At 44.6% G+C, this 144179-nt stretch overlaps 1 protein-coding gene across 1 annotated transcript; it reads right to left on the minus strand.

Moving 5' to 3' along the window:
• Positions 1–347: 347 nt before the first annotated feature.
• Positions 348–113120, minus strand: CALCR (calcitonin receptor). Its single transcript, XM_068156820.1, has 13 exons — positions 113049–113120; positions 46450–46537; positions 36351–36504; positions 31260–31370; positions 25233–25345; positions 23110–23201; positions 19502–19628; positions 14361–14514; positions 10771–10831; positions 10602–10668; positions 8058–8276; positions 4722–4763; positions 348–674 (listed from the first exon to the last, which is right to left on the minus strand). Exons 2-13 carry the CDS (start codon positions 46495–46497, stop codon positions 453–455), a joined length of 1410 nt encoding a protein of 469 aa, XP_068012921.1. The 5' UTR covers positions 46498–46537; positions 113049–113120; the 3' UTR covers positions 348–452.
• Between the last annotated feature and the right edge of the window lie 31059 nt (positions 113121–144179).

The raw sequence follows: 144179 nt of genomic DNA on the forward strand, positions 1-144179 counted from the left end.
GCCTGCCAAATTTTGAGGTGTTACCAAGCTCATTGAAAGGGGACAAGTGAAGGACTCCAAGCCAGTTACATCTTCTGAAAGCTGATAGGTCAAAATCTGCTGTTGAAGAAAAGAACCAAAAGCAAAACTTGCTGGAAGTTTCCAGTTGCCACTTCCTGGTTCTTCCTTTACTGTTTGCTACCTGGCACTGCTGTCCCTTCACAGTTGGTATCAGGAGGTACGGAGATAGCACAGCCTGATGGGCAGGCCCACGTTTCCTCCCTGCTGCACAGCACAGGAAGAAATGCTGTTTGCAGGTCATTACTTGCAGAGGCTGATGTGGTTTGAGTAAGGTGTACCTTTCAGCTGGTCTTGCCCCCTCCCATGTGGCTTGGATTTCCACTCCCACCCTTCTTCCGACTTTGTTCACAAGCAGAACATGAAATGGTGTGTTTACAATGGCTGGTGCTGAGCTAGGCAGATGTCTCTCCAGATTTTAGTGCAACAAGTTCAGAGTCCTCTGTGTATCTGCCATTGAACTGTTCATTGTTGGAGTCATGGTGGTAGAGGTAAACTGGGACCTCTGAGATGGATGTGGCAGTGCAGGAGGTAGATCGCGTGGAGCAGTGCTCTCGGCGCCTTTGGCCCCACTGGGTTTTGTATTGTGTCCACTGCCTCTTCAGAGCTCCTTGTACCTGGGAAAGATACACAGAGGTGGCTGAGGCAGGACCATCACAGCCATTTGAAAATATGCTGCAAGAAATAGAACAACATAAGAAAGGGGAAGAGGGCAAGGAGGGGAGAAGAGGGCAAGGAAAGGAAAAGAACAAGAAGAAAAGGAAAATGAGCAAGAGTAGAAAATAAAAAGACAAAAAGAAGAAAAAGACACAGAAGGAAACAAAAAAGAAAAAGGAACAAGTACCCCACGAGGCAGCAATGTCCCCTTGTGATCACGGACAGGGGTGTCCTGTGATGTATCGAGAAGAGTGTAGTCAGCAGGTTAGGGAGGTTCTCCTCCCCCTCTGCTCTATCCTGGTGAGATTGCACCTGGAGTCTGCACCCAGTTCTGAGCTGCCGGTTCAAGAGGGACAGGGAACTACTGGAAAGAGGCCAATGGAGGGCCATGAAGATGCTGAGGGGACTGGAGCATCTCCCTGATGAGGAGAGGCTGAGAGACATGGGGCTTTTCAGCCTGGAAAAGAGCTGCCTGAGAGGGGTTCAAGTTTCACTTGAACTTAAGGAAAAACTTCTTTGGTGTGAGGGTGCTGGAGGCCTGGAGCAGGCTGCCCAGAGAGGTTGCAGAGTCTCCTTCTCTAGAGGCTTTCAAAACCTGCCTGGACACGTTCCTGTGTGACCTGCTCTAGGCAAACCTGCTTTAGCAGACCAGTCTGAAATCACTCTCCAGGCCCTGTGCAGCACAATGTCTTTGACTTCTGCAGATGAACCAGCAAGACTTTCATCTTTACCAAGTCTCTGCAGCTCAAATCACTCTTGACAGGTATGGAACAAAATGGTATCTACTCCCCACCCACAGCTGCCTGCAGAAAGCTGCTCCATGTCACATAAGGACAACGCTCTATAAGGAGCTGCTATGAACCTGAGATGCTCAGTGTCCAGCAGGCTCATGCAGCATGCCAGGAGTGGATATTTCAATGGCTTTGGCCTTTTGTTTTTAATGCAAGATGCAAGCCAAGGTTTGAGGGTTGATACTATAAATCCTTACTCTTGCAAGTAGCTGCACTGCCTTTGGTATGACTGCTGCCTTGAATAAACAAACCTTGGCTGGACTAGGCCTTTGAAACTAACTCAAAATGATGTCCATGCAATTTTCCCATCAGTAGCTCTTTTTTTGCTATTGTTTAGCTCAAGACAAAGTGAAGAGTTCTTTTTCTAGTCACTTTCTAACCCATAAAGAGTATTCATTGGGTACCAAGAACACAAAAGGCATCTGATTACAGCAAAGGTAACAAAGGCTTCATTACTGGAGCTGGGAGGAAAGCTTGTGATGTCAATATTCAGATGTAAAATCAAACAGCTTCATGCTGGGATGGACTCACAGAGTCATTTAGGTTGGAAAAGCCATTTAAGGTCATCAAGTCCAACCACTCTCTATCTCTACGAGGTCTGCTCTTGCATCTCCTGTGAAGGTGATGAGCTGCTACTGAGCTCTCAAACTGCTCTCAGTTGAACCAGAGTCTGATGGGCCACCAAGGCAACCATGAGTCTGAAGATGATAACATGGTTAACTGCAGAGAGAGGAATAATGTCCCTGAGCCTCACAAAAGCTTCACTGAAGAGTTTAGTTTTCTCTTAAACTAGAGCAGGGTAGATTGAGACAAGACATTAGTGGTGAGACCCTGGAATGAGTTGGCCAGAGCAGGTGTGGAGGCCTCATGCCTGGAAGTGTTTAAGACCAGACTGGATGAAGATTTGAGCAAGCTGGTCTAGTAGGAGGTATCCCTAACCATGGCAGGGGGTTGGAACTAGATGATCTTTAAGGTCCCTTCCAACCCAAATCATTCTGTGATTCTTCTCAGAAGACAGTGATACTTGAATTGTCTGTATGGTCAGGGGGACAACAGGCACATCTCTCCCAGTTCAGCCCATGGTTGGAAGTGCCATTAGTCAGGTTTAGAAGGCTTCATGGACCAGTAAGAGCAGGTGGTGGAAGTAGCTGTGTTTTCATTCTCCCCTGAACTGCTGGCTGTACAGAACCCAGCCACAAAGGGATGATGGATGGCAGAAGCTACTGCATTTGAATGAAGCAAGGTGCTGACCTAGATATCTGCCATGATGCCAAGGATCTCAGATGATCACAAGTCAATGCCAACTAAAACTCTTCAGGCATGCATTTGAACTGTGTAAGCAGCACTGCTGACAATCACATGCAAAACCACAAGGTTTTAATGACCAAGGAGGCTCCTGGGGACCAGGAGAGGTAGGGTGGTGCCTGTCACACTTTCTGCTGCGGCAGCAGATGGAAGAAAGGCCAAAGAGATGAAGAGCTTGAGGTTGGTTGCCCTCCAGGACTTTCCAGTTTTCCTGTTCTTTCTCAGCCATTCAGACCTCCTTGGCACACAAGAGAGCTGACTGATTCTTTTCCAAACAGACTTTCCAATTTGTTGGCCAGTCTTGCAGTCTAGAAGAAACCTCAAGCCTGGAAACATGGTCTGGTGAGTAGGCTACGGCAGAGACCTTGTACTATCTGTACAACACTGTTGTTGTTGGCCAGAGAATTCCCTGAAGTTCTACATGAAAACAGAGCAGATCTATCATCTTAGAAGTCCAGACCAATGCATTGTTGATGTCTTCTTCCACATGAGCACAGGCATCAAAACTGCTTCTTAGTACTCTCTTTACATCTGTGTCTCTAAGATGGGCTCATGGTTCTGAAGTGATGGTAGTGAGGCAGTAGGTGATGAATGCAACATAAACCACTGCCTGCTGGTACTGACCTTACCACTGTTTGTCCTGGGTAAGCTTCACAGATTTCAGCCTTCAAGTTAAAGATTCCAGCAGGAAAAAGTGCATCCCAAAGTACCCAACCTCTTGTGGTACCAAAATTAAGCTGCTTGCCCCACACTGAATTTTTCTCATGAGGAATAAATTTTTGAGCTCCATGGCAGGAGATGTATACACCAGCTTGGAAACAATGTCCTACCATGACTAAAGACCAGGCTGTGGCTTTGGTCCATGTCCTACCACACATGGAAGACTGGGGCAAGTTATCTCAGTTTACATCTCTTGAGCAGCCAAACTCACCAGGTTCTCCCAAACAGGGAGAATCAAAAGCCTTTCCGAGTTTCCAGGCAATGGAGACTGGACTTTTTTGGAAAGTGATGACAGTAAGGGAGATGGAGAAAGGTAGTGGCAGCCTGCAGATCCTAGGGAAAGAAATGTGGTAGGACAAGAGAGCTGGACATCTCTCCAATGTTGATTAATTAGACCCATGACACCATAAAAAGATGCAGGTGCTGAGCACCAGCCTTGGAAGACTTAGAGAATGGTTAGACTGGATGATCTTAAAGGGCTTTTCTAGCTAAAATGATTCTATGCTTCCGTGCTTCTCTCTCATTTGGTGCCATCTGAGACAGGGATCTGCTGGAGAAAGTCCAACGGAGGCTAAGAGGATGATTGAGGGACTAAAACATCTCTGCTATGAAGAAAGAGTGAGAGCCCTCTGGGGCTGTTTAGCCTGGAGAGAAGGCAGAGAGGGGATCCAATGTCTATAAATATCTGAGGGGTGGATGTCAAGATGCAAGTGCCAGGCTCTTTTCAGTGGTGCCCAGTGGTAGCACAAGGAACAACAGATGCAAGCTGGAGCACAGGAGGTTCCACCTCAACATGAGGAGAAGCTTTACTGTGAGGGTGGCAGAACACTGGTGCAGGAGGCTGCCTAGAGAGGTTGTACAGTCTTCTGCAGAGACTGTCAAGACCTGCCTAGATGTGTTCCTGTGTGACCTGTCCTAGCTGATCCTGCTCTGGCTGGGGGGTTGGACTGGATGATCTCTGGAGGTCCCTTCCAACCCCTTCCATTCTGTGATCTGCTTTGTAATGGCAACACTCCTGATTCACCTGCACAAAGCTTTCACAAATGCACACTGCTGCTTTTATGTAGAGAGTAAGAAGTGGGCTGGTGTGGTTGCAAAGCCTGCAGCACAACATGCTTTATTTCTGCAACAGTGCCCAGCACAGTGACTACACATCGGGTCCTCATCCTTTGCTCCATTTCAGGTACTCACCTCACCATTGAAGAAGCAAAATATAGTTGCCACAAGTAAGCCCTAAGAGAAAGAAAAAGAGTTTAGAGATCAGAATATACAAATTGATTGGAAATTTAGACATGATGGATAGTAAAGAACAGCATTCAAATCAAGGAATTGTTTTGGTTGGAAAAGCCATTTAAGATCGTTGAGCCCAACCATTATCAAACGTGACCGAGCCTGGTGCTAAACCACGTCCCTCAGCACCACATCTCTGCCTCTTTGAAACATCTCCAGGGATGGAGCTTCAACCACCTCCCTGGGCAGCCTGTGCCAGGCTTTGAGAACCCTTTTGGTCAAGAAGGTTATTCTAATATCCAACCTAGAGCTCCCTTGGTGCAACCTGTGGCCATTTCCTCTCATCACTTGTCACTAGGGAGAAGAGACTAAACCCCAGCTCACTCCAACTCAGCCAGGTCTGTAGAGCTATAACATAGCTCTGTTGCTATGCCATGGAGGTCCAGTTGGTGTGGTGGAGAAGCAGCCCCTATAGCCCCCAAATCATTAACTGATGATCTAAAACATCTTTTCCAGCCTAAACAATTTGAAAAAACACTTCTATTGAAAGTGGACTTAGAAAAGTTAGACAATGGTTGGACTTCATGATTGCAAAGGTCTTTGCCAGCCTAAGTAACTCAAATAAATACTTTTGCTTAAAATGCACTTGGTAGTGTTGGGTTAATGGTTGGACTTGAGGATCTTAAAGGTCTTTTCCAACCAAAATGATTCTGTGATTCATAGAATGGTTTGGGTTGGAAGATCATCCAGTTTCACCCCTGCTGCCATGGGTAGGGACACGTCCCTCTAGACCAGGTTGCTCAGGACCTCATGGTGCAAAAAAGAGCAGGACAATTCTACAGCAGACTGGCTCCTACTATTCAAAAAGGACTTCAAGCAGAGGAAAATTTCCCGGCAAGATCTCAAAGAGTTGTTTTTCAAAAGGGGAAAACCACTCTCTGAATGAAATAACCACCAGACAGCTCTGTGTAGGTGTAAGTGCTCTCTCATTCAGCATCTTTAAGTTTCTGATGTTCACAGTGGACTGCAGTGCTTGTTTGCACCTTTTTGTGTACATGGATGGTGTAGCTAATACAGCAAACCACGATGCTCCCTTACAGCAGCTTCAGTTCTAGAAGATGCATGAAGAAAACAAATCTTTTAATTTTGGCAGGAATGGAGAATGTATTTTATTTCCTACCAAAAAACTAAAACAAACAAACAAAAAACCCAAAGAAACACACTCCTCCCTTCCCCCCCATATTTGTATCCAAGACGCCTGCTTGTATATGATGGACATGCCCTGGGATGCAAAAACTAGTAGGCTGCTGGTAGTTGCTGGAGATTCAATCTGTGCTGTACAGTAGCTGGTGGGGAAATAGAGCCATGACACAAACTAATAGAACATCAGCTAATTGCATCATCAGCCCTAGAAGAAAATGAGCACCAGAGGAGTGCTTGGAGAGCTGGAGCTGGCTGCCTTAAGTATGAATACAAGAAATGTTTGGGAAGGCATTATGAAAGCTAAGGACTAAAAAATCTGCTCTGAGTAGAAAAAGAAGCATCACAGTGAGCTGCAGGGACCAGGACAACTTCACAACCCTCCTGAAAGGACCAAATTGATGTTCTGGTGGGGATGACATTGAACCAGCGTATGCAAGAAGCCCAACAGCATCCTGGTCTGGATGAGGAATAGTGTGGCCAGTAGGACCAGGGAAAGGATTGTCCTCAGGTACTCAGAGCTGATGAGGCAACACCTTGAGTCCAAGATCCAGTTTTGGGGCCCTCACTCCAAGAAAGACATTGAGGGGCTGGAGCAAGTCCAGAGAAGTGCAATGAAGCTGGTGAAGGGTTTGGAGAACAGGGCTGGTGTGGAGCAGTTGAGGGAACTGGGGTTGGTTAGTCTGGAGAAAAGGAGGCTGAGGGGAGCCCTTCTGGCTCTCTGTAAGTCCCTGAAGGATGTTGGAGTGAAGTGTGGATTGGTCTCTTCTCCCTGGTAACAAGTGATAGGAGAAGAGGAAATGGCCTCAAGTTGCACTGGGGCAGGGTTAGGTTGTATATTAGGAAAAATGTCTTTGCTGCAAGAGTGGTCAGGCACTGGAACAGGCTACCCAGGGAGGTGATGGAGTCACCATCCCCGGCAGTGTTCAAGAAATGTGTGGATAGGCACTGGGGGACATGTTTGGTGGCTGTGGTGGTGTTGAGTCAATGGTTGGACTCAAGGATGTTAAGGGTCTTTTCCAACCAAAGCTATTCTGTGATCCCACACAACATTAAATTAATTTCATCATTTAGCTTCTGTCTGAAAATAAAAATGTCAGTTTTATCTTTTCATTTAAGCTGCCTAATAATGGAAGTTTAATTTCTAGATGAAGCTTCATTATCTCAGCCTTCTCCTCCGTGTGTTGACATTCCATCTCTACAAGTTTGCCTACACAGCTTCATCATCTTATTAAACTCCCAGCACCAGCTGCAGTCGATTGGAGCACTTCACCAGAAACTGTTGGAGCACAAAAGCCCTCTGTGATCTCAGTTTTCCCTCCTTAATTTAGAAATGTGATCAGTTTTTCATTCTTTCCCCTATCTTGTGGCTGCTCTTTAGGCAGCGGCACTCCTCGTGTAAAGGCAGCTAAGACAACGATGTGAAAGTGGTGGGAAGAGAGCTGCACAACCATGGTCACACTCAGTTTTCACTGGTCACAGAGTGCACTGGGTTAGAAGGGTCATCTTGGCCAACACCCCACCCTCCATGCTGTGAACATGGATAAGGGAAGAGCAACTGATATCACCTACCTGGACAAGGTGTTCAAAGCTGGGTTGGACAGGGTCTTGAGCAACCTGCTCTAGTGGAAGGTGGCCCTGCCCATGGCAGCGGGATTGAAACTAGACCCTGCTTTACAGTGAGGGTGCTGGAACACTGGAGCAGGCTGCCCAGAGAGGTTGTGGAGTCTCCTTCTCTGAAGACTTTCAAGACCCATCTGGACATGCTCCTGTGTGACATGCCCTAGGTGATCCTGCTTTGGCAGGGGCATTGAACTGGATGATCTCTGGAGGTGCCTTCCAACCCCTCATCCCGTGATTCTGTGATGTTTAAGGCCCCTTCCAAGCCAAACCATTCTATGATTCTATGATGTCCCACTAGACCAGGTTGCTCAGGGCTCCATCAAGTTTGACCTTGAATGTCTCCAGGGATGGAACCTCAACCACATCTCTCAGCAACCTGTTCCAGTTTTAGGGTAAACCAAGTGGCCGCAGCATCTTTGGCTAAATTAACAACAAGCAACTCAGCAAAGCTGCAGTTGCTGGTTCACAACATACCTGGTAATGCATTAATATATGCATGATGTAATCATAGATCTCTCCAGCAAGTCTGTTTTCTGGTCTCCAGGGTATGATAACAAACTGAATTCCTAGCAAGGGCACCAGGATTAAAGTGGCTCTGACAGCTTTCATATACATGTTGGACTCAGCACGGTGGGTGTCTCTCAGCTTCGTCACCAACACGCGCACGATGTTAAGAAGAAAGAAAAAATTGACCTGCAAAAGCAAAGCTGCTGTGGGTGAAAGCAATCAGATTCAACAGGCATCCAAAGTAATACAGAGGGCATCAATGTCTTTATCAGTGTGACTTGCCAGCTTCATTGTAGCTCAAAATATCACTGAATCACAGAATGGCTTTGCTTGGACAAGACCCTTAACATCATTGAGTCCAACCATTGACCCAACACCACCATGGTCTCCAAGTGCCATGGCCACACGTTTCCTGAACGCCTGCAGAGACAGTGACTCCACCACCTGCCTGGGCAGCCTGTTCCAATCTCTGACCACTCTCACAGCAAAGAAAGTTTTCCGTATCTCCAATCTAAACCTTCCCTGGTGGAACTTGAGGCCATTTCTTCTTGTCCTATTACCTGATACTAAGCAAAAGAGACCAACCCCCACCTGGCTCCAACCTCCTTTCAGGTACTTGTAGGGAGCCAGAAGGTCTCCTCTCAAGCTCCTTAGTTGCCAGACTAAATAACCCCAGGTCCCTCAGCTGCTTCTCACCAGACCTTTTACCGGCTTCATTGCCCTTCTCTGGAAGGGCACCTGAATGTCCTTGCAGTGAGGGACCCAACCCAAGCTATGACAGAGCTGCATTCTCTCTCCAGTACACCCACCTTACTCTTTCCTCCTCTGTTACTGGACTATTAAGCACCAAATTCTTTGGAGCTTCAATGGATTCCTTTCTCAGATGATTTTATGGAAGAAGTATGTAAGTTGTACACCTTACACAGATTTTACTAACCAAAATTCCAGAGTTATGAGGGAAATTTCATCTGGACCTCTCAGAACACTTAAACTTGTCTCAGTAAGCTTCAGCAGAGCATTTCAGCACTTCTTAACTACTCAGAGACCTTTCAACTGTTTTACATTTGTGCTCTGCTGGGAGGAAAAGAAAAAAAAGGAATAATAAATGCCTTCTGAGGTCCCATCCTGCATTAAATCCAAGCCCTATTCTCCAGCCTGCTCTGACTTCACTCACTCTGCTTAACCTCCACTTTCAGAATTTCTGAAACTAACAGTGAAAAGTGGGAAAAAGGCTTTGCAGAGGTAAAACTCCTTAGCTCTTCTGAGTCAGTCTGTTGCTGGGGGATTTTGATAGCAAATCATGCAGAGTATTTTGTAGACATTGACATTTTCACATGAAAAATAGAACTGGAAGGCATGAGTGCAAGGCAGAAATGAGAATGCTTTGTTTGGAAAGCAGGTAAAGATTGGTCTTCTTCCATAAAACACAGGTCCCCCCTTTTTCCTTTGTGGTTAATATGCAGAGACTTGGAGCATGGTGATAAAAATAAAAGGTTGAATCCTATTCTACAAGTTAGTTGGCACTACAACAGCAGAAGTGATCAAGATTGAACCAGTGAACCCACCATAGATGTGATGGTATGGGAACAGCAGAGCAGCTGTATGGAACATCTGTCTGAGGAGGAAAGGCTGTTCAAAGACCTGGGACTGTTCAGTCTGGAGAGGGCTGAGAGGGGATCTGATCAATGTCTATAAATGCCCAATGGGTGGCTGTCAAGAAGCTGGTGCCAGCCTCTTTTCAGTGGTGTCCTGTGATAGGACAAAGGGCAATGGATACAAACTGCAACACAGGAGGTTCCACCTCAACAACTGGAAAAAGTTCATTGCTGTGAGGGTGCTGGAGCCCTGGAGCAGGATGCCTAGAGAGGTTGTGGAGTCTTCTTCTCTAGAGACTTTAAAGACCCAGTCTTTCAAGACCTATCCTGGACAGGACAAGGAGTGATGGCTTCAAACTGGGAGAAGCTGGATTGAGATGAGACACTGGGAAGCAATTCTTGCCCATTTGGGTGGTGAGGCACTGGAACAGGCTGGCCAGAGGAGTTGTGGAGGCTCCAAGCCTGGCAGTGTTCAAAGGCAGGTTGGCTGGGGCCTTGAGCAAGCTGGGCTGGTAGGAGATGATCTTTAAGGTCTCTTCCAACCCAAACCATCCTATGATTCTGTCTTCTCTGAAATACTGTACATCTGTACAAAAAAGGTATTCTGGGAGAGAGTGACCATCCTTATTCTCCAAAGGTGTCAGTGATTTGTTTGCCACAAAATCTGATTCTTAACTGGGAGGTTTCTTTACAGGACTCCTTTTTGAAAAGCACTGAGAACTTGGCGCTGTAACTCTGAGTAGAGAAAACCTTCAGCTGCTCCTGACCTTTGACCAAAGGAATGGTTGATCTCAATAACTTTAAAATAGTCTTTTCCACCAGAAATGATTCTATGATTCTCCTTAAAAATCCAGAAGCTTCTGTACAGGTTAGCAGCATTTCTGAACGAATTATAAATAGCATGTAAGATTCTTACCAGTAAAGCTGCCATTACTGGTCCATGAACAATGTACAGCAAGTGAGTGTCAACACTCATCCAGCAGCTGGAGGGGAAATAAACCATTACAGATGGTTAAGAACTGAAAGAAAATGTGTCCCACAGCTGAAGAAGGGCAAGTGCCTTCCAAACCAGCTGTGCTACTTACTTGTCATTGAAGTATTTGGCTCTGGCAACAGCATGGATAGATGCTGGTACTAAAGGGAATCCTGGAATAACCGAAGTTAGAGATCAGGCTTGGTATTTTGTTAGTTTGAATTTCATTTCACACACACACTACTCAGAGAATCACAGAACAGAAGGTAGCAGTTGGAAAGGACCACCAAAGATCATTGAGTCCAACCCCCCTGCCAAAGCAGGTTCACCTGCATCGATTTGCACAGGAATGTGTCCAGCCAGGGTTTGAAAGCCTCCAGAGGAGGAGACTTCACAACCTCTTTAGGCAGCCTGCTCCAGGACTCCAGCACCCTCACGGCAATGAACCTTTTCTTCAAGTTCAAGTGAAACCTCCTGTTTTCCAGCTTGTGCCCATTGCCCCTTGTCCTGTCACTGGGCACCACTGAAAAGAGCCCAGCCTCATCCTCACAACCTCTACCCTTTAAATGTTGCTCAACACCAAGAAGATCCTCTCTGTCTACTCTTCCCCAGCATAAACAGCCCCAAGCCCCTCAGGCAGATGTTCTAAACTCCTGAGTATCTTCGTAGCCCTTTTTACCCACTCAAGCATTTCCCTGACCTCTTGAACTAGGGACCCAGAACTGGACTCAATACTCCAAATGAAGCCTTATCACCTTCAGGGACCTCTTGTGTACCTGTCTAATAGGCTTCAAACCTGGACCTGAGGAGCATGCACTAAAATACTGACCCTACCTTGTAGATACAGACAGCAAGCCAGTGGGGAGCTGATCTACTGCCCTGTGTGTCCTGAGCAGAGAGCTTTATGGACACCTTTGATGTTACTGCTGCCTGTCCCCTATAAGCCACAGACATTTTTTCTGAGCTTTGGATGTTCTTTAGCCATAAATAAAACATGTGCTGATCCCATGATCAGTCACGGAGGGAAAGACTTGGCTCCTTGTTTCTTTTGGTCTTGGTGATTCCATCAACACTTTTAGAAGAGACAGAGAATCCTTAGCCAAGTTCTGGAGAAGCCTTACCTCAGAGCAGAGGCCAGCCAATGCTGGAACATTCTGATGTCTTTAACCAGCAGCCAAAAAAAGTTCTTACTGCAGGTCAGCTTGGGAGGAAATGCAGCTGTGGGACAACAACCTGGGTTGTCTTCTCTGTTATATGTTGTTAGAAAATGATTACTTGGCCTCTGGCTGCAGAATGTTGGGGTTTTTTGGGGTGATGATTCACAGTAGAACAACAAAAAAGCTCAGAGCAGAAAGAAAGGAACTTCCAACCTCAGGGTGAGCTTTTGAAACTGACAGCTTGAGAAAATCCTTCTGATTCAGAACCAGAGGCAACCTGGGCCAGTTTTGTTGACTAGGATTGAAGGGCAGTTTTTTGGGGGCCTTTCTGTAATGGCGAAAAATCTTCATCTGAAAGCTCTGGCCTGGAGCATCATGAGTAGAGAGCTCCACACAAAGCCAAAGGATCTAATTTTCTTCTGCTAGATGCATCAGCCTAGAATATTTGGCTCAACAAACTCCCAGGCAAATCTTCAGGACACAACAGAAAGTTTTCATTAGTCAGAGGGTAAGGAGCTCATGCCTGTCTACAGCTCCAGTTTCCAGCTACAGGCTCTTCTAGGGCTAGATGTTGCTCTTCTCTTGTGAAGGACCAAAAGAAAGACATGAAACAGCAAGGTCTGTTGGATCTTAGTGGTACAAGATGGGTCACTCCAGGTGTCCCCCACCAACAAGTAGTGAGCAGTGGGTAAGGTAGCAAAGGTCTCACCCCAGGAGCAGGTAAGGCTTAGCCCTTGAGGTCATGCCAGGTCCTTTCTGACACAGACTGGCAATTATGTTTAGTTGTATTTCCAAATGAAGTCACTATTTCACACTGTCCAAAAAGATTACTCCTTTTGCACCTCTTATGTGGATGAAGCTGCCTGAAGCAGCCAGACTGCAGCTGGGTACACACATCTGAAACTCCTTCCTTGCCCTGGACGAAGGCAAGTTCCTGACCCAGGGCAGCAACAAGTGAGAAATGGCATCCCCAACAGCACTTCTCTGGGAAGGGCTCACCTGAAGACATCAGCCTTGCAGAACATCTGTCCATGTCAGATTCCATTCAGCCACCTCAAACCTTTCACAGAAGTCATTTACAGTTGCTCAGGTGTTTTATCAAACAGACTTGTAACAATGTCAGCACTGATTTTCCCAGATAAAACAATCTAGACCTTCTTGCTCAGGGATTGGTTATAAAAATGAATGATGGCTCACTTCATCTTCTGTTGTGCCTTTACCTTGATCTTTTGAGTTTTAATTTACTACACAACGCAGAATTCTAAACCAGAGTAGAGTTCAGAATTCTAAAGCAGGGCACAAGGCAGAATTCTAAAGCAGAATACAATTCACAATCAGAATTCTAGTGCAGAGCACAACTGCTTAACTTAATCGACTCTTTAAAGCCAGCCTGTGTGACTGCTTCCAGAATCAGTGCAATACCACTGATTTATGCAAGGTGAATCAGAGGCTCCCAGTTAGATCACTCTGCTGTTAACGATTTCTGCCTTAGGAGGTGCTGAAGATAGATTTTGTTTTCTTTTTTTGTGTGTGCAAGCCTTCCTCTAGTTTCCCTAAAAAGGCTGCAGATTTCAGAGGCAGGAGCTGTGGCCAGATTTATTAACCTTTTCCTCCTCAAGATACCATCATGCCATCACCACAGCCCACATCCTATTTACCTTTGGGCAGTGCTGCAGGTGCTGGTAACTATCTTATCAGGTAACTAGTCAGTATGATTCTGGTGCTGATCTCAGCACCATCTGAGCTTCTCACAAGCTTTCTCTGCTGGCCAGCTGTCCCAGTTGCATTCCATTGCACTGCCTAAGTTGACTGTCACCTAAACAAACACACACACTTCTGACTGCTTGCCTCTTGCATAATGGGACGTGGAATGACTATTTTGGGAAGGCTTGTGTGGCAAGATGTGTTCAGTCTGGAGCAGAGAAGGCTCAGAGGAGCCCTCAATGCTCTCTACAACTCCCTGGAAGGAGGTTGGAGTCAGGTGGGTCTTGGTCTCTTCTCTGGAAGTAACTAGTGATAGGACAATCCCAAGGCAATGCAAAAAGTACATACAGACTCCTGCTGAGTTTTCTAAGTCTCTAGGTCCATCCACCTAAATGCATTCACATTTAGGACCCAAGAAATCAGTTTTAGGCTGTGATCTAGTGGTATAAATGCATATAAATATCTAAAAGATCAGGAGGATGGGTCTGGGCTCTGTTCAGTGGTGCCCAGTTCTAGGACAAGGGGCAGTGGGTACAAACTGGAACACAGGAGGTTTCACTTAAAACTTAAGAAAGAACTTCTTTTCTGTGAAGGTGCTGGAGCCCTGGAGCAGACTGCCCAGACAGTTTGGGGACTTCCAAAACCCACCTGGACGTGTTTCTGCACAACCTGCTCTAGGTGAACCAGTTCTATCAGCAGGGTTGGACTAGATGATCTCCAAAAGTCCCTTCCAACCCCCAGCATTCTGTGCACCAATACAAGAATTCAGGTGTACAAGTGCTAGAAGAATTCAAACATCTGAAACAATTGTCCATCTTTCTACAAATCAGATGATACATACCCCAGCCCAGCAGGTAATACCAGTGCAAACGCTGCTCCTCAGCAAAGACTGCCACCACAATCAGGGTGTGAAGATAAATGCCTTCACACAGCATCCAGAAGTAGTTGCAGCCCAGCATGTACTGATGAAAGAATTGCAGCACTTTGCAGCTCACCTGTTAAGACAAATGAGATGATGCCACACACTTGAGCAGCACTCTGCATTCAAAGAGAGACAATTACTCTAGGCTGCAAGAAAGTGAAGGGGAAGAAAAGTTCTCCATCTCTTGCTGGGTTTGTTCAGCACCTATCAGTGACAAGGACTTAAAACTTTCATAAATGAGATGGAAGGAACAAAGAGCCTTCACAAAACAGAAGAAATATGTGATAACAGTGCTCCAAAAAGTACTGTGTAAGAAAAAAACCTCTCAAAGTCAGTCAGCACGTGTTAGAACTGAAACAAACAACTTGTTCTTGATGCAGGGTGGAGTGAGGTGGGGTCGGTGAAAGAAGAGGAAATGACCTCAAGCTGTGCCAGGGGAGGTTCAGGTTGGATATTAGGAACAATTTCCTTCCAGAAGGGGTTCTCAGGTATTGTCCCAGCCTGCCCAGGGACATGGTGGCAGAGTCACCATTCCTGGAGGGATTTCAAAGGCATGTGCATGTCGTGCTGAGGGATGTGGTAATAGCTCAGCAGTAGTGGTGGGACTGTGAGCTCTAGGTGAGTGGTTGGACTTGCTGATCTCAAAGGTCTCTTCCAACCTCAACAGCTTTATGGTTCTATGTACAGGACAGGCTGTGAAAAGACAGTAACTCAGGGCTCTATCTAGGTGACTTACTTCACTTTTGATCAAACTCTCCTAAGGTTTGCTCAGCTCTCCCATCTGAGCCAGAGCCACTTGCTCTTTAAACTCCAAAGTCCCTCCCTCATGGAGGACAAGTGCTGCTGGCAGTGGAGATGGTTGTGGTCAGGTGCCAGAGATACTGGCCTCATGTCTTTGTGAGAAGACAGCTTTAGTTTATTTTGTCCAAATAACAAAGTGAGATGTGGAGCTAAAGGGAGTTGGCAAAGCTGGGAAGGGGTTCCCAGTGGTTCACATGAGATGGCAGACATAGACCTGGACAAAAGTCTGTGGCTTTGAGACACTGGGAAGAGGCAAGCAGATGGTGACATGTGTTGTGTCCACTACCGGGGTGCCAGCTGATGAGGGACAATGCTGTTCACCTTCTGAGAGGATCTCATGTCCATCCACCCCCTTGGAGAGGGCAGTGAGGCCCTCCACATGGGCTTCCATGCCACCAGCAGTGAGGAGGGCCAGGAGGAGTGGAAGGGCATTGCTGTACCAACAGAGACCCACTGCTCCTGGGGAAGCACCAGAAGCTACTCAGAAATCTAAGGTCACAGCAATGATGGCAAAGCAACAGCCACCATCTCTGGCTGCAGGAAAATCCTCCTTAACTTCTCCAGATGTTTTCCAAGCTGAATACCAGGACTGTAAGATGCCTTCAGGATTTCTTGTCTCTAAACAGACGTTTTGACAGTTCAGCAGGTAGAGGACTTCATGTTCCCCATCTGTTTGGACTGCCCCTTTGGACCAGAAAAGCTTGTTAGCCATGCAGTGCAGCACCTTCTGCTGCTGGAAAATACTCCCAAAGTGCCTGCCCAAACATGTGCATTCAGATCTCTTTCAATATTTGCAGTGCAGCTTGGTGCCCATGAAAATATAGGAGTATTGACAAGCTGGAATGCAGGATCCTGACAGGATTAACTTCAAAGTCTGATCTTTATTTCTGGTGATTTGTTTTTTCTGCTCACCACACAGGGCAGAGCAGACAGCCCCATCTTTTATCATAGATTCATAGAATGGGTTGGGTTAGAAAGACCCTTAAAGATCATCCAGTTCCAACCCCCCCGCTATGATTTCATTTTTAAAGCCACAAGAGTTAGTTGATAGAATCATAGAATCATTTTAGTTGGAAAAGACTTCTAAGATCATCAAGTTCAACCAGAGAATGGTTTGGAAAGGACCTTAAAGATCATCTAGTTCCAGCCCCGCCACCATGGGCAGGGACATCTCCTGCTAGCCCAGCTTGCTCAAGGCCTTGTCCAACCTGCCCACCATCAACCCAACAGCACCGTGGCCATGAAACCATGTCCCAAAGTGCCATGTCCACACATTTTTTGCCAGGAATGGTGACTCCACTACCTCTCTGGGCAGCCTGTTCCAATGCCTGACCACTTCTCAGTAAAGAGACAAATTTTTCCTAATCTCCAACATGTGTCCCCTGGCACAACTTGAGGCCATTTCCTCTCATTCTATCACCTGATACTAGGGGAGACACCAACCCCCACTTCACTACAGTCTCCTTTGAGATAGAGAGCAAGAAGGTCTCCCATCAGCCTCCTCTTCCTCTTCACCTTTTGAACCTCCCCACTGCGCAGCATAAAAGAACCCTCCTCAAGGAGAGTTTTTAGTTCTTGTCATGAATGCCAGACTTAAAATTCATCTGGATGGCAATAAAGCCTGTTCTCAGACACCCTTCACTTTGCATTTCAAAGCAGTACCTTGAAGTCTGATTACTGCTCTGCCTTACATGTTTGTTTGCTTGGCTTTTCCCAGATATTAGAAGGCAACTCTATGAACATATTCTTTCAAATTCCAAGCATCCCTGTGTTGCACAAGAAAGAAATAAAAAGAGTTTCCAAAGCAAGGCAGGATTGTGGCTGTAAATCACTGCCTGTCAGAACCTCACACCGCTCTACAATTGATCTACAATGAGTCATCCATTAAACTGTGCTCCAGTCAGAAGGCTGGCACAGAGGGGCTTGGGCTGAGATTAATGTTTTAATATACTTTTAACCCATTTACAGAACAGAATGTACACAGGTGCTCAGAGGGATCCCATGTCTGTGTTACAGGAAAGCAAAAGATGGAATTAAAGAACAAGGAGTCCAGAGAAGCACAACAAAGCCAGTGAAGGGTCTGGAGAACAGGGCTAGTGAGGAGTGGCTGAAGGAACTGGGGGTGTTGAGTGTGGAGAAGAGGAACCTGAGGGGAGACCTCACTGCTTTCTACAACTCCCTGAAAAGAGGCTGGTGCCAGGTGGGGGTTGGTCTCTTCTCCCTAGCAACAAGTGCTAGAGTAAGAGGAAATGGCCTCGAGTTGCACCAGAGGGGTTTAGGTTAGACATGAGAAGAAACTTCTTCACTGAAAGGGTTCTTGAACCCTGGGACAGGCTGCCCAGGGAGGGGATTGAATTCCCATCCCTGGAGGTGTTTCCAACAGGCAGAGATGTGGTACTGAGGGACATGGTTTAGCCCTAGCCCTGGTAGAGTACTTGGTACTAGAGATATTAGGAAAAATTTCTTTCCTGCAAGAGTGGTCAGGCATTGGAATAAGCTGCCCAGGGACGAGGTGGAGTCACCATCCCTGGAGATGTTAAAAATAGTGTAGACCTGGCACTTGAAGACATGGTTTAGTGGGCATGTTGCTGTTGGGCTGAGGATTCAATTGATGCAGGTTTCTTATAGAATCATAAAATTAGTTTGGTTGGAAAAGACCTCTAAGATGAGATGTCTTTTCCAACCAAAATGATTCTATGATTCTAAGTTAGTGCTTCCCCAACAGCCAGGTTTCTAAACATAAGCTGCTTGATACTCCCAAAGAAATATCCAAACTGCAACTGCTTTAATGCTCTCTTCATGCAGGAAGGCTGGTGGAGAAGCACAGGAGCAGGAGTTCAGTAGAGGACACCACATCCATGGAGCATGGCACAAAAGCCTCCAAAAAGGCAACTGTTAGCATTTGTACTTGTGGCTCTGACATTTAAGAAGTCACCAGGTGACATTTTTCCATGCCTGTGTTTTTAGGGGCTAATGACATCTTCTCTGTTTACCTTTCAGTCTCTCAGCTGCAGAGGAGACTCTACAATTAACAGAAATTTATGGTCACCCAGGTCCCACACTATGCTTTCAGGTCATGTTCACTTTGTAGTTACAAACCTGTCCTGTCTCTTGGGGAACATCAAAGGGGAAAAAGCCAATAAAAAGCCTCAGTAAAGCGTGGAGTATTGAATTGGTGTCAGAACTGAAGGACAACTCCAGACCATGGAAGACCAACAGCTTTCCAGGGACTGCTGTAGCTCAGTTCTGAGGATAAAATAAGAACACTTGACTTGAGCAGCACTTCTAGAGGCAGGGCATGAATTTCAGCAGATCTGGAGTGTATTCTCTCATTTTGCATTTACAACCAGTGTTGGTTTGCTATGGCAGCCTCAGAAGAAAATTCCAATGGCTCCAAACAGCCACTGTGGCCAAACGGGAGCTGCAGTTGATGACAACCATGTACAAGGCTGCTGAGGTTTTGCTCACATTGTAAACAGCTGTCCTGAGGGGGTGCACTTCTCACTGCCACAATGGCAGAGATGGTGCAGATTCACCAAGGATGGGTTAAACCAGGCTTTTCAAAGACATTTAATTCTGCAGTTTGCTCTGTGTGGTGGGCATTCATCCTCCAACCTAAAAACCTGGGAATAAGCCCCAGGACCTGACTGAATATTAGGAAACATTTCTTTATTGATGGCGTGGTCAGGCACTGGCACAGGCTGCCCAGGGAGGTGGTGGAGTCACCATCCCTGGAGATGTTCAAGAAATGTGTGGCCATGGGACTTTGGGCCATGGTTTAATGGCCATGGTGGTGTTGGGTAGACAGTGGGACTTGATGATCTTAGATGGCTTTTGGAATTTTAATGGTTCTGTGATTCTGTATCTCTTCATCCTTGCCCCCCGCCCCGTCCCCTCAGAGGTTTTGTTGGGAAAAGGCAGTAGTTAGTGCTGAGAGTGGTGGAGAACTGGCACAAGAGTGATGAGAATCTGACACAAGAGTGGTTAAGGATCTGGCATGAGAGTGGTAAGGATTTGACAGGTGTGTATGGACAGTCTGTTTGGAGTAAGTCTGAGGCTTCTCCTTCTTGGAACAGGTTCAAAGTTTTTATTGCTTGTGAAAGATCTGAGCAAGCTTTAGGGAGATTCTCAGCATGTGCACTCCATGGCTGTTCTACCAGATGGCCACCATTACCTGGTGAATGGGGCTGTGTGGTGTCAGCATGGCTGTAGTAGCTTTACTCGGGTGATGAGATGGAGAGGACTCATGCAGTACTTACAGGATCCCTTTTCACCAGGCCTGGGTTGGGGACGACAGCGATGAGGTGGGCAATGGTGAAGACAGAGTTCAGCACATAAGAAAAGAACAAATTCTTGTGCAGAGTTATCCTCTGACAGCTGAGGCTCCTGAAAAACATGCAGCACACATCATAAATCAGGATTGCTCTTCTGCTGTCACTTGAACAAGCTCTCCCTGGCAGCAGCCTCTGGAATGCCTTTTGGCAAGGCGTGGTTGGAAAATCCACGCCTTGCTTTGCAGCCATAACCTCTGCCAAATATGGGGGGTTGTTCTGACACCTGTTTAGCACCACACACTGTTTAGACCATGTTTTAAGGAGCCATCCTGCCGCATTCTCAGCCCTTGATGCTTTTCTTTATGTCATGGTAATTGAGATATGAAGTAGCTGCATTCTCAGCCTTTGATGCCTTTCATTATTTCACAGTGACTGAGATACAGAGTGGTGAAGCAGAACCCTGAGAATTAGGAGATGTGGATGCTGCAAGTGCTGGACCTCAGGAATACCACTGGGTAAGGAACTTGTTCCCTGGAGACTCGATTTCTCAACTACTCAGATGAAAATAATTTGCTGCTTTAGGAATTAGCTGTGAGACAGGATGGGAACTTTGGGCAGGAATCTCCTGAAATTACAGGGGGATTTGGGTAGGTATCCTGCATGTTTCTAACTCCATCTGAGATCCCAAAGCAGGAGAGGTTGTTTTCCTACTCAGAAGGAGCAGCAATCTCTTCTGAATGTCTGGTTTTGGAGGGGGTGGGATTTCTGCTGTTGTGAGGACCAAAATTTTGTAGATTCATCAAATGGTTTAGGTTGGAAGGGACCTTCAAGATCGTCTAGTTCCAATGCCCCTGCCATGGGCAGGGACACCTCCCACCAACCCAGCTTGCTCAAGGCCTCATACAGCCTGGCCTTGAACACCCCCAGGGAGGGGGCATCCACAACATCCCTGGGAAACCTGTCCCAGTGTCTCCACACTCTCACTGTCAAGAATTTCTTCCTAATCTCCAGCCTAAATCTGCCCTCCTCAAGCTTCAATCCACCTCTCTCATCCAGTCACTACAATCCCTTGTAAAAGAGGAAAGTTCCCAGCATTCTTATGACACCAAACCGTGGCTGCAGTTTCAGACTTTCACCTTCTCCCCTTTCTAAATTATGCCCAAATCCTCGTGGCACATCCCCAGCTATTCCTGACACAGGGAACAACATTCCCCAGAGCTCCATGCCCCACGGCACTGCCTGAGGCTGGCAGGAGGGGAATGCACAAAGGCAACCTGGAGTATGCTGTCTGTATGTGGTGATCAGTGGGAGCAAGCAGGCAAACCCAGCAGGCAAACACTTTCTCCAGTCTGGGAAGGAGCACAAGCTGTGAGTTTCTGATCTGTGCATGTGGAGGTCAATGCAGGATGCACTTCCTTCAAAAACCCAGAGCTAATCTAACCATCCTTTCATCTGGGCTGCTTTGGCTTCCAAGGAGCTGTTAGCACTGTTTTCTTCCTAGATCTGCAGTATGAACCTCTCACTTCTTCCCCCTCATGAATACAGACAACAGCAATTTTCACTCCCAGCCAGTTATTTTCCACCTCCTACCCACTCATTTAGTTTGCAAGTTATTTTCATGCTTTCTGTCATGTTCTCCCTTACATCTGGGGACAATCCCCAACAAACTTCTACCAATGATTCCGCTGCTCTGCTCTGGTGAGACCTCACCTGCAGTGCTGACTCCAGCTATAGAGTCCCCAACACAAGAAGGGCATGGTCCTGCTGGAGCAGGACCAGAGGAGGGCCATGATGATGATCAGAGGGCTGGAGAACCTCTTCTACAAAGACAGGCTAAGAGAGTTGGGGTTCTTCAACCTGAAGAAGAGAAGGCTCAGGGGAGGCCTGTGGGAATAGGACGAGGGGCAGTAATTTTAAACTAGAGCAGGGTCGAGTTAGGTTGGACATCAGGAAGAAGTTCTTCACAGTGAGAGTGGTGGAACACTGCAACAGGTTGCCCAGAGATGTGGTAGAGGCCCCATCCCTGGAGACATTCAAGGTCAAACTTGACAGGGCTCTGAGCAACCTGATCTAGTTAGAGGTTTCCCTACTGACTGCAGGGGGGTTGAAGGGGCCATTAGAGGGCCTCTTCCAATCTGATGCATTCTGTGATTTTACAATTATCCTTTCACCCATTATCCTTCTTCAACTCCCTTTAGAAGCCTTGGCAGCAACAAGATTTTGCAGGTACACACAATACACTCATGTTCTTCTTGTACTCCCCATCTGCCTTTATACAAATGCCTTTGTTTTAATGATTCAGTTGGAAGTGATTTAAAGCTAGGTGTCCCTTTTTGCTTCTGTGCTTTGTCATATGAGATACTATAAAAATACTGCAATAATGTGATGATGCCTGCCACTGCTCAACATTCTGCAGGTACTTAGTCTCCTGTTGTCACTATTGCTTACTGATGCTCATCACCACTGATCCAATATCCCCTTCCAAAAGTACTGCAGTATCTGTGATGCCAGGTTGTCATGAATCTTGATACCCCAAGCTGAAAGGAAAAGACATCTGCCAAGGAAGACTTACACGTGGCAAACAGCAAACTCTGCAGGCTGCTTCTTGCTGCCTCTACAGCCAAAGGCTATTCTACATTCCTCAAATCACCCCTTCCTAGCTGACTGACTGGCTGATGGACAGCTTGTCTTCCACTGAAGGTCAAATAATATATTGCTGTCATAGCCAGATGACAGGAGGTAACATGAACCCTGCTCCCACACAGCTTTATCCTCACTCTCTTCTGTGTCCTCCTGTTTTGCAGCACTTTGTTTTAATTCCTTTCTCTGCTTCTTCCTCTAACCTTTGTGTCACGGATTAGTCATGGAAGGTGAAGGAGAAGTGGAGGAGGAACGCGAGGAGGAGGTGTGTTACTGTCTGGAAGGCTGCTGCAAAGATGAGTCTTTCAGCATGACCTGGGACTGGTCAGGATCGTGCATTGCCCATGACTCAGAGATAAGAGTGAGTCAGCCTGATCCTGCCTCGCTCACTGCAAGGAATCACCTTCCTGGACCATTTGGGTAGCAAATTTAACCAGATCCAGTTTTACTATCCCAAAGAACTCTGGAGCCTGGGGTTAGGATTCCAAATCAAATTCAGTTGTGGTCTTCCCAGTTTTCTCTTCCCAATATCTGAAGGGGAATCCATGGGAAGGCTGGGGAGGGACTGTTTAGAAGGACCTGTAGCGATAGAACAAGGGGCAATGGTTTGAAACTGGAGCAAGGGAGATTTAGGTTGGACATTAGGAGGAAGTTCTGCACAATGAGAGTGGTGGAACACTGAAACAGGTTGCCCAGGGATGTGCCCTGAAGACATTTAAGGTCAAACTTGATGGGACTCTAAGCAACCTGATCTAGTTGGGGGACATTTATGATCACTACAGGGGTGTTGGATTAGATGACATCTTGAGGTCCCTTCCAGCCCAGTGTGTTCTCTGGTTCTATAAAAAGGCACTCAGGAGGAGCTGCTTCTCCCTGCCATGTCCCCTTCCAAGCTTTTTCTTTGTTCAGATCCTTCAGGGGAAGAACAGAGAGTGTCCATAAGAAAGACTTACTTGAAATAGAAGAATATTGCTAAGGAGATCAAGAGGGATGTGATAGACAAGGCATGGCCAACGATTGCCATGTAATAAAGGATGAACGCCATCTGCAAGTGAACAGAGAGAAAAGGCAAGGGTCAGCAGCTTGCAGGCACACAGGTTGGTTTTATCCTCATAGCAGAAGGATCTACAAAATCAACCTCCCATTTTGTATTTTTCTTTCAGATGTTCTTCTCCAATACACTTTTAATATCAGCAATCCATTAAATAGCAGGACTCATGGCCTCAAGATGAGCATTTCTGACATGAAATCATCTCCTGTTTCAATTACATTGTTCACAGGTACATGGAAGCAGGATACAAATGAATCATAGAATCACTGAATGGGTTGGGTTGGAAGGAACCTTGAAGATATCTAGTTCCAACCTCCCTGCCATGGGCAGGGACACCTCCCACTAGACCAGCTTGCTCAAGGCCCCATCCAACCTGCCTTTAAACACTTCCAGGCTTGGAGCCTCCACAACTGTTCTGGGCAACCTGTTCCAGTGCCTCAACACCCTCATGGGCAAGAACTGCTTCCCATGTCTAATGTAAACCCAGCTTCTGTTAGAAGCCCTTACTCCTCATCTTCCCACTCCATGCCTTTGTCAAAAGTCCTTCTCTAGCTGTTCTGGAGGCCCCATTCAGCAGAAATACAGCTCTAAGGTGTGCCTACAGTCTTCTTTTCTCCGGGCTGAACAACTCCAACTCAGCCTGTCTCCACAACAGAGGCATTTAAACCCTTGGATCATCTTGGATTCTCTGGACCTGCTCTAACAGTTCCATGTCCTTCTTGTGTTGAGGACTCCAAAACTGGACACAATATCCAGGTGGGGTCTCACCAGAGCTTGGATTAAAGGTCAGAACCTAACTTGTCATTTCTGTAGATGGTTTCTTTCTGTCTTTTCCACTCTTTATTGTTTCAGAAGAACCTCAAGGTACGTAGGATTTTCCTCTGTGTTCTCTGCTTGAATCGTGTTCAGAATTGTTCTTCTGCAAGGCATGGATAATAAGGAACAGAAGAACATTTTTTTGCCTCCTGACATGGGCCAACATCTGGAAGCATTGTATTTTTATGGCACTTCCATTTAATGTGAAGTCAGATCTGCTACTCTTATTCTCTCTTTGTCACATAGGTGAGCTCTATTTTCCCATGCTGCAACACCTCTTAGAATTCACCCCCCTCCTAGTCCAGTAAAATTTTCCATGGCCTTCTGGGCTGGATCATTACTAAAGTACAACCACATACTGGGGTTTTGGCTGCATCAAAAAAGATCCTCCAACACAAAGCCCAAATCAAATAACTCTTTTCTGGACTCTTTTCATTCCACAATTCCAAACAGTCACAAATTATTCTGTCACAAACCTGTAACCAGATTTTCCTGGAGCTCCACATGCATTTGAGAAATACTTCTTTTCATGAGCTTCTCTAAATTGATTTTGGTTTTTTTAAAGCTTTTCTCAGATTTCTCTTTGTTTCTTCCAGTGCTTTTATATTTAGCTCTCCTCTTTCAGCCTAGCAACTTGATTTTGGAAAGAGTGATGCAACTGCTTAATTCAATCTTATAAACAGTCTCAATGACTTGGGTCACACTGTTAAATGTGGTCAGGCTTGTAGAATTTGCTTGGTACCTTCAGACATGTTTCCTTTCAAAGGGACTGAGCACAGGGTGATATACTTTTCCTTGCAAAAAGTATTTTGACCATGTTTATATTTCTAGCCCTGCAGGGAAGACATCAACAACCTGCAAGATCCTTATTACAGAAAGTTAAATGGAATTTCCAAAGGATCGTTTTATAACTATTGGGCAATCAGGGAAAATCATAGGAATTAAAAAATGCATTTGAAAAATAGTGCAAAGCTTGTCACATGAATTGCTGCTGAATTATTCACCTTGCAGCAAACCTCTACTTAGGCTTGAGCACCCATCAAATCATTTTAATAATCTGAAATCCTAAGGAAAATGCTATTCAATTCTGGTGCAACAAATTAAGCTAAAAGATAAGGATTATTCTGACCTCCTTTTTTGTGTCTTACTGCCAGCCCAGTCCAAAGCCATTCCCAACCAACCACTGCCCTTTTAAAACTGGTGGCATACCTTCAGCTTTTCAGAGGTGAAAGAGTTGCACAGGGTATAGTTGGACCAAGTCCGGTTGCTCTCAGGATGGCGGAACCAGTTCCCAGTCTCATCACAGTATTTTGAGGCCCTTTCTGATGAGAAATTGCAGTAATCATTTATTGTAGCATAGGCACATTACACATTGAGAAATCAATTAAAAAGAATCACAGAATCATAGACTTGTTTCAGTTGGAAAAAGGCCTCTAAGATCATTGAGTCCAACCATCAGCCTAACACCACCATGGCCATTACACTACATCCCAAAGTGCCATGAATTTCTATGTTTGGAATTCAAATGTCTGTGCAACACGATCCAGTTTCCTTAGATTGAGACACAGCTCTTTATTTATGGAAAACAGTCTTTTCAAGTCTGACTTTTAGAATAGTCTCATAAAATACTCTAAAATAGACTACAAGCCTTAAAAATAAGGTTTAAAACTAAAAGCTCTCTTGACTTCCCTTTGCCTATTCTAGCTTTGTCATTTTATTGGCTTTGTACCCTGATTATCAGCATTTCCAGTCACAGAATCACAGAACCATTCAGGTTGGAAAAGACCTTTAGATCATCAGGTCCAACCATTAACCCTTCTCTACCAAGCCCCCCACTTTCACAGAGCAAATTACCATTTGAACACACTGATCTTCATGGTTGTGTTTAACACTTGCTTTTCTTTTTCTTAACTTTGATGATTAATGATTCTGTTAATTTGGGAGGTTCATATTCCCTCCACAGAGTCTACGAAAAGCAATCAATCACCCTGGTAAGAGAGGGTTTGTATAGCCTGAGCTACCTTCCTCTGGCTTGAGATATACTTTATATAGTGCCATTGCAATCCTCCAGAGCACAGCAGAGTTCCAAAATTCTTGAGAGCTTCAAATCACTGTTTTGGGAGACTTACTGAAAATCAATCTTTGCATCAACAGCATCAAGAAGAGCAGTACATGTTATCTCAACCTCCACCACTGCAGCTTGCAGATCATCTCAGCCTGCCTGTGCAGCAATGTTCCTCTTGTATTCTTTGCCAGATATTATCTAAAGCTGGAAAAAGTCTTCTGTCACAGATAAAAGATTCATGGTTATGCTACCATGGAACACAGTGTACAAATATTGTACCTGCTATTCCATGCACTCTGCAAAGTAGGAAGGTTTGGTTCATGTGCTGGAGAGAATGCTGCTGGTATCATCTACCATCTATCATCTATCTACTACCTAATCATCTATCTACTATCTGTATCTCTGTGCTTTACTACCTAGCTGAGTACCCTACTGAAGCTTAACAAGGCCTCTGTAGATTAGGGACACACCCTCTTACCTCCTCCTCTTCCATGAAGCCAGACAAACACAATTGATTTTGCTCTGGAAGCAGCCACAGCCCAGATTTCTTGCTGTGATGTTGTCAGAAGATGGGACTGGGGGATAAGGAACTCAAACACAGAGTCACAGTATGCTAGGGGCTGGAAAGGACCTCTAGAAATCACTGAGTCCACCTCTCTGCCAGAGCAGGATCACTTAGGGGATTTGACGTGGCACTTGGTGCCATGGTCTAGTCATGGGGTCTGTGTTGATAGGTTGGACTCGATGATCCTCGAGGTCATTTCCAACCTTAGTTATACTGTGATACTGTGATACTGTGATACTTAGGACAGACTGCACAGGAACACATCCAGATGGGTCTTGAAAGTCTCTAGAGATGACTCAGCCTCTCTGGGCAGCCTGTTCAGGGCTCTGTCACCCTCACCATAAAGAAGTTTCTCTTCATGTTGGGGTGGAACCTCCTCTGTTCCAGCTTGTATCTACTATGGGACAGTGCTAAAGAGAGCCTGGCTCAGTCCTGTGTTCTAGTTTGTGTCCATCTCCTCTTATCCTGTCACTGGGCACCACTGAAAAGAGCCTGGCCCCTTCTTCTTGACACCCACCCTTCAGATATTAAAAAACATTAGTAAGATTGCCCTCTCAGCCTTCTCTTCTCCAGGATAAACAGCCCCAGGTCTCTCAGCCTCTCCTCCTCAGAGAGATGCTTTAGACCCCTCAGCATCTTCATGACCTCCCCTGGACTCTTTCCAATAGTTTCCTGTCGCTCTTAAACCAGGAATCCCAGAACTGGATACTCCAGATGCTGCTTCACTGGGACAGAGTAAAGTTGGAGGAGAATCTCCTTTGATCTGCTGGTCACACTCTTCCTCATGCACCTTGGGATGTGGCCCTCTTGGCCACAAAGACAAATTCTTTCATGGTCACCTTACTGCCCACCAGGACTTCTTCATGGAGCTGCTTTCCAGCAGGTCAACCCCCTAACCTGTACTGGTGTAAGGGGTCATTCTTGCCCAGGTGTAGGACTCCACACTTGTCCTTTTTGAACTTCATTAGGTTCCTCTTGGCCCTACTCTCCTGTCTGTCCAGACCTCACTGACTGGCAGCACAGCCTCCTGTGTTTTCAATTTACTTTTGAGTTACAAACTGGAAGAAGAAGGAAGTTTTGCTGTGTTGCAGTCTGTGCTCAGCACACACTGCATTCTGGGCTCCTCATGAACTGTTTGGGGTAGTTGCATAGCACTTGGTTTTGCAGGTGAGGGACCACCTCATGTAGCAACATCTGACTGACTTCTAGATGAAAATGTTTGAAAAATGAAAAATTCCTTTTTCAAACATTCATCTGCTATAATACCATGGAGACCCTAGAAAACATTGCAGTGTCCTAAGAAAGGAAGAGTTATCACCATCATCAGAGTGCCTCAGTCAGCAGAACTGGGATCTGTAGAATAAAGTAATTTTGTCACCATGGGGATAAGGATTGATTTTTAAAACACAGCTGTCAAACCTGCTAAGAAGCAGGAGAGAAATATACAGAAGGGGAGGAAGAAAAGAAGCAGTTGGACAAAGAGGCCAGTTTATACATTGCTTTTGAAATGGAATCACTTCAAGACAGGAAAATAGGACCTGCAGAGAGTCCAGGAGAGGCCACGAAGATGCTGGGGGTAGTGGAGCATCTCTCTGATGAGGGGAGGCTGAGAGCTCTGGGGTTGTTTAGCCTGGAGAAGAGCAGCCTGAGAGGGAATCTGATCAATGCTCAAACAAGAGCTAAAGGGTGGATGGAGCTGAGGTCTTTTCAATGGTTGTCAGTGATAGGTCAAGGGGCAACAGGCACAAGCTGGAAACCAGGAGGCTTCACTTAAACATAGAGGAAAAGATCTTTTCCTTTGAGGGCACTGGAGCCCTGGAGAAGGCTGACCAGGGAGGTTGTGGAGTCTCTTCTGGAGAGCATGTTCCTGTGCAACCTGACCTAGATGATCCTGCTTTAGCAGGGGGGGGGTGGACTAGATGGCCTTCAGAGGTCCCTTCCAACCCCCACCATTCTCTGATTCTGTGACATACAGAGCTGACTTTTTAGCCAGTCGGGAAATCTGTGTCTGTGGCAGCAAGAGAAGGGCTCTGCTATGCCCAGTCCTCCCAAAGCCTGTCCCTCCTTATGCTGTTCTTTGAGGCCTTTCCCAACTGAAACAATTCTATGTTTCTATTCTGTGGCTGACATGATTTTATTCCAGGACTCAAAACTATACATGGCCTCAAATAAAAGTAACTTAGCCATCAGTGAGCTGATACACAGTGGTTCTGCAGATCTCAGTGCAAGCCCAAAGCAGCATAACGTGACATCCTCACCTGAGAAGTCCATGGATCTAACTGCATGCCTAAGATATCTGCTCATTTAACATCACAGAAGGAAACTGGACAGGCAATGAATTTTTCACGGTGTCAATCACCCCCTTTCAGATGAATTTTCTGTTTCCCAGCAGTAAATCTGTCTGTATTGTGTTTAGCAGACAGAAGTTACCAAAGGAAATAACTTGTGACACAAAACCTGACAGACTTCTCAGGACAGCTGAACCTGTGCTTTTGCCCCCCTGTAAGTGTCAGCCACTTCCATTAGCAGGTATAAGGCTTCTAAGTCACCCCCACTATTTCTTGTCTCCCTCATACTTTGTCTTAATACAGACTAAAGATATTTTCCTGGTGTGACAATCAGCCACCTGTGTAAAGCAGAGGCTGGTGGCCTGCTGGTTTGATGCTGCAACTGGGCAATTCTAGGGAATTGGCTCTGGCTCAACCAGGAGATGCTGATCTGCTGCTGAGCCAGGGAAATGGATGTGGGTCTCTTCTCACTTGTGACAGAATGGGAGAAAATGACCTCACAGTGCACCAGGGCAGCTGTAGGTTGGACATTGGGAGAAAATTCTTGAAGGGAACAGTTCTCAAACACTGAACAGACACCCCAGGGAGGTGGTTGAATGCCCATCACTGGAGGTGTTTCAAGAGGCAGAGATATGGTGCTGATGGACATGGTTTAGCACAAGACTTGGTAGAGTTAGAGAATGATTGGACTCAGTGATCTTAAAGGTAATTTCCAACCAAATGATGCTATGGTTCTGTGGCACTCTGGGTCTGTGATGGATTTAGCACACTGTGGCATCAAGAATCACCTACAAGCAACATGTCCTCAGCATGGAGCACAGAACTCCATGTGACAGGATAAGAAGGAATGAATTGAAGCTTGAGAAGAGCAGACTTAGACTGGAGATTAGGGAGAAATTCTTGACAGTGAGGGTGGTGAGACACTGGAACAGGTTGCCCAGGGAAGTTGTGGATGCCCCCTCCCTGGAGGTGTTCAAGGCCAAGCTGGATGAGGCCTTGAGCAGTCTGGGCTGGTGGGAGGTGTCTCTGTCCATGGTAGGGGGGTTGTAAATAGATGATCTTCAAGGTTCCATCTAACCCAAACCATTCTATGAATCTCATGAACTGTATTTTTCTTCAAAAAATATTCTTTATGGAGTTACAGTTGTGTCTAATATATCCTCAGGTCTATTTAGTAGTATCTCTCTCCTTCCTTTCTCCTTCCATTTGTCCTTTCAAAGATTCTTGATTTACTTCTCTTAGTCTGCATGGATGCTGGTATTTGTAGGAGGACTTCAATGGACAGCTGGAACTTGGAGACTGAAAGAACATTATTTCTGCTCCTCTCATTCCATAAAATGACATATTTCCAATAAAAAATGAACAAAGAACATGTTGATGCATATTTCATGCACATGAGCATTTTATCTTCCTTACAAAAACTGAGAATGAGGTGGTAAAAATGCTTTGATATGATAATTAAGTAGTTTATATTTTCATAAAGTTGGTTCCATAAACCTGTGGGCTGTATTTACAGAAATAGAAATACATAGAATATCTTTGACAAAGGAAAACAGATAAATTAGGCAACCCAAAAGGTTGATTTGTTTTCATTTCAGCCAAACTGTCTGAGATTTTACAGTGCTGCAAAAATGCCACTGGAAACATGCTTCCACCCAATGTCATTCATGGTCTGAAGACTTTCACAGAACCATACAATTATTTTGGTTGGAAAAGACCTCTAAGATCATCAAGTCCTAACAGTACTATGACCATCTTTCTGCAAGAGTGAGCACAGAATGTTAGGGGTTGGAAGGGACCTCTGGAGATCTTTTGAGTCTACCCCCCCTGCCAGAGCGGGATCACAGAATCTAGTGCAGGTTGCACAGGAAAACATCCAGACAGGGCTTGAAAGTCTTCAGAGAAGGAGACTCCAAAACCTCTCTGGGGAGTCTGTTCTAGTGCTGTTACCCTTACAGTAAAGGAGTTCTTCCTCATGTTGAGGTGGAACTTCCTGTGCTGTAGTTTATACCCATTGCCCCTTGCCCTATCACAGGGCACAAGTAAGCAGAGGCTGTCCCTTCCTTCCTGACACCCAGCTCTCACATATTGATAGACATTTATTACATCCCATCTCAGTCTCCTCTCCAGACTAAACAGCCCCAGGTCTCAGCCTTTCCTCATAAGGCAGTGCTCCAGTCCCTTAATCATCCTTGTAGCCCTCCATTGGATTGTCTCAAGTAGACCCCTGTCCCTCTTGAACTGGGCAGTCCAGAACTGGATGCAATATGATGATAAGATGGTGTATGATGATAAAATGACATAAAGAAACACAATACCAGTTGGATCAAAGTCTGGGAAATAATCTGGACAGTTTTGAGCAGTTGTTCTTCCAGCAGGAGTATCATCCCAGCACAACCAGCCATCCCACGTTCGGTTGCAGAACAGACCTGGAGATTTAAGAGGAATGCAGTAGTTAAGTCAATACAGAATCCATCCTGAACCTGCTCTGCTGAAACCTCTCAAGGAATATTGCTGTCTGCAGATAATCACCTTTTCTTTTTTGCAGTATAAACCCTTTGAGTGGCATTCAGGTACTCCATGGTAGGTACTTTTGCTGACCTGATGTTAGTGGTGGTGTCAGAAGGTATTAGCAAGGTGGAGGTTGGTCTGTTCAACCAAGTAACAAGAGAGAGAACAAGAGGGAATGGCTTCATGTTGCATCAAGGGAAATTTAGATTGGATATTAGGAAGAATTTCTGTACTGAAGGGGTTAACAAGCTGCCCAGAGCAGTGATGGAGTGCCCCCTTCTTGGAGGTATTTAGAAGTCACGTAGATGTAGTGCTTGCAGAAGTGGTTTAGTCCAGGATTTGTCAGTGCTAGGCTGATGATCAACTCAGTGATCTTAAAGGACTTTTCCAGTTTAGGCAATTCTGTGATCCTGTGTGATTCTGTGTTCATTTTACTGGAAAGTAATGTTCCAAAGCCTGTTCAGCTTTGAACGTAGGGTCTGATCCTACAAATGCCTCATTTTGATCATCCTCCCATCCTTACCCATATCCATGTGCATCAGTGGTACCCAAATACACTATAGACACCCCATTTTCATTTCACCTTCTGCTGGACAGCAGGTCTGAAAATCAAATCCTTGAAATGTAAAGCCAGGAAGGGCTTGCAGGGATGTCCCAGCTCAAAGCAGCATCTGCAGAAAGTTCCTTGTAAGGTTGCTGCATTGCTCAACACCAGTGAAGCAGGTGCAAGACCAATTTGTAACAGGTCAGTTCTGCTGATGCTGTCTGGGCAGATATGCTGTGACCCTGTCCTTATCATGCCCCTTTTGGGAACATAGCACTGCTGAGGCTGTGTTCCCTGCAAGGACTGTTCCCAGCCCCAGAAATGATGGTCCTAGCAGGAGGGCAGACACACAGCTCACTCCTGATTCCCATTACAGAGGTGTGACATGCTATAGTCCACAGAAACTGTGCTTGCTGGAACACCTTGTCCTGATCCACTGTGGATTTAGTCAAGCAACATATTAAAAAACTCTACTTCTTAGTTATTTCTCTTTTAAATCAGTTTATGTAGGGGAAGAAGTATCTATCTTCATAACTATCAGGTTGAAGGGAAAAGCAGTGAGGTGTGGTGTTGAGGGACATGGTTTAGCACCAGACTTGGTAGAGTTAGAGAATGGTTGGACTCAATGATTTTAAAGGTCTTCTTCAACCACAGTGATTCTGTGATTCTATAAGATACATGTTCCCTTTTTTCACTTTGGTCCCAAGGGAGTTTCTGAATGGCTGCTATGACCATACAGGTTGGTTTTGAAAGCATCATATGGAAAGCACCTAATAATCACTGACAGTTAATAAAATATGGGCAGCTAATTGCTTCTAGTGTTTTTGAAATTATCCACAGGTAAGCTTTATCCCAAAGCAAGAAAGCTGCAAAAATCCATCTGAATTGTCCCAGTTTGCACCCAGAATTTTGTAGTCAAAAAAGTTGAGGATTAAAATCTGAAAGCATGAAATGTTCCAAATTCTTTTTTCCAGATTGCATATCTAGCAAAAAACCCTATTTCTACAAACCCTTTTTCTTCATTAGCTGAGATTTTACGCACATCTATTTTTCCCCTGCCAAGTTAAATGTAGCTAATGCTAATTATCCACATAATTAACCAGCCATCACATTAGCAGTTTGTTCTCTTTCCTTCAGGCATTCTCATGTTCTTCTGTAGTTTGAAGATGCATCTAAAAGACTTTTAGGAATCATTTTGTAATATCATAGAATCAAAGAGCAGACTTATTAAGGTTAGAAAAGACCTCCAAGATCATCAAGGCCAATTGTCAACCCAATATCACCATGGCCACGAAACCATGTCCTGAAGTGCCATGTCCACACATTTCTTGAACACCACCAGGGGTGGTGACTCCACCATCACCCTGGGCAGTTTGTTTCAATACAGGAGCGAGAGAAAAATGGCAGAGCAATGCAAACAGAATGACATTTATATTTAAGAGATCACTGCTCACAACCAGGTCTTTGTGTGAGCTTGCTGGAAGGACCTGGAGAATGCCAATTCCTAAGCAAGCACAAGATACTCAAGTAGCAAAGCACTGAGGCAGAAACATCAATGACCAACACACTGTCTGTGTGGGGAGAAAGGGCTGTGACTGGATGACCTTTAAAGGTCCCTTCCAACCCAATGCATCCTATGATTCTATGATGCCCTGGGATCATTCCAGGCTCTTTTTATTTCTTAGCACTTAGGATACCAAGTTAGTGTCAATTTGACAATTGCTTACATGGAGGAGGCTGCACTCCAAGGCAGGACTGTGAGTTAGTAAACCAAAGAAAACAAGACAAAGTTCAAGGTGCTGCATCTGGGTTGGGCTAGTCCCAGGAGTAAATCCAATCTGGGTGCAGAGTGGGTTGAGAGCAGCTCTGAAGAAAGAGATTTGGGGGTGCTGGTTGCTGAGCAGCTCCCCATGAGCCACCAGTGTGCTCATGCAGCCCAGAAGGCAACTGTGTGCTGGGCTTCATCCAGAGAAGTGTGGCCAGCAGAGCAAGAGAGGGGATTCTGTCACTTGACTCTGCTCTGCTGAGACCTCACCTCCAATACTGCCTCCATTTCTGGTGTCCCCAACATAAGAAGGACACAGCCCTTAAAAACAAAGGGGTCCAGGAGGACTGGAGCTACTTCAAGAAAGAAATCTTGAAGGCGCAGGAAGAGGCTGTGCCAGTGTACCAGAAGATGAGCCACTGGGGCAGACAGCCAGCCTGGATGGGCAGTGAACTTCTGGGTGAATTAAGGGAAAAAAAGAGGGTGTATCATCTTTGGAGGGAAGGTGAGGTAACCCATGAAATGTTTAAGGATGTTGCTAGGTCATGCAGGAAAAAAATTAGAGAGGAAAAAGCCCATTTAGAACTTAGACTGGCCTCTGCTGTTCACAGGACAAAAAAAAATCCTTCTACAAATATATTGATAGCAATAGGAGAGGCAAGGACAACCTCCACTCCTTGGTGGATATGGAGGGGAATATTGTAACTAAAGATGAGGAAAAGGCAGAGGTACTTAAAACCTTCTTTGCCTCAATTTTTAATAGCAGGATAGGTTGTCTGCAGGACAACTGGCCTTCTGAGCTGACAGATGGAGGCAGGGAACAGTGTAGTTCCCCTGTGATCCAAGAGGAAGGAGTTAGAGACCTGCTTAGCAGCTTGGATCCCCACAAGTCCATGGGAATGGATGGGATCCATCCTAGGCTGCTGAGAGAGCTGGCAGAGGAGCTGGCCAAGCTGCTCTCCATCAGTTTTCAACAGTCCTGGCTCACTGGAGAGGTCCCAGATGACTGGAAGCTGGCCAGTGTGATACCCATCCACAAGAAAGGCTGGTTGGATGAGCCAGGGAATTCCAGACCTGTCAGCCTGACCTCAGTGCCAGGGAAGCTTATGGAACAGGTCATCTTGAGTGCAATCATACAGCACTTACAGGATGGCCAAGGGATCAGGCCCAACCAGCATGGATTTAGGAAGGGCAGGTCCTGCCTGACCAACCTGATCTCTTTCTATGATCAGGTGACTGCCTGGTGGATGTGGGGAGGCCTGTGGATGTTGTCTACCTGGACTTCAGCAAGGCATTTGACACCGTCCCCCATAGCAAACTCTGGCCAAGCTGTCAGCCCATGGCTTGGACAGCAACACTCTGTGCTGGGTTAGGAACTGGCTGGAGGGCTGAGCCCAGAGAGTGGTGGTGAATGGTGCCACATCCAGCTGGCAGCCAGTCACTAGTGGTGTGCCCCAAGGATCAGTGCTGGGCCCTGTGCTCTTTAATATCTTTATCGATGATCTGGATGAGGGCACTGAGTCCATCATCATTAAGTTTGCAGCTGACACCAATCTGGGGGCAGGAGTTGATCTGTTAGAGGGCAGAAGGGCTCTGCAGAGGGACCTTGCCAGGCTGGACAGATGGGCAGAGACCAATGGCATGAGATTTAACACATCCAAGTGCTGGATTCTACATATCGGCCACAACAACCCCATGCAGTGCTACAGGCTGGGGTCAGAGTGGCTGGAGAGCGGCCAGGCAGAAAGGGACCTGGGGGCACTGGTTGATAGGAGGCTGAACAGGAGCCAGCAGTGTGCCCAGGTGGCCAATGGTATCCTGACCTGTATCAGGAACAGTGTGGCCAGCAGGAGCAGGGAGGTCATTCTGCCCCTGTACACTGCACTGGTTAGGCCACACCTCGAGTCCTGTGTTCAGTTCTGGGCCCCTCAGTTTAGGAAAGATGTTGAGTTGCTGGAACAAGTCCAGAGAAGGGCAACAAAGTTGGTGAGGGGTTTGGAGCACAAGCCCTATGAGGTGAGGCTGAGGGAGCTGGGGTTGCTCAGGGGAGACCTTATTGTTGCCTACAGTTACCTGAAAGGAGGTTGTAGCCAGGTGGGGGTTGGTCCTTTTCCAAGGCAACCAGCACCAGAACAAGAGGACACAGTCTCAAGCTGTGCCAGGGGAGGTTTAGGCGGGATGTTAGGAAGAAGTTCTCCACAGAAAGAGAGATTGCCCATTGGAATGGGCTGCCTGGTGAGGTGGTGGAGTCACCATCACTGGAAGTGTTTAGGAAGAGACTGGATGGGGTGCTTGGTGCCATGGTTTAGTTGATTAGATAGTGTTGGATGATAGGTTGGACTCGATGATCTCAAAGGTCTTTTCCAACCTGGTTAATTCTATTCTAATTCTAATTCTAATTCTTATTCTATTCTATCCTATCCTATCCTATCCTATCCTAGCCTATCCTATCCTATCCTATCCTATCCTATCCTATCCTATCCTATCCTATCCTATCCTATGCTATGCTATGATTCCACGACAAAACCTTTATAGCCATATAAGCATGCATGCCAATACACAAACAGGCGCTTTTTAGAGCTTTCTTACCTTTTTTCTTATATGGAGGAGCTCTGTTCATCCTCTCATAGCATTTGAACTGCGAATCTATGATCTTCTGCCGTATGACTGAATTTTCAGTTACTAGAGGCTCTAAGGTAGTATCAGTGTAATTTACAGTAGAAGAAAGACTTGGAACCATTCTCTGCACAGAAAGGAAAAGCTGTTAGTAAAAGTAAATAAACCAGGGGGATAAAATCACAAAGTGAGGATCAGAAATCACCATTATCCATGCTTCAAAAGCCTTTTATTTGCACCTGTGTAGCATTCTGGTAGAACTTCCACTGCTTGCCCAGGAAATGCTGATTTTTCACTAGTTTGACTTACTATAAATGTAAGATTTTAACCAAGCCCTTTTTTTCTTGGCACAACAGAGGACCATTAAATACTTAAGCATTTGTAGCTGTTCAAACCAAAAACACAACAGGTTTGGAAGTTACATTTTGCTTTGCTTTCTTTTTCCCCTTCTTGAACATCACAAGCAGTTGTAGCTCCTTAAGACATTATTTTTTTTCCCCCTATTTGCATGACTAAAACACCTTGGTAAATTCCACAGCAAAAACAGAGTATGTTTGACTTGGCTGAAAAAAAACCACCAACATTACCTTCTCCTGATAATTCTGTGTCAAACCATCTCAGTTTCATCTTTTTTATACTCTTATAACCAAAGAAATTGTTTGTTCTCGACCTCTTTAGATCCAAGCATTATCATTTTCAACTGTATACAGCTACCACCTGAAAGCTGGAGGATTGTGAAGGCATTTTATTTTGTTGCAGCCAAATAGGTAATTGAAACAAAATGGGAGGAATTAAGAAGGAAGAAATAACTGGCAGAAATAACTTTATAAAAGTAACTGAATTAATTAAAATACGTGGTTTAACTGGTTATTTAATTTGCATATATGTATAGGCATACACCTAAAGATATACTTGGTCAGGGAAGCCATCTGGAATGTTTCATCTGGCCAGCCAAGTGAAAAACTGAGCACCTAGAAAGTCAGAGCTGGAAATACAAAAGCAAAGCCAATTGTAGACCCCTCACTTAGAAAAATAATCAAGGGAGTAGCTGGAGCCCATGGGGATCATTCAAAACCCAACCAATATCCTAACTGCAGTATGTAGTGTAGGGAAGTGCAGATGAGGTTCTTCAGATACTCTCAGGTCTGTCTTAGCTCTTTGTGTCCATGTGCTGCCATAGAGTTTGGTCCTTCTCTGAAGTAACTCACAGATACTCCATGCTTCCTTCTAATCTAATGCTCCATTCTAATCCTGAGTAATTCCTCAGTGCCAAGATCTTGGCTTTCAACAGAGAAATAATGGTATCATCAAAGAAAGCTAGGAGGAATTCCATGGCATTGCCCCTGTTCTTAATGATTCCCCTGTTACTCTGGGTCAGCTTGGGATCCCACCCAGGGTTTGGAAGCATAACCATTAGAGATATACTTTTAATAAATACTCTGGATGTAATCATCTAGCTTGTATGTGAAATCAAGTCAAGGGGTTACAGGTAAGTGTGGTAGTGGCATTGTTCTTCTGTAATAGACCCTTTAATGTACTCTTCCCTTTGTGTCTGTAATGAAACAGACTAATCCACAGTGAGGTATCTCCAAGCCTGGCAGTGTTCAGATGCAGGTTGGATGGGACCTTGAGCAAGCACTGTCCCTGCCCACGGCAGGGGGGTTGGAACTTCAAGGTCCTTTCCAACCCAAACCATTCCATGATTCTATGATTGCTATTACTCATTTCCTGCCATGGAATTTTGACCAATATTTTCTTCTCCCTTAAAATCAGCTGACCACTTCAGCACACTACTGAGAAATGGATTTGTTGGATTGCTGGAGGCTGAGCAGTCACACCTCTGCTTGTAATTCTCATGTTCTCTATCGTGTGTAGTCACTCTCAGATTTGGAGCCTAAAGCCTGATCTCCCCGAAGTCAGCCCAGTGGGCTGATGATTTCTGAAGCCTAAAGCCTGATCTCCCCGAAGTCAGCCCAGTGGGCTGATGATTTCTGAAGCCTAAAGCCTGATCTCCCCAAAGTCAGCCCAGTGGGCTGATGATTCCTGGGGCTCAGTGAGACAAAAATTTGGTACAGTTTGTGATGTCAAATATTATTATTTTGTTCAGTCTTCCTGTGTTCCTTACTGCAGGTGTCAGGAAAGGGCAAACCGGGCAGAAAGAAATCTCTGAGTCATGATTCTTTTATCAGAAGCAGCAGGGGCCTGTAGTGATAAGACAAGGGGCAATGGTTTTAAACTAAGGCAGGGGGAGATTTAGATTGAACATTAGGAAGAATTCTTTACTATGAGGGTGGTGAGACACTGGAATAGGTTGTCCAGAGAAGTTGTGGATGCTTCATCCCTGGAAATGTTTAAGACCAGCTTGGATAAGGCCTTGAGCAAGCTGTCTAGTAGAAGGTGTCCCTACCCACGGCAGGGGGCTGGAACTAGACAGCCCCTTTCAACTCAAGCCATTCTGTGATGATGATTCTCTGATGGCAACAAGAGGGGGAAGGCTTACTGTGCATTGAGGTAATGGGAGACACTGGGAATGTCCCAGGAGGCTCTGAATGTCTGTGTGTGTATTCTTATGGAATCATCCATTAGGAATCACCTTGGCTACTAGGATATAATGATTATATCTAGATATTTCAGGAATTAAGTTACAAACTACATGTTTTCACCATGTAAAATCCAAGACAAAATAATTTCCACAATGTTACTACCTCTGGTATTTGCAAAGTTCAAATGTTCAGAGCCCATCACTGCACATTAAAAACCCTTTCCCATCCATCCATCAGTTACTTCAGATGGAAACAGAAACGGTATGGGTACAATAAAGGAATGCCTCACTTACTTATAAATATTCTTTATTAAAGAGAAATAAATAATCCACAGCTTAATCATCAGGGTGTGTTCACAGCCTGAAAAAGGACTGGCATGATTTCTTCAGAAGCAAACTGTTTAAGTGATGTCCCATGCAGCAGTTTAGCAGCCGTACATATGATGTCACTCCTAAAAGTCCAAGTAAATGACGTCATACATACGACCACCAAGCCACCACCTGACAAATGACTGTGATAAGAAAACGAATTATCATTGCAAAGAGAAAAAAAAAAACCAAACACAAGCAAAACACACCAACAGGCTGCTGGGAAAGCTGAAGTTCATTTTATACCTAGAATTAACAGAAGAATCCAGAGAAAGCAGCTTGGCTTCATTATTAAACTGCAGGCAAATGGACAAATCATGCCCTGCATTCTGCCAAACACCAGCTATCAACTCTGCCCGTTTCTGCAAGAGAGAATCCAGATGAACAAGCATAAAATAATTTCTTTTTATTGGGTTTTCTACAAAATATTGGACATGATGAGCCAACAGCCCCAAATACTTTTCTTCCATCATCAAGAAGTTTGAAGTATAGTCAACCGTGGGGAAAAGAAGGCATTTGGAGCTTTCTTTCCTTTTGATTTTCCCCTCCATCCACTGCATACAGCAATTCTGCAACATTTATTGTTGAGCTCAGTCAAAATGTATTCAAATTCTGGATGCTCTGATTGTTATTGATTTCATTTGGCACAATATTCATTTGGCACAAACCCCTTAAAAGTGCTGTGTATAGTCACCGCTTTGTGGGTCACTTAACTATCCTTCACTACATCACATTTCTCAGTGAGAGCTCAGCATCCTTTAGTCTGGCTGCAGAGCTCTTCTTAAAATACTTCACTTACATTGGAACTACTTTGCACAGCTTTTAGTGTTAGGACAGAGAGTAAAATTACCGCGATGTCCTAGGATGCTCATTAGTGCATAGTAATCAGGAAGCAACAATAACTTCTTATCCACCATAAATGTTCTAGGAAGCAGTGGACTATTTCTTTGGGGAAATACCTCCCCAGGACATGTTTTAATAACCACAGAATGTTCAAATCTTCCAATGCTCAACTGCTGTTGAAGCAAGATGGAAATTATCTCACAGTGAGAACACTTCAGAAGATGCTTTAGTGGCCATGGCAGTGTAGGGCTGATGGTTGCTCTCAGAGGTTTTTTCCAGCCTTAATGATTTTATGATCCTGTATGACTTAGATGGTAGGCTTTGGCAGTGTTTTAAACAAACATTATTTTTTTAAAACAAGCAGATTATCAGCCTCAGCAGATGAAGACAAGGCATGTGTCATGGAAAGCAGCGTGTGAATCTCACACTTCTTTAACACCGCGGCAGGGTTTGATCACAGGATGAAGCTTTACTCCCAGAGCAGCCTGAAGCAAACTGCAGGCTTCAAGGCAGGCTGCAGAACACCTCATGGATTTTTGCCTGCAGCTCTGATTATCATTTTGCAAGAGGCCTCTTTAGCAAATCAGCTGCTCTTTTATTTCTTTAAAAAGCAAAGAGAGAGACAAAAAGTCCTGACCACTCCTGAAACTGAGTTGAACAGATCAGAATGCAGCATTCCTCCCCTGAGTCTCAAGTTCTCACACTAATTCTCACCACCTTCAATCAGCAGCAGCTTGTCTCACTGAGCTTTCCTTAGGTGAGAAGAGCTCCAGAACTCGCAAGCCCACATCCTTACATCTTGAAGCAACCCACAGTACAAAGGGAAATGTGCACTTCAGAACAACAAAGGTGATGAGACCCAGGGGAATCTCATCACCCAAGGCTTGGGAAGCCCCAGGGCTCCCAGTTGTGCCAGATAGCAGACAAGGCTCTTGACATAGCACAACAAAGGAGGCTGGGAGAGATCTTCAGCAGCCTTTTTGGCTCACTGAAGTGGGGGAGCTGCTCTGGACCAGATGCTGGAAGAGCTGCTATCTAAACAGGAAAAGGCTTGTGCTTACAGACACAGGTTTGGAGACTCATACTGAAAGCTGCTGAGCTGGGAAGGTGGCAGGAGCCCAAGGGAGCCCACAGCCACCCCCACTCCACCAGTTCATATTCTGCTCCCAGCTGGGAGGATCAAATGGTGGAAAGCATCCAATGGATGCTCAAATGGTGGAGCATGGTGAAAAATATTTTACTAATTGGCTTCTGGAGACTTAAACCTACCACAGCTGTGCTGCAGAAAAGCCCAGTTTGTGCAGATAATGAGAATTCAATTTAGGCTTTCAGAGAACTATTTCTCCATGTTTTGTGAATGGAGCTGACACCAGGTAGCAGATTCTTTACAGCCTAGTGGCTGAGGTTTGGTAACAATTTGACAGATCAGGACTCAATGAACTTGTACAATTTGTGTTTTGTTTTTTTTTACTCAAAATGAATTAATTTTAAAATGCAGTCTTGATCTAATAGACCTAATTGAATAATAGTGTGGTCCTCAGCTGGAGCATCCCTTTTGTTTTCAGTGTGTACTTTGTGGTTGGCTCAGAACAATAAAATTGGAATGTGTGAGAAAAGCTGCTCCATCAATCCTCATTTACAGGATAAGATCAAACTCCCATTTGTAGGCACTAGATGACAGTTGCTACCTGACAAAATCATGCAGAGAACTCTTTTCTCAATGTCCTACAAAATTGATTGTTCACACAGGAAAGAGACTCATCCATATTTTAGGCTGCACCTCGAGTCCTGTGTCCAGTTCTGGGCCCCTCATTTTAGGAAGGATGTTGACTTGCTGGAACGAGTCCAGAGAAGAGCAACAAAGTTGGTGAGGGGTTTGGAACACAAGCCCTATGAGGAAAGACTGAGGGAGCTGGGGTTGCTTAGCCTGGAGAAGAGGAGGCTCAGGGGTGACCTTATCACTCTCTACAACTACCTGAAGGGAGGTTGGAGACAGGCGGATGTTGGTCTCTTCTCCCAGGCAGCCAGCACCAGGACAAGAGGACACAGTCTCAGGCTGCACCAGGGGAGGTTTAGGCTGGATGTTAGGAAGAAGTTCTATACAGAGAGAGTGATTGCCCACTGGAATGTGCTGCCTGGGGAGGTGGTGGAGTCACCGTCATTGGAGGTGATCGGGAGGAGACTTGATGGGGTGCTTGGTGCCATGGGTTAGTTGTTTAGGTGGGTTGGATTGGTTGATGGGTTGGACACGATGATCTTGAAGGTCTCTTCCAACCTGGTTTATTATTCTATTATTATTCTATTATTCTATTTCTTCCTCCTCCTCCTCTGCAGCTTGTTGCCCCTGGACACAGTGTGCTGATGCTCCATCTTTCATGGGGAGAGAAAGGTGCACTTAGGAGATGCTCCAGCATCCAGGGCCTCGTGTATTGGAGGAAACAAATCTCAGTCACATTCTGTTGCTCAACAACTAGAAAGCATCAGGAATAAAATGAACTAATAAATGATGAAGAGTTTAAATTTTCTAATGGAATTCACTTTGAATTGCAGAGGACTATCTGGCTATGCATCCAAAAGCAAGGGAAGCCATCACAGAGAAAGACAATAAGGAATTAGTTTTATTTCTATATGAGGTTTTGGAGCAACTGGTGCTTTGGTTTTTGTTTGGTGAAGGTGATTTATTATGGAGTTGTCAAAAAAAAGAGGTGGTTTCTATCAGAAGGTATCAAAACTCCTTTGTGACAAGTTCAAAGGATGTTTATGGACACCATGTAACTAGGCTCTTGACAACACATTCAAGGACAGGTATGGGATGAATCGGAGGAAGTGACTCCATGACCTTAAAGATCTTTTCCAACCAAAATCATAGAATCGTAGAATTGGCTTGGTTGGATCTTAGGATCATTGACTCCAGTCATCAACCTAAGACCACCATGGCCATTAAACCATGTCCTGAAATGCCATGTCCACAAACTCTAAGTCTTCTGCAAAGCACAGGCACTCCATACAGGGCAGAGTGCTCCAGCACTGAGAGTGTGTTAGGGAATCACAGCTACACCATGAAAAGAGATTTCAGGTAAAACCCATGCCCTTCTCAGCAGTGGTGACCACCAGAGTAGACTGGCACCTGCAGTGGGACAAATGGCATAACCTCAACAGGTTGTGTCATTTTGTATCAGCTTGCAGTCACCAGCTGGGAGTAGAGGACAGAGATGAGAGGATGACAACAAACCATCAAAGATGTCAAAGGAGGAAGATCTGGAGGCTGGTTTGTAGGGTAGGTGGAGTACAGGAATGGAACATCACCCCTGTGTCACAAATCACTTTAGTTACTCTACCTTCCTTAACCTCAGACACTGGCTGAGACAAAGTCCTAGGGGCTCATAGCTCTGGGATCAAGAAGTGATTAGAAGAACCAACAGAGGGGCATCGATCCTTTTAGAAGAGAAAGACAGACATTCTTTCCTTGTTCCAATTCACAACTAAAATGAAAAAAAAATGGAAGTTTTCCACCAGCTACCGGTGGGAAAACTCTTGGAAAAATGACAGATACCAGGTGCCATCAAGAAACCAGAACCTATTCATCATCTACTTCTATGACTATGGCTTAACACTTACCAGAAGACAAATTAATCTTGGAAGGGTCTAAGTAGGCCCCAGTATGGCCACTGCAGTGGGGAAGGAAGGAATCTAGAGATTGAAACAGTGACAATGTGAGGCAATTTGTGCTTAAGCACCGGGGGTGGAAGTTGGAGAGCACACTGGTGCAAAGATACCAAGAAGAAAGGGGGTGCAGATCTCACTGCAGAGTTTCCTAAAGAAATCCTGCTCCTAGAGTCCTGCAGGAATGAGCAGAGCTGACACACATGATACCAGGAGTGGGAGAGTTCAAAGGTTTGTAGACAACAGGGCAAAGATCAGCCCAGTCCTTCTAGGCTGACCTGCAAATCCATGCTGTAGGCCAGAGCAGTGAATGCTCAGAAATGCTGATGACAGTTTTAGTTACCAGAACACTTACAGTCCTGTCACTTGACGGGAGAAAAAAAAGCAGCTGGAACTGCTCCTTCAGTCAGCTTATTGCAGGAAGAATTGCTAGTCTTTGCCAAGGCCCCTGTCAGGCTCTGCAGATTATTTGAGACTCACACCCAGAAGAAAGCTGGTCTCTGTCAGGCTGGTTTGTAAGACAGATGTCTGACCATGGGTGATTGCACAGCCAGTGCATTGTTATGTGCATCCCTTGCAGGGCTGTGTAGAGCAGTCACAAAAGGTCACAAATACCAGAATACTCCAAAATACCTCAAGGCAGAAGACTTCTGCCAAGCACAAGGATGATTCCTCAAAACATTAACTGCTCTGGACAATTTGTTTTGAAGACCAAGTTAGCAAAAATACATTAACTCTTCTCTGCTCCTTCTCCTGCTCTCCAGCTCTTTGGCTGAGGGTGTTCTTTGCTCTTCTTCTCTGTTCTCCGTGATCTCACTGTTCCATTTTTACTTCCTTCTGTCAAGCTTTCTCTTGAGCTTCTTTATTTTCCTTCCCTCCTTTTTATCCATATGAATTTAAGTGGTAAACAGCACTGTGGGAAAGTTATGCTAAGATGAGAGAAAAGGAAGTGTGGCCAGTAGATGGAGAGAGGCAATTCTGCCCCTCTACTGTGCTCTGGTGAGACCTCAACTGGAGTGCTGTGTCCAGCTCTGAGGCCCCCAACACAAGAAGGACATGGACCAGACGGAGCAGCTCTAGAGGAGGGCCACAAAAATTATCAGGGCTGGAGCACCTCTCCTATGAAGACAGGCTGGGAGAGTTAGGGTTCAGCTCCAAGGAGACTGTAGAGCAGCCTTCCAGTACCTGAAAGGGGCCTCCAGAAAAGCTGGAGAGGGACTGTTTACAAAGGAATGGAATGATAGGATGAGGGACAATGGTTTGAACTAGAGCAGGGTAGATTTAGACTGAACATTAGGAAGATGTTTTTTACTAAGAGTGTGGTGGAACACTGGAAGAGGTTGCCCAGAGATGTGGTGAAGACGCCATCCCTGGAGACATTCAAGATCAGGCTTAATGGGGCTCTGATAAACCTGATCTAGTTGGGGATGCCCCTGCTTACTGCAGGGGGGTTGGACTAGATGACCTTTAAAGGCCCTTTCCAACCCTTCTATGAGTCTATGACCCAACAAGCAAACCAAGGAGAGCAGTCTCTCTCCCAATGTGTCTTCCAGCCCTGTTTCTGTAACTGTTTCTACATATAATTATGTACAAGTCCATAGAGCCAGAAAGGATGGGAACTGATGCACAAATGCTCCATGTTCAGGTGTTGGAAGATGGGAAGCAGGGAGGCATGATCAGCTAACCAACAAAACAGAAGAAGGTTAAGAACCAATGCTTTCTTCAGGAACACAGATAAACGGTTTGGGAAGAAGGTGGCATCCAGCATGCAAGTAAGTTGCTCACACCAGGGCAGAGAGGGGCCTGTTCCCAACAGCATTACTTGGACATATTCTGACCCTGTTGTCACTGAGGCTCTGGGCTGTATTCTCCCTTCTGACTACCTGTGATGTCTGTGATTTTATTACAATTGCTAATAACTGCAGTTTTCACAAGTAGAAATTCAACTTTCATGAGAGGTATTCAGTCAGGCAGAATATAGAACAGAACAGAATAGAATAGAATAGAATAGAATAGAATAGAATAGAATAGAATAGAATAGAATAGATCAGGTTGGAAGAGACCTTCAAGATCATCACGTCCAACCCATCATCCAACCTACCCAATCAACTAAACCATGCAACCAAGCACCCTATCAAGTCTCCTCCTAAACAGTATTTAGAACACCAGTTACTCAGACACTCTGCAAACATTGAAATAACTCTTAATATTGATATAAAACAGTTGAGAATAGAATTGGAACAGAATAATTAAGCTTTATACTGTTATTTTTCTCTTTCAGTTGCTTTCTTAAGAGCTATAAACAGTGAAAATCCACAATTACTTAAAAAATGTTAGATAAAGGAAGTTTTCAAACACACAGTTTCCACATCACTGATATGTTGTGGCCTGTACAACACAAGAAGGAACAATCACATGCACCAATTCTTCAGACTTGCAGTTCTGTCCCACCAAGAAACAATGGTTTCAAGTTCAAACTTGTAGGAGATACCTTATTTAGAAGTTTATTAACCTCACTTTGGAGATTTATCAGTTAAAGAACTTATTTCTTCACCTGTCCAGTGTAACAAACATCAGCCACTCCTCATTTTCCTGACCTTCAGCAGAGGTTAGATTTGGCAGGGGTCATGAGCAGCTCAGTTTCCTCATACTTACAATTAGAAGGATGACCAGTAGGAAGCAACCATGGGTTGTTGTTTTCATTGTGGATTCTTCCTGGAGTCACACGTTGGAGCTGCCCCTTCTGGGAATTAAAGAAAACCAAAAGCACCATTAGACTTAATCTGCTGAGACAGATTCCTTGTGTTTGTGTATGAGCACCTTTTGAGAATCACTACAAGAAAGATATCGAGGTGCAAGGTAGCACATGTGGATTTAGATCTCCTATCAGATCCTTACAGGAGAGCTGCAGTGGTGTCACTGAGATTACATAAAAACCCAAGTGATGGAGAAGAGAGTTCAGAAATTTTACTTTTAAAAAGAAGCAGCCTCATTACTGTCTGAGCCTTGCCAGAACCATTCTGGTGTGCCAGAGGTAATGGGACAGGCAAATGACACAGAAATAAGATGTAATTACACTCACAGCTATGTATTTGTATTTGATCAGCAATGGCAGAAAACTCCACTGAAGCAAAAATTGGAGAGCCAGATGAGAGGGAAATGCCTGCATTTTTCTGCATCTTCTCCAGATTATTCACTGCACTGTTGGGTTCAGAACTGCCAACAGGACTCAGGAAGAAATAAACAATGGATCTTGCTCACCTGTGCTGTGAGCAGACACATGATCTCGAGTATGCTGGAGGTGTTTCACAGAGGCAGAGGTGTGGTGCTGAGAAACATGGTTTACCTCCAGCCTTGGGAGAGATAGAGAATGGTTGGACACAATGATCTTAAAGGGTTTTTCTAATTGAAATGATTCAGTGATTCTGTGGTGTTCATACAGTTACACCCTGTGCTGTGGGATGTAAAGCCAGTCTGGTGAGTGCCTCCATTCTTCTTGCTAGCCTCATTATTTCTGCTGCATCTATAGGGATTGGGTAAAAAATGGGCACAGGAAAACATTGAGGTGCTGAAGCAGGTCCAGAGAAGGGCAATGAAGCTGGTGAACATTCTGGAGAACAGGGCTGGTGAGGAGCAGCTGAGGAAACTGGGGTTGCTCAGCCTAGAGAAAAGGAGGCTGGGGGGAGACCATCTGACTCTCTACAAGTCCCTGAAAGGAAGCCAGAGTCAAGTGGGGGTTGGTCTCTTCCTCCTAGAAACAAGGAATGGAGTGAGAAGAAATAGCCTCAAGTTTTACCAGGGGAGGTTTAGGTTGTGTATTGAAACAACTCCTTGACTGAAAGGGCTCTCAAAGCCTGGCACAGGCTGCCCAGGGAGGTGGTTGAATCCCCATCCCTGGAGGTTTTTCAAAGAGGCAGGCATGTGGTGCTACTAAGGGACATGGTTTAGCATCAGCCTTAGTAGAGGTGGATAGTGGTTGGCCTGGATGATCTAAAAGGGCTTTTCCGACCAGAACAATTCAATGATTTTATGAAGGACTTTGCCTTGTAAACTGTTGACAGGCTTCAAATACACATTGCTTCCCACAAATGGCACAGAGGTCAACCCAGTACTGTCAGCTAGAGAGCATAAGCAAAATCAATAGCAGCTGAAGCTGGCTGTGATACATTTACTTCTTCTGTACTCTGTGCTGGGAGTGCTTGTGGCACTATGCTGGGTTATACTGGAGCTGCAGGTGAACCTTATCCTCAGCAGATGTTGTGAACTTTTGATACTGTGTCCTGAAAGAAGTGCTCTTAGCCCTCCTCATTAAACAAAACAACACAACACAACACTATCTATAAAATAATTAATACATTGTTTTCCCTTCCATTAGCTGTGATGACTCTGCCATATGATGCTACATATGAGTAAGAAGTATTTCCCACACTAAATCTCACACAGTCTTGACATTTCTAGTCTTTGATCTTCTAGCCAGCTCTAACCACAGGCATGGCTGGCATGCTACAGAAAATCCTGCTCCTCTTTTGCCTTCCTCTTTCACAGGAGTCTTTCCCAGTGACAATGACTTCTATGATGTTTTAACAATCCAAGTACAAAGCACCTGGCTATGAGGTGACTTTTCTTCACTTGAACAGTATCTTGGAGATTATTTCACTCTCAGGGAAGCAAATCCGCAATTGTTACTCAAGCAGACCACCATTAATTTCCATTAGCTTGCCTGGTAGAGACGGTGAACTGTGTCCTGTAGAGCTGAGTGTGTGCTGTGTTAACAAATTGAAACCATTAGCTGTTGCAAATAGGCAATCTGAGAGTTACACAGATCGAGTGACCAAATAAATCTCCTTTCATTTGGATTCATTTAAATTCAATAAATCGATTCATTTGGGTTAGGTGGGAGCTGCAATGTTAGATGATTCATTCTCCCCCTGAAAACCCGTCAGCAAGAAAGGGCTGGTTTACCTCAGGCTTCCTTTTAACCAAATCCTTGCCAATAAACTGGACAAAATTAGAAGGAAACAGAAAGTAGCTACAAAATTTTCTGTGTTTACTTTTAAGGTGACCACAAAGATTTGAGAAGCCACTACACTAAATCTGGGAGCAGCCAACAGGATGATACACACCACAGAGAGACCTGAAGGTGGTTGTCATTAGATTGGGCAATGTGACAGATCAAACAAACAAACAAACAACAAACAAAACAAAACAAACAAAAAAAAAAAAACAAACAAAAAACCAACCGAGAAATGAGCTTTCAATGACAATTATTCACCTGAGGCTTGAATCATTGCTCCTGGAAGTCCTGCTAAGGCAGATGAAAAGCAAGGAGGGGACTGCTAGCAGTCAGCATGGTTTCACCAAGGGCAAATGGTGCCTGACAAATTTGGTGGCCTCCTCTGATGGGCTAGCAGAGCTTACAGACAGTGGAAGACAAACTGATGTTGTCTACCTGGAGCTGTGCAAAGCATTCAACACTGTTCCCTGTGACTAGAAAGTCATGGATTTGATGGGTGGACCACTCAGTGGATAAGGAACTGGCCTGATGATCACATTTAGTGATGATCAATCTTTTGAGGTCTAAGTGGAGACAAGTGACGAGTCCTTGGAGCTCATTACTAGCACTGGTGATGTTACCTTTATATGCAATGAAGCTGGTGAGGGGTCTGGAGAACAGGGCTGGTGAGGAGCAGCTGAGGGACTTGGGTTGTTTGGTCTGGAGAAGAGGAGGATGAGGAGAGACCTCCCAGCTCTACAACTCCCTGAAAGGAGGCTGAAGCAAGGTGGGACTTGGTCTCTTCTCCCTATTAACAAGTGATAGGGTGAGAGGAAATGGCCTCAAATTGCACCACGGGAAGTTTAGGTTGGATATCTGAAGAAACTTCTTGACTGAAAGGGTTCTCAAAGCCTGGCACAGGCTGCCCAGGGAGGTGTCAGAATCCTCATCCTTAGAGGTGTTTCCAAGAGGCAAAGGTGAGGTGCTGAGGGACAAGGTTTAGCCCCAGCTTTGGTACAGTTTGAGAATGGTTGGACTGGATGATCTTAAAGGGCTTATTCAACCAAAAGTATCTGAGGACTCTATGAAAACACCCAGACAGCTAACCCAGCAGAACCTGAGCTCTGCAGTGCATGAGGTTTTCTGCCTCTGCAACTCCCTGAGCTTACTGCAGGTTCTGGTGATACAAGCCATAGTAGTGAAGAAGTTTCTTCTAATACTCAATCTAAATCAAATCTAAACCTCCCGTGGTGCAACTTGAAGACTGCTTCCTCTCATCCTAGTGTTGATATCTAATGTTAACATCCATATCTAGCATTAAATACCAACCTTGCATTTCTGAAGTATCACTCAAGGTTTTACTAGCTCTGCTTTCAGTAATTGATAAAAGATAAAACCAGCAGTACTTCAGAATAAAGTTACAACATGGCACTAAAAGTTCTCATGTTTAAGTCAAATGTTGACAAGCTATTGAACAAGGAGGATGTAGTGAGGTGGGGTTGGTCTCTTCTCCTTAGTATCAGGTGGCAAAACAAGAGGAAATGGCCTGAAATTGTGTCAGGGGAGGTTTGGGTTGAATAGCAGAAAAAATTTCTTTCCTGAAAGAGTGGTCAGGCATTTGAACACGCTGCCCAGAGAGGTGATGGAGTCACCATGCCTGAAGGAGTTCAAGAAATGTGTGGACACACTCTGGGGACATGGTTTGATGGCTGAAATTTGGACTCAATGACCTATATAGTCTCTTCTAACTGAAACAATTCTATGATTTTAACAAAGCAGCACACAGCTGTGGAACAAAGCAGAGGAGTCAAACCTACAGCAGAGCATTACTGCTATTCTAGGAGGGCTGGAATAACAGGATTAAATGAAACAGCTTTGACTAGTGCTCTGCCATGACAGAGATGAAAGCAAGCAGACTGCAGGAATGTCATGTTCATCCCTGAACATCCTCAAAGTGGAAGGCTTCAGTGTGGTTTTGCTGCACTGTGAGGCTGTGGTTAACATCTCACACAGGAGAACAAGAGCATTTTAGCCTTGAAAAGTGTTTTGGAAAGCACTTGCTGGTTTTGGAGGGCTTTGCAGCAGTGCTTGAAAAGCACTGGTTGGACATGATGATCTTGAAGGTCTCTTCTAACCTGGTCTATTCTATTCTATTCTATTCTATTCTATTCTATTCTATTCTATTCTATTCTATTCTATTCTATTCTATTCTATTCTATTCTACTCTATAAAGGAGCAAGCATGGAATTATCTGTTCTGGGTGACACTGCAGCTTCAACCCATCAAGAAGGTTGGGATGAACATTACTCTGCTACAGAGCAAAGACTTCAGAGGAGCTGCAGACATTTCTGCATGCTCACATACAGAATCCCAAGCACAAACACGGAACTTGGAGGTGCTTGTGGATGAGAAGCTCAATATGAGCCAGCACTGGGCACTTTCAGCTCAGAAAGCCCTGGGGATGAAGGGAGATGGCATCCAACTGGAAGAAGCTGGATTGAGATCAGCCATTAGGAAGCAATTTTTGCCCAAGAGGGTGGTTAGGCAGTGGAATAGGCTTCCCAGAGAAGCTGTGGAGGCTCAGAGCCTGAAAGCATTGAAAGGCAGATTGGATGGGGCCTTGAGCAAGCTGGTCTAGTACAAGATGTCCCTGCCCATGGCAGGGTGTCTGGAACTAGATGATGTCTAAGGTCCCGTTAAACCCAAACCAATCCATGATTCTGTGATTCCATGACTTTAACTGGGCCAGCATCATGACTGGCCTCACTCTGATGGACACTACATGCTCAGCAATGCATTAAAAAATATCCTAACAAGTATTTGAGCTCAGTGGAACAAGGACATAATGACAAAGCAGATCTGGGTGAACTTTGAAAACACACATGAAGAGTTAGGGAGCAGCAAGGGAAAAATGCAGAATGGAGGCTGACTATCAGGGTGTTCCTTTTTCCAGTTCCCAAATTCCTTCTGCATCACACATGAAGAATCTTCACCTAACTGTACAGATGCCACCTCATACCTTACATTCTTCCCTCTTGGAGCAATACTTTTTTTTTGGCTCAGCACTTTTTTGATTCTTTATATTAAGACTCTGTATATTTGTTAACATTTTTCTGTCGACTGCAGCACATACTGGAAAGAAAAATAGTTATTTCATATTTATTTGTGGCCAGTTTCCTCTCAGTTTTCCATCTGATCCCTCCCCAGACAAACTCCCACTGGTCTTTTTTTTGTTTTGCAATCATACATTCCTATAGATTTTTTTGAATCAAGTGAGTATTTTATGGGGTGGGCAAAACTTCAGGCAAAATAAAATACTTTCTTAATCTGTCACTGGTTTTCTATCAATCATAAAAAGTGTGAACAATCCTGGGAGTGGATTGTTATAAATCAAATGTACACGACACACATTGAAAGCATTTGGTTCCTATCTGGCAACAGAAGAGGCCATGCTACAGCTGGATGTAGATTTCATTCCTGCCCTGGCAAAACTGAGGCTGTTTTGGAATTCTAACACTTCTTCTTTTTTTTTTTTTTCTTCTTTCCTGATTTTGTTTCTAACTTTATAGCAGCTCTGCTAATAATGAACAGAAATTCCAGTTAGGGTTTGAAGTGAGAATATGGCACAATCCATCTGGAAGGGTTGTATCTAAATGTCCTAAGAGAGAGACAAGCTTTGGGACATACAAGCCCACTTGTGGCAGCCCCTGAAGAGGACTTTTTGTGTCTGAGGTCTTGGATAGTCTTTACAGATACAGCAGCTGTTCTACTTCAAGAATAAATCTTGCTTTATTCATTCTGTTACACTGCTGTAACTACTACAAGCCTGGTATTTTTGTTGCCACACCTGCACTGCAACAGCTAGAAAAGCGACCCACAGCTGCCATTGCATTTTATCCTATTACACAGTATCACAGTATCACCAAGGTTGGAAGAGACCTCAAAGATCATCGAGTCCAACCTGTCACCACGGATCTCATGACTAGACCATGGCACCAAGTACCACATCCAATCCCCTCTTCAATACCTCCAGGGACGGTGACTCCACCACCTCCCTGGGCAGCACATTCCAATGATGAACGACTCCCTCAGTGAAGAACTTTCTCCTCACGGACATGAAGTAGCAGAATTGCCTTTTGTGAGCCCTGAGTTTTCCTTCTTCCATTACACATACCAGGTGGAGCTCTGGGACAGCACTGGGAAGTTACCCTATACAACTTGAAAAGGAAAGATGTTGTAGCTTGGGGATGATTTGTGGTCACCAGTGCTGGCTCAGAACCTGATACAAGCAGTACAGATCTTTTTACTGGCCTCTTCGCATTGGCTCTGGCCTGCTTGCTAATTATTTCACAGAATCATAGAACTATAGAACTGTTGAGGTTGGCAGCAACCTTTGAGATCATCATGCTCAGCTGCTCACCCAGAGCTTGCAGTCCCATGGCTACTGCTAAGCCACTGCCACTGAACCACATCCCCAAGCACTGCATCTACATGTCTTTTAAACACCTCCAGGGATAGTGACTCCTCCACCTCCACGGGCAGCCTGTTTCAGTGCCAGAGAACCCTTTCTGGGAAGAAATTGTCCCTAATATCCAACCTGAACCTCCCTCCCCTGGCACAACTTGAAGCTGTTTCCTCTTGTCCTGTCCCTTGTTGCATGTAGAAGAGACCAACCCCACCACCTCTCTACAGCCTCTTTTGAGGTAGTTGTAGAGGGTGGTGAGGTCTCCCAAACTCATTTCAACTCATTTATCTGGTGTTGTTCTCCTTTCATGCCTTATTTGGCATGTGACATTCTAGTCAGGCAGATAATACATTGCTTAATTTTGTGCTGGGGGAAGCAGGGCTGGCTCTGAAGCATCTCTACCATGCTGAGGGTAGGACATCAAGTGGTCTGGCTCCCACCTGCTCCATCCTTAGGACTGAAAGCCTCTGGGGCTATCACAATTCTTAAGCAAGCCAGTTAAAGTTCATTTAAGATCACTTTTAACATAATGTATTTCTTAAGGCTGCCAAAACTAACTGTGAACACTTCCTTATGCCAAGCAAGGCTGGCTTTTGGTAAAATTTTGACACTCACTGCCTAAAGCCTAAAGCCTGTCTTTAGCAAGGTTTTATTTTTGCTGAACTGAATTTCTAGCTCATTACCCAAGGAATTCAGACCCAAGCCCAAAATGACAGCTGAAGTCACTAATGAGGACAAGAGTCCAAGGTTTGAGTCAGCTGAATATTTTATAGAGTCAGTTTAGCTTTTCTGAGCAAAGCCCAGACCCATGCAGGTGTCATGGGGTTGTTCTTCAGTTTAGAGCTAAAACTTGGACACTTCTGTCACTGCTAGGCTTAGGGTTGCCCCTAATCTTCTGACCAAATCCAGTTGCCAAGACAAAGGATAACCTGGACCAGAAGTGAGAAAGTTAAACAGGAAAAGAAAACACAGCAGCCTATTTCTAAGGCTTTTCAAAATAAAAAGCTGGAATTAGTTTGTAATTCTCAGCAAGATTTTCCCTGTTACACCAGAAGCTGCCAGCTTCAGTATTTATTTCACTGGCAATGAGTAAAAGGACCTGAAACTTGAGCCTGTCTGTGCTGTTAATAACTTCAAATATCCATCCTTGATCAAAAGCTTCATGTGCAAAAATAATAGCTGGTCTCTTCCATGAATTCTATTGCCAGACAAATTGCCTTTGTATGGAAACTACTTTCTAGAGCAGCTGGAGGACAAGAGGGAAACCTGTTTGGATGAGTACTGAGATTCAGAAAGAGGCTTTGGGAATAAGTCAGCAGAGTCTAGTCAACAGCAGCTAGGGCTGACCTTGCTTGACATCTTGAGTGTCTCACTGAATCCAAGCATGTGTGCATGCCTGAATGTGTGTCTGCTTCTGCAGAGCTGTGGAATTCAGACACCCATAGATTCACAGAATAGTTTGGGTCAGAAGGTACCTTCAAGATCATCCAGTTTCATCCTTCTTGCCATGGGCAGGGACACCTTCCACTAGCCGAGGTTGCTTAATGTGTCATCCAGCCTGGCCTTGAGAACACTTCCAGGGATGAGGCATCCATGACCTCCCTGGACAATTTCTTTCAGTGTCTGCCCACCCTCACTCTAAAGAATTTCTTCTTAATCTGTAGTCTTAATCTGCCCTCCTCAAACTTCAATCCATTCCCTCTCATCCTGTCACCACAAGCCCTTGAAAAAGTCCCTTCCTGACTTTCTTGTAGCCCCCTTCAGGTACTGGAAGGCCACTGGAAGGTTTCCCCAGAGCCTTCTCCTCTCCAGGCTGAACAGCCCCAACTCCCTCAGCCTGTTCCCATAGGAGACGTTCTCCAGCTCCCTGATAATCTTTGTGTCCTCCTCTGGACCTACTCCAGCAGTTCCTTGTCTCTCTTATACTGAGGGCACCAGAACTGGATATAGTGCTCCAGGTGGGGTCTCAGGACCTCAAGACGTAGGGAACTGACAACAGCCTAGCTCTTATGGTGCCTGCAGAGGTTGTATCTTGAGCTTTTTTTGCCACCCTTCTGGTATTGATGTGGCCTTCAGGTGGTGCAAAGAGTTCAGGCTTTTATTTGCCATTAAGCAACTTGCAGCTTTTGCCTAAAGCTTGCCAAGCATTCACCCTGATGAAGCACTTGACCTTTCTGTCATGCATAATTTTCATGCACCACCAAATTAGAAAGCACCTAAGGAATAATTTTTCTCAAACAAGCTATTTTTTTTTCTAATTATGGCTGGATTTTGAATCTTCTGCACTGTACTTCAATAGCTGCCTTCACCAAGGTTCTTCTTCTTGAGTAAGCTCAAGTTTTGCATATCAGACAGCTCAAATGCTTCTCTCTCTGCAAGCACCTGGAAGGAGGTTGGTGCCAGGTGGGGGTTGGTCTCTTCTAGTATCAGGTTACAGGACAATAAGAAATGTCCTCAAGTTGTACCAGAGGAGGTTTAGGTTGGATATTAGGAACAATTCCTTTGCTGCAAGAATCATCAGGCATTGGAACAGGCTGCCCAGGGAGGAGTCTCCATCCCTGGAGGTGTTCAAGAAATGTGCAGACATGGCACTTCAGGATATCTTTAATGGCCATGGTGGTGTTGGGTTGATGGTTGGACTTGATGACCTTTGAGGTCTTTTCCAACTGAAACAATTCTATGACTCTACAACATAACATACCACTGATGAAATAAGAATAAACAGGTGGCCCAATGATGGTACATGAAATGTAACAACTCTTTAACTACTGTCAGTTTTGAAGTTGTAAGAAACACTTTTTCTGCATTAACCTTGGCCTTAATTTGGGCCAATGTTGCCATCCAAAGCAAGCCAACATTTGGTATCAATCTTGAAAAGAAGTTTGGAGCTGAGAGAGGAAAAGAATGCTGCTGGGAAGAGAAGGGCAGGCTCCTGTGGTGAGCAAAGCTGACAAAGAGACTTTTGCATTTTACTCATCACAGATCCTCGTTAAAACATCCTCCCTGGTAACAGCAGTTCCAAGCTGGTGCACACAACACTGGCCACACAACCTTCCATGACCTGCTTGAACCACATTTGCAAAAGAGGGCTTGGGGAAAAGCTAACTACCCTGTTTCATCAGACGTCTTCCAGACCTTCACAAAATCTCTGTACAGACTTGTTACTGTTGGTCTCTACAACTCCCTGAAAGGATGGTTGGAGACACTTGGGACTTGGTGTCTTCTCCCTAGTATCAATTGATAGAATAAGAGGAAATGGCCTGAAATTGTGACAGGGGAGGGTTAGGTTGGAGATTGGGAAAAACTTCTCTGCTGAAAGAGTGGTCAGGGATTGGAATAGGCTGCCCAGGGAGACGATGGAGTCCCCATCCCTGGAGGTATTCAAACATCTAAAGTTATCAGCAGAGTACAGGAATGTGCATCTATGGAACCCAAGGCAGTACCATCAGAGGAGCATAGTTCCCAGAAATAACCCCCTGCTTTTTCTGTAAGTAATTCACAGTCTGTTTACTGATTCTTTTTTACTTTTTAGCTCATTTTTTTCAACTGACATTTAAAAACACCATCAAAAGTGAGTCCCCTTCCATCTGCAATGTTAGGTGTTCACAGTGCTACACACAGAGTTAGCCATGCTTCAAATTAAACTTCTGTCATGCTTCTCTGATGATGTGGATGGTCTTTACTTAGGTGACTGCTGACCCTCCTCATTTGATTTTATTTACTCACACTACACAAAACATTATTTTTTTGTTTGGTGAGGCTGAGGAAGGCACAACCTGTAAAAAGAGATTCATTTGGGGCTCATCTGAGAGAAACAGACCCAGCTGATATTCTGCATACACAAGCTGTGGGTACAAGTTGCAGGGCAAGGGATGGAAGCTGGCAAACTCCTGCCCTTTTGGACTCAGGGTGAACAAAACCAGTGCCAGTACATGTCTCTGGTCCATATTGAACTCTCTTCTGGAGGACAGCAGCCATTGCTTCCTCAAAAATGTCAGCTGCTGGTAAAAGCTGCAGACAAGTCACCAACCTAGAGGAAACATGGCCCTGAGCTAGGGCAGCAAGTTCTGAATTACTGATTCTTGGACATAAGCAGGGAGCTTTGGACATTAAGAGGAAGTCTGGACATTAGGAGGTCGTTTGGACATTAGCAAGAAGTTTGTTACAATAAAGGCAGTGAAATATTGCAAAAGATTGCCAGAGAGGCTCCAGGGAGACCTTGGAGCAGCCTTCCAGTATCTGAAGAGGGCTACAGGAGAGCTGGAGAGGGAGTTTTTACAAAGGCTTGTAGTGATAGGATGAGAGGGAATGGATTGAAGCTTGAGGAAGGGAGATTGACACTGGGTATTAGGAAGATATTCTTGACAGTGAGGACTGGGAGACACTGGAACAGGTTGCCCAGGGAGATTGTGGATGCCTGGAGGTGTTCAAGGCCAGGCTGGATGAGGCTTTGAACAAGCTGGGCTGGTAGAAGGTATCCCTGCCCATGGCAGTGGGTTTGAAAGTGGATGATCTTGAAGGTCCCTTCCAACCCAAACCATTGTATGTATCTATGGATCTATGATTTCCTTCTGGCAGCAGATCCAACAGAGCTAAAGAGCACTCACTTCCTATTGAGCTGTAAAATATGTCTATGCTCCTTCTCCCTAACATTTCTTTCTGATTCATCTGTCAGACCCTCAAGATCTGTTTGTTTAGAAACACAGTTACAGAGCTCTGAATTGAGTAACTCTATTTTCTGTACATCCAAGCTAAAGTGAATTGCCAGCACAGAAATCTTACCCCCGTGGGTTTATGAAATGCATCAACTGATGTGCTTGATTCAATTTCCTGCCAGTGCTATCCCACCAAACTGTGAGATCAGAAGCCACCACAGTTCAGTGCCAAAGCCTTTTTACACAAATGAGCACCACAACCTTCAATAAAGTAACTGCCCTGCAGCCCCAGACAGAATCTTTGCCTTGGAGACACAGGATATGAGCAACTTAAAATAAAATGGGAAAGACCCTCAGCCTTTATTGTAGGTAAACGGGAGTTAATCCCACACATCCCAGTGCTACCACTGCACGCAGAAATACCCTTTTTACAAGGACATGCAGCAACAGAAAAAGCAGCAATGGCTCTAAACTAGAGCAGGGTGGATTTAGGTTGGACATTAGGAGCAAGTTATTCACAATGAAGGAACTCTGCAACAGATTGCTCAGAAAGGTGGTGGAGACACAATCCCTGGAGATATTCAAGGTCAGGCTTGATGGGGCTCTGAGCAACCTGATCTAGTTGGGGATATCCCTGGTCACTGCAGGGGGGGTTGGACTAGATGACCTCTCAAGGTCCCTTCCCACCCAGCGCATTCTATGAGTTCATTGAAAGCAGCCTGCTTTATTTACTTGCAATATCATTTGCCAGTGATGTCAGGCCACTTCTGGGAAGGGGTATTATTGAAGGGAATTTTGCTCCTGCTAGTATCTGATTATCCTGGCTGTCTGAAATAGCATAGCTCCAACTTGGTAGAGTTAGATAATGGTTGGACTCAATGATTTGGAACAATTCTATGATTCTACAATTGATTTTGTGATGATGGGAAGCCACTGAACACAGTAAGAGCAATGAATGACCTGTATAAGCAGGCAAGAGCAGTGGACAAATCTTGATGATTCATAGAGATGGGACAATAGATATGAAAAATCACAATCCCTGTCCAATTCCAAAAGGTATGAGCAGGCCAACCCAATACTGATGAAGGTTTCCACACTCAATAAAGTGTAGCTGTCTTCCTTGTGCTCTTCTTTGTAGTCTCCTTATCTGGAGACTTTCAAAACCCACCTGGATGCATTCCTGTGCAGCCTGCTCTAAGCAATCCTGCTCTGACAGAGGTCCCTTTGGAGGTCCCTTCCATCCCCTATCACTCTGTGATTCTGTTTTTGTGCCCTGTCTGACTCAGATTAGACCATTCCAATCTCCCCTCAACCCAGCCTTGGCAAAGACATATGGGTTTTTTACCTTCGTCTGTTTGATTGCAAATGGTCCACCCTGAACCTGATAAACTTGTCCACATAAGAAAATTATTGTCACATGTATGCTCTTGCAGGGATTTTATTTCAATAAATTGGCATTGCCCAGCAAAATAATGAGGCAGAAAAATACATTTTGCTACAAACAAGCCAGGCAACATGAGAAAGGCCAGAATGGCTCATTATCAGCTATGCCTGACTCGCAACACATTTACGTTCTCTTCTAGTACCCACAGTTACTTAGGACACATCCAATAAACCAGAGAAATTTACTATAATGCAGTTTTATGAGATTGAATCCCTCAAATGAGCTACCTGTAGGATCCCACATGAAAGAAATGATTGCATTGTGCCACCAGCCTATTGTCAAAGCGTCTGGTGACAATTTGTTTGTTGGTTACAGCAAAAATGTCCATTTCATGTTCTAAAAAGACTCCCCACCACAGAAGCTGGATTTCTATCAGAGACTTCCAAAACCCTTTAGACCTATTTTGAACTGAGCTTTTACTCATTCCTTTCACCTGGCCCATTACAGTCCTAGTGGAAACAATTTCCATTAGAATGACTTTTTTTCAGGAGTGTTGCAGACAAGAATCTCTAACAGGCAAGCAGCACTCCAGAGTTCTCAGTATTAATTCACAAGGCCTCCTATTTTCATATTTTACAGATAATTCTAATAAATGCAAATAAATGCATGACTTGGCTATGTTCTTACTTAGTAAGGGTAAGCTGAGGGAGTTGGGGTTGTTCACCCTGGAGAAGATTCCACGAGGACCTTAGAGCTGCCTTCCAGTACCGGAAGGGATCCTACAGGAAAGCTGCAGAGGGACTTTTCATGAGGGTGTCTAGAGACACAACAAGGAGGAATGGTTTGAAGCTGAGGGAGAGCAGGGTTAGACTGGATCTTAGGAAGACGTTATTCGGTATGAGGGTGGAGAAACTCTGGAATAGGCTGCCCAGAAAGGTTGAGGATGCCTCCTCCCTGGGGGTGTTCAAGGCCAGGCTGGATGAAGCCTTGAGCAGCTGAGTCTGGTTGAGAGGTGTCCCTGCCCATGGCAGGGAGGGTGGAGCAGATGATCTCTCAGGTCCCTTCCAAACTGAGCCGTGTTGTGATCCTATGATTCTCTGTCATTCAACACTCAGGACAGAGTTCAGCCCTTTGGGACAGAGTTTAACCTTCTGATTCATGGATAGGTTTACTTTTAGCTTTTCAATGTGTTAGTGTAAAGAGTGGGATGTGTAACACTAAAACCCAGAGCATGGTGGCAATGATGGCATTAAGTTTCCCAGGAAGGGGTGAAAATGACAGGACCTAAGACAATCAGCATCACAGAATCATGGAATGATTTGGGTTGGAAAGGACCTCAAAGATCATCTAGTTCCCACTCCCTGGACATGAAGAGGGACACCTTCCACTAGACTAGGTTGCTCAAAGCTTCATCCAACCTGGCCTTTAACATCTCCAGAGAAGGGGAGTCCACAACCTCCCTAGGCAACCTCCCACTACCCTCACTGTAAAGAATTGTGGCTGCTCCTTTCTAAAAAATCAGAATATTGGTTTCAAGCTCTATTTGCTGCTGATGAAGAAGACAGAACAACAGTGGCTGTTCAAATAGTTGTACATAAAGGTATTGGCAGCCTTAACGTTTGCTTTCATCTCCTGCTTGATAGGTGGAAGTGCATGGCGTGCAGCACATCCTTTCAAGTGAACTTACGAAATATAGCTGCAAATAGAACAGTTTGTGAACGGCTCTTTTCACTCTGTCAGATCAGATTGAGAGCAAAGGCAAAGATTCTGCTGCTAATTTGTGGTGAAATAACCCTGCAATAAAACTGCACCCCCTGTGTATTGTCTCCCAGGCATTTGGATTGTTTTGGGCACACTGCTGATCTCTGCAGAACCATGGAATTATTGCAGTTGGAAAAGACCTTTAAGATGATCCAGTCCAACCATCATCCAAATCTTCTATGTCTAGTGCTAAACCATGTCCCTCATCACCACATCTCTGCCTCTTTGAAACATCTATAAGGATGGGGATTCAGCCACCTCTGTGGGCAGCCTGTGTCAGGCTTTGAAAACCCTTCCAGTCAAGAAATTTCATAGTTTCATAGTTTCATAGTTTCATTCAGGGTTGGAAGGGACCACAAGGATCATCTAGTTCCAACCCCCCTGCCATGGGCAGGGACACCCCACACTAGATCAGGCTGGACAGAGCCTCATCCAGCCTGGTCTTAAACACCCCCAGGGACGGGGCCTCGACCACCTCCCTGGACAACCCATTCCAGGGTTTCACCACTCTCATGGTGAAGAACCTCCTCCTCACATCCAGCCTGAATCTCCCCACCTCCAGCTTCATTCCATTCCCCCTAGTCCTATCACTACCTGATATCCTGAGAAGTCCTTCCCCAGCCTTCCTGTAGGCCCCCTTCAGATACTGGAAGGTGACAATTAGGTCTCCTCGGAGCCTTCTCTTCTGCAGACTGAACAGCCCCAACTCCCTCAGTCTGTCCTCATAGGAGAGGTGCTCCAGCCCTCTGATCATCCTCGTGGCCCTTCTCTGGACACGTTCCAGCACCTCCACATCCCTCTTGTAATAGGGGCTCCAGAACTGGACACAGTACTCCAGGTGGGGTCTCACCAGGGCTGAGTAGAGGGGGAGGATCACCTCCCTCGACCTGCTAGCCACACTTCTCCTGATGCAGCCCAGGATCTGATTGGCTTTGCGGGCTGCAAGTGCACACTGAGAGCTCATGTTGAGCTTTTTGTCCACCAGCACCCCCAAGTCTCTCTCCTCAGGGCTACCCTCCAGCCAGTCACTGCCCAGCCTGTATTTGTGCCTGGGATTGCCTCGACCCAGATGCAGGACCCTGCACTTGCTCTTATTGAACTTCATGAGGTTGGCCTGTGCCCACCTCTCCAGCCTGTCAAGGTCCCTCTGGATGGCCTCCCTTCCCTCCAGCGTGTCTGCTGCACCACACAGCTTGGTGTCATCAGCAAACTTGCTGAGGGTGCACTCAATGCCACTGTCCATGTCCCCCACAAAGATGTTGAATAAGACAGGTCCCAGGACTGATCCCTGAGGGACTCCACTTGTCACTGGCCTCCACTGGGACATGGACCCATTGACAGCCACTCTTTGGGTGCGGCCATCAAGCCAGTTCCTTATCCATCTAGTGGTCCACCAATCAAACCCATGTGTCACCAGTTTGGAGACCAGGATGTGGTGTGGGACAGTGTCGAAGGCTTTGCTCAGGTCCAGGTAAACGACATCAGTTGCTCGCCCCTCGTCTATTAATTTTGTCACCTGCTCATAGAAGGCCACCAGGTTGGTCAGGCAGGATTTGCCCTTGGCAAAGCCATGCTGACTGTTCCCAATCACCTCTTCACTATTCTTTTGAGCGAGTAGTGACTCCAGGAGGATCTGTTCCATGATCTTTCCAGGCACAGAGGTGAGACTGACTGGCCTGTAGTTCCCTGGTTCCTCCTTCTTGCCCTTTTTGAAGATGGGGGCAATGTTTCCCCTTTTCCAGTCCGTGGGGACTTCACCAGACTGCCAGGACTTTTGAAATATAATAGAGAGGGGTTTAGCAACTTCATCTGCCAGTTCTCTCAGTACCCGTGGGTGTATCCCGTCGGGTCCCATGGACTTGAACACTTTCAGGTTCTTCAGATGATCACGAACCTGATCTGCACTTACAATGGGCAGTTCTTCCTCCCCGTCCCTGGCTTTGACTTCCATAACATCAGGAGTGTGGCTAGAGGCCCTTGCAGTGAAGACTGAGGTAAAGAAGTTATTAAGTACCTCAGCCTTTTCCTCATCACATGTGACCATGTCACCATTTTCCTTTCTGAGGGGGCCCACACCTTCCCTAGTCTTCTTCTTCTTCATTTCTTTGAATATCCAACCTAAACCTCTGCTGGTGCAACTTGAGGCCATTTCCTTTCATCCTATCACTTGTTACTAGGGACCACCACCTGGCTCCAACCTCCTTTCAGGTATCCCCTCAGCCTGATTTTCTCTAAACTAAACAAGCCCAGTTCCCTCAGCTGCTCCTCACCAGCCCTGTTCTCTAGATCCTTCAGCAGCTTTGTCACCCTTTTCTGGCCCCACTCCAGCACCTCAATGTCTTTCTTGGGATGAGGACCCCAAAACTGAGCACAGTACTCAGGTAATATAGGTACTCACAAACCTGTAACATTTGAGTCACAGACAGAACTCTCTAGATACACAAACACACAGAGAAGCAGTGTGCTACAAGCTACCACACACAGATGGCAAACTCCATGTTTTGGATTTGGATATGAAATACTCACATATTTCCTTTTTTGGATTCATGTATTTATAACAGATGTTCATTCTCACTGCTCAAATATATGAACAGAGGTTTGGGCTGCCCCAACTTCAGCACCATTGCAAAGATGCTGTCTTTACCCAGATGTCACTCAGAATCACAGTGGAAAAGTTGTCTCTTAGGCAAAGACAAAAGTGGATGAATGTTCTGCAGTCAGAGCAAGGCTATGAAGAGGAAGATTTTGCAAGACAGAGCTGGTGTGAAGTACTGTTAGCAAGGGAGCACTCAAGACCATGAGTCTGGAGCCATCAGTGTCAGTTCTTCTTTCACCACAAAGCTAGGCTGCAAAACGTAGCATTTCCCCACCAAGACACATATCTCAGCATTCAGTGAAATCTGGTTCCACCTTTCCAGTTTTTCTCCCACAGATGCTTGGAGAGCCATGCATGACACAGGACGACATGACGTCCTTTGTGGGATCAGCTGTGAATCTCTCAAGACACATTTCAAGGACTAGGGTGTCGGCTTCCAATTAGTAACTTCCTTGTTTATGCGGGCCTACAGGAAGGCTGGGGAAGGACTTCTCAGGATCTCAGGTAGTGATAGGACTAGGGGGAATGGAATGAAGCTGGAGGTGGGGAGATTCAGGCTAGATGTGAGGAGGAGGTTCTTCACCATGAGAGTGGTGAGACCCTGGAATGGGTTGTCCAGGGAGGTGGTCGAGGCCCTGTCCCTGAAGGTGTTTAAGACCAGGCTGGATGAGGCTCTGTCCAGCCTGATCTAGTGTGGGGTGTCCCTGCCCATGGCAGGGGGGTTGGAACTAGATGATCCTTGTGGTCCCTTCCAACCCTGAATGATACTATGATACTACTTGTGGGATATCTCCTCTACCCAGGTTGTTGACTTAATGTCAAATAATTATCTAGTTACTTATGATCAGTCATTCTTCTTCACTGAGACTGGGACAGTGAAGGTTACAATGAGAGAGGTGAGACAATTTAGAGAGGGGAAAGGCTTCTTGAATCCCCAGAGAGAAGACAGCTTTATCAGAACTTCTACTTGGTTACTTCAAGCTTTGTCTTAGAGTCAGCAGTGCGTAGTGTACATGGATATCAGAGATATGCCCCCAGCCTCATCTCCAGGGAGCAGTGCTTGCTTTTATCCTGCTAGAATTTAATTAGGTGAAACACTAGATTAGAATCCTCTAGAGCAAAAAAATCAGCAATTGTTTCCTCTGTAATTGGCTCCATCTCGGGAGAATTACAGGAACCCAATAAGATAAAGCAATTCTTTTTGTCTGCTAATAAGAGTGCACAAAGCTGAACTACCACCCCAAAAATCAGTAAGCCACTTCTAACCTTCTTTCATTTTCTTAGTCTTTCTTGTTCTCTTGCAGTCCAACCTCTGCCTTTCAGCTGTTAAGATGCAAGGAGTGAAAGGCAAACAGTACTAAGTGACAGCTGCACTCCAGAGAACAGCAACATTCCTGCTGGCATCAACTGCTGCATTTCATGAATCAGTTGAGTGTCCTCCTAGGAGCCCTCACTGCAGCCCAGGCTTGGGGATATTTATTTTGAAGTAAACAAGAGAACATATGTTGGGATACTGAACAGCAGCATTTGGTGGCTAACAGACTGTAATAGAACACTCTTGTTCTGCACCTGCACTTTCACAGGGGACTGAGCAGTGGTAGGAAGCCTGCAGACTCTGCTTGGGATGCTGCACGACCAGGTTGCCTTGAACTACATCAGCAGAGTGCTTGGCTTAGCCCAAGAATATCAGGTCTCTGCTCCGCCAGCAGGGAAAATGAGAGATCGGAAATAATCATCGAATATTTTCTGTTGGAAAAGACCTTTAAGATCAAGTCCAACCGTTCTCTAACTCTACCAAGGCTGGGGCTAAACGATGTCCCTCAGGAGCACATCTCTGACTCTTTCAAACACCTCCAGGGATGGGGATTCAATCACCTCCCTAGGCAGCCTGTGCCAGGTTTTGAAAACCCTTTCAGTCAAGAAGTTTCTTCTCATATCCAACCTAAACCTTCCCTGGTGCCACCTGAGGCTATTTCCTATCATCCTGTCACTTGTTACTAGGCAGAAGAGACCAACCCCAACTTGCCTCTAACCTCCTTTTCAGGGAGCTGTTGAGAACCAGAAGGTCTCCCCGCAGCCTCCTTTTCTCCAGGCTAAACAACTCCAGGTCTCTCAGCTGCTTCTCACCAGCCTTATTCTCCAGGCCCTTCACCAACTTTGTTGCCCTGCTCTGGACCTGCTCCAGCCTCTCAATGTCCTTTTTGGAGTGAGGATCCCCAAACTGAACCTGCATTCAATGTGTGGCCTCACCAGTGCTGAGTCCAGGGGGGCAATCCTTTCCCTGGTCCTGCTGGCCATGCTATTGCTGATCCAGAGCAGGATGCTGGTGACCTTCATGACCACCTGAGCACACACTGGCCAGCTCTTGATCAACATCTCTGTATCTTTCTCTGCTGAGCAGTTTCCAGCTACTTTGCCCCAAGCCTGGAGCATTTGTGGGGTTGTTGTGACTGAATTAATTGCAACTATGGTTTGACTGAACAATCTGAAGTTCAAGAAAACCACACTTCTACCAACAGTGCATAATAAATTTCTTGTGGATAATGCCAACAGGAGTCTCACTTGTTAAGACTACCTCTGTTCTGGGTCCTTAACATCACAGATGAACCTGTGCCTGAAGTAAGAGCCCTCCAATCCTAAGGGTTCTGCAGGAATAAGGAACATTTTCTGCTTCTTTCAGGAGAACAAATGTTGTAATGAAGCCCTACTCTAGCTTTTGCATTCTGATTACCAGCAAGCAACTACTCCTCATGCCACTTTGTGTTCCGACAAAGAAGACTGCAAGACAACGGCCAAATCCTAATGTCTTTACCTAATCTTGAAGCCAATCTCAGCAGGAGTTCAGTGAAATCTGTAAAGGCTGAACAGAATTTAGCCAGGAGCATTTGCAGATGTCAAATCTGTGAGTACTTTGCTATTCAATATTAGGAAGGTGAATAATCATGGAGACTGCCCAAGTTAGCTGGAGTGGGGTTTTGGTCCACCTCTTTTTTTTTATTTTTTCCTTTTCTTGCTTACAAATTCAAGCTGCCTATTTTAACTGAAAAAGCCTTGAGCTGCTAAAGGGGACAGAAAAATAGAATGCTGCCAAGTATGATCAGAAGAATTCAGAACAAGCCAGAAGCAGCGCATGGGCTTTCTTGGATTATGTTTCCAACATAATACGTGACCTATGTTCCCTTTGTACAGCAAGTCTTCAGAAAGGTGACTTTTTCTTGGTTGCAAAAGGACTGAAATACTTTCAAAAGTCTACTGAAAGAAATAAATATTCAGTAGAGACAAAATAACCTGTTCATTTTTTGAGCCCTTACTCCAAGAAAGACATTGAGTTGCTGGAGCAGGTCCAGAGAAGGGCAACAAAGCTGGGGAAGGATCTGGAGAAGATAGACCCTTCCAGATCTGTTGCTGTTCTGTGGACCTGCTCCAGCACCTCAATGTTTCTTGGAATTAGGATCCCAAAACTAAATGAAGCTCTCAAGGTGTGGCCTCCCCAGTGCTGAGTCCAGAGACACAATCACTTCCTCGGTTCTGCTGGCCACGCTATTGCTGATCCAGGCCAGGGTGCTGGTGGCTTTCTCGGTGACTTGGGCACACACTGGCTCATCTTCAGCCTGCTGTCAACCAACACCCCAAGGTATTTCTTTGTTGGGCAGCTGTCCCAAGCCTGGAGCATTCACAGGTTTGTTGTGATTCAAGTGCAGGACCCAGCACTTGGCCTTGTTGAGTCTCATAGGAAGACACAGTACCAAAATAAGTTCAGCTAGCTGATATATGCTGGGTGCATTCAACATGAACACTCTCCAAAACCTTGGTGAAAGGCAGAGTGGTTTGCAAAAAGAGAGGAAGCCCTTCCTGATGGGCTTTGTGGGGCTCAAACCCTGTATGAAGACAGTGAAAGGGATTTGCTGACCTCTAGAAAACCATCACTTGAATGTGTGTGCACTGCCCTGCCAGATGCTTTCCTTGCATTCATGAATTCAGCTTACCTCATAAAAAATTAGAATTCGTGCCTTGTCCCAAAACTACAGCCAAAGCCAGGTCTGAGTCACCTGTTCCAGGGAACAGTCTCATAAAAGTAATGGCTAACAAGATTAAAAACATTTCCTTGTGCCAGACCTTCCATCCTTTTCTTTGAGGTTGCTTTCCATAAAAAGTCCATGATGATAGCACTTAGCCTACTCCCTAGAAGAGCTCTAGAGCAGACATGGGAAGAAGGTCAGAGAAATCAAATGAGATTTGTTTACCACATTACCTTCCTTTTAACACTTTAGGGACCTTAGTAAGAACCTGTAGAGAGAGGAGTAATATCAGCAAAACATGGCAGTGCACAGTTTTCAGCAGCTATTGACCTGTGCCTCCAGAGTTCAGCACTATAGTTTCCAGTTTGAAAACATCCTGCTTCTTAAGGACTTTTTCCCAGCACCTGAACATTCATGCAAAAATGAAGAGAAGTGTCTCAGCAGCAGGTTAGATGAGGTTTCAAGGGAAAAGGGATGGATGAGAGCCCTCAAAATAGGTACAAACAGGTGAAATAGAAGCAATCAGTCTGGCTGCTCATGCTTAAAATGCTGAAATCCTCTTTCCAGAGCCAGCCCTCCCAACTAAGCTGACTGAAGTCAATGGCGTTTTGCATTGGTTTGTCTCAGTTTGCACTGACAAAGTCTAGCCCAGCAGGAAATATGTCTCCATCTTCACAGGTCAAACCAGCCCTTCAGCTACACAACTCCTGTCTTTCACCATGCACTGATCCAACATCCATCCATTCCCCAAGCCCATCACAGCCTCAAGTCAGTCCTGTGCCAACAGGAACACTTAAGGAACTGAATCACTGCAATATGTTGCAGCTCAGTAGATGTAGATTGATATCTTCTATGTCTGGCATCCTGTGATTTTTGCAGTGTAAAAATGCCTTGCTCTACCACTCAGTGTGTCATTTTCCTGCTACATATGACAGCAGTAATTCTAGGAATCAGAGAGGTATTTGCTGTAAACAAACCCAAAGAATAATAACATACAGCACCCACTGCAATCCCCTCTTCCATCACTTATATACATATTATTCACATTACATAACCAGAAGCCATAGGGCCTTCACTCCAAGAAAGACACTGAGGTGCTGCAGCACGTCCAGAAAAGGGCAATGAAGCTGGTGAAGGGTCTGGAGAACAAGGCTGGTGAGGAGCAGCTGAGGGAACTGAAGTGGTTTAGCCTGGAGGAAAGGAGGCAGAAGGGAGACCTCATTGCTCTCTACGGTTCCCTGAAAGAAGCGGGGAGCCAGGTGCAGATTGGTCTCTTCTCCCTAGGAACCAGTGACAGGATAAGAGGAAATGGCCCCAAGTTGCATGAGGGGAGATTTAGGTTGGACATTTGAAGAAACTTCTTCCCTGAAAGAGTTCTCAAAGTCTGGCACAAGATGCCCAGGGAGGTGGTTGAATCCCCATCTCAGGATGTGTTTCAAAGAAGCAGAGATGTGGTGCTGAGGGACATGGTTTAGCCCAGCTTTGGTAGACTGAAAATGGTTGGTCTGGATGTCTTAAAGCTTTTTCCCAACCTAAACAAGTCTATGATTCCATGATTTAAAGAGCTGGAAGTGATGCCTCTGGCAAATCAGAGTTGTAGAGCAGCATTTAGTTACTCAAAGCAGCTGCACCCATCCACATTTTGAGCTACAGGGAGAACCCAGGGTCTTCCTGGGACTGGAGGAATGGTGGCCTCAACAATGGGAAATAAACCCTTCTTGAGCTTCTGAGCTGCCAGAGAAATGAGCTGGGGCAGGTGAGCAGTACCAATGGTACCAGCAAGTTTGCACCAGAGACTGACAAAGTTCTGCAGAGATCAAAGCTCCAGCCCCACAAAAGGCATGGCCAGGGGCTGAGAAAAGGGTGTTGTAGCACAACGGGAGCTGAAAGTCTGTGACTCCTGGAAGAAAGGATGCTCCCTTTCCAGTGACAGTTGATCACTGCAAAGCTGTTGAAGGCAAAAGGAAAACATTACTAAAGGGGAGAAGTTGATTGGAAGAGGAAAGGACCATGCTCATCATTTATGACCTGGAAAAGGCAAGAGTTAGAGATATTAAGATTATAAGGGGTAGAAAAATATTTCCTGTTTTCAAATTGTGATTAGAAAGAGCTCTGGCACAGGATTCAAGTACAGCTCTTGATCCAGGTTTTTCATATCCCTGTATTATTCATAGATTCACAGAAGCTGGAAGGGACCTTGAAGATCATCTAGTTCTAAGCCCCCTGACATTGGATGAGATTTAGACTGGATGTGAGGAACAATCTGTGCACCATGAGGGTGCTGCAACACTGCAACAGGTTGCCCAGGGAGGTGGTTGAGGCCACATCCCTGGAGATATTCAAGATGAGGCTGGCCAAGGCTCTAAGCAAGCTGCTGTAGTGGAAGATGTCCCTGCTGACTACATGGAGGTTGGACTGGATGACATTTTGCAGGGCCTTCTATTATTCTGTGATTCTGGCAAGGTAAGATCTACTTCTCCTCCTTCCAAGAAAATAACTGACCCATTTTCATATTTATTCCTCTTACCAGCCTACTAAATGCAATATTTTGGTCTTCTATATGCTATTTAGATGTTTCCTCAAGATTTAGTTGGTTGGTTTTCTGTCCCAGTTGGTTACTGGGCTAGAGATTGAACTAGGAACAGTGTCCAGTCAATGCCACATGCTGCAGGATATTTTTCTAATTTCTGTTTTCATATTCCTTTATGTTATTATCTTTATGAATTTTCTTTCAACTACCAAATGGTAAAGTTGTGCACAAAGGTCTCACTGAGGGATCTGCATCTCCCAAAACAAATTTATCGCCAAAGAAATATGTATCGCAGAATCACAGAATCATAAAATGGTCTGGGTTGGAAGGGACTTCCAAAGATCATTTAGTCCAACCCCTTCTGCAATAAGCAGGGACATCAATGTATCAGAAAGGCAATAAACAGATTTTGGGTCATTTTGGTTTGGATATGCCCAGAAACAAATATTTCCTTTTATTAGTGCTAAAGCTAACTGATGAAGAAAGCTTCCTTCCAACTAGACATCAGTTGTCTTTAAGTGTGATATACTCAGTGCCCACAGCACTGTAATAAATGATACATTCAGAAAGGGCTAAAACATGCCAGGAGGCTGAAGGAATGGTTGTTGACAAAGCACTTGCAGAGATTTGCATGATTGTATCACAGCTGAGAGCACTTGAACCACATGAGGAACTACGAAGTCCATTAAAAACTTCAAAGTGACTTAATCTGCAGCAAATACCGATGCTAAATGACATTAGTGAGTCCATGTGGAAAGAAGGGAGGGAGGTGAAGGGCATGGCTTTAATACCTTCTACTTGCTGGCACCTTGAAATCAGAAGGGTGAGTAAATTTTTCTGGAGGAAAAAGCTGTCATTCTCATCAGGTGAAGAACCAGGAGGAGCTCAGATGATAACCTGCTTCTGTATTTTTCATGCCACATCACCTCCTCAACCTAACATGCTATGCTTGCAAGACTTACACCTCCCCATGTGCCAGTTCACCCACAGTCCTGGTGCCGGAACGGACTTATGTCCATTAGGGGTGGAGTCAGCTGTGGCACACATGGCTGAGTAACAGCTCCAGCAATAGGCAGTCTGTCACTGCTCATACAGTCAAAGAGAGCAACTAACCTGCCCCATACACTTGGTTTTGATATGTTCAGTGATACCGTCTTATTAAAACTGTATAAATCATTTTCTTGTTTCTTAGAAAGAAAATGACCATGTTGGAATTGTTCTGACAGATCACTGGAAAGAGTAAAACCTTCTCACTGCTTTCCATACAGTCCAAAGATCTCCCAAAACATGTTTAAAAGAGGCAGAGATGTGGTGCTGAGGGACGCAATTTAGCACCAGACTTGGCAGAGTTAGATAAGGGATGGACTGGATGATCTTAAAGGTCTTTTCCAACAGATAGTATTCTAATTCTCCTTTCAGGGAGTTGTAGAGAGCAATGAGGTCTCACCTCAGCTTCCTTTTCTCCAGACTAAACACCCCCAGTTGCCTCAGCCACTCCTCACAGGACTTGTTCTCCAGACCCTTAACCAACTTCATTGCCTTTCTCTAGACACACTCCAGCACCTCAACATCCTCCCTATGGTGAAGGGCCCAAAACACAACATTCAAGGTGCAGCCTCACCAATGCCAAGTACAAAATGATGAATGACTCATCTCAGCCATTCCTGATGCCTTCCGTGGAGCACTGACCTGAATGAGCATTGCTACCTCCTGGCAGGCAGCCCCTGGGGAAGCAAAAGTGAAAACCCCAGAGTTTTTCCATGAAAAGAATTAAAACTTTTAACATGGGTTTTAAGATATTACTTCTGATTTGGAGTGACTCAGTCTCTAGACAACAAATGTAGGCAGCTGACTAATGTCAGCCATGGATGCAGAGCTTGGGAACACACACTTGATTGAAAATGGAAATCCTGCCTAAAGCACTGTCCTAAAACCCGCAATGAAGAGCCTTCAGTGATTTGAAAAACTCCTCCTCCCCTCCCTCCCCCCTCACTCCCCCCCGAGTCACAGGCACTCTTTTTTTGTTTTTTATCTCTTTAATTTGTTGTGGAGATGGAAAGAAGGCTTCTTAGCACTGCCATGCCAGTGCATTCAAATCAGTTGTCAACAAGGCCACTTTGATTCAGAAGCAAATTTGCATGCTATTTGGAGTTGCTCCACACAGCAATCTGAAGACTCTAATCCATGTTTCTCTATTCCCAGGAAGGAAGAACATATTTCTCAGATCACAACAAAACAAGCAAAGCTAAAAACCAACCAACCAAACAACTCCTGGAACATACTGGGGTTTGAAATGCAAATCCCTGAGCCAGGTAGTAAATTCAAGTGTTGACGGATAATTTCCAGCTGAGTATTTTTTAATTACATGAAGAACACTCTGCAGTTTCCATAAAGAGAGAGGTCAAGTGTCACAAGGGATAATCAAGAAATTGGTTGTGGATTGGCCAGGCCAAATTAGTCACTGTCCACACACCCACGCACATTTAGGAGATGAGAGTGATTGAAACTTTGAGGATGTTTGGCAAATCCCTATTAACTCTATCTAGAGAATAGAGAATGCTCTATCTAGCATTCCATGAAGATTTCAATCCTAAGGAAGTAAAATGTTTTTAGCAGAGAAGGGTTCCATCAAAAACTGTTTGAGACATTTAATCCAACTGTTTCTTACAAGCATGTGGTTCATAATCTTTTCTAAACCTAACCTAAACACTTTGATTACAGGTTTTTAAATCTTTAAAAGAACCAGTACAGGTTAGGAGTTGCCCTGCTGGAAAGTAGCTCCATGGAGGAAGACCTTGGAGTCCTAGTGGAGAACAAGTTCTCCATGGGACAGCAATGTGCCCTTGTGGCCAAGAGTGCCAATGGTATACTGAGGTGCATCACAAAAAGTGTGTCCAGCAGGTCTAAGGAGGTTCTTCTCCCCCTCTACTCTGCCCCGGAGAGACCACACCTTGAATACAGTGTCCAGTTTTGGTCTCCCCAATTCAAGAAAGACAGGGATCTGCTGGCAAGTCCAACAGAGAGCCATGAGGATGATTAGGGGACTAGTGAATCTCCTCTGTGAAGAGAGACTGAGAGACCTGGGGCTGTTTATTCTGGAGAAGGCTGAGATAGGATCTGATCAATGTCTATAGCTATATGAGGGGTGGGTGTGAAGTGGAGGGGAGCAATCTCTTTTCAGTGGTGTGCAGTAATAAGACAAGGAACAATGGATATAAACTTGAACATAGAAGTTGAGAAGAAACTTCTTCACAGTGAGGGTGATGAAGCACTGAAACAGGTTGCCCAGCGAGGTAGTTGAGGCCCCATTCCTGGAGATATTCAAGGTCAGGCTCAACAGGGCTCTGAGCAACCTGATCTATTTGAGAATGTCCCTGCTAACTGCAGAGGGGGTTGGACTAAATGACCTTTGGTGGTCCCTCCCAACCCAGACTATTCTGTGATTCTATGATTTCACTTTCATGGCTGTCACAATCATTGTGGAAAGCAAGAGTACATGCAGGGAATGAGATTAAACAGAAATGCCAGAAGAGGGGCACATGGTAAGAAGTTTGTTCTCTGCTGAATAAAATGCTTTTCTACTTGGCACTTGATAGATCACACCTGGAATACTGCATGGTTTCAGGCTTCTTGCAAAAAAATAGGTGTTCATGAGCTTAAGGGAGTTCAGCAGAGAGCCACCAAGATGGTAGGAGAAGAGACTATGTTCATATAAAGTGAAACAAGAGAGTTTCTGACAGGACAAACTTTCAGAATGAGAACAGTTAAACAGGTTGCCCAGAGAAGTTGTAGAGGCTCCACACATGGAGTCATTTAAGGCCAGGCTAGATGGGGCATTGAGCAAGCTGGTCTAGAAGGAGGTCTTCGTGCATATGGCAGGGGGTTGGAACTAGATGATCTTGAAGGTCCCTTCCAACCCAAACCATTCCATGATTCTGTGACTGTAAAGGATCTAGGCTTTTTACTGGCCCCCTATAAAGATTTGTAGTCTCCATCCTTGCAAACTGGATGATCTTTGAGGTCTCTTCCAAGCAGATATATTCTGTGATTTTCAAGCTGAAGAAAGCCCCAAGCAACCTGGCTTGATCTCCTAGCTATCACTAATTTAAGTAAGATGTTGGACTGGAAACCTCCTGACATCTCCATTCTCAACTAAGCTGTGATTCTGTGTCTGTGTGACTCTCGATTGCTTGGAAGCTAAAGTTTTACAATATAATTTTGTGGGTGTTACTGACATAATTCAACATTCTTCAGGTTTCTTTCAGGTCATGCAGCTGGAATTAGAATTACCTTATTGTTCCAAGGCTCAGTTGAATTGTTCTTTTCACAAAGGGGACTGGAAGTGCTAATTAAGTTGATGCATTATGAATTGTTAGTTTGGATGTCTCAGCTGTCACAGTCATGTTGAAATAAATTATATGCATTATTAAAGGATGAATGTCATCACACCTGTGTTATAACTCAAGAAGTCTCCAAAGAAAAAATTTCATTTTCTCATTCACCTGAAGAAAAGGAGCTGTGTTCCCATACCACAAAACATGAATTTTAAACCACTAACCCAATTCATCCAACTTAAATACTTAAAAAGGGTAGTTTGAAAGAGCATAGGAATGTGTTCTTAGAAGTTTTAAGACAGGAAAATCTGCTAATATTAGCCAATGTGCTGATGCAGACAAATTATGTCACCTAAAAATCAGCATCTAGGGAAGAAAAAAATGAGTCTCATGGCAGTGGAAAGATGACAGACATCATGACATCTAGGCAATAAAAGGATTTGGGTTTATGCTTTTTGTTACTGGATTCAGTGTGAAAACATCCACTGCTGGCCACATGAACAGAATTCATAGAATCAAAGAATTATAGAATGGTTTGGGTTGGAAGAGGCCTTAAAGGGACCAACTCCCCTGCCATGGACAGGGACACCTTCCACTAGACCAGATTGCTCAAGGCCTTGTCCAGCCTGGCTTTGAACACTCTCAGGGAGGGGGCATCCACAACCTCCCTGGGCAACCTGTTCCAGGGTCTTACCACCATCACTGTAAAGAGTTTCTTTCCAATGTCCAGTATAAATTGCCCCTCATCCAGCTTAAAGCCATTCTTCCTCATCCTATCATAACAAGTACCTCTGCAGCCTTCTTGCACCTTCGGGTACTGGGAAGCTGCATTAAGGTCTCCCCAGAGCCTTCGCTTCTCCAGGCTGAACAGACCCATCTCACTCAGTATGTCCCTGGGCAACCTGTTCCAGTGTTCCAGAATTCTCATGGTAAAGAACTTATTCCTCACATCCAATCTGAATTTACTCTTCTCTAGTTTGAAGCCATTGCCCCTCATTCTGCCCTGCATGCCTTTGCAAACGGTCCCTCTGCAGCCTTCATGCAGACCCCTTCAGGTACTGGCAGGCTGCTATTAGGTCTGCCTGGAGTCTTCTGCAGGCTGAACAACCCCAGCCTGTCCTTTTAGCAGAGGTGCTCCAACCCCTGATTGTTTTTGTGGCCCTCCTCTGGACCTGCTCCATCAGCTCCATGTTCTTCCTGCATTGAGGGCTCCAGAGCTGGACACAACACTGCAGGTGAGGTCTCAGCAGAGTAGAGCAGAGGGGCAGAATCCCCTCTCTCCCCCTCTGGCCACACTGCTTTTTATGCAGCCCAGCCTGCCATTGGCCTTCTGGGCTGCAAGCTCACAATGTCTGCTCATGTCCAGCTTCTCATCTATCAGCACCCCTAAGTCCTTTTCCACAGGGCTGCTTTCTATCACCTCATCCTGTAGTCTGTACTGATAGGGACGATTCTTCCAGTAGATGGTGGGGAGAACTCTGAGACTTCAGTGTTTCACACAGAGACAAGGCCCTACAGGTAAAAGATTCTAAAAAAAAATAATCCAACAAACCTCACTGCTTGAACACAGCAAGCAACCAGTTAACTGTCAAGTCCAAATGAAGGAGCCAAGTTGTCCTACAAAGAATGTTTAGAACAGCAAGCAGACACTGTGTGTTGAACCCCTTAAAGAGAGGGCAGTAAAGAGAGACATGTTTGACATCGTTCTTTTCTTTAAAAGATTGAGATGGGGAAGAAAAGATAATGTCAGCTAAGGTAGCAGCAGATGAGACCAAATAATTGCAGATGGTTGAATATAGAAGGTGCAGGATGCACTTTACCATCAAGTGGGTACTTGATAGGAACTATTTATGCATGAAGTGTTGCCTGAGAGAACCCACAGGAAAATAATTGCTTGAGTGCTAGAGATGCAGCTGGAAATCATGATGGAATTCAGGCAGGATCTGAGGGCAGGATGAAGGGAGGAAGATGGTTCAGCATAGAAGCATACCTGACAAACATGGCTGAATACCGTCATGAGGAAAAAGAGACAAGCAGTGAGGAAGGAATAAAAAATAATAAAATCCTGCAGAATGAGTTTGTTGCTCCAGAAAACAAAGAAAAGAAAAAGGAAGAAATAGAAGATGGATAAGATGGAGAGAAGGAGCAGACAGGGATACTGGGAGACTAGAAAACTAGTTGGGAAAAGGATAATTCATTGAAAACTGTGCAGGAGCATTGGAAAAAACAAGGGAAAGAGATGCAGAGATCCACAGCAGCAGCAGAAAAGGCAGCTTAGGAACTCACTGGCCAAATCTGCATTAGTGTTTCAGTTTAGAGCAGCAGAAGAGCTTGGAAACAAATCCTTTGATTATTTCCACCCAGTGCATGGCAGTTTTGTTGGCAGAGCTGCTTGGGTTTCCCCTTCAGGAGAAAGCTGTGCTCTGTAAATGACAGGCACATCTGCACCTAAGAGGATTTGAAGGTCTAAGCTGCACCATCGCAAAGCTCTACACCAACATGCATGAACATCCAAAACCTCTGAAACCGTCAAGTGGGTCTGCCACAATCTGAGGTCCTTCAAGGGCTACGAAATGAACCCAATGCTGCATATCTGCTGCTATCTGTATGACTAACTGCCACTCATTGAATCTCCGGTGCTGCCTCCTGCTCCACTTTTCTGTGCATAATGAAGATGCGACAAACATAAGCCCCAACTGCTTTGATTTCCTGATTTATTGCTGTTGTAACAAATTACCTGTTAGGATAGACACAGTGTGAGAACTGTGCAGATGCAGCAAATGGAGAGAGAGGTTTGTGGTGTGTGAGAAGCCAAGAGAAAAAAACAGGCTTGTCAGTGAAAGTTCCTGCAGCTGCACAACACAGCAGGCAGGAAAAGCAGCTAGAACTGCTGTTCTTCAGAATGCATCACAAAGAGAGTCTCCTTATCTGTTTACTTAAACAGAAAGAAAACACAGATTTACACTTGGTGTCCTCTGCAAACACAAATAAGACTGTAAGTCAGCACAGTTTTATGGAGGTACATCAGTTGTCCAGTGTCAGCATTCCTGTCAGAAGCACCTAAAAAACAGGGCCTGGATGAGAGAATTGAGTGCACCCTCAGTAAGACTGTAGATGACACTAAGTTGGGTGGAAAAGTTGATCTGCTTCCAGGTAGGAAGGCTCTGCAAAGAGATCTGGAATAGCTGGATCCATGGGCTGTGGCTGGCTGTATGAGGTTTAACAAGGTCAAGTGCTGGATCCTGCACTTGGGTCACACTGACCCTATGCACCACAACAGGCTTGGAGCAGAGTGGTTGGAAAGTTGCCTGGAGGCAAAGAATCTGGGGATTTTGGCTGACAGGTACCTGAATGTGAACCAGTGTGAGCCCAGATGTCCAAGAGGGACAACAGCATTCTGATCAACAACAGTGTGGGCAGGAGAACCAGGGAAGTGATTGTGCCCGTCTACTCACCACTGGTGAGGCTGCACCTCAAATACTGGGTTCAGTTTGGGGGCTCTCGCTTCAAGAGGGACATTGAGGGGCTGGAGCAGCTCCAGAGAAGGGCAACAAAGCTGGTGAAGGGTCTGGAGAACAGGTCTGGTGAGAAGCAGCTGAGGGACCTGCAGTTATTTAGTGTGGAGAAGAAGAGGCTGAGGAAAGAGCTCATTGCTTTCTACAACTCCCTGGAAGAAGGTTTCAGTGAGATGCGGGTAGGTCTCTTCTCTCTAGTATCAGGTGATGGAACAAGGTTTCAGTTGGATATTAGGAAACCTTTCTTTGCTGCAAGAGTGGTCAGGCATTGGAACAGGCTGCCCAGGGAAGCAGTGGAGTCACCACCCCTGGAGGTGTTCAAGATGTGTGGAGATGGCACTTGGGGACATGGTTTAATGGCCATGGTGGTCTTAAGTTGATGGTTGGACTGGATGATCTTAGAGGTCTTTTCCAACCAAAACAATTCTATGATGCTATGGAAGATCTTTTCTACAACTGTGCTGGAAATGATCAAATCCAATTTCTGTGCAAATACCCAGGAAGAAATAAAGGATGTGTGGATCAAGGGAAGCAAAGGCTGGCATAGGGTGCTGAAATGCCAGCTGGAACTACAAAAAGAAAAAATAACCAACAATTTTCACATGCATTTCAGGGTTTAGTCACAGAGCTAAGTGCATCTTTATTTTATGAGCTCCCCTATTATCAGCCTATGCAACGGTGCCATGAAATTAACAGTCAAATACAGACGTTAATCCCCACATAAATAACATTCCCACAGGCAGTGCTGGGAGATTTGTTCAGAATTTGTGTGTTCAGAACTTGACCTCTAAAAATGAACACAGTGTTGTTGGGTCCCTAATTATAGTACCTGGTTTAGCTACCACAGCAAGGCAGCTGAAGCAGCAAGAAGCTTAAAGGAGTCAATCTCTGCCAGATGTCTCGGCCTTTGCAGGCATTACTCACAGAAATAATATTTGCTCACACAAGAAGCTCCACAGAATTCACTGGAGTGTAACAGAAGTATGGGAGGAATTCAAGCTCCATGATAAATCTTCTTATAAACAAGTTGTGGCAGAGAATCCATCTATTTTTTCCAAGCACGAAGTTCTGGGGGGCAAATTCACTACTTTTCACAACAGCTATCATGGAAAAATGATTTGTTTCAGCACATTGAAGAGTCGGGGATTAATTTATGACTCAGGAAAACTTTAAAGAGTCCTTTAAAACTAAACAGCTGGTTTGCAATCAGTAGTTGATGTACCAATAAATATCTTCTTCCAACTCATCAACAACAAAAGTTCCCTAAAACAGGAGTCTTCAGACAAATACTACCTTAACTATTGTCAAATGGGGTTTTACACTTTGTAAGCAGTTTCCAGACATAAGAGGATGTTGTTACCTGGCTTTACTCTAGAAGTGCTCAAACCTGATTTGAAGCTCAAATCTTTTATCTGGCTTTACTAGCCTTCAGATTACTCCTAGAAGAGATCTGAACCAGTCAGTACTCCTGTGGGAATAATGAAACAATTACTTGTGTTGGAAAAGCCCTTTAAGATCATCAAGCCCAACCACTCTCTAACTCTGCCAAGGCTGGTGCTAAACCATGGCCCTCGGCACAACAGCTCTGCCTCTTTGAAACACCTCCAGAGATGGGGATTCAAACACCTCCCTGGGCAGTCTGTGCCAGGCTTTGAGAATCCTTTCAGTCAAGAACTTTCCTCTAATATACAACCTATACCTCAAAGGTTCTCAAAGCACACAGAAATCCATGGCACTTTTATTGCATGGCCACTTTCACAGAACCAGAGAATCACAGTATGTTAGGGGCTGGAAGGGACCTCCAGAGATCATCCAGTCCACCCGCCCTGCCAAAGCAGGATCATGTAAGGCAGGCCACACAGGAGTACATTCAGGTTAGCTTTGATGTGTCCAGAGGAGACTCCACTTTCTGAGGTTCTGTTGTAACTGATACCAAACAAACTAAAGCCAGCTAGTGGAAGGAACTGTAATTAATTAAGAAATCACCCACTCACAGGAAGGCTTTATTACCTTATTTGTCCTAGAAAATTAATTATGTGTATTCAGTGGAACAGTAAACAAAAAGCTGCCATTCCATGAGTAGTAAAAGCAACCCATGAGTGCAGCAGCTTCACTAACTACAAATGTGAGGCACATTTCTTTCTCATTAGGTTTGAATACAAACTACTGCACAGTAAACTTGGGATTTAAGCATTTTTACTTCTCTTTGCTGGAGAACTATCCAATTCAGCATCAGTACAAAAGGCAAGACCTCTCTCTTCTCTCCAGTGAGATTTGAATATCACAAAGTAATTGCAAACCTGCTGAACTGATACACAAGCAATGCAATTCATTAGACACAAGGATCTCTTGAAGCAGGAATAGGCTGGAAAGGCAAAAGTTACCATTCCAAACCTCACTGCCCCATTGCCCATTTGGGTATTTTAATTTCTTGTTTACAGCCAAATTTAGAGCATAACATCAGAGTTAGGTTGCAAACCCAGATTCTGCACTGGTACCATTAAAATTCAGCAGCACTGCATCTTGTCCTGATGTCTCTGTAATTGCTGGAGGAAGATATTTTATTTACGCAGCTGTGGTATTTTTATAAAACAGGTGGATTCTGACCCTGAATGTTCATGGAGAATTATTGGAAAGGAGAAGAAATATAAAAGCCAATAGAACTTCTCACATGTTTGTCTTCTAGCCATGTTTACAAACAGGACCACAAACTACTGTTTTTGGCTAGTTTCTCTGGACAGGGGGACAAAGCTTTTTACAGACAAGAAACCAAACAAGTCCCTATCTGAGCATGGCTGCACCAATCACTGCTCTGTGGTCAGTATTTGGGGACTCCAAACTGCAAGAAAGACATTGAGGTGCTGGAACAGGTCCAGAGAAGGGCAACAAAGTTGGTGAAGGGTCTGGAGAACAGGGCTGGTGAGGAGCACATGAGGGACCTGGGGTTTTTAAGCCTGGGGAAAAGGAGGCTGAAGGGAGACCTCAGAACTCTACAATTCCCTGAAAGGAGGCTAGAGCTAGGTGGGGGTTGGTCTCCTCTCCCTAGTAACAAGTGACAGGACAAGAGGAAATGGCCTCAAGTTACACCAGGGGAGGTTTAGGTTGGATATTAGAAGAACCTTCTTCAGTGGAGGAGTTCTGAAACCATGGGACAGGCTGCCCATTCCTGGAGGTATTTTAAAGAGGTTGAGATGTAGTGCTGAGGGATGTGGTTGAGCACCAGCCCTGACAGAGTTAGAGAATGATTTGACTTGATAATCTTAAAGGTCTTTTCCAACCAAAATGATTCCATGGCTCTGCAGTCTTGCAGTCCAAAGCAATTGGAGCAATCCCAAAGCAGTATGGTTTGACCTGTAACTACCACACCCCCATTACTGGAATAACACAGCTCTTGTGTTAAAAAATAAGCCAATTTCATTTGCAATGCAGAAGCAACTTCTCCATCACTTTTCTCACAGCACAGGTATGACAGATACTGCTGTCATCACTTCTGTTGCCAACACAGCTTCCAAGAAGGATTTTAATCTCAAGCAGCATTTGTTTTCCAGATAACACCCCCCCCCCCTTTTTTTTTAACCAGAAATGCTTTCCCTCCATCATGCCTTATCAATAATGTTACACTAGACTCACCTCACAGCAGCTTATGCACACCCAATGATCTGATCTAACAAAATCCCTACTCACATTTGTTTAGCTCATTGCACCAGTGGAAAGTTTTAACACAATCTGTTATCTGAAGGCCTTTGGGGCTGCTGAGTCACATACAATTTATTTGAACAATATCATAATTTTCTTCATGATTAGATAACTAATGATTTGAAATGGGATTGGGTCTTCTAAACCAAATCAGAATTAATATTCTTCTTTTTTTTCTTTGATGAATTAATTACAATTGATTTATGAAGTGGCACTCTCTAGGGGCTTGACATTGCAGAGCTTACAGATGAGGCTAAATTCCCATTGAAACCAATGAGCAATTTTCCTCAACAAGCAGTGAAGGATCTGCTCTTAAGACTCAGAAGCTATAACCAGTGCCAGCTTCTAAGACACTCTTAGGATTGAAATTACAAATACTTTCGAGCTATAACACTAAAAATACATCTTGCTAAGAACCACAGCAGAATTTCTGAGTAATGTGCACATGGAGTCATCCCAAGAGTTTTCTGTTCTTTCCATAAACATAGTCATTTACTAGCAACAGAAATGCAGCAATCTTGAATTGGAAGGACATGGGTAGTAGACTCCTAAAGTCAAAACAACTGTGGATAACCCATGTGGATGCAAATCATTTATCTCTATGACATCCATTCCTCTTTTTTCCTCCTGATTTCTCTCACACAGAATCACAGCATGGTCTGGGTTGGAAGGGACCTCAAAGATCATCTAGATCCAACCCCCCTGCCATGGACAGGAACACTTTCCACTAGATAAGGTTTCCCAGAGTCACATCCAGCCTTGTCTTAAAAAATTCCAGGGATGGGGATTTGACCACCTCTTTGGGCAAGCAGTTCCAGTGTCTCACCACCCTTATGGTGAAGAACTTCTTCCTAAAGTCTAACCTAAATTTACCTTCCTCTAGCTTGGATCTCTTTCCCCTCACAAGCAAGATTAAGAAGCTGACTGCTTTTGATGGTCTAGGAAGGGATTCAAAGTCACACCCATGCAGTGTTTTGGTGTAACTGAAGCTTCCCACTATTAAATAAAGCTATTTGTTGGTTTGTTTGTGTTTGTGTTTGTTTGTTTTTATTCTGGAGTAAATGGGTAAATGTTTGCAATTAAATATTTTGTGACTGCTCCAGAGCAGCTCTGGGAAAAGGGGAGTCCTGGAGGACAAGAGGCTGACTGGAAGCCAGACTCAAGGCCAAGAAGGACAATGGTATCCTGGGGTGAATGAAGAAGAGTGTGGCCAGCAGCTTGCAGGAGGTTCTTCTCCCCCTCTGCTCTGCCCTGATGAGGCTGCACCTGGAATACTGAGTCAAATTCTGGGCTCCCCAGTTCAAGGACAAGGAACTACTGGAGAGTCCAGTAGGCAACCACTAAGATGCTGAGGTGACTGGAATACCTACTTGATGGGGAAAGGCTGAGAGAGCTGGGGCTCTTTAGCCTGGAGAAGACTGAGAAGGGGATCTCATTAATAGTGATCAATAGGTAAAGGCTGAGTGTCAGGAAGATGGAGCCAGATGACTTTCAGTGGTGTCCAGTGACAGGACAAGAGGCAATGGGCACAAACTGGAACACAGGAGATTCCACACAAAGAAAAAAATCTTCCCTTTGAGGGTGGCTGAGCACTTCCCAGAGAGGTTTTGGAATCTCCATTTCTGAAACATTCAAACCCACCTGGACCTGTTCCTGTGGGATTTACTCCGGTGACCTTGTCACCAGAGCAGGGGGCTAGACTAGATGACCCTTCCAATCCCCATTATTCTGCGATTCTTTCCTCTGGTGCTTTTCTTCTTTCCCTTTCAGGAACATCTTTGGAGACTTATTTCTCAAGAAGCAAGTGTCTCAAAAATAAACATGTTTTAGATAACTCCGTATTGTTTTTGAAAGCTATTTGGCAAAAGTTTTGGTTGGTTTGTTTTGTTTTGGTTGTTTGTGTGGGTTTTTTTAATGTACAAGCTCCTAACCAGAAGCATCTGCACTTTTACCACCCTATTTTGAGAACAACTTTCATCAGATATTAGTACATCTTCATTTTGGAACCAGCTGCTTGATTAAAGCTGCACATGAGTTACAGCAGCTGTCACCTTCTGATGTCATGAGGCTGCTATGTAAGGATCTTAATGGACTTTTCTCCACTGGCATTAGCATTGAATAAGCCGTGCAGCTTTTGGACTGCAAGAGATGAGGTTCTGCAGACTAAGAATGACCCCTGATGACTGAACACAACTTCAGTTTGAGTTTCAAAGCTTTAAGAGGTTTTCACTTTTGTAGGATTTTGCAGGGAGAGAAGCAGAGTTTGCACTGGCATTTCATAAAAGTGTCTCAGGGAGTTTTAGGAAAAGATGGACCTATCTGACAATCCTTGGCAAAAAGCAATTAATTCAATAGTGGTCTTTGAAATAGAAATAGAGAAGTAGCTCACTGAGCTGAAGGAGCCACATGGAGAAGACAAGAGGTAATGTGTACAATCTCCTGGGGAGATTCCCATTGGACTCCAGAAAAAAATCATCATAGAATCACAGAATGGCTCAGGTTGAAAGGTACCTATAATAATCTACTCCAACCACCCTGCCATGGGCAAGGGAAGCCTCTCGGCTAGACTTGGTTACCCAAGACCTCATCCAACCTGGCCTTGAACACCCCCAGGGAGCAGGCAGCCACAAACCACCCTGGGCAGCCTATACCAGAGTCTCACCACTCTCATACTGAAGAACTTCTTCCTAAGATCCCGTCTAAACCTACTCTCCCTCAGCTTCAAACCAACTCCCTTGTCCTATTGCTAGACACCCTTATGAAAAGTCCCTCTGCAGTCTTCCTGTAGGATCTCCTTAGCTATTGGAAGGCAGCTTCACATAATTGAATGTTCCAGTTCCAGTGCTCACCACAAGAACAGATGGACATTAGAATCATCTCCCAAGGCAAGCATTGTATTCCCCTACACTGGATGGTTTTAGCCTCAGCTTGACACGGTGCTGGGCCAGCTCAATTCAAATAGACTATAACCTACACAGGGTGGACCAGATGATCCATGGGGTCCCTTCCAACCTTGCATTCTGTAATTATGTGAATCTCTGAAGTGGGAAAGTACCCGAAGATGGCAAAGATTTATTTCTCTGTTTTCTTAGGCAAACTACACTTATAGCTGTTCATTTCTACAGACACATATCACAGAGAAGAACATGGCTCTGCAAGCACTGCTGAGGTAATTTAATAGTGTTACAGTCTCAGACAGAATATTTCAAAGATACATTAGCTATATTCTGTGATTAAAATAATCTTATGTCACATTAAAAATGTCACTGCACAATCCTATGGAATATATCAGATAACTACAAAGTTGAGTCCACTAAAGTCTCTGTTATAGAATGGTTTTCGTTGGAAAAGACCTTTAAAATCATCCAGTCCTATAATTCTCTAACTTGACCAAGCCTGGTGCTAAACCAAGTCCCGCAGCACCACATCTCTGCCTCTTTCAAACACCTCCAGGGAAATCAACCACCTCCCTGGGCAGCCTCTGCCAGGCTTTGGGAACCCTTTCAGTCAAGAAGTGTCTTCTATTATCCAACCTAAACCTCTTCTGGTGCAACTTGAGGCCATTTCCTCTCATCCTATCACTTGTTACTAGAAAGAAGAGATTGACACTGTCCTCCTTTTTTAACCACAATAACTCCAGCCCACTCTCTGAAGTTATCTAAGAATCCTTTATTGTATCCTTCTGGATGGTGCTGACTGACTGCCCCTTCCAGCAAGCGATGTATATATAGAAAAATCTTCTGACCCTTCACTTGTGGAAGAAGTGTTTTATTTTTATGCTTTTTTGTCAGAATCTATCCCCAAATAAAGCAGGTTACCAAGGAGCAAAGGCTGGCTACAGGAACCTCTTCAGGCCAGATATTACTAGTTTGGGGTTAAATTAGTTGTGTTATCTTCTGCCTGAAGCCAGTGACCCTTGAACAAAGCAACACTACTCAGTAAGTACTCAGGGGTCTAGGAAAACCACAAGTAGCTCTGTAAGCTCTGCCTGGCGTGGGCCTACATTAACCACAGCTCCCCAGCCTCCAACCTTGTCACCAAAGACCACAGGCAGAGTGACCTGCAGAGATGAGGACACCAGACACCAGATCAGGACACCTTCCCAACCTACTTGGTCCCTTACTTGGAATGAATCAGGAACTCATTTGCTATCCCACTGAAGCTGAGAAGGTTCACTCAGGTGAACTTTATTTACTACTCAGTTCCTCACAGCAACAGGACTTTGCTAGCTGTTTTCTCCACACTAATCTAAAATCATGTAATCCACTCTAAGAGGCTTGTGCCACTTGCCCAGAGCTGCTAGTCTTGCAAGTGTGACTACAGTGATTGGACTCAATGCTCTTAAAGGTCTTTTCCAACCAAATCAATTTGATGATTCTATGATATTGTCCTGACTGTGACACAGGACTGAGCTGAGACCTCAGGAACCAGATGCAAATTTTTTTGCAGGGGACTGTAATGAGCCACATTCTCTGTACAACAGACTCCAACAAACCTTCATGGCATACTGATGAGGCCCAGACAAGCTCCTACCGATGGGAATGCCTGTTTTCTTGGCCAACGCATCAGGCATTGAACTAGGGATAGTCAAGGTCAAGAATATAACTACAAGTTTAAAAATTAATCCAGAGTAGTAAATGCAAACAGCCTTGCCAGAAAGGCTCTGAAGATGGTCACAGAATCACAGATTGTTAGGGGTTGGAATGGACCTTCGAAGGTCATCCAGTCCAACCACCCTGCCAGAGCAGGACCACCTAGGGTAGGCCACAAAGGAACACCCCTGGTTTCTCCCTAGAAAAACACTGTTGTGGTTTCTGACACAAGATGAAAGCAGGCCTCCATCACTTGGATGCCTCCTTTGCTTGGGTTTCATGTGGTTTAGATACTATTCTATGTACTGACATTTAACATCTCCAGTGTGAGCTGTGTTCTACTATTCCAGGCATTCAGGGAATAGGTATCAGGCTCTCTAATCCAAATGTTAATTTGGTTTTCTGAAGAGCATTGGGATGAATTCTGATCAGCACTTCTGCATCAGTTTCTGAGCTGAGATTGAATACCATATGTGAAGATGAACAAGCTGATCCTATGTAGAAACTACCAGCTGATTTACAAGATCAGTATAACAATGGGCAAGCTGTCGAAGATCAGATTGTCATTTCCAACCTTCTGTTGGCCTGCAAAATCGGATTTCAAACTAAGCATGAATAAAATGCATTCTTCCAGGAGACTCTGGTCTGTTTGTTGAGTGAAGTTGGCTGAACAGTGGGATTTCTGATTTGTGAAGAAAGTTTGGGGGAAACAGGGACAGTTAGTTAATTTTACTCTGAATCAGACCACAAAATTATTTTTTTTTATTTCCCACGAATTGGAAACTGAGAGAAAATTTATTCTGACAATCCCAGCACATGAAACTTCCTCCAGGAAATAACCTCACCGCACCCAGCAGCTGGTGGGTGAAATCAACATTCTTGGTACTTTCACGCTTGCTAATTGTCCACTTCGGTTCCATCAGCAGCTGCAAGGGCTTCCCAGCCCTGCCTCCCCATTCCTGCTCCTGCCCCAGCAGCTACACCCCAGCTGGCCCAAACTCCCTATTGCCACAGGTGTGCCCAGGGCTCTCAGGCTCCAGACTATGGAGACTGAGCCTGTTGAGCCTTTTGGCCCAATGCTCTCGAGGAGACACATGGCCTTCTTAGGACCTCATCTCTTGGGTGTCCTGATGCACCACCAGGGGGTCAGGCAATTCAGTGCATCTGACTATGTTTATTAAACATAAATGTCTGTAGGGAAACATTTCATTCAGTGAAAAAACATTAGTTCTCACATTTCTGGCATGCACAGGTTGTTCCCACTGAGAATATAAAGTATGAGAAACCATAGTGGCAGGAAGACCTCCTGTACGGCCCATTTCTTTTACCAACTCTGTCTCATCATGTCTCTTCCCTGAAGGGAGATATCCAAATGGACACGGAGAAGAGAAATGGATCCTCCTCCTTGTAGAATAGAGTCTGTGTCTTGTGATTCTAAAACAATACTACAATTGTGACAGGACAATACTGCACAAGTGACAAGAGAAGGGGCTGCCCAGAGAAGTTGTGGGGACTCTAACCCTGGAAGTGTCCAAAGGCTGGTTGGATGGGGCTTTGAGAAAGCTGGTCCAGTATGAGGTATCCCTGCCCACGGCAGGGGGTTTGGAATGAGATGAACTTGAAGGGCCCTTCCAACCCAACCCATTCCATGCTTCTGTGACTTGTTCTGCTCTAGAGCACAGAGGTGATTACTAATGAAACTTCTGAATGAGCATAATACAAAACACAGCACATTCAAAACACCAAGACTACATTGATACCACTAATCCCAACACATCCTAAACACTATCCTGGCATTAGGGTTGGAAATAACCAGCTCTCATATTAAACTGTCTTCTCTTTCAAAACAAGGTACCTGCATCCCAGCTGCCTATTGTGCAAGTCCCTGTCCCATGATGGTTCCCAAACTGCCCTCAGCAATTCCTGGAAGAGCTCTAACTTTGCTGAGGACAGGAGTGTGCCAGAGGCTGTTCCAGCAGTTTTGAGGTATGATGACACTGCAGTGACTGGGGTTGTAGTCCGAGATGTAGCCACACTTTAAAAGCCTGAAAAGCTCTGAGCTCCTTAATTGTCAGAACTGTACGAACAGGAATCAAGGCTGCAATCTTTGTATGGTAGAAGAAAGCCAGTGGAGCGTGGTACCTGTGTTCTGGGTGACTCTAATGAGGATGAGCCAAATGAGAGCCTCGCTGAAGTGTGGCATGCTGACTAGGAGCCTTCATTTCACTCTGCCAAATTCTGCTACCCTCTGGGCTGCCTTTTGTTCTATGCAGAAATCAAGCAGAACCCTGCACAGAAGCCTTATTGTCTATGCTGTCCGTGATCCATACATAAAGAGATGGAAAGCTTTCCCCATGGCAAATTCAACAAGGTGTATTTTCACTAATTAAAATGTGTTCATTTCACTGATGCTATGATGAACAATGCAAATCTTTTGTAAAGCCTGCAGACTCATCACAATCAGAATAATTTTGATTGGAAAAGACCTGTGATGATTTAAAAGGTCTTTTCATCAAGTCAAGCTATTCTCTAATTCTACTAAGACTGATGCTAAACCATGTCCCTCATCATCACATCTCTGCCTCTTTCAAACACCTCCAGGGGTGGGGATTCAACCACCTCCCTGGTTAGCCTGTGCCAGGCTTCAAGAACCTTTTCAGTCAAGAAGTTTATTCCAATATCCAACCTAAACCCCCCCCAGTGCAACTTGAGGCTGTTTCTTCTTGTCCTGTCACTTGTTCCTAGGGAGAAGAGACCAACCCTCACCTGGTTCCAACCTCCTTGCAGGGAGTTGTAGAGGGCAATGAGGTCTCCCCTCAGCCTCCTTTTCCCCAAACTAACCAACCCCAGTTCCCTCAGCTGCTCCTCACAAGAGTCTGTTCTCTAGACCCTTCACCAGTTTTGTTGCCCTTTTCTGCATGCCAGCACCTCAGTGTCCTTCTTAGCGTAAGGGCCCCAAAACAGAACCTAGTTCTCATTATGTGAGGTATTCTTGTCAGAGAAAATATATAATTACATAATAAAAGTAATGAGAATGATGGCAGACAAAACCTTTACTCTAGTATCACTCAGTAGAGAATTATGAGCCACAAGGACTCTTTTTAGTCCAATTTTTAACCCTCAATACAAAAGGTCAAAGATTTTGTAACTTGTTCCCTAGAGTACCTTCTTAACATCAGGCTATGTTAGATATTCTGCATCTATTAATTTTGCCTTCCTGGGTTTTATATTCTCCTTACACATTTTTCTTTTCATCCCTTTCTCCCTATAGTGGGATTTTAGGAAACTATTGCCACATTTTATTAATGCCATTTCACATAATTAGTTTGCAAGACATCATCCAGTCCAGCCTGAGTGTAAATGCTACTAGAGAGAAATCTCTATCACAGTCAAATTAAATTTAATCTGCACAGTCTGATTAGAGGGGAATATAGTTCTTATTGTCAAACTGAAAATGAAGAATTCAGTCAAATTATCAGCAAGTATTAATTATAACCCTTCTACAGAACTGCTTAACCTAGACCATTGCTCATCTGTAATTCACAATTTTGGGACACAAACCCAGTCATATACTTCTCTATAAGGCCATTGAACTAGCAGCCAGTATTATAGCCAAATATTAAACAAGCTTAATTCTGACCTGAAATGCTAAACTACTTATCTCTTAATTATTCTATCATTCTATCTATTCATTGATTAGTAAGTTAATACATTGTTTTAAGATCAAGTTTTAATGCACAATCAAAAGGAAGTGAAGGATAGTATGAAATGTTTTCATTCTAATGTTACTGTTTCTAATTTGGGATGTGGCCAAGCTCCCATTTCCAGCTTGCATTAATAACAAAATCACATTTTTTCAAAGCCAGTGATGTCACATTTAATTAGCACAGAAACGTGATTAAGGAAGCAACTTTGTAGTAGCTTTTCCAGAAGAGAGTTCACTCAAAACCCAGATGTGACAACAGTAACTAGGACAACCTTTTCCTCCAAGACACTAAGGGTCAATAAGATCAACAAAGGTCTGAAATCTTCAGCACTAGCACCAGGCATGCTGCTCTCTGGCTTTGTGGATAGTGTGGGGGACCATGGCTACTTCATTGATATTGGAGTCAGTGAGACTCATGCTTTTCTGCCTCATCAGAAAGCCCAAAACAACATGTAAGCAGCCAAGAAAGGGCCTGACTGGAAAATAGGTCAGAACCTGAACTGGGGAATTGAGGAATTTCTTTTGTGGTAAGAATTATCATCAAAGTTATATCCTTGCAAGTGTGGGTTTTTTTTGTGGTAAGTATTATCAAAGTTATGTCCCTGAAAGTGTGAGATTGCAAATAGGTTAAAAACCCACTGAAACATTCTAAGTATACTTTTGTTGATGCTAAAAGGTCAGTGTGGACTTATTCTGGAATCATACTGTAGTAACCAGCAAATATTGGAGGCTTGTCATGATTTATACCAGGAAAGTACACCACAGTGTAGATGAGATGCATTGCTTTACAATGGAGCTAACAAATAAGAGAATAATGGGAAAAGAATCTAGGCTAGAGACTGGAGTCAGAAAAATATCACTGAGTCATAGAATGGTAGGGGTTGAAAGGGACCTCTAGAGATCATCCAGTCCAACCCCACTGTCAAAGCAGGACCACCCAGGGCAGGCCACATAGCAATGCATCCAGGAGGGTTTTGATACTCTCCATAGAAAACTCCACAACCTCTCTGTGCAGCCTGTTCCAGCACCCTCACAGTAAAGAAGGTTCTCCTCATGTTGAGGGGGAACTTCCTGTATTCTAGGTTATATCCATTGTTTCTTGTCCTATCACTGGGCAACACCAAAAAGAGCCTGGCACTTTCATCCTGACACCCACCCCTCAGGCTCTGCATGCCATGTAATTGCAGTTGTGACAGCTTCCTCACAGAAGCTGTGGAAGATACTGCAGGCCAGGTCATCTGTCAGTGCTGATGCAAGACACAGAAGTCTTGCACTTCATTATAAATTAATTTTAAAAATTATTAATTATTTTCTGAAGAGAATAAAGAGACTCTGCTTACAACTGTTTGAAACAAACCCTACATGTAACACTTTCAGTATGCAGTTACCTTAATGCTTTTTAAGTCTCTGAACTTCTAAGCTTCTTTCCACTTAACTAGAGAGAAATCAAGATTTTTGTTTATTTTTTAATTTTCATTGGTGCCACGGGGTTTCTAGAAGCATTTCTTAACCTGTGTGTGGTGTCCCAGAGTGTCCCAGCACTGTCCCTTTTCTTAAAGGCACAGCCTCAAATGGTCACACCTGTGTTAAACCTACATTAAATTCATAGAATCAGATAATTGTTTGGGATGGAAAAGACCAAATAATGGACTCATTCTGGTGACAATAAGACCCAGAGAAGTTTCAGGAAACAACCTGAAGTCTATGTAAAGCCAAGTACATCAAGCTAACCATTTTAGCAGAACATGCAGTCATATTTCAAGCTTGTATCACTGCACTGGAAAGCTAAAGAGCCTATTAACTTCTCTCCAGTGATCCTAATTTTATTTTCCACTGCTTTTCTCATTTGAAATTTGCAATTCAATGCAATCAATGTCACTTTGCTTAAACACTTTAATGTGCTCTAATAAAAACAGGCAATTGATATTCTAATTCTCTTGTATTGAAGCTAACACTGTGCTGTGAACACACATGACAGAACCATAGAATCAGCATCATAGAAAGATTTGGGTTGGAAGGGACCTTCAACATCATCTATTATTAACACCTCTGCCATGGGTCCCAGCTTGCCCAAGGCCCCAGCCAACCTGCTTTTCAACACTTTCAGGCTTGGAGCCTCCACAACTCCTCTGGGCAACCTGTTTCAGCACCTCGCCACCCTTGAGAGGAAAAAGTTCTGAACTCAGCCTGGCTTCTTCCAGTTTGAAGCCATCACCCCTTGTTCTGTCACTCCATACCTCTGCCAAAAGGTCCTCGCCAGCTCTCCTGGCAGCCCTTTTCAAATCCTGGAAGGCTGCTCTGAGGTCCTCCTGGAGCATTCTCTTCTCCAAGCTGAACAACCCTAACTCTCTCAGCCTGTCTCCATAGGACAGCATAATGACAGCATAAAAATAGTATCATAAAACCCACATAGGAAGTAAGCAATTCACCAATAAGCTTAGCTTTGTGCAAGATAATTGATCTGACCTTAATTCTGAAATAAAATTGATTAAAACAGTGCCAGTACGTAGTGTAAGACCAATAATTATGCCTTGTGTGTTGCAGTATCTCATCAATGCAAATCCCTTAATCCTTCCAAAGGTGATCCTGCTGACATTTCATAACGTCATGCAAAATATCTTTGCCTTGAATATGATAATCTGCCTGAAAAAAAACCACAAAAAAAACAAACCAAGCAAACTGACTCCACACCTACTCCTATTCAACATTTCCAGGAGCTTTCATTGCTTCTGAGAGTAAAGGTATGCAACAGAAAATTAATTTGCAGAATCAGAGTGGGAGTCAAGCTCCAGATGCTCAGAAGAATCATAGAATCGCCTGGTCAGAAACGACCTTAAGGTCATTGAGTCCAACCATAACCTAACATCTTCCTGTACACACCTGTTATACCACGTGCCTCAGCTCCTTCTCCAAAGGTCTTTTAATCACCTCCACCACTTCCCTGGGCAGTCTGGTCCAGTTGCCAGATGACCCTTTTGGTGAAGACATTTTTTCTAACATACAACCTAAACTTCTCCTGGTGCAACTTGAGACCATTTCCCCCTGTCCTATCACTTGTTTCTAGGGAGAGGAGACCAATCCCCACCTGGCTTCAACCTCTTTTCAGGGAGTTGTAGGGAGCAATGATGTCTCCCCTCAGCCTCCTTTTCTCCAGGCTGAACACCTCCAATTCCCTCAGCTGTGTATACACTCATCCAGTTGTCCATTTGGCACCCTAATAGTTCCAGGTTTCTTCAGCCTTTCACCTTTTTACGAGCAGAATTGCCCTTGCCATTCATAAAAGTTACATCTGAGGTCAAGCCTGAGAAGGTGAAGCGTTGATGTGTGGTGACTTCAGCAGATTTCAAGGGTCTGTTTGATTGAGAATTACTGGAACCATTATGGAAAACCATCAAAGAATACAAGAGGGCAATGAGTGACTCCTTATATGATAGTCTTTATTCAAAGTCCATACTGAAGAGATATTTGACAACTAAATACAGACAGCAGTCAGTATTCAGTATTCCTAAGGTTGGAAGGGACCTCAAAGATCATCAAATCCAACCTGTCACCCCAGACCTCATGACTCAAAGATCATCAAGTCCAACCTGTCACCCCAGACCTCATGACTAGAGTAGGGAGGACACTACTGCCCACTGCAGGCTTTGAACTCACAACCTTCCCATTAAGGGTCTGATGCACTACCAACTGAGCCACTTGAAGGAATATCAGTCAATCTGCTCATTAGTCAATGGTAATGAAGGACACTACTTAGTTTTCCTGTTTGTTTATTTCTTTACAAGATTATTGGTAGTAACTAAGCTGCCTAAAAATAATTCCCAGCAAGGCAACTCCCAGCAAGAACTTGCAAAATGTCTCTTTCCTCCTCTGATCCAGCCAGCAGAAGGCAGGAAGTTTTTGAGACTTTCTCAGAAAAGATTGATGAAAAATGGTATACTCCATCTCTTGTAACTCCATTTTACCTCTACAGAATACTTTCCCCATGAAGTGCCAAGAAAATGCGAACTGCAACCTTTCTCTGCTAGCCTAGATTCTAGCCCAGTGAAGTATTTTGTGTATTTGAGTGGTCCTATTTGAAGCATGCACAAAATAGATTTGCAAGAGTGGTCCTAAAATTATGTTAATCATAGAATGGGTTGGGTTGGAAGGGACCTCCAAAGGTCATCTAGTCCAAACCCCTGCAGTGACCAAGTTGCTCAGAGCCTTGTTGAGTGAAGTGTTAAAAGTCTACCCTGATGAATCTCATAAAGAGTCGATAGAAATTAAGTTGACTCAGTATTTAAAGGTGTAAACTCTTTGCAGTGAGAAGTGTCACACAGGCTGGTATTGCATCTACACTAACAAGTAAAGAAGACACCTGCTCTACACAACTGTCATGCTGTTTGCTGTGTTTTCACCATGAGGGAGGTGAAGCACTGGAACAGGTTGCCCAGAGGAGCTGTGGAGGCTCCAAGCCTGGAAGTGTTGAAAGGCAGTATGGGGCCTTCAGTAAGCTGGTCTAGTAGAAGGCGTCCTTGCCCACAGCAGGGGGCTAGATCGTTAAGGTCTTTTCCAACCCAAACCATTCTATGATTTTTTTCACTCTTTCTTGATCAATGAGAAGCTGTTACATTTGGACAAGTGTTTTTATAACACAGTTGGTAGGCAAGCAACAACAACAACGATATTGCAGTATTTCCACAGAAATGAGCTCATTACCTCTGGTCTGTTTGTGGTGAAACAGTTCTAAGTGGGTTTTGTCTCTGTGTTGCCAGTCTGGTAGGCAGAGATAGCTGCAGAGAATGTAATTAAGAGACAAGACAGACTGCAAAGAATGGGAGGTTGCATTCTGAACTGCTCAGTTCTTCCTTTAACTTAGACCTCATGTAATTCCCGATCAATAACTCAATAATGAAACCAATAATTCCTTCTTGGAATTATTCACTCTGCACATGGCAGGGAGCTCTTAAGGACTTGCCTGACCTGTTCTAGCTGTGTTGGTCTTAGTGATGATTTCAGCTGAAGGACAGCTAGATCCTGAGCCTGTGCCCAATTATCAAGTCAGGTATATAAGCAACAACCACAAAAAGCATGCCTAAAGCAAAGAACAGGGCATCCCTAAATTGGTCTACCTAGTAGTAATTATTAAATATTCAGATTGCTTCACATTATCAAAATAAACATGTACAAGCTCAAGTAAATATTTGCCTCTTCAAACCATACATTGCTTTGCAGCTGCACCATCAGGAGCTCTCCTATGCAAGTCCTGACCACACCAAGCAGCTTGGAGGTGTTTCAATTTACCAGGTTCAGATGCAACACGGGATAAAACACTTATTACAAAGCAGATGCTGCTACACTCATAAATTTGTTTCCCTTTACAAAGTTTGCATTTTAAGGCATATAAAGCAGGAGACAAATCTGGGAGACAAGCAAACTAGAAACAAAACCAGTAAGCTCCTATGTAATCAAACACAAATCCAACAATCCAACCACAGCCTTTCTAGGTAATTATCAAATACTGATGTGTTTCTAAAGAAATAATGTCATCAAGTGAGAAAAAAATACTACTGGACTAGATCCATAAAAGTCACTACTGCCCGAACAGGTGTCTTTTCCTGTCAGTTTACTCAGTGTTAATATTCACCGCAACCCCTTTCAAGATCCACTCTCCAGAATTTGGATGTCTGGAGAGACTTTTTTTGCCATGACATATCTTAAAGACTCACACGTTTTTTAATGACCCATAACCTCCCTTAAAGACCCATAACTTTCCTTAAACACCTATAACCTCCTTTAAAGACCCACACCCCCCCTTAATTTCATGGACTTACAATTATTTTCTGGAGCCTTTCTAGAATTACTTTTCTTGCTTCAGACTTTCCATGCACCTGCTCCACTCTATCTTCTGCATCTCTTCTGTATTTTCTGATATTGGGATTTCTTTCAAACCCATGTTTGCTAGCCTCCAGCAACTACATTCCTGCCATATCTTCTTTTATCTTGGTCCAGTCCCTGTTCACTGCAAGGGGGTTGGACAAAATGATCTTTAAGGGTACTTTCCAACCTGATGCATTCTATGATTCTCTTCATCCTGGCCAATGTTGTGTCAAAAGCCTACTTGGTTCATCCTACTGTCTTTTTTTTTAACCTCCTTCTTGTCTCTCAGCTTTACTCACACTTCTGTTTTCAACATTGATCTATAAAAACCTTTTCCTTCCTGATTACAGTTCCTAATTACACTCAGTGCCTGCTATAATTTCTTAATTAACTCTGTAACCATATAATTAAACTTTGTCTCATTTTCTGAAACATCTGGCAGGAAAGAAGCACTCCAAATAAACTTGTAGTATTACTGAATAGCTTGCTGTTAACTACAGCCTCTCATACTGACTAGCTCAGTTACTATCAATATTGACTACATCTTTCTCTTGGCTTAGCCAGTAAATCTGCTGGGACAGGAACAGTGTTTTAGTTTGATGTTTGAAGAGCCCTGAAGAGTAGTCTCCAACTACTCTGAGACTGACAAGAGTATAATTTACAGACACTGCAATAATACATAGGAATAAAGTTTTCTTATAAAGTTGACATTATTAACTCACTGGAGTGCTTCAAAACCTTTTTTTCTTCCAACACGACCTCAGTTTGCCTAAATATAGAATCACAGAACCGTATCGTTGAGATCATTGAGTCCAACCATTGAGACATGAGAGAATGCCCAGAGAACAGTGTTTGTTCAGCCTTGAGAAGAGAAGGCTTGGGGAAGACCATATTACTGCATACCTGTACATAAAGGGTTGCTACTCTCTTTTTATGAGGACTCCCATGGAAAAGACAAGGGGTGATGGGGACAAGTTCCCACTGGGGAGGTTCCCACTGGACTCCAGAAAAAAATGCTTCCCCATGAGAACAGCTGGATATTGGAATCATCTCCCAGGGGAAGCAGTGGATTCCTCTACATGGGACAGTCATAAGACTCAGCTTGACAGGGTGCTGGGGCACCTCATTTCATCTAGAAAGGTTGGACCCCAAGGATCTCTTCCAACCTGGCATTCTGTGATTATAAATGCGGAGTGTCCTGCAGACCACTTAGTAGCACAACAATAAAGGGTGCCTTTTATTGGGAAGAAACTTTCTGATGTGGCCCTCCTTAGATACCTCCTTAGCAGTGTTTGGTTCTGCAAGCTCCAACACACAAAGACTTGACACAACCCTGGGGGTTCCCGTGTCGGCACAGCTCTCCATGCTCACCCATCAGATGCCCTGACAAGGCTTCCAAACGTGGTAAGCAATTGCCACAGATCTTGAGTTACGATTGCAGGCAGTTCTCGTTAGCAGACACCCAATGCTTCAACACCAACAATGAAGATGAGTCATTAAAGCAGATTTAGAGCATCAGTGAGCAAGTGCTGAGACAAATATATCTGTCTGCTGTGACATGTAAGACAGCACTGCCTCAGCATTATTCTCTCTCTCTCTCCAATGTCTACCTCAAATATTGAAACTCCGCCTCTGCTGTAATCTCAAACGGAAAGGAATTTTGCTCATTCACTTTCCTCCAGCATCCTGCTTATTTTAGAAGCCTTTATCAGTCCATCCAAGCCTGCAGGTTGGTTTATTGGGGTCTTTCCTCTGACCCTACTAATACAGCTTCTCTGAGCTTTCTCCAAAGAGCAGTAGCAGTTCTACAAATTGGGGTGATTCTTCATACACTGCCACACACACTATGAAGGGTGGCTATGAAGCTACCATGGGTATTTCAGTCCAATACAACCTGGGGAAGTTATCACTGGCATCAGATGAACAGGGAAGGGTTGTCTGCAGACTCAGCAAGAAGATTTTGCAGTTCACACTTGGTTAGATAATCCTTATAACCCTCACACACATTCACTTAATGTGGTATTGCTTTTTGACACCTCCACCAGAAAACATTCCCCATTCTCTTGCTGTGAAAGGGCTCTTCCCAGCCCTAAAAATATTATTTCACTTTTAATATTTAACAGCCAACAATCTACCATTTTATTTTCCTTTTCTCTTTTGGGGAGTTTTGTCTCTGTAAAGATGGATTGTCCCAGGTGGAGCAGAAAGGAATGGTGGAACTGTGGAACAGATTGCCCAGGGAGGTGACTGAGGCCCCCTCTCTGAGGATATTCAAGGTGAGGCTCAACAGGTCTCTGGGCAACCTGATCTAGTCGAGGATGACCCTGCTGACTGCAGAGGGTCACCTTTGGAGGTGCCCTCCAACCCAGACCATTCTATGATTCTAAGTTACAGAGATGAACTTTCTGGTCACTCTATATGTAAGAAGCACAACACTGAGCAAGCACATTTAGAACAGAGAGCTGTATGTCCCTTGAAACAACATCCTCAACACAGATTGGAATTAAATGTATATGCAGAATAAATTTCACTTAAACACCAGAAAGAATGAAAATAGGTCAGTATCTCAACCTCATTTTTAAAACCTTACTTCTCAGGGTGACCTGACAATTTGATTGAAATTAGCTGGATAATTGACTTGTTACAGTATTAAGCCTTGGAGATATAATTTGATCTACTGCAGATCTGTCAATCTCATTCTGTGCAAAGAGGGCTTTAGAACTAATGGGGCTTTCTCAGCTACCAAATATGTTTCTTGTTTGTTTCAGATCCTGCATTATTAGACAGTGGCTGTGATTTTCAGAGGTTGTTTCCAGCCATGACAAACTGCAGCAGACTTCTGTTACTTTTCTTCAAGAAAGGTGAACCTGGAAGTAGCTGTTCAATTAGAAGAACAGATGTCTGGAAATGCTGTCTCAAGACATCCCTCGCTGCTCAGTATCCTGATCCACTACACATTTCCAAACATTTTAAGCACCTTTGTTTTCTTCCTGCAGCCAGTCTGGGAATTCTCTATGTGCTTTCTGATGGGGCACTGGTTTTACTGTATGGAGAGCTGCTACCTGATAGTGATGTCCTGTGCAAATACTAACAGCTTGAAGCATGCGTCTATTCAAACTACCTCCAATGACATCATTTGTGTGTAGAATTATGTGCAAACACATAAACAGAGGTAAAATCAATTCTCCCAGCTATCATGAGGATTATTTCTTTGAAATAAAACAATGAACACATTTCGTAGAATCACAGAATTGTCAGGATTCACAGAGACTTAAAGGATCATCTAGTTCCACCCCCCCTGCCATGGGCAGGGACACTTTCCACTAGATCAGGTTGCCCAGAGCCACATCCAGCCTGGCCTTAAAGACATCCATTTAAAAAATGAACAAGATATAAGAGATAAATTAAATGCAGACAGTAAGATCAAAGAATCAGAGAACGGTAGGGGTTAGAAGGAGATCACTAAGTCCAAACTCCACGCCAAGGAAGGTTCAAGGAATGTCACACAGGAACATGTCAAAGCAGGTTTTGAATGTCCCCAGAGATGAAGACTCCACTTCTCTGGGCAGCCTGCTCTAGTGCTCTGCCACCCTTAAATTAAAGAAGCTCCTCTTCATGTTTAGATGGAACTTCTGATGTTCCAGTTTGTGCCTGTTACCCCTTGTCCTGTCACTGTGCATCACCGAAAAAAGATTGTTTCCATCCTCCTGACAATCGCCTGTAAATATTGACCAGCACTGATGAAACCCTCCCTTAGTCTTCCCTTTTCCAGACTAAAAAGACCCAATTCTTTCAGCTTTTCCTCACCACAGAGATGTTCCAGTCCCCTCAGCATCTTTGTAGCCCTTTGCTGTACGCTCTCCAGCGATTTCTGGTCCTTGAACCAGACAGCCCAGAACTGGACACAGTATTCCAGATGTGGCCCCACCAGGGCAGGGCAGAACAGAGTAGGAGGAGAACCTCTATTGTCAATTGCTCTAATGTAAATGTTCAAATCACCTGTTCCAGAAATGAATCCTTCAGTTAGAACAGAGATTTTGTTAGAAACCACAGAAGTGCTTTCAGTAGGTGCTGTGAAGCTGTAGCTTATTGTAAAGCTCCTCAAGAATGCACTCTGAACCAAAGAGGGAAAACTCTGCTGACTGCAGGGGAGTTTGACTAGATGGTCTTTGGAGGTCCCTTCCAACTCAAACCATGCCATGATTCTATGATTCTCTCTCTCTTCCATTTAGATTCCCAAGTACAGATGTTTTGGAAGTTTGAGGATTCCAAATTTGAGAGCTTTCACCTGAAGTCATAGAATCATAGTAAAATCAAAGAATCAGCAAGGTTGGAAGAGACCTCAAAGATCATCTAGCACAACCTGTCACCCAAGACCTCATGACTACTAAACCATGGCACCAAGTGCCACGTCCAGTCCCCTCTTGAACACCTCCAGGGATGGTGACTCCACCACCTCCCTGGGCAGCACATTCCAATGGCGAATGACTCTCTCTGTGAAGAACTTTCTCTTCATCTTGAGTCTACACTTCCCCTGGCTCAGCCTGAGACTGTGTCCTGTTGTTCTGGTGCTGGCTGCATAGGAAAAGAGACAAACCCCACCTGGCTACAACCTCCCTTCAGGAAGTTGTAGACAGCAATAAGGTCTGTCCTGAGCCTCCTCTTCTCCAGGCTAAACAATCCCAGCTCCTTCAGCCTCTCCTCATAGGGTTTGTGCTCGAGGCCTCTCCCCAGCCTCATTGCCCTTCTCTGGACACGTTCAAGTGTCTCGATGTCCTTGTTAAATTGAGGGGCCTAGAACTGGACACAGTACTCAAGGTACTTGCAGCAATATAACCTGTGCATGGGCCAATTTGGCGATCATCAATTTCAGTTCTGCAGAAAAATTGCTTTTAAGAAAGAGAAGATGGGAAAAAATCCAAACCTCTTTTTAAACACCGTGTTAAAAGGTTGCCACCTACTGGGCATCGTATCAACCTCCAGTAAGAGACTTTGAGAGGTCTGAGAAAAAACTGCCAAAGTCTGCTTTGCAGGAAAGCTCCCTAGAACTGAAATAATAAAAAAACCCCACTTCATAGCTCACTGTCCTACTTAAGCTCAGGGCTCCCCAAAAGCTCAGTGTTGTCTTTATTTTCTTCCAGACTTCTCATGTATCCTCTTTTTTTTAGTCTTGTAGCAGCAGCAACAGCCACATTTCATCTGCATTAATTCTGTGTGTTTTCCTCCTAGTTCTTCTCCTTCTGGTGCATAGATTCCTGCTGAGAAGGTTGTGCCTTAAAAATCTCTTCACCAGCTTATTTCCATTCTCCACCCTTTGGCTAACAGGCATTGTCCAGGCTTCCCAATGAAAACAAATATGCAATCTATGTGGACACGCAGCAAATATGATGGAATAAATATCATGTTTCAGGGGGAAATGAGGCTGTGCTTTAGGTTCTCCCTGGTATGTGGTCAAAAACAAATATTAAAAATTAGGTTTAAGCTTTCAGTTTATACTTCCTGATTTTCTGAAATTGCAGAATCATAATTCTACTGGCCTCAAATTGCACCAGCAGAGGTTTAGGTTGGATATCAGAAGAAACTTCTTGACTGAAAGGGTTCTCAAACACTGACACAGGCTGCCCAAGGAGGTGGTTGAATCCCCATCCCTGGAGGTGTTTCAAAGATGCAGAGACGTGGTGCTGAGGGACAGGGTTTAGCCCCAGCTTTGTTAGAGAATGGTTGGACTTGATTATCTTAAATGTCTTTTCTGACCAAAATGATTCTATGATTCTAAATTATGGGAAGAAAAATGCAAAAGAGAGGATTTTTTTTAGTAGTTGCCAATCAGACTGGCTCTAAGCAGGATGGCAAAACAAGATCTGTAAGCAGATAGGACAGAGACCCTGCTCAGCTACAGAAAACCCTGATTCTCCCTACCTTCAAGTGTCTGGCAGATTTTTCTTTTTCCTTTTCTTGTGAAAAGTCACATGGCAGAAGTGGGCTTGCACAGGACTTTGAGAACTCTGTGTGGCAGTTCTTCTTACTTGCTATGTTTGCCTGTAGAGTTAAGTTCACTCAGGATGAAGATACTATCATAGAATCATGATAGGTGAACTTAAGATGAAAATACTATTGTGATTCTATGGAAGAAATAGATAGAAAAATGCTGCTTTATAATAAGAAAAGTCCCAGTCACCAACTTTGAAGAAGACCAAAGCCACCTTCTCACCCTTTTCACCCCCATGCTTTGACCATACCCAGGGATTTCAGATAATACCCGGCCTTCCTCGCCATCAGAGTACACATTGGCTCATCTCCAGCTATCTCTGGATCAACACCCCCTACTGGGCAACTATCCAGCCACTACCCTTAAAGCCTGGATTACTCCATTCCAGACCACAACAATTTATAGATTCACAGAATGGTTTAGGTTTGAAATTACCTTAAAAATCATCTAGTTCCTAGCCCCCTGCCATGGGCAGGAACAGCTTCCATTGTACCAGGCTGAACACCTCCAGAGAGGGGGCATCCAGGACCTTCCTGGGCAACCTGTTCCAGAGTCTCCCTGATGCATACAAAAAAAACCCCAACAAAACAGGTTGGAATGGACCTCTGGAGAAAAACTACTACAGCAGAGCTAAATTCCAAGATGGATCTGGTTATTCAAGGTCATATCTAGGCTAATTCTGAGTTTTCCCCAAGGATGGAAATTCCATAGCCTCTGGGCAATCTTCTTCAGTTTTCAACTGTTCTCATTCATCTGCTCACTAATGATCTGGATCTGACTGTGATTTAGAAATCACCCTAGCATCGTGTGATTAACACTATTGGCATTCAGTGGAATTCACTCAGTGGTAAGAGGGTGACATTTTCTGCTATTTCAAGACCTCTCTTCTTCAATGTATCTTGTGCAGATGACTTATCAGCAGGCATTTTTGAAATGCTGCCTTCTGGATGAAGTGCTGGAAGGCATTAATTAGCTGCCCTCCTTGTCCTATCTAACTTCCAAGACCAAATTGTACATCTAACATAATGAATATGCCTGGTAGAGAGGGCTTGGAAGTGATGCCATTTAGCATGAGTGGGTTGTTTTGTTCCTGTAGCGTTGCATGATTGTGCTTGTGTTGATTTGTTCCTGATTCATTGCCTTCAAGGTCTTTAATATCTATGCCTATACAGAACACACTCTCCCTTCTCTTCTCTGCTGCCACCATCAAGTGCACCTTTTCCCATGGATTCTCTACTTTTCTAATTAATAAATTTATTGCCAAAGGGCTTGGAGTGGAAATAGTTGTATCACAGGGCAGTGTGCACTTTTGGTACTGTCTTATAATTGGATTTTCTAACAAGCAGCTGACACCCTCTGTCTTCAAACACACACACACAAACTTCAGACTAAACTTACTGTATTTACCAAATGTCACGAACAGATAAACTTTACATCCAAAATTAATTCTGCAGAGGTGTGTCTTACAGAGATATCTGGATGCTTAGTTGTATCCTTGGACTTTTATCTACCCAGAATACATGTTCTCATATCCTACTAGCACTGTTTTGTGCCACAAGTTCAGTTTTTCCAGTTGTCAGTCCCAAAAATTGTGCCCAATGCTGATGTTCATTTTCATTACTATTTCAAGGTCAAGGGAAGTTCTCCTCCCTCTCCACTCTGCCTTGGTGAGGCCACATCTGGAGTATTGTGTCCAGTTCTGGGATGGAAACTCCTCCACCATAAACTAGTGTACACCACCTCAAAAGTGACTGCAAACCAAAGCTCTAGGAAGATCAGGGCTATACATGTGTGGGTGTGTTCTTACACAAATGGTAGAAGGTTCAGCCCTGACTCAGAAACCACCTACTGCCAAGTCCATTTTCTACCACATGGTGGAAAGCACTAGAACTTCTCAGAGAAAAAGAGCAACCAGAACTTGTAGACATCAGACAAAACAATATATCCTACACTAGAAGAGATTTTTCAGGGGCCATGAAAATTATCTAGCTGAAGACTTCCAAATTAACTTGATTCATAACTGAGACAATTAACTTTTCTTTCTTCATAAGTATGCCCTGTGAATAGAGCTGTATTGCCTCGCAGTATCTCCTCCAGCCTATTGCATCCTTGTCCATCCAACCCATGCCCACTGCAGAGCATGAAACATTTATTATACTATGGTTCCTTAAAAAAAAAAAAAAAGGCATTTTACTATAAATAAAACACTCCACTCATTTGCAAAAGTGTGCAACTGCAATACAGAAGGCCAATGGCAGCCTGGGCTGCATCGAAAGCAGTGTGGCCAGCAGATGGAAAGAGGGGATTCTGCTGCTCTGCTCTACTCTACTGAGACCTCACCTAGACTATTGTGTTCAGCTCTGGAGCCCTCAACACAGGAAAGACGTGGGCCTGAAAGGGTAGGTCCAGAGGAAGGCCACAAAAATGATGAGAGGGCTGGAGCAACTCTGCTAAAAGGACAGGCTGAGGGAGCTGGGGTTGTTCAGCCTGCAGAAGAGAAGGCTCCAGGCAGACCAAATAGCAGCCTGCCAGTACCTGAAGGGGGCTACAAGAAGGCTGCAGAGGGACTGTTCCCAAAGGCCTGCAGGGACAGGATGAGGGGCAATGGTTTGAAATGAGAGCAGAGCAGATTTAGGTTGGATGTTAGGAACAGGTTCTGCACCAACTGCAACTGATTGCCCAGTGAAGGAGTTGAAGCCCCATGGCTGGAGATATTCAAGGTGAGACTGGCCAAGGCACTGAGCAAGCTGCTCTAGCAGAGGATGTCTCTGCTGAATGCAGGGGTGTTGGACTAGATGACCTTTGGAGGTCCCTTCCAACCCAAACCATTCTATGATCCTACTAATAGTACAGCCTAGATTTCATTAAAAACCCCTGCAATTCATTAACAGGTTTCACGAATAAAATGGAACATTTTCAACTGTGAGATTAGCTCTGAAATACATCTTCTAAAATTCCACACTGAACTACCTTTAAATGTTATACCTGTGTGATTTCTCCATGTGGAATGACACAGAAGTTGAAACCCCCACTTCATCCCTTCAAGCAGCCTCTTATCAAACATGTTCTATGATGAGGCATAGCTGTAACCTATTTGATGACTCACTTTATAGTAAATAATATACTGACAATGTTGCAAGTTATTTATGTACATGGAGAAATTCTAATCAAATACTGTCACAATATTTTGTGATAATATGAAGATAATTTCAGTTAGTATGAGCTTGCACAGGACTCTTGCACAGTGCATACATACTTCCTTCTGGCTTAACCATGCTGATTTCTCACTCTCTACAGGCCATCAGGTAGCATTTCTTTCCTCCTTGTTAAAGGAGATGCTGCTACATTGTTCACTATGGACTAGTTGAAATACAAAGATTTGCATCATTTCTGTCTCTCTGTAGACAACTCTAACAGTACAGAAATGACAAAATGCTGGAGGAGGGTTGGATTTTGTGTTTGCATGCATAGAATCAATTGCAGAGTCACAGAATGGTAGGGGTTGGAAGGGACAGCTGGAGAGCACTGCATCCAACCACCCTGCCAAAGCAGCATCACCCAGGGCAGGTCATACAGGAACTCATCAAGATGAGTCTTGAACGTCGCCAGGGGAGACGCCACAACCTCTCTGGGCAGCCTGCTGCAGGGCTCCAGCACCCTCACAGAAAATACAGGTTTCCTCATGTTGAGGGGGAACTTCCTGTGTTCCACTTTGTATTTGTTGTCCCTCCTCCCATCACAGGGCACCACTGAAAAGGGACTGGCCCTTTCTTCTTCACACCCACCCTTCAGATATTTGTAAATATTAATAAGATCCTCTCTCAGTCTTTTCTTCTCATCAGGCAGATGTTCCAGTCCCTTTTTCATCTTCATAGCCTCCATTGGACTCTCTCTAGTACTTCCCTATCCCTCTTGAACTGGGGAGCCCAGTACTGGACACAATAGTCCAGATGTGGTCTCACCAAGGCATGTCTCAGGTGTGAATATTTTGGGCAGTAGGTGAAAGAGAAATCATACAGTTTGATGGTGACTTCCTACAGGTTTTTCCAGTGATGACCTCCTATTACATCAGGCATCTCATGAGGTAAACCCATTTCCTTCAAAACATGCAGATCTGATTGCCAATAAAGTCAGCAGGCATTTAATCACTTGGAAAACCAACATACAAGTTTTCTTTTCAGTGCACATACTATCAAATACCATGGGACTAAATGAAAAACATTATAAAAACCATCAGAGTAGAAAATACTGTGTCTGCTTTATCCCTGAGAACACATGGTAACAATTATTATTAGTTACTCCTTGGTCCTGCTTCAACCCAAAATGTACCCAGCAAGACGTGAACACAGAGGAAAATATTGTACTGTAACACAACCAGCTCAAGGGCTTAAATGGGTCAAGCCCTTGTCCAGTATTTAGTAGAGGAAGTAGCCCTCAGAAAATTAAAGGAAGTCTTCTCTCACCCCATTTGTTCCCTATCACTGAATCTCCCTCAAGAGCAAAGCTTAAAGGATTTGCTTAACTCCAGGCATTGCAACTCCGTATGTTCAGGAGCACACGATCAGCTGTCTACAGGTTACTCTTTCAGTTTCTCAGTGAATGTTCTTAGACAGCCTGAAGCAAAGCCAAAGAATTACCACAGGTGCTCTAAATCTCTCAGACTAAGCCACCCTTTGAATCAGCCTCACGCTAATCCTGTTTGCCATTCTCCTCTGTAAGAAACAGAGTTCCTGGAAGAGCTACAATGTAAAACATTCAGATTTCCTAATCTCAAACATCTGTAGAATCAGCTAAGACACTCTTAATGATCTCTCTTAACAATAGATAACACATGCAACACTAAATATTGCAGTGGAACTTAAATTTTGCCTGCATCACCATCCCTGGAGGTGTCTAAAAAATGTGTGGACGTGGCACTTTGGGATATAGTTTAATGGCCAGGGTGGTGTTAGGTCAATGGTTGGAATCAATGATCTTAAAGGTCTTTTCCAACTGATAAGATTCTATGATTGTATGTAAATGAAGACAGAACAGTCTATTAGTTAATTAGGCATTTCAAAAGGTAACTTTCTGGGGGTCACCTTTACCACAAACAGCACAGCTGCATGTAGTCTTCAAGGCATCTCTTTCTTCTGAGTTCCCTCTACTCTTCAAAACACTTCCCTTTTTTTTGGGGGGTGTGTGTGTAAATTTTTGTCATCATTGTCATTTCACAGTATCACAGTATCACCAAGGTTGGAAGAGACCTCAAAGATCATTGAGTCCAACCTGTCACCACAGACCTCATGACTAGACCATGGCAAAAAGTGCCACATCCAATCTCCTCTTGAACACCTCCAGGGATGGTGACTCCACCACCTCCCTGGGCAGCACATTCCATTGGCGAATGACTCTCTCCGTGAAGAACTTTCTACTTACCTCGAGCCTAAACTTCCCCTGGCACAGCCTGAGACTGTGTCCTTTTGTTCTGGTGCTGGTTGCTAGAGAGAAGAGACCAACCCCTTCCTGGCTACAATCACCTTTCAGGTAGTTGTACAGGGCAATGAGGTCACCCCTGAGCCTCCTCTTCTCCAGGCTAAACAATCCCAGCTCCCTCAGCCTCTCCTCGTAGGGCTTGTGCCCAAGGCCTCTCCCCAGCCTTGTTGCCCTTCTCTGGACACGTTCAAGTGTCTCCATGTCCTTCTTAAATTGAGGGGCCCAGAACTGGACACAGTACTCAAGGTGTGAGGGACTTCTTACAAGGGCTTGTAGTGATAGGATGAAAGGGAATAGATTGAAGCTTGAGAATGGGAGATACAGGCTGAAGATTAGGAAGAAATTCTTCACAGTGATGGTGGTGAGACACTGGAACCAGTTGCCTGGGGAAGTTTGGATGCCCCTTCCCTGGAAGTGTTCGAGGCCAGGTTGAACAGCATAAAAAAAATACAACTGCAGAGCTACCTGGGATTTTTCTAAGCAGTTGACACTCACTACTGATAACAGTTGGAGAGAAATTCAATCTTCCAGAAATGGAGTCATCCACCTGCATACATCCCAGCTGAAATTCCACAGTCACACAAGCTTCTGCATGTCAGAACAAGCCTCAGTGCTGACTGAAAGAACAAGAAGCGGCTAATTCACTCCAGGAGCTAATTCAGTCTTTGATTATCTTTCTCACTCTTCCATCAAGCTCTGCAGAGTGCCACAGATTTTTGTTGTGTGGGCATTAAAAATTAAGTATTTCACCATTAAAAAAAAAAGGCAGAAAATTCAGCTGAGTGCCAAAGGTGGAGTTTCATTCCAGTCACTAACAAAAAAGTAAAAGAGAAGTTTAGTTTCTTTTTATTTCATGACTCTATCTCAGCACAATCTTAACCATGGAGCCTTGGCATCTTTGTAATAGCAACACTGTGTTTTCAGAAGCCTTTCACATATTTAAAAGAGATATTTTTAATTGTCATCTTAGCTCTAAGAAAACAGTTCAGAAGGTAAGATACAATTCATTTTGACTCAAGTAGCCTCCAAATACATCTGTGAACTCACTTGGCAATGCCTGCAGAAGTGTCCAATTTCTAGGACAAACCAACAGAATAAAAATCTGCTTTTCTAATTCCAGAGGGGTGCATCAGCACTTTGCAGCACATCCAGGAAGAGAACGGCATTTCAAGCACCAGCTTTTGAGTAACAGCAGTTTTCTAACCTGTACTTCAAACTAAGCAGAACATCAAAAACTGAAATTAACATGTCAAATAGAGCACACTACCAGAGGGTTACTACCACTCTCAGATCCTCCCCACCATTATGGTAAGCTGCTGACAATGGAGTGCAGAATCAATATGGACAACCAGTATGACCTAAGTATTGTTCATTTATTAAAGAACCTCTACAGCTTATATAGACTCACAGAGCATCGTTGGCATAGCTTCATTGGTTCCCCACAACTGACCAGTTCTGGGCCCCTCAGTTTAAGAAGGACATGGAGACACTTGAACGCGTCCAGAGAAGGGCAACAAGGCTGGGGAGAGGCCTTGGGCACAAGCCCTATGAGGAGAGGCTGAGGGAGCTGGGATTGTTTAGCCTGGAGAAGAGGAGGCTCAGGGGTGACCTCATTGCCCTCTACAACTACCTGAAGGGAGGTTGTAGCCAGGAAGGGGTTGGTCTCTTCTCTCTAGCAACCAGCACCAGAACAAAAGGACACAGTCTCAGGCTGCGCTAGGGGAGGTTTAGGCTTGAGGTGAGGAGAAAGTTCTTCACAGAGAGAGTCATTAGTCATTGGAATGGGCTGCCCAGGGAGGTGGTGGAGTCACCGTCCCTGGAGGTGTTCAAGAGGAGATTGGACGTGGCACTTGGTGCCATGGTCTAGTCATGAGGTCTGTGGTGACAGGTTGGACTCGATGATCTTTGAGGTCTCTTCCAACCTTAGTTATACTGTGATACTGTGATACTGTAATACTGTGATACCCCACATCGTACTATTAGAGATTATTGGTTGAACTACTAATATCACGCGAGGTTGTTGATCGACGTACATGTCCTGTTATTCCAAGATAACTCTCTGTGCTTACAGCTACCAGTACCTTGTTTTAATTACTTGCTGCAGGCACAGCACTGTTTTGCTGAACTGCTAGCTACTTCTACACTTATGCTAAGCATGGCCTACCACCATGTCAAGCTCTAAGCTTATACTGCCAGATTGCTTACACTGCTTATTGCTACCATTGCCACAGTAAGTTACCTGAAAAACATGGAGTCAACAGAATGCCTCTCAAACTCACTGAAAGGCCCACAGATGATCCGTGCTAGTACTGATAAAAATTTCAATATTGGCTTCAATAGCAAGTGAGGACCTAGAGATCAGTTACCAGAAAAAAAACAACATTGACCTTACTAATAGTTAGAACCAATGGGCATTTCAGAACTGAGTTTCATGGTACTTTCTAGCACAGCCTTCAGTCAAAGTGAAATGCAGTTCCTTCATTTTGCCCAAAATTGCATTTGCAAGCAGAATCTTTAAAAGAAATACAGAAGAGTCTCCTTTCTATCTAATGATTTCCATGAATCATGGAATAGTTTATGTTGGATGGGACCTTCAAGATCATAGAAGCATAGAATCATAGAATCAATAAGGTTGGAAGAGACCTCAAAGATCATCAAGTCCAACCTGTCACCCAAGACCTCATGACTACTAAACCACAGTACCAAGTGCCACGTCCAATCCCCTCTTGAACGCCTCCAGGAACGGTGACTCCACCACCTCCCTGGGCAGCACATTCTAATGACGAATGACTCTCTCCGTGAAGAACTTTCTCCTCATCTCAAGTCTAAACTTCCCCTGGCTCAGCCTGAGACTGTGTCCTCTTGTTCTGGGGCTGGTTGCCTGGGAGAAGAGACCAACCCCCACCTGGCTACGACCACCCTTCAGGAAGTTGTAGACAGCAATAAGGTCTGTCCTGAGCCTCCTCTTCTCCAGGCTAAACAATCCCAGCTCCTTCAGCCTCTCCTCATAGGGCTTGTGCTTGAGGCCTCTCACCAGCCTCATTGCCCTTCTCTGGATACATTCAAGAGTCTCAATGTCCTTCTTAAACTGAGGGGCCCAGAACTGGACATAGTACTCAAGGTGTGGCCCAACCAGCGCTGAGTACAGGGGCAGAATGACTTCTCTGCTCCTGCTGGCCACACTATTCTTGATGCAAGTCAGGATGCCATTGGTCTTCTTGGCCACCTGGGCACACACTGGCTCATGTTCAGTCAGCTGTCAATCAGTATCCCCAAGTCCCTTTCTGTCTGGCAGCTCTCCAGCCACTCTGACCCCAGCCTGTAGCTCTGCATGGGGTTGTTGTGACCAAAAGTGCAGCATGTGACACTTGGACTTGTTGAACGCCTTCATGTTGGACTCTGCCCATCTGTCCTGCTGGTCAAGGTCCCTCTGGTCAAGATCACCTAGTTCCAACCTCCCTGCCATGGGCAGGACACATTTAGCTTCTTTCAAGTCTATAGATAGAGATTTAGAATTAAAAAATAAGACTAACTGGCTAGCTTTTAAGCATTGTTCCACTCTACTACTATCTGTAGCTGATAGTTGGAAGAAAACCAATTCAGCAAACACTCTGTAGACCTGCTGCAGACATGAAGGAAGAATGTTTGCTAACCTGGATTCAGTCAGTTTATTAAAATAATCCTTGTGAATATATCATTCAGTAATATTTCAAAAAGGATTTTAGGAAAGATTCTTCTGTTCCTTCATCTCCCTTTAAAACTTAAGAGCTGAAGAGAACTCAACTGTAACACAGCTTGAATGTTTGCTGAGGTTTTTATAGTAAATCAAATATTTAGCAGTTTATTTGTGAACTGCTTTGACATGAAATTATAATCTGATGACATTATAATCTGATTCCCCCCCTCTGTTAAAATACGGTGCATATGCAAACTGCAGACTAACTTGCTCATGATCTATTCTGATGGAACTGCTCCTAAAAATGGGAGTATAAGACAAACTTAAACCCCCTAATCCTCTTGAAAGAACAACAGTTCATTTTAGAAAATATTAAGACCTGTATGACTCTTGAAGGAGTGCTATGGAGAGGTGTTAGAAGAGTCATTACCAGCCAAATTCAAACATTACCTCTTGACTTTCTAACCAAATTTGGCTGGCACTCACTACAAATGATAATGAAGACCTACAGTGAAGCTCACCCTTTGGAGAGGTTAATTGGGACTTTGCTATTGATCTTAACAGGGTCAATATTTACTCAATATTTATAAAGTTAGCATAGTTTACTATATGCTGATAGGGACTGAACATCATGGTTTAGTTGATGCTGGCTGCCATGAAATATGACAGCTACATTAAGCACCAAAGCAGTAACTAAGCAAAGGTTACCTATTGATAAAGGTTGTCAGATGTTTGAAGAAATTAAAAAGAAATGTTAGCTCTCCTGTATTTAATTTACCTATTTGAAAATTCTGCTTAGAATTAGGAGTGGTGAATTAAACTCACTCTTTAGCTCCACAGCACTGGCAGTTTGAGCTGTTGGTAGCAAAGAAACATTAACCTGATACCTTCAGCCCTAGAGCTGTGTAGGTACCCTTCCGCTGACCAAACACAAAGGTTTCCCACCTGAACACCATCCTACAAACACTGGAGGCAAAAAGATGCAGAAGCAAGAGCTTGATTTCATTCAGTGCCTACAAAAAGACTACGGTATCTTGATGTGATGGCTTGATTAATTTATTCTGAGTTCCCTTTAGCCAGCCTGCTTAACTCTTGTGAAAACATACAGTCCTAGGAAGAGTAACACATGCTGCATTACCCTTCAGAAGTTCAAGTGGTAGCCAAGGTATGTAAAAAAAAGTAACCTGTCAGGAAGGCATCTGTGAGATGGTATTGACTTCAGGACATCTCGTGATACACATCCTTCTTTTTATGAATGATGATTTTTTTTCATTCATCATTTTGGTTACCACTGTCATTTTGTAACTAAAACCAGAAGTTTTTTCCTCTTTTCCTTACAAATTGTCAACAATGTTAACCTCATCAAAAAGCCCGCAAGAATAAAATCAACATGGCAACTTAAAGATTAATATTGGCAGGTGTTTACGTTGCACTTGGATACATTCCATAAACAGCCTCATACATCATTCACCATCATACAACTATCTACCCTCATCACACGTAAACCTTATCATCAATGGCAGTACTCTGAAATCTGCTGATGTTTTTCCCATTTGCATTGTGAAATGACAAGGGAAGTGCAGATACCGGTTCAGCAGATTGAGAACATCAGGGAAATAATAACTGCCATGAATAAGAAGCACGGACTAATGACTCAGGTGTCATTTAAACGCCCTGTGCCCCACGCTTTCCAGCACGGAGCCGCTACTCTCTTATCAGCTGTACCCTTATCAGCAGCGACCGGCTCGCCAGTGCCAAAGCCGCAGGGGAAACTCCGGGATTCAGCGATCCCCGCCACTCCCCGCCCTGACCGACAGCACCGGGCAGCAGCAGCCCCCTGCCCGCACCCAGCGCCGCACCGCACAATCTACAGCCCCCTTCCCTCTTCCCGCTCTCCCCTAGTTTCGCCTGCAATGCCGGCTGAGTTCTGCCTACTCCGGGTGCCCCGACCCTCCGCTCCTGCCTCGGTCTCCCCGGAAAGGGCAGGCGGTGAAGTTGCCGAGACTTACGGTGGCAGAGCTCCCGGGCCTGGCGCAGAATGTCTCCCGGCTTCCTGAGGTTCACCTCGGGCCACCTCCGCGGCGGTTCGGTGTCCTCACCGGTGCAGCCTGGACGGTGCTTCAGTGCGCGGAGGGGAGCATGGCGCTGTCCGCTCCCTCACACCCGGCTAGCCACCTGGTGAGTCCCCGCGCCCCGAGCACTTCAGCCGGCACACGGACAGGCACTGACTAGGGCTGAACCTCTCCAGCAGGGCTGTGCCTCGACAAACATCTGCCTCCTCTCGCCTGCGACGCCTCCAGCCCCCGCTCCCCCCCGGGCGCCGGCGGGGCTTCGAACCGACGTCGGTGCGGGGCGGACGGCGATCACCCGGCGGCGGTGGCGGCAGCAGCGCCTCCCCCGCTCCCGCCTCCCCGCCGGTTCCCGGCCGCTTGCTGCCGGCGGGGCGGCCGCGCAGGAGCCGGCGCTGCGCTGGTGGGGCGGAGCGGGGGCGGTAAGGCGAGAGGGGAACCGCGCGCTGTTCCCGCCGCACCGCCTCAGGCGGGGACCTGCTCCGCAGTGGGGACGCTCACCCTAGCTTGGCCCTGCGGTGGAGGAGGAGGGATCTGCAGCACCGCTTGCCGCGGCCCAAAACGCTTTCTGCCGGCTGTGCCTCCTTTGTGGGGTCCCCGGGCCGCCGCCGAACGGACCTGCAGCCGGGCCTGGCGCGCCGTGTGTGCGTCGCCTCAGGGTACCCCGCTCGCTCCCCTCAGGGCCGGCTCCTCGCAGGCGCGCGCCTACCGCGCGCCCACCACCCACCTTCCTTCCCTCAGCGAAGTTCCTCTGACCCCAGCCAGCGTTTCGGTCTCATTGCGGCCCGAGGAATTGGAGTGTGAGACCTCAGTGCCAGGACTGTCCCGGCCATGAGGAGGGCAACAGAGCTCGGGCTGCTGGGGGTAGACCCTGCCCGCCCCAGGGACGTAGCCCCGCGTCCTCCCTTCTGCTCTTTTTTCCTCTGCTGCTGCTCTTTGAGCTTGCGTGAACCATGTACCTACCGTTTGTCGAGCCGGGAAGGACAACAAAGTCATTTAAATTCCCGAGTTTGCTCCAGAAGTTATGTAAGCGTTTGAAACAAAAGGAGAGGCTGAGAAGATTCTGTTCGGAACCCTTCTGGTCTCAAGAAGAGCAGCCCTCTGCTTTTCAGGCGTCCAGAGGCAACGAACACCCCTCACATTGCGAGACAGCATCTAGTGATTGTGCATCAAGGTTTGGAGAGGAAAACGACTTCTCTTGCTGGGTCACACTATTTAAATACGGACTGTAAGGCTGGGACAGTGAGCGGATGGATGGTCCACTGTGCCAAACGTGCGAGGCAGGGCAGACAGCAGGTAGTAGTTGGGTGTCTTCCCAGCAGATGGAGTCTGGAGGCAAACAAACTTGCTCAGAAGGTACCACCGCCCGGCTAAGAATAGCTCTCCTCTTTCTGTACAAAGGACCTTGCTGCTGTCAAGTGAAACGAGCTTTGATACTGGCTTTTGAGTCTTTTGGCTTGCTTCTGAATGGAAAGTTAGCTCCTATTAAAGTGGTTCCTAAGTGGTTTTCTTCCACCTACCGCTTACTCTTACAGGCTGCAGTCAAATTCGACAGCTTGCCCTTGTCACAGAAGCCTGCGTGCAAACCCAGCTGATGATTTTGGAGGTTCCAACTGAAACAATTCTAGGATTCTATGACTGCCTTTCTGCTTGTTGCCACATAGCTTTGGCCATGGTGAGGAAGGAGGGAGAGGACCAATGGAGCTGAGGGCTGAGAAGGAGGCACTGGGCTGGGCGTGCACCAGTTTCCCAGGAAATTTCCCTCATGCTACTTTCTACAGCAGCTGTCCATCAAAGAAATTCATCATTCTTAGGATATTAGGAGGACACCATGTGCAGGGGGAAACATAATTAGAGATGAGACACTCGAGGTATGCTGATGTAAGTCACCATCCCTTTGAGATTTAAATTTTCCCTATACGTTTCACCCTTTGCCTTTGCAAAGATGGCAAGGAGAATCAGTAGGAACTGCCTTTATGAGCTCTATAATGCCACAAATACTTCTCATCCTTCTCTGGCAGGAATGGTGAAGTTAAGGGGGGTTTTCACTAAGTTTGGAGCCATGGAGCAGCACCTCTACTACAGACCAGCTGCAGTTGTGGCCTTCTCATTCTCCAGCTGCCCTTAGGTAAGCTCAGGTGAGATGTTTGTGGAAGAGAAATTGCTGAGAAGCAAAGCCCTAAGATGAAGCTTAGGGAGCATAGGAGAATGCAGCAGTAAGTTGAAAGAGGAAAACCAGAAACCTTTTAGCTGACATCCTGGAATATTTTCTTTTGCAAAGGTTTCGGATGGGGGGGATGGGGGTGGGGGGCTGAGTGAGTGGCTCACCAAATGAGTACAGATTGCTTTAAAAGACAAAGCAGCTAAACTACAGGTGGTGGGCTGTTCATCAGTGGTCCCTTCCGTAGTCCACTCCTCTTAGTGTTTTGGGTGTTGTCTGGCTTGATGCTGTTAATTCTAGGACTGGAAAGCATCACATTCTCAATAACTGTTTTTATACTTCTTTCAAAACAGATTTTATGTGGCTCCGTTTTCTTACTGAGCAGTGTTCAGCTGCTGAAGTATAAATCTGTCATCCCATAATCTGGAAATAGCTTTTCTAAGGTTCAGGGTTTTTTTTTATAAACTCCCATGTTGTTAACCATTACCTTGCACACAGAAACAACACTTTCTGATTTGTTCTGCTGCAAGCAATTCCCTTGTGCCCTGTGGGACTGCAAGCATGAGTAGCTACCATTTGGTATGAGGGGGAAATACTGACCAGGCCCATAAATAACCACTGGAAAACTATTATTAGCTGTACCTTAATGGCTTTATTTCTGTTTGTGCTCTGGAGTCATTATGAAACTCTGACTTCTGAATAAAAGAGGTAGCTGAGCTACTGGTTTATGTTGTGACATTACAATGTTGCTTTGTACCTGGTGAGATAAAGTCAAATCTTGGTTCCAGGATTTCACAGAATATCTTTGGTTGGAAGAGCTCATCTCATCCAAAGCATGACTTTGCACTCCTAGAAGTGGCTTGACTGAAAACTAAGAATAGTTGTAGCGCTACTACAAGTTTCCTAACCCTGCCTGTAAATAAGGCAGCTCTGCAAGAAGGACTTGGTACATGTATACGGCAAGTGTTGTCCAGCACCTCAATGTCTTTATTGGAGTGAGGACCTCAAAACTGCACCTAGTACTCAGGGTGTGACTTCATCAGTGCAGAAGTCAGAGGGACAATCACCTCTACTTTTTCTGGCCACACTATTCCTGATCCAGACCAGGATGCTGTTGGTCTTTTTGGCCACCTGAGCACACTGCTGTATCATGTTCAGCCAGCGGTTGGCCAACACCCACAGCCACTCTGCACCAAGCTGGGAGAATTTTGAGGTTTCTGACCCAAAACCAGGACCCAGCACTTAGCCTTGTTGAATCTCATACAACTGACCTCATCCCATCAATTCAGTCTGTCCAGATTCCTCCACAGAGATTTCCTGTAGTGGATCAACACTCCCTCCCAACTCAGGCTGACCCAGGTACCCTCAGTTGAATTATGAGAACCAAATGTTCTCACTTCAATTATGAGAACCACAGTGCTTGGGGCAAGGGTTAATTCTGATTATGCTACACTGTGGATGTTATTTCTCCTGCCACTGTAGCTTCTGTCATTCTTTTAAGCAGCCTGGAGCAGAGGAGGCTCAGGAGAGACCTTATTGCTCTCTACAACTACCTGAAGGGAGGTTGTAGCCAGGTGGGGGTTGGTCTTCTCTCCCAGGCAACCACCACCAGAACAAGAGGACACAGTCTCAAGCTGCACCAGGGGAGATTTAGACTGGATGTTAGGAAGAAATTTTTCACAGAAAGAGAGATTGCCCATTGGAATGTGCTGCCCAGGGAGGCAGTGGAGTCACCATCACTGGAGGTGTTTAGAAAGAGACTTGATAGGGTGCTTCTTGCCATGGTTTAGTTGATTAGATGGTGTTGGATGATATGTTGGACTCGATGATCTCAAAGGTCTCTTCCAACCTGGTTAATTCTATTCTATTTTCCCTGAGGCCCTTCTTGGCCACAAGGGCACATTGCTGGTTCATGGTCGTCCTGTTCTCCCCCAGGACTCTCAGGCCCTTTTCTCCAGAACTGATGGATTGTGTTTAATTTTATGTAAGCTTTGTTTGTAGAAACCTGAAAATCAAGACTTATGTGTTTATCCAACATCAAACAATTGTCTTCATGTCACAATTGATTTATTTCAGCCAGATTCTTAATGTACAATAATTTCAATTAGTCCCTTAATGTACAGAAAAGCATGGGTAATTACATTTGCCTTCTTGGTTAAATTTCTAGTTTTAATTTATGTTATTTAATCTATCCATGGATTGATTCTTCAGTTCACCTCTTGGGACATTATTAGAGGATATGAAAAATGTTTTGGAGTGATAGAAAAAAAGAGACACATACACAGAATCCCAGAATGCTAGGGGTTGGAAGGGACCGCTGGAGATCATTGAGTTCAACTTCCTTGCCAAGGTAGGGTCACCTAGAGAAGGTCACACAGGAACACATCCAGGCAGGTTTTGAATGTCTGCAGAGATGGAGACTCCACCAGCTCTCTGGGCAGCCTGCTCCCTTAAATTAAAGAAGTTCCTCTGAAAGAGAAGAATTTTTTTAAAGAAGAAAAAAAGTCTTTCAGCCAGTAGTTAGGAAACACAAAAGGAAAAAAGAGGAATTGAAAAATTAAGGTTTGTGTTCATGGTCACTAGTATTTATCATGGGATCACAGAATGGGTTGGCTTGGAGCCTCCACAACTTCTCTGGACAACTTTTTTCAGTGCCTCACCACCTTCATGGGGAAGAATTTCATCCTACTATCTAGTCTCCATCTAGCTTCTTCCAGAAGCAAAAGTACTGTGTAAGAATCTTGCTCACTTTCATATGAACCTAATGATTCACTTTGCATGGCAGCCCTAGCTGTGCCTCTGAGGTCTATCTTAATCACATCTCTTTTTCTCCTGCTACGTAAGTGAAATCACGTGCAGAGCTCCTAAATGGGTCTTATATTTCTGAACAAGCACTGTAAGGCTTGTCCTTCCCCAGCTTATTAAAACAAGTATAGAGAGACAGTGTAGAAGGTGCCTAGCCCTGGAGCTTCTATCAATGTAACAGCTCCTAGAGGAACCTAATTTTCTCTGGCCCTTTTTCTATTCCCATTCTAGATATATTTTGTAGCTTTTAAGCACAGCCCTCTCCTTAGTTCTTACCATCATGAAGGCTTTGCAGGCAGTCATGTCTGGAAGACTCCTCTGTGCCTGTCTTTGAACACACTCTTATTTCAAAAAGGGGGGGGGGGGGGAAGGGGAAGGGAAAAAAAAGAGCAGGAGCTGTCACATTTTCAAGTCCAAACCACTCATTTTAGCTACATATTGAGAAGCAAGAGTACTGGAAGTTTTCAATGAAAGGGCTGCCAATGCATGTCAGCCTTGCCCTACAATATCTCTTGACGTTCTGAACCTTGGCTGTAATAGAAATTTGGGGGGAAAGTGTTTTTCCCCCAGATGCCGGAAAGTGAAAACTCTGACATTTGTGCCTGAGTAATAAATGTCACAGCCAGTGAGCTGCAATTGGAAAATAAGTCTGCTGACATAACTTCCTGTGTGATGTGTTTTTAATATTTTTTTCTTCCTAACTGAGATCTCTCTCAGACTGGTACTTCTTGCTGTCCTGTACTAAAATTAAAGAGCATGGCATGGTGCTGTTGTGTTCCAAGTTGTGCTTCACCTCATAGGTGTTTAACAAGGTTCTTTTTTTCAAATTCATTGTAACCTGATTTCTATCACTTCTGTCACAGTTGGACTAGAGTGTGAAAGTCACTCAAATTCTGGCAGCAAGTGTACCAGGGACTCTCACCTCCTTCCACACTGCTCTGACATACACATGTACCCATCTACATCTTCATTCTAGCAATATTATTGATCCACTTGTGGTCCAGTTAAATCTCACCTACTGAACTGTGAGCACAAGCTAGAGGTGGTAAGTGATAGCTGGATCCTCAAACGAGACTGCAAAGCACGGAAGAAAACAGACTACAAAGACAGATGATCAGAGGGCTGGAACACTTCACCTCTGAGGAGAGGCTGATAGAGTTGGGGTTGTTCAGCCTGGAGGAGACAAGACTCCAGGGAGACCTTAGAGCAGCTTTAATGTATTGGCTCCAGGAGAGCTGGGTAGAGACTTTTGACAAAGGCATGCAGTGACAGGATGAGAGGTGATGGCTCCAAACTGGAAAAAGCCAGATTTAGATCAGATTTAGATGTAAGGAAGCAATTTTTCCCCATGAGGGTGTTGAGGTACTGGAACAAGTTGCCCAGAGAAGTTGTGGAGGCTCCAAGCCTGGCCGTGTTCAAAGGCAGGTTAGCTGGGGCTTTGAGCAAGCTGGGCTAGTAGGAGGTGTCCACTGCCTATGGCAGGAGACTTTGAACCAGATGGTCTTGAAGGTCCTTTCCAACTCAAACCATTCTGTGATTCTGTGCTATTTGAAGATTTCCAAGTCGCTTTATAAATTCACTGTTCACAGTATCATAGTATCAGTCAGGGTTGGAAGGGACCACAAGGATCATCTAGTTCCAACCCCCCTGCCATGGGCAGGGACACCCCACACTAGATCAGGCTGGACAGAGCCTCATCCAGCCTGGTCTTAAACACCCCCAGGGATGGGGCCTCGACCACCTCCCTGGACAACCCATTCCAGGGTTTCACCACTCTCATGGTGAAGAACTTCCTCCTCACATCCAGCCTGAATCTCCCCACCTCCAGCTTCATTCCATCCCCCCTAGTCCTATCACTACCTGAGAGCCTGAGAAGTCCTTCCCCAGCCTTTCTGTAGGCCCCCTTCAGATACTGGAAGGCCACAATTAGGTCACCTGGGAGCCTTCTCTTCTGCAGACTGAACAGCCCCAACTCCTTCAGTCTGTCCTCATAGGAGAGGTGCTCCAGCCCTCTGATCACCCTCGTGGCCCTTCTCTGGACGTGCTCCAGCACGTCCAGATCCCTCTTGTAATAGGGGCTCCAGAACTGGACACAGTACTCCAGGTGGGGTCTCACCAGGGCTGAGTAGAGGGGGAGAATCACCTCCCTCGACCTGCTGCCTACACTTCTCCTGATGCAGCCCAGGATCTGATTGGCTTTGCAGGCTGCTTTGCTGTTGCATTAGAAGTGTGTATTCCAAAAGGAATGAACATCTTTGAAGCCTGATGAAGAACTAGTGCAGGATGAAAGTTAATTTAGTTGAATTAAATGATGCTTCTGTTTTTCTTAAAAGAATAGGGGATTGCATCAGTGCTGATGCTTGTAACTTACTACTGGCTTTCAAACTAAGGTTATACAGTCTCTCCAGTCCTGATTCTCCTGAAACCCATGCCCAGTCTGACACTGGCTGCACTGGGATCAGAATATGGTCATCAGTCACCATTTTGTTGTTTCGTAAATCCGGGATGAAATCAAACCAGTTGTTTTGCATACTTCCTGAGAGACATGATGGTGGCAATTGTTCAGCCCAGAGAAGACTCTGGAGAGACCTTAGAGCTGCCTTCCAATACCTGAGGGGATCCTGCTGCAGAGGGACATTTCATAAGGGTGTCTAGCAATAGGACAAGGGAGAATGGTTTGCAGCTGAGGGAGAGGAGATCAATACTGGATCATGGGAAGAAGTTCCTCAGTACCAGGGTGATGAGACTCTGGAATAGGCTGCCCAGAGAGGTTGTGGATGCCTCCTCGATGGGGGTGTTCTAGGCCTGGTTGGATGAGGCCTTCAGCAGACTAGTCTGGTTGATAGGTGTCCCTGCCAATGGCAGGGAGATTGAAGTAGATGATCTCAAAGGTCCCTTCCAACCTAAGCCACTCTATGATTCTGCAGTTTTTCAGCAGCAGAAGATGACTTTCATCTATATCTTAGACTCATGAGTTTAAGTCTGTTGCAGGGCATGATTTTTCCAGCATCCAAAGATGCCCAGGAAACAGGAAGGTTGGAAATAAGTCTTCTTCCTGCCAGGTGTGTCCTCCAAAGTGAGTCCTTTCCTCCAATCCTTCACAGTTCACAGTTCAATGAACTGCACCCATTCCTTTCAGAGCCCAGAGGAAATCTCTTTCTTTGTGTCACTTTAGCACCTTTCTGCAGACTTGCTACTGGCCTTCTGCTTCCAGTCTTTCCTGCTCCCTCTCTGCCTCAATCCAGAAACCTGCCCAAGCTCAGCATGCTCAGTTACTTCTGGGGACTCCTCTGCTGTCCACGGGGGTTATGCTGGGCTCAGAATACCTGTAAGTCTTCCTCGCTGCTTCTGTAGCAGGACATAGGATATGGTGCATTTATGCAGCACATCTGAGTCAATGTTATGGTGCCATTGCAGATGGTCATGTAAGCCAATGTTTTGAAATGCTTTTAATTCTCCACACAACTTTAAAACCACTGGATGTACTTTTTACAACTCAATTCATTCTTGCAACTACTCCTATTTTATTTTTTCCCCCTCTTTCCCACATTTGTTGCCAGGTTTGGGAGAACATCTTTTTTTTCTGTTTATAAAAGCAGCCTCTTCTACTCCACGCTGCCAAATTTCTGCAACATGTAGATCTCTATTAAAGATGTTTTCTGCTGCCTCTGGAGAATGACAGATTCTCCCTGCTGCTCTCAGGAAGTTTCTAGATAATGCTTAACAATCTATTTAAAGACCATTTTGCACATTGTCCCCTTGTGCTCTGTTCCATGTGTTCATGAACCATCTGGGATCTGAATAGCACAAAATCTGAGCATTAATTGCAATGCTGTATGCAGTTGTAGTTGATTGTAGCTGGACAGTTGAGTGCATCAAGAGATCTGTAAAGAAAATGTCTTGAAAAATGAGGTTCCTCCTAGGTTCTACCCCATGTATTCATTATTCTTGGAAAGTAGGTAAATAACTGCTGCATTTTTAAATACCATTTACTCCCTAGAGCATCGAGAAAGACACAAATTTTTCCATGGAGTCCCTGGTGTTCTAGGAATTTGATGCTTCCTGATTCAATAACTGAGCAGAGACTAAAAGTATGCCAGACAGGGGTTTTAAAGGTCTCAGAAAATGTGTGAACTTAAGCTAGGAACTGGACACATGATCACAGAATCACAGGATGTTAGGGGTTGGAAGGGACCTCCAGAGACCATCAAGTCCAACCCCCCATGCCAGAGCAGGACCATCCAATCTAGGGCAGCTCATTTTTTCCCATTTGGCACTTGTAGATTGGAAACCTTTCAGATTTTTTTTGTAAGATGCCTCTAGCATCTCTTTGTCATTGTATCTGAATTATTTTGTTCTTAATTGCTTTTATGAACTTTACTTTCCCTAATGTTCTTTGGAGCTATTTGAGATCACCAGCAACTGTGATAGCAATGTAAAAGAAGCTCTTGAGAAAGTTCAGACTTGAGAGAGAAAAAAGAAAAACTTCTTTGTTCATGACTAAAGTCTTTTTTTCCCTTACATGATGATAATTTGTGATTCCTGACCCACAACTATTCTGTGTCCTGCTAGAGACAAAGATAATATGGAAACCATCAGGGAGAGCACAACTAAATCAAGGAGAACCCAAGGCATGCTTCAAGTCAGCTTCTATTTGCCTCTAGATGTCTCCCAATTCTTCGTACATTTAAAACACTTGGCGCCTCTGTTGGCTGTCTTCAGCATGTTCTCTCTCCCTTCCCGGCCTTCCCCTCATGCCCGGGCCCTCAAAATGAGCTGTGTACCATTTTGTGGTTCCCAAATGCTATTCTTTCTCATCACTGTCTAACATTATCACAACCTGCCAGCTGAACTCAATGCAGGGAGATTTGCTGTTACACTTATAGGAGCTATTTTGGAGAAAAACACTGGGTAATGTAGACAGCTTGTGTCATAATGGGTCAGTCTGGGGACTGGAAGTGAACATTTAATTGTTGTACTCCTCAAGCATGTTTCCAGGCAAAGCATATGCAGAACTGAGTGATTTTTGAACTGTCTTTGCAGAAAAATTGAATTCTCACAGAAATGTCTAGAATCTCAGACTCATAGGATGCATCAGGTTGAGAGGGACCCTTGAAGGTCATCTTGTCCAATCACCCTGCAATTAGCAGGGACATTTCCAGCTACATCAGGTTGCTCAGGGCCCTGCTAAGTCTGGCCTTGCATATGTCCAAGAATGGGGCCTCAACCACTTTTCTGGGCAATCTGTTTTGATGTCAACAGCTGAGGAAAAGGGTGAGGTACTCACTAATGGTTTTGCTCTGCTCCTTGTAGCATCTCAGAACGTCTCAGCTGGAAAAGCATCTCTGCCAGTTTTCTTTTTCTCAGTGCTAATGGGTGCCTGAGCCCACCCAATGACTGCAGATGGGATTCAGGAGATGTTTCATTTAGTCAGCCTGCTTCATATTGTTGTTTTATTTAGGTGTCGTGACTTCAAAGAGGCTTTGTTTAATTCACATCAGTGTGGTGAGGAGATGGATTCAGCCAGTGAATCAGTGCACTACAACACTTTTCTGTTAGTGTGATTCACGTGCAGGCTGGAGCAGAAGAAGCCTGGCACACTATAACCACCCCTTTCGAGGTGAATTTAGACCTATTATGCCACTCTGGGAGAGGAAAAAGTGGCTGTATTCAGAATGCCAGCAGGAACTCAGCAGGAGCTGTTGCTTCTCAGGCACAAGATAGAGGCAATCAGGTGCTTCCTGCAGGTCCTGTGGAGCTGCTTGGGTTAGATTGCTTCCTCTGCACCGACAGGATGCTGTCAGTCCTGCTCTGAGGGAAGGCAGCAGGTCCTGGCCTGCAGCCAGCAGCCTGGCAACAGCTAGGCTCTCTCACACACTTTGTCCCTGGGAAAGAAAGGTTTGTTCTCACTCTGTCATTTTAAGCACCAAATCTACAATGGTAAATTGACCAGACTTCTTTAAACCAGGAGATTCTGCGGCATACAAGCAACACCAAAAAATGTGGGAAAGTAAAATTAAAGGGCAGTTAGCTAGGGGAACAACCATGGCTTTTTGTTTTAGTGAAAAGAAATCAAGCAGGAGCAGGGAAGTGATCATGTCTCTGGACACAGCACTGGTGAAGCCACACCTTGAGTACTGAGTTCAGTTTTGGGCCCTCACTCCAACACGGACTTTGAGGTGCTGGAACAGGTCCAGAAAAGGGTGACAAAGCTGGTGAGCACTCTGGAGAACAGGTGGGTGATGAGCACCAGAGGGAACTGGGATTGGTTAGTCTGGAGAAGAGACTGAGGGGGAGACCTTCTGGCTTCAGGTGGGGGTTGGTCACTTGTCCTTAGTGTCAGGTGGTAGGACAAGAGGAAATGGCCTGAAATTGTGCCAGGGGAGGTTTAGGTTGGAGATTAGGAAAAATTTCTTTGCTGCAAGGGTAGTCAGGGATTGGCACAGGCTGCCCAGGGAGGTGGTGGAGTCACCATCCCTGGAGGTGTTCAAGAAACACGCAGACATGGCACTTTGGGACATGGTTTAGTGGCCATGGTGTTGGTAGATTTACAGTTAGATTCAATGATTTTGGAGGTCTTTTCCAGCTGAAACAATTCTATGATTCTATGATTTCCTGGCAGACAATGTTGGTTGTTGACTGGGTTTTAAAAGCGGAGGGGGTTTTTGTTGGTGAATGGATTGGAGTTGGAGTATTGAACTTTTATATGAGGCCCCTTAAAATTTGTAGTATTTGTTTTCATTTAGAGCAAGTTTCCTTAAGATGATTCCAACCTTTCTGCAACAGTGAGAAGAGACTGCTTAGCCCTTATTAGGAAGCTTGCTGTATCAAGGAATTATCTTATGTGCACGTACATTTAGCTTTCAGATGGTCTGACCCAGAGAAAAAGCAAGAAGGACCACGGCTGTGGCTTTTAATGAGACAGCTGCTAATTTTGAGGAACTGTATTCAACCATCAAACAGCAGCTGGATAAAAACAGACCAACAAAGAGCTGTAAGAGTGATGAGCAGCCAAACAAGCTTGGGTTAAGAAGGTTTAAGGAAATTCCTTCATTCTAAAGTGCACTGGGAGAAGACCTAAGAGATCATCAAAAAGGAAAGCAGACTGTGATCACTCTCAGGTCATGGCCTTACCTTAATGCAACCAAAATTTAGGGATGGGTACCAGGAAGAATTTTTTGATGGTAAGCAGGATGAAGTGCTTGTAGAGGTGTCACCTCTTTCTTACTGGAAGATCTAAAGAATTGGTTATATAGTCCAAAATGGTTCATACTGCAGGACTCTCTGAGCTCCAAGGTCTGGATAAATCCCTGCTGTGCCCTAGCATTATCAGAAGAAAATTATCATCATCTCCTTCCTTTTCTGTGCATATTTTCCAGGCAAAGTAAAATGAAGCATGCAGGCTACAAAGGAGATAAAAAGACTTCCAGCAGATCCCTGGTCTGGCTGATATGAGGGGTACAGCAGTGAATTGCATCATGAATTGCAGCTATTTGACAGCCACCATCATGGGTTAGAATCATAGAATTGTAGAATAATTTGGGTTGGAAGGCACCTGGTCTAATTAGGCAGAGACAAGTGGGCTGAGTCCTGTCCAGATTTCTTTCAGTCTTATGTTTTGGTAATCTGCTGCAGGTAATAATTAGAGACAGGTTTGAGCTGGCAGCTGAAATGGTTGGTCATCTAGTTATGCTCTTTCATAGAGACTGAGTGGAAAACCCCACAACCTAGCACAAGGTTTGTACCCCATAATGTAACTGTGGAGGTGGCAATTTATTATCAGTAGTAGGATTAAGGATCTGGTACAATGAGGACATCACAGCAATATGTCCAGAAGGTAAAAATATTATGGGAGGCTGTAATGGGAACAAAAGGCAGGGAACAGTGAGCTTTTGCGTGTGCTTGCCTGAGTAAGGAGACAGTAAAAAACATATCAGATTCTAATGTTACAATTCTGCTTCTCAAGTGTGAAATGAATTCATTTTGACAGTTCCAGTGGAGATGCAAAGATATGCACTGAACTGCTTAATTCTTTTCTTCTGTGCTTCCTTTCTTCGTCTTGTAGAATCATAGACTTGTTTGGGTTGGAAAAGACCTCTAAGATTATTGAGTCCGAGCATCAACCTAACACCACCATGGCCATTAAACCATGTCCCAAAGTGCCATGGCCACACGTTTCCACACATGCCTGCCCACCAGCTTAGAGGGGTGAATATTATAAAGTATTTGGATACTTCAGCAATGGCCTTTGTTCCCTAGGTTCCTTGGAAACATCTCCAAGGATCTCTTTCTTCATCACTGTCCTCTTTCCTTCGAGATTTCTCTCCACACCTAGGGAAATCTTGGACATCTACACTGAAAAAGGATGAAATGTTATCTTCGGAGCTGCTAGCACAGGTTCAAAATGAGGCACTGAAGAAACACTCAGAAGACTCAGAATAATTTTCTCATTCCTTAGCTTTCCTTTTAAAAATAGCTCCCAGGCTATTGTGAACTGCATCTTAGACAAGAGAAAAAAAAAAACACAAAATGCAAAACCCAGTCTGCCTGCCCCATTTTGCAAAACTGATGGCTTTAAAGACCTTTAACCCAGAAAGAGCTGCCACTGGTAAAAACTTGCTGTGACTCAGCCATGCTTTGCGTGAGAGGGAGTCATTTTGCTACTTAAAGCTGATTACTGAATTTGAAACCCTCTGAGGTCTTCCAAAGGTCTGAGCACTGTTAAGGAGTGAATACTAAGATTGGGATCTGCTACTGAAAAAAAAAAAAGTGGTTTCCAGGGAAAGAGTGAAAAGATTTAAAATACAAGTAAAGAGGCTTAGGTCCATGTACATAACAAATGGTCCATTTCTTATCTTATTCTACTGTAAAGCACTCAAGGGTAAAAACAGGTGAAAAGTGTTGATTCACTTGAGGCTATAAAAGCTTTACCCACTTCTGTGTACAAAGCAGCAGAGTTCATCTGCTTTTGTGCTCAGTCTTACACCGAAAAGTAAAGCAAGAATTTTAACTGAATCAAGTGATAAGAAAGCACCAGAGAAAAAAAAGAAAAAAGATTTTATTAAAATCAGTGTGTGCATAAACATACATATGACAAATATAATAACTATTAAAATGTAGGGAAATAAAATAAATAGCAAACATTATAGCAGTAATAAAATATAAAGATATCTAAAGTAAAATTTAACTATATATAAAGACTAGTCTACTGTTCCATTATATATGTCCATATACACACACACACATATGTGTGTGTGTGTATAAAATTATTAAATAGCTATATATTCCTTTAGTAGGTCCAGAGAAGGGCAATGACTTAGAGAATCACAGAATCATGGAATGGTAGGGGTTGGAGGGGACCTCAGGAGATCATCAAGTCCAACCCCCCTGCCAAGACAGGGTCACCTAGAGAAGGTCACACAGGGACATGTCCAGGTGGGTTTGGGTTGGCTCCAGAGATGGAGACTCCATCATCTCTCGGGTCAGGCTGCTCCAGTTCTCTGTCATCCTTAAAGAAGTTCCTCCTCATGTTTAGATGGAACTTCTTATATTCAACTTAGTGCCTACCGCCCCTTGTCCGGTCACTGGGCACCACTGAACAAAGACTGGTCCCATCCTCCTGATGCCCACTCTTTATGTTCTGATCAGCATTTATGATAACCCTCTCAGTCCACTTTTCTCCAGAGTAAAAAGCCCAAATTCACAGATTCACTGATTGCATGGATTGGAAGAGACCCTCAAAAGTCATCTTGTCCAACCCCCTGCAGTGAATTCTCAGTCTTTCCACATGAGAGAGATGTTCCAGACCCCTAATCATTTTTCTAGCCCTTTGCTGTACCCTCTCCAGTACGTCCTTACCCTTCTTAAGCTGGGCAGCCCAGAATTAGAGACAACACTCCAGATGTGGTCTCACCAGGGCAGGGCAGAGTGGGAGGAATACCACTTGGTGCAGCCCCGGATGCCATTGAATGAGGCTGATGAAGGGTTAAGGCTGTTTTTTCATAAAGCAGTTGGAGAATGGAGCCCCTTTGGCAGCAGCCCTATTTAGATTTATGCTCTTTTGTTCAGAGCTGATTTAAAACTTCAAGCTGTGTCTCAGCCTTCCTTACTCTGCTGTGTGTGTTCTCTCTCCTCTCAGCTTTATGTGCTGATTCACCCCTTAGCATCTCCAGCTTGAACAGCAGACTAAAAAGCTTAACTGAAAGATTTGGATTGATTTCAGCTTCGTGTGACTTCAGTAAGGCAGAAGCAGCACTTGAGCTGTGGCAGTATCTCAAAGGCATCTGTAGAATTGAACAACACAGCTCAGAGTCATGCTCCCACAGACTGTGGCTTGTCACTAAAATGCTTAGGTGTATCAACAGGGATGTGACTGCTCTGGCAGCAAAAGTCTCCTTCTCCTATCCAAAATCATAGAATCATAGAATGGTATGGGTTGAAAGGGACTTCTGAAGGTTGTCTTGTACAACCCCCTTGCTAAAGCATGATCACCTAGGGCAGGCCACGCAGGAAAGCATCCAGACAGGTCATGAAAGTCTCCAGGAAAGGAGACTCCACAACCTCTCTGGGCAGCCTGCTCCACAGCTACAGCACCCTCACAGTAAAGAAGTTTCTCCTCATGTTGAGCTGGAACTTCTGTGTTCCAGTTTGCATCCATTGCCCCTCATCATATCACAGGAGACTGTGAAAAGGGACTGGCCCCTTCTTCTTGACACCCACCCTTATAGACACTGATAAGATTCCCTCTCAGCCTTCTCCTCTCCAGACTAAACAGCCCCAGGTCTCAGCCTTTCCTCATCAGACAGATATTCCAGTCCCTTCATCAGCCTTACAAAATGCTAAAATAGTTCTCTATATTGCATGATAGGAGCTTGTAGCTGGCCTTCAGCAGTTAAACATCCATCTGGTCCTGCAGAAACCCTATTGCTCCCTACTGTCACCAGTAACACAAGGCACAAAATCTGACCCATTTGTACTTGTGATACTATAGGAGACATTGAGAGCATGAAGCCTCCTGGTCAGAGATCTTTTCACAGCCCTGGCTCTGCCTAAGTACTTTCAGTCACCTTCGGTTTTTGCTTTATAATTTAATTTCACACTTAGAATTATAGAATGGTTTGGGTTGGAAGGGACCTTGAAAGATCATCTAGTCCAATCCCCCTGTGGTAAGCAGGGACATCCCCAACTAGAGCAGGTTGCTCAGAGCCTCATCAAGCCTGACTTGTCATCTTTCCTTTACCCACAGGTTACTTCTGAGCTTTTTCTCCACAACTCTGTCATCTAATGAACCCTCTAATGAACCCTCTGCTGTTAGTTTCCATTCCGTCCTTCAAAATATTTTCATCAGACCATGTTTATCACTTCTTTTTTTTTCTGTTCAGGACATGCTACTGTCTTGTGTTAATAGAAAACAAAAGTAGGATCATCAAGCAAATACTATGGAAAAAAGCCTCTGTACAAATCTGTAAACGTCACTGTATCTCACCTGCTTTGGAAGTGTTACCTCCAGCTGGTGCTCTCCATTACTGCCATTACGGAATGTCCTGAGACACCAGGACCTGTCCTTGCTGTGTCAGTAAATCATCTTGTACATCTGGACCTTGGTCCTGTAAAGTCTTTAGGAGCTTGACCCTCAGTCAGCTTTGGGATTTCTCACACTTTAGACATTCAGTCAGTGAAGAATTGTTTTGAAAGATCAGTAATGTCTAGATAACAACCAGTGCTGCCCAGCGCTCAGCCTTAGCAACCCAAAGTTGCTTTGAAGGCTAAACACTGGATATGGGATGAATATGGGGGAAATGTTGATGCATGAATTAGTCTGGTGGACAGCAAAGGATGCTTCTATCTTGTTTCACAGAAACACAGAATGACAGAATTACTGAGGCTGGAATGAACCTCTGAGATTACCAAGTCCAGCCTATGGCCTAACACCACCACATTGACAAGATCATGTCACTAGGGAGGTCTTTTGTTTGAGGTATGGTGTCCTGCTGCAAAACTGCAGTTACAATCAGAGGAGGTGAATTGTAACAGGGAAGAGGACAAGATGCCTTAGCCTATTTTGTATAACTTCTCTGCCTGGTTAAAAGAACAAGGCTTTGGTGGTTGTACTCTCACTTGGCTACCCTGCTTATCCACTTTATAGGGTATTTAATTAATTAATTTCACCCCAGAATGACAATGGCTAGTCAAACATTGGAACCGTCTGCCCAGGGAAGTGATGGAGTCATCAGCCCTGGAGGTGTTCAAAAAAGGTGTAGAAATGGCACCTTGGGCCATGGTTTGGTGGGCATGGTGGTGTTGGGTTGGTGGTTGGACTTGATGATCTTAGATAGCCTTTCCAAACTTAATGATTCTCTGACTCCAAAATGTTGAATTCTAAAAACTGTGATGAAGATCAATGACTGAGTAGACAGGAAAGATCCAGGTTGGTCATACCCCTGAAGAAAAGGATCATAGAGTCATAGAATGCTAGGGGCTGGAAAGGACCTCTGGGGATCATTGAGTCCAGCCTGGTTTGATTCTATCCAATTAATGCCCCAAAGAGATGCAGCAGGACATATAGAGATATGACAAGGTGTAATGGCCTTGAACTGGAAGAAGCTGGATTGAGATGAGACATTAGGAAGAAATTCTTCCCCATGACAGTGGTGAGGCTCTGGAAAAGGTTGCCCAGAGAGATTAAGGATGCCCCATTCCTGGATATATTCAAGTCTGGGTTGGATGGGGCCTTGAGCAACCTGGTCAAGTGGAAGTTGAACTTACCCATGGCAAAAGGGTTAGAACTAGATGGGTTTTAAAGGTCCTTCCAACTCAAACCATTGCATATTTTATGAAAAATCAATAAAACAAGGTGAAAATAAAGTCTGTGACTCTCTGGCTGATAGAGTCAGAAGAGTGACACTGCCCAGTGCATTCTTTTTAAAATGACTACTTGAAAATTGAAGTACAGCTCTAAAATCCTGCTTGGTGACCACTGACATTGTCATAGGGAAATCCTTTCAAACCAGCAGACCTGGAGCAGAATGCCACCTTGTCTCTTTGCTCGGATTTTGACTGCATTTCCATCACTGGAGTCTTCAGATGTTGCATGCTGACACTAATATCTGAGAAGTAGGAGCCTCTCTAAGCTCTGGAAGTTCAGTCTCCTCCAGTATATTTCCTTCTGCCAAGGGGAGGTGGGTTGGACCTGCGGGACTTCTGGATGAAGTGATGGTGCCTGCCTGCTCCATCAACCCACCTGCAGTGCTGCAGGGGCAATGCTTGCTCATTTTAGAAGTCCCAGACATACTTGGGCTGGGTTTAATATGGATGAGTTTTTTGCTTGTCTTCCCGTGGGGTGATGAGTAATTTAATTTGCTTTTTCTTTTCCTCCAGTTGTTAAAATGAAATGCATATTTTATGGTGAGGCTATGGAATACTTTCAGAATTGGTGTTTTTCATCACAGCTCATCTAGATGCAGATTACTCCTAATAAACCATTAACATTTTACCTGCCACAGTGTTTGCAGCCTTCCAAAAGGCCGACTCGGTGTCTCTTGGCCTCTCTTTAGCATAGCACATCCTGCCCTTAGATTGGTATGATGCAGAGCATTGCTGCTGTTATCTTGCATGATTATTGCTGCTTGGACTTAAGACTGACCAGATTATAGAGCAGCTGTATGAAGGACCATATTTCACAGCCTAATGTAAGGTCTCTGCCTCCTAAGATTCTGCAGGAATTAAGACATTTCAACCAAAATTGTTCTACCTTGCCAAGAACATCATTCTCTTACCTTTTTAATGAACCATGGATATTTCTACTCCTGCCCTGATGTCTTACAAAGTCTTCTCCTTTCTGTTTCCTTGATCTCATTTCTAGTCTCAGAAAAACAATTTTCCTCCTCATGATTTCCAGTTGAAGGTGAACTATTTCCTGATGTGTGTGTCTTGTTCTACACGTCTGTTCCACCACTCACAGTGATTTTGTATCTCCGCTCCTGGATCCAGGAACAAGGCTTCCTGTAATTTCTCAACTTCTGCTGTAATGAAGTTGATTACCAATCAAGAATGTGAGGAGTATAGGCTATGATTAGACACATGGAGATCACACCCACAGAAATGTAAGTGTACTTAGACTACACTTGTATAATCAAGATACTCCGTGAAACATCAAGTAGATCTTAGAGCATCACTGGCAATTCCTGTGAGAAACATTATACAAACCCTTCAAAAGGCTACAAAGCAGAGTCTGATGGAACACAGCAGCTGCTCCATTCACAGAATCATAGTCACACAGAGTGATGAGGGTTGGAAAGGACCTCTGAAGATTATCTAGTCTGATAGGAGGAGTATCACCTAGTGTAAATCACACAAAACACATCCAGGTGGGTTTGAATTCATTCAGAGGTGGAGACTCCACAACCTCTCTGGACAGCCTGTTCCAGTGCTCTGCCACCCTCAAAGTGAAGATTTTTTCCCTTATGTTTCTTTGGAACCTCCTGTGTTCCATTTTGTGCCCATTGCCTCTTGTCCTGCTACTGGACACCATTGAGAAGATTCTGGCTTCATCCTCTTGACACTCAGCCCTCAGCTATTGATCAGCATTAATGAGATCCCCTTTCAATTTCCTCTTCTCCAGACACCACTGAGTATGAGCCAGAGTGTGCCCACATGGCCAAGGTGGCCAACAACATCCTGGCCTGCATCAGCAATAGTGTGACCAGCAGCAGCAGGGAGGTGATTGTACCCCAGGATTAAGCACTGGTGTGGCCACATCTTGAGTATTGGATTCCGTTTTGGGCCCTCACTCCAAGAAGGACATTAAGGTGCTGGAGCAGGTCCAGAGAAAGGCAAGGAAGCTGGTGAAGAGTCTAGAGATTAGGTTTTGTAAGGTTCCTCAGCTGAGGGACCTGGGGTTCTTTAGTCTGGAGAAAGGGAGGCTGAGAGGAGACCTTCTGGATCCCTGCAACTATCTGAAAGAAAGTTGTAGCCAGGTGGGGTGTTGGTCTCTTCTCCCTACTAACAAGTGATAGAACGAGAGGAAGTGGCCTCAAGTTGCACCAGGAGTGGTTTAGTTTGGACATTAGAAGAAACTTCTTGACTGAAAGGGTTCTTGAAGCCTAGAACAGGCTGCCCAGGGAGGTGGTTAAATCCCCATCCCTGGAGGTGTTTCAAAGAGGCAGAGATGGGGTGCTGAGGGACATGGTTTAGCACAAGCCTTGGTAGAGCTAGAGAATAGTTGGACTTTGTGATCTTAAAGCACTTTCCCAACCAAAATGATTCTGTGATTTATGAAATACAAGCTAACTGCAGGTTCCTGCTGTAGTTGCAGTGTCAGCTAGTTACAGTTTGTTCTCAGAGTGATTCAGTTTGTAAGAAGTATTCAAATGCTGATTGTCAAAAGATCATCTGTTTTGTCAAGCTCTTGTGTGCTCTGTGTCTCTTGCTGATTCTGCTGGCATTCATGTATGTTGTGAGGCTCAAGCCTTGGTTTCAGTGAGAGCTGGCAGTGTGTGCACATTTTAGAGGCAACATGGAAACCCAACAAAAAGAAATTACAGATCAGTATGTCTGAATGCTTCTGCCTGTAAGTTGTAAATAGCTTATCAGAGACTGACTTCTCCAAGTAACCATCCAGTGAGTCATATGATTTTCTTACAATCAGTTCTTACAATCAGTTCTTACAAACAGTTTATACAATATTTTCTTACTCACCAAATGAAGCCAGAGAGTTGTTCTGTTCTGATAAAGCCTCATACCTCTCCAGACTTCATACCATTTCCAGACACACTCAAGAAAACTTTATTGCAAGGGTTTAATTCAGTTTGAGCAGTTTAGCAGATCCCACTTTGTGCTTTGTAATCCATTTCATCGTTTGAGCAGTTTAGCAGATCCCACTTTGTGCTTTGTAATGCAATTCATCTGTGTGTGAATTAAAGAAGACCACGAGCAAGGTCCCCATCTGTGCACAAGGTTACTAGCAAGGACAAATGCTCAAAACATTGGTACCAATTTCTGCCTGTGAAATCTATGTGTTTTCTTTTGATCTGTAAGCTTTTCTCCAGGTGTCACTTGTATTCTCACCATAGGATCTCTTGGCAGGGATCTCAGTTTGGGTTTTCCAATCCTTGTATTTTGATGCATGGTATTATGTAGCCATGTCTGTAGGTTATTGCAATGTAGAAAGGCAGCAGTAGACATCTAGGAGTTTTGATTTCAAATCATTTGTCAACCCATTTCATATTGTTACTAGCAGAACTTACTACTATCTGTGTCATTGTCTTTTAGAATTATAGAACCATAGAATGGTTTGGGTTAGACGAGATCCTAAAGATAGTCTGGTTCCAAGCCCAGCGCTGTAAGCAGGGATACCTTCTACCGGACCAGCTTACTCAGGGCCCCAGCCAACCTGCCTTTGAATACTTCCAGGCTTGGAGCCTCCACAACTTCTCTGGGCACCCTGGTCCAGTGCCTCACCACTCTCATGTGAAAGAAGTCCTTCCTAATGTCTCATTTCAATCCAGCTTCTTCAGTTTGAAGCCATTGCCCCTTGCTCTGTCACTCCATGCCTTTGTCAAAAGTCTTTCTCCAGCTCTCCTGGAGGCCCCCTTCAAATATTGTAAGACCGCTCTAAGGTCCCCCTGCAGCCTTCTCTTGTCCACACTGAATGACCCAAACTTTCTCATCCTGTCTTCAGAATAGAGGTGCTCCAGCCCTTGCATCATCTTTGTGACCCTCCTCTGGATCCACTCAAACAGTTCCATACACTGCATTTGTAATTGGTCATATTCCTGCTGCTCAGTGCTCATTTACAGTCAGGAGCTTCAGAGCCAGTGTCTAGAATGTGCCTGAAAATATGGAAGAGAAATCTGAAATTACCCACCAATATGCTCTATGACTTCCAACTAAGAAGTGAAACTCAGTCTAGTTTTAATTGGTTGACCTTTTGCTGTACCCACTTATAAGGCAAATATTCTAGTGTAAAGATCTGGTTAATAATGACCAAGCTGATGCTGAGCTCACTGGGAGTGCATAAAAGATTTTTTTATCTGGATGTATTTCATCCTCACTCCAGATGTTTATGGCTGGTTGCCTACAGCTAGAAGAAATATTTTTTCCTTTTGAGCTTTTATTAGCTTTGGCAACTAAAGGCACTTTGCAGATTTACCATAAATATTGCTCCCATTTATCAGAGAAGCCCACAATCGTCTCTTACTCTTTCTGATAAGGGTTTTGAGAGTTACTGACCAAGTAAGAACCAGGTTTTTGGAAAGTACTGGGACATGTAAAGTCCTGACAAATGTTTTCCTCCATGCAGGGAGCCTTTGACCAAAGCATGAGAATTCCCTGCCCCATTTAAATGTATGTAAAGAAAATTGATGGCTTTTCTTTTAGCAGGTAATTTAATGAATCATAGAATTGTTTCTATTGGAAAAGACTTCCACGATCATTGAGTCCAATCATCAACCTAAGACCACCATGGCTGCTGTGCCTCTAAGTGCCATGTCCATGCATTTTTTTATAGCACCTCCAGGGGTGGTGGCTCCACCACCTCCTTGGGCAGCCTGTTCCAATGGCTGACCACTCTTGAAGCAAAGAAATTTCTCCCAATATCCAACCAATTTTTCTTAATATCCTCCCCTGGCACAATTTCAGATTGTTTCCTCTCATTCTACCACCTGATAGTAGAGCAAAGAAACTGAGCCCCATGTCAGTGCAGCCTCCTTTCAGAGAGTTGGAGAGGGCACCGAGATCTCTTCTCAGTCTCCTCCAGACTAAACAACCTCAATTCCCTCAACCTCACCACGTAAGTCCTGTTCTTCAGATCCTTCACCTTGTTGCCCTGGAGGTACTACTGTTAACATTGGAAGCACATGAGACAGAATTCTTTGACAAAGATTCCAGGCAATTTCTTAGGGACATAGTTTAGTGGACTTGGCAGTGTCAGGTTTATGGGTGGACTCAATGATCTTAAGTGTCGTTTCCAACCTAAATGATTCTATGATTGTCTGATTCTATGGGAACTGATTTCAATCACTACAAGCTTTGGATACTCCCTTTGGGACTTAAAAAATTGAAGGCTGCTAGCAGCAGATTATTGCATGTGGTCCTTATACTGTTATTGACAGAAAGGCCTTTCCTTCATAGAACCATTTCAGCAGCATCTATGAGAATATACAAAATTCATTTCCTGGTGTGAATGGGATGCAAGATCAGTTTTCAAATCATAGAATCATAGAATTGTTAGGGTTGCAAGGGACCTCAAGGATCATCTAGTTCCAACCCCCCTGCCATGGGCAGGGACACCTCACACTAGATCAGGTTGCCCAGAGCCACATCCAGCCTGGCCTTAAAAACCTCCAGGCATGGGGTCTCCACCACCTCCCTGAGCAACCTGTTCCAGTGTCTTACCACCCTCATGGTGAAAAACTTCTTCCTAACATCCAATCTAAATCTACCCATTTCTATGTTTGTTCCATTCCCCCTAGTCCTATCTCTACCTGACACCCTAAAAAGTCCCTTCCCAGCTTTCTTGTAGGCCCCCTCAAGATACTGGAAGGCCACAATAAGGTCTCCTCGGAGCCTTCTCTTCTGCAGACCGAATAGCCCCAAATCCCTCAGTCTGTCCTCATAGGAGAGGAGCTCCAGCCCTCTAATCATCCTCATAGCCCTCATCTGGATCATGCTCCAGCAGGTCCAGATCTTTCCTGTAATAGGGGCTCCAGAACTGGATGCAGTACTCCAGGTGGGGTCTCCCCAGAGTGTGTTAGGCATGTTAATGCCTAACCTCTGCACAGATAGAACAGTGTTCAAGCTAGCCATGCTTTTGTGCACTTCACATAGAGAATTCCAATTGGAAAGTACATATTTCAAACACAGAATGTCTGCAAGAAGCCATTAACATCAGCATTGATATATTTTCTGAGTCTCCCAACTCTGAAGCTGCAGCTGAGCTGCTCCATGACAGCAGTGAATGGATAGTTTTGTTAAAAATTGTGAAGTTCATTCAGATCAAACTGTGGAATCCTGGAATGGTTTGGGCTGGAAAGGATCTTAAAGATCACCTAGTTCCACCTCCTCTGCGTTGGGCAGGCACACCTACTAGATCAGCTTGCTCAAGGCCCCTTCCAACACTTCCAGGCTTGAAGCCTCCACAGTTTCTCTGGGCAAAATGTTCCAGTGCCTCATCACCTGGGGGTACTGGTTGATAGTAGGCTGAACATGAGCCTGCAGTGTGCCCAGGTGGCCAAGAAGGCCAATGGCATCCTGGCCTGTATCAGGAACAGTGTGGCCAGCAGGAGCAGGGAGGTCATTCTGCCCCTATAGTCAGCACTGCACTGGTTAGGCCACACCTTGAGTACTGTGTCCAGTTCTGAGCCCCTCAGTTTAGGAAAGATGTTGACTTGCTGGAACGAGTCCAGAGAAGGGCAACAAAGCTGGGGAGGGATTTGGAGCACAAATCCTATGAGGAGAGGCTGGGGGAGCTGGGGTTGCTTAGCCTGGAGAAGAGGAGGCTCAGGGCAGACCTTCTTGCTGTCTACAACTCCCTGAAGGGAGGTTGTAGCCAGGTGGGGGTTGGTCTCTTCTCCCAGCCAACCAGCCCCAGAACAAGAGGACACAGTCTCAAGCTGCACCAAGGGAGGTTTAGGCTGCATGTTAGGAAGAAATTCTTCTTAGAAAGAGTTATTGGCCATTGCAATATGCTGCCCAGGGAGGGGGTGGAGCCATCATCATTGGAGGTGTTTAGGAAGAGACTGGATGGGGTACTCAGTGCCATGGTTTATTTGATTAGATGGTGTTGGGTGATAGGTTGGACTCAATGATCTCAAAGATCTCTTCCAACCTGGTCTATTCTATTCTATTCTATTCTATTCTATTCTATTCTATTCTATTCTATTCTATTCTATTCTATTCATGGGGAAGAATTTCTCATCTCAATTGAGCTTCTTCCGGTTTGAAGCCCATTCTGCTCCCCAAACCTTGTCACAGAAACCAAATTTAACCCTCACCCTCATCCATTCTTTTTGAGAAACACAAACTAATTTCTTGCTCTTTTCACCTTCACATCCTTTATAAGACTTTCTTCCTGTTGTACCTTCTTTTGTCACAGTAGGAGCAGTGTGACTTCTGTGGCTGTGACTGTGTGGACTATGATAAATGTGCAGCAGCTTCTTTGCCAAGAAGTCCACAGTCACTACACCTTGATGAAAAAGCTCTTCTAAAAGCAGCTTTTTCCTTTAATTACTTCAAATGCCTGGAGGCTAATAAATATAATGAGCTAATAAAATACAGCAATACAAAGAGCTTCTTTTCAGCTTGGTGTGGTAGAAGATGTCACATCAGTTTGAAATCATGGGATGAGAATAAAGAAGTGCTGGGGAAGGTTCAGATTTAATATTAGGAAAAATTTATTTCCTGCAAGAGTGGTCAGGCATTGGAACAGGCTGCTCAGGGAGGTGGTGGAGTCACCATCCCTTGTGGTGTTGAAGAAATATATGGACATAGAACTTGGTTTAATGCCCATGGTGGTGTTAGGTTAATGGTTGGACTCAATGGTCTGAGAGGTATTTTCCAACCTTGATGATTCTATGAGAAAGTTGTATAGGTACTAAAAGCATTAGCAGACTCAGCTGCTCAAGGCCTCATCCAACCTGGCCTTGAACACCCCCAGGGAGAAGGCAGCCACAACCTCCCTGGGCAACCTATTCCAGAGTCTCACCACCTTTGTACCGAAGAACTTTTTCCTAAGATCCAGTCTAACCCTGCTCTGCCTCAGCTTCAAACCATTCCCCCTTGAGCAGTGTACCATTTCTGTTTCATTTGTTACTTTCATGATGGCAACTGGGAAAGAATACTGTATTTTAAAAGAATAATTTCCCTGAAGTAATAGCAAAAGGTGGAAAAGAAAATAAGTATTTTCCTGTAAGTAAAGAGAATTGCAGCTGTGATCCACATACAGTTATACATGGGGAAAACTTAATAATGAATAGGCACTGTTCATAATTCTTTACTAAATTTCATTTATTTATAAACCCAGCCTAAAATAAAATGAGAACCTTTGGGAGATTCAGGTTGCTGCTATTTAAATTAGGGAAAAACAAATAACTGTGTTGTACACATGTACAGATATTCAGCTACTCAGTGGCACAGTATAGTGTGGTCACAGGAAAGCTTCTGCAAAGGGGTTTGTGGAAACAGTTACAGCTTTGTGAGCTTGGATTTAAGGCTTGGCTTGTAAAGGAAAGAAAACAAAAGGGAGTTGCTCCTTTTAACATTCATCTTTCTAGGTACCTTTGGAGACATTTTGAAGTGGATAAAACAACCTCATAGATTGTCTTTTCTTCCTTTGGCATGGGTTAGGGCTGGGCCGACCACTAAATGAGTGCCAGGTGCCTTCTATACACCTCTCTGCATTCACAAAGGGAAGAGAAAGAGAAAAAGGGAGGGAAACTGATGGGTTGGGAAAGAAACTAAACCAGCTTAAATGACAATAACAACATGTGGTTCCCTGTAAAATACACAGGCTAAGACTGATGCCTTAAGATTGGAGCAGAAGATCCATCCCCCCATCCTGTGAGGGACTTAGATGCTGCAGCATCAGCTATGCTTAGAGGTAGGCTGCAAGATGGTGTGACTAGGGATGTTTTAGGTACATGGAGAGCAGACTGAGGCACCTGAAGGCAGATCTAGGCACCTGGAGAGCCTTAATCAGGGAGGTATCCGAGGAGTTATTTTCTTAACTGCATGGTGTCTGTTTGGGATGACAATTTATCTTTCAGAGGCCTTGAATTTCCCTTCTACCCTCTTCCAGTCACAGATATGGAACCTAAACCTGAGACTTGCTTACTGTTTCAGCATCATGTCATGCAAGTTGAGACTGACAGGTGCCTGCTACCATCATTCAGAACCTTTTGATTAGTATTCCTGATTGAATTCCCAACTGTGCAGTCATGAGATGTAGCTGGGGATTCAGATGTGCTCTTCAACCAACAGAGACACACTTGAGTGAATTACTAATCTCCCCAGACACCTGGAATGTAGATAACAGCTTCTGTATATACAGCCTGAGCATCCATCTGGGCAAATTGGATCAGCCCTTGCTCTGCAGCGGCAGGAGGATTTGGAAGCTACTGTTCTGAAACTCCCCTCTTGGTATTGGCAGGCTAGATACTCCAGAGCACTCACAGCTGTGCTCTCCTTCAAAAAGGGAGAATTGATGGATTCAGCAACACAAGGTTAAGCTGATAAAACACAGAGGCATCAATGGCATTCCAGAAAGATCCTTCAAAGCAGCAGCTGACTTATGATTCATGATATGAAGCCTGGTGGCTTGGCTGCATGAGGTTTTGAATTGTGATTTTGGCCTGCTCTCCCAGCTACGGGCCAACCTCGCTGCTTAATCTGGAACACTCAGCTCTCAGTAAAAGGAGCACTTCAGCAACATCAATATTACCAGATAAGAGATATCATGTTCTTCCAGGGCTGCCAGAAGCCTGCCCTCCTTTCATTGTCTTTGCCAGGAGCACCCTCTGCCTCCAGCAGCAGCCAGTGCTTTGCTGAGATTTGCTTCCAGATGTTCACCATCCTGTCCTCAAACAGCACTACCGGGTCCTGCAGGTGTTTTAATGTTGTGTTTATAGAAAAGCAAATTCTGGCTTTGACTAAAGCCATCTCCAACAAGCACACACTACTAGGAAGGGCTGTCATAGAATCATAGAATGCACTGGGTTGGAAGGGATGTCTAGAGGTCATCTAGTCCAATCCCCCTGGAGTGAGCAGGGACATATAATCGTAGAATCATACAGTTGTTTTGGTTAGAAAATACCTCAGAGTTCATAAACATTCCCAGCTGGATCAAGTTGTTCAGAGCCTCAAACATTAAGGTTGGAAAAGACCTCTAAGATAATAAAGTCCAACCATCAACCCAGCATCACCATCTCATAAAATCATAGATCAGGTTCAGAGCTCTGATCATCAGGATCAGAGCCCTGTCAAGCCATCAGAAATGAGGGATCATGCAGCTGAAGTTGTGGGCAGTCTCCCTCGCTTTGAAGAGCTAACCCTCACAGCTTTGTATTTCTCATCCCTGCTTTCTGCTTCTTGTTGCTCTTGTGTCTGTTGGCAAGGTGAGAATATTGTGTGGGTTACCTGTCAGGTGTATAAATGCAAGGGAGAGGTAAAATCAGGAGTGGTTTATTTTCCTTATACTTCAATGAACTCAATTTCTGCTAAAGCTCAGGCAAAGACCCAGGGGTGAAAATAAATGAGAGACAATTAATAAGTAACCTTAATAACTATTTTGTGTTTACCTTTCAAGTAACCAGGAAAACATTTCACACAGAAATCTTTCAGGCTTTCCTTAAACCAGCCAGCGTTCATGGTAGCCCTGCTGCTGTCCTTGGTGTGTGAAATGATTTTTACAACCTTGTGCAGGAAGGGTCCATCCTAGTGCTACCTTTGTCTTTTCAAAGCTCCAACCAAAAGCTGCCAAAGCTGCAAAGCCCATCCGTCCTCTGCTTTGTGTACATCACTTGAAGCAGAAGAGGGTTTCTTTGCTTTCCCACTTCTAGAAGATCTTACACCAGCTTTTCTTTTCAAGTTGCTTATTGAAGAGGAGGTCATCTTTGGGGAGTTCTGTAGGAGCTTTATTTTATGTTTGTTTGTCAGATGTTTTCTGTAAAAGAAACTGCTAATTAATTGCTAATTAATAAAACTGCAATAGGCTGCCAGAATTGCCTGAAGCAGCAGCAGCAGAAGCGGAAGCTGGTGCTTTGGGGAAGAAGCTTTTCCAGGGACTGTTGGTTTAATGAATGCATTGACATAACAGGTCAATTGCCTCTTCTGTGGAGGGTTTTGTACCTTCTTAGAATCACAGAGCCATAGAACTGTTGAGGTTGGAAGACCTCTCTCCCAGAGCTCACAATCCCACCACTACTGCTAAGGCATAAACACTAAAACATGTTCCTCAGCATCACATCTACACAGCTTTCAAACCATTTCAGGGATGGAGACTCCACCACTTCCCTGGGTGGCCTGTTCCAGGGCTTGACAACTCTTTGGGATAAAAAATTGTTCCTCATGTCCAACCAAAACCTGTCCTGGTGCAACACAAAGGCGATTTCTTCTTGTCATAATGCTTGTTTATGTGTTAAAGGTGCAGGCAACTTCCTGCACGTTCTTAACCCCTGATGTTGCTGTTCTAACTGACTCAAGTAGTTTGCTGCTGAGGAAATCAGACTTTTGGTGAAAGGCAAGATTTTGATGGGATTTGGTTTTGATGGCATCTTTTTGGCTATTTGATCCCATTGACCAAATAGGGCTAGTAACAGACAGGCAGATATTTCAATGGCTGATCTCTACCCTGTGGCAAAAGCCCTTCCAAAGGTACAAAGTTCACTTATTAATAATGGGGTATTTTTTCTTCTTTTTTTTTTTTTTTATGGAGTCTCTTTCCCTCTCCAGCAGAATCAAATGGCACAAAGCCATTCCTATAAGTCAGTCTCCAGAGGGATCAAAACCTTTCCAAGAACAGCTGTTCCTTCAGCACAGAAACATCTGCCAAAGAACATAATGGGCTCAGCCTTTTGTGTTTTAATAGGAGTAAAATCAGTGCCATGCTGAATTGTCACAGGTTCATCAGCTCTCCTAGAAATAAATCCTGCCTCTCAGTCAGGGTTAATTTTCTGTCTTAGGAAGCATTTTGAGCTTTTAGGATAACACTGGGAGGCCACTGCTTGGAGATACTTCATCAGTATTCAGATTCAAGTGACAAGAGGATCTAGTCATGTCCTGAGAGTATGCAGGTCCATTGTGAACAGCTGAAGGTGGAATTATGCACATGTTGAAGTATTCATTGGATCAGGGCCAAAGCTTTCTGGGGAAGAGTGGGTGAAGAGCTGCTTGGCAGAGAAGAACCTGGGGGTGTTGATTGATGGCTGAATATGAGCCAGCAGTGTGCTCAGGTCGCCAAGAAGGCCAACAGCATCCTAGCTTCCATCAGGAATAGTGTGGCCAGCAGGTCTAGGGATCTGATTGTCCCCCTCTACTTGGTATTGGTGAGGCCAGACCTCAAATACTGGATTAATTTTTGGGCCCCTCTCTACCAGAAAGACATTGAGGTGCTGGAGCATGTCCAAAGTGCAGCAGATTTGGTGAAGGGCCTTGAACACAGATATTATGAGGAACAGCTGAGGGAACTGGAGCTGCTTAATCTTCAGAAGAGGAGGCTGAGGGGAGACTTTCTGGCTCGCTACAACTCCCTGAAAGGAGGGTGAAGCCAGGTGGGGTCAGTCTCTTCTCACAAGTGAGAGGACAATAGTAAATGACCTCAAGTTGTGCTATGGGAGGTTCAGGTTGGATATTAGGAACAATTTCTTCCCAGAAAGGGTTCTCAGGCACTGGAACAGGCTGCCCAGGATCACAGGATGTCAGGGGTTGGAAAGAACCCAAAGAGATCATCAAGTCCAACCCTCCTGCCAGAGCAGGACCATACAATCTAGCTCAGGTCACAGAGGAACGCATCCAGATGGGCCTTTAAAGGAGACTCCACAGCCTCTCTGGGCAGCCTGTTCCAGTAGTCTGTGACCCTTACAGTAAAGAAGTTCCCCCTTGTGTTGAGGTGGAACCTCCTGTACCGCAGCTTACATCCATTGCTTCTTGTCCTATCACAGGGAGCAAGTGAGAAGAACCTGTCCCCTCCCTCCTGATGCCCAGCCCTCAGATATTTATAAACATTTATTAAACCCCCTCTAAGTCTTCTCTTCTCTTCTCCAGACTAAAAAGCCCCAGGTCCCTTAGCCTCTCCTTGTAAGTCACGTGCTGCTCCACCATCCAGGGAGGTGGTGGAGTTCCCATCCCTGGAGATACTTAACAGACATGTGGATGCAGTGCTGGGGGACGTGGTCATGTGGCAGTGGTGGGATTGTGAGCTCTAGGTGAACAGTTGGATGTGATGCTTTCAAAGGTTTCTTCCAACCTCAACAGTTCTATAGTTCTGTTCACTTTTTAAATCAAAGTGGAGAACTGAGGGAATGATGAGGCATGGCATTTTTAGGGATGGATGGGTGATTTTTTTCTGATTTGGTAAACAGGCAAAAGGCATAATTCCTGAAGACCTGACCTGA

The sequence above is a fragment of the Melanerpes formicivorus genome, unplaced genomic scaffold (assembly GCF_026170545.1).
Source record: "Melanerpes formicivorus ecotype bairdi unplaced genomic scaffold, bMelFor1.0.p_v2 SCAF_35, whole genome shotgun sequence".
Lineage (NCBI taxonomy): Eukaryota > Metazoa > Chordata > Aves > Piciformes > Picidae > Melanerpes > Melanerpes formicivorus.

Excerpts from the sequence above, each read along its gene's own strand:
- CALCR (XM_068156820.1), bottom strand. The coding sequence starts at position 46,497 with ATGAAAACAACAACCCATGGTTGCTTCCTACTGGTCATCCTTCTAATT. Across the intron at positions 36,505-46,449 it reads TACTGGTCATCCTTCTAATT|AGAATGGTTCCAAGTCTTTC; the intron begins GTAAGTATGAGG and ends CTTTCTGTGCAG. Across the intron at positions 25,346-31,259 it reads CCCAGACTTTGATCCAACTG|AAAGGGCCTCAAAATACTGT; the intron begins GTATTGTGTTTC and ends ATTTCTCATCAG.